General features: G+C 40.1%; 8 protein-coding genes across 10 annotated transcripts; 4 read left to right on the top strand and 4 right to left on the bottom strand.

Annotated features, from left to right (window-relative positions):
* The first annotated feature begins 850 nt into the window (after positions 1-850).
* pfkla (phosphofructokinase, liver a) lies at positions 851-13,630 on the top strand. 2 transcript variants are annotated; one of them, XM_073473455.1, is made up of 22 exons: positions 851-1,106; positions 2,727-2,800; positions 2,921-2,998; positions 3,855-4,044; positions 4,557-4,722; positions 5,918-5,962; positions 6,055-6,163; positions 6,970-7,065; positions 7,250-7,342; positions 8,471-8,596; positions 8,715-8,779; positions 8,942-9,005; positions 9,098-9,244; positions 9,357-9,427; positions 9,770-9,857; positions 9,962-10,114; positions 10,566-10,730; positions 10,824-10,885; positions 11,497-11,608; positions 11,715-11,814; positions 11,917-12,022; positions 12,108-13,630. In XM_073473455.1, exons 1-22 carry the CDS (start codon positions 1,022-1,024, stop codon positions 12,253-12,255), a joined length of 2,343 nt encoding a protein of 780 aa, XP_073329556.1. In that variant the 5' UTR covers positions 851-1,021; the 3' UTR covers positions 12,256-13,630. The 2 variants fall into 2 exon arrangements, with proteins under 2 accessions (XP_073329556.1, XP_073329557.1); XM_073473456.1 differs by lacking the exons at positions 851-1,106; positions 2,727-2,800; positions 2,921-2,998 and adding an exon at positions 3,387-3,422.
* Positions 13,631-13,729: 99 nt separating this feature from the next.
* LOC141002223 (uncharacterized) lies at positions 13,730-18,126 on the bottom strand. 2 transcript variants are annotated; one of them, XM_073473458.1, is made up of 14 exons: positions 18,040-18,126; positions 17,410-17,466; positions 17,139-17,265; positions 16,911-17,000; positions 16,629-16,816; positions 16,494-16,536; positions 16,285-16,396; positions 16,019-16,160; positions 15,816-15,886; positions 14,579-14,790; positions 14,359-14,494; positions 14,234-14,275; positions 14,121-14,148; positions 13,730-14,042 (listed from the first exon to the last, which is right to left on the bottom strand). In XM_073473458.1, exons 1-14 carry the CDS (start codon positions 18,089-18,091, stop codon positions 13,915-13,917), a joined length of 1,428 nt encoding a protein of 475 aa, XP_073329559.1. In that variant the 5' UTR covers positions 18,092-18,126; the 3' UTR covers positions 13,730-13,914. The 2 variants fall into 2 exon arrangements, with proteins under 2 accessions (XP_073329559.1, XP_073329558.1); XM_073473457.1 differs by having other exon boundaries at positions 13,730-14,148.
* A 1,665-nt stretch (positions 18,127-19,791) lies between these two features.
* tmem169b (transmembrane protein 169b) lies at positions 19,792-21,830 on the top strand. The gene is made up of 2 exons (XM_073474141.1): positions 19,792-20,173; positions 20,662-21,830. Exons 1-2 carry the CDS (start codon positions 19,900-19,902, stop codon positions 21,294-21,296), a joined length of 909 nt encoding a protein of 302 aa, XP_073330242.1. The 5' UTR covers positions 19,792-19,899; the 3' UTR covers positions 21,297-21,830.
* Positions 21,831-24,363: 2,533 nt separating this feature from the next.
* xrcc5 (X-ray repair complementing defective repair in Chinese hamster cells 5) lies at positions 24,364-33,700 on the top strand. The gene is made up of 21 exons (XM_073473239.1): positions 24,364-24,637; positions 24,975-25,088; positions 25,179-25,362; positions 25,803-25,851; positions 25,973-26,095; positions 26,902-27,081; positions 27,289-27,403; positions 28,177-28,315; positions 28,404-28,516; positions 28,609-28,671; positions 28,756-28,893; positions 28,970-29,060; positions 30,320-30,450; positions 30,605-30,801; positions 31,256-31,346; positions 31,460-31,529; positions 31,664-31,773; positions 32,041-32,137; positions 32,320-32,387; positions 32,487-32,561; positions 32,749-33,700. The coding sequence occupies exons 1-21, from the start codon at positions 24,623-24,625 to the stop codon at positions 32,761-32,763; spliced, it is 2,178 nt and encodes a 725-aa protein (XP_073329340.1). The 5' UTR covers positions 24,364-24,622; the 3' UTR covers positions 32,764-33,700.
* Positions 33,701-33,796: 96 nt separating this feature from the next.
* Positions 33,797-50,585, bottom strand: LOC141002081 (collagen alpha-2(VI) chain-like). Its single transcript, XM_073473238.1, has 28 exons — positions 50,459-50,585; positions 47,781-47,930; positions 46,491-47,101; positions 46,358-46,378; positions 45,825-45,896; positions 44,923-44,976; positions 44,788-44,832; positions 44,669-44,695; positions 44,553-44,579; positions 44,399-44,443; positions 44,248-44,301; positions 43,918-43,980; positions 43,132-43,194; positions 42,985-43,038; positions 42,849-42,884; positions 42,705-42,767; positions 42,150-42,212; positions 41,775-41,837; positions 41,354-41,416; positions 40,458-40,508; positions 40,277-40,375; positions 37,949-38,011; positions 37,824-37,859; positions 37,686-37,731; positions 37,445-37,597; positions 35,738-36,193; positions 35,616-35,654; positions 33,797-35,530 (listed from the first exon to the last, which is right to left on the bottom strand). The coding sequence occupies exons 2-28, from the start codon at positions 47,923-47,925 to the stop codon at positions 34,929-34,931; spliced, it is 3,114 nt and encodes a 1,037-aa protein (XP_073329339.1). The 5' UTR covers positions 47,926-47,930; positions 50,459-50,585; the 3' UTR covers positions 33,797-34,928.
* A 9,464-nt stretch (positions 50,586-60,049) lies between these two features.
* On the bottom strand, positions 60,050-75,133 carry marchf4b (membrane associated ring-CH-type finger 4b). Its single transcript, XM_073474168.1, has 4 exons — positions 74,469-75,133; positions 64,938-65,093; positions 63,932-64,124; positions 60,050-60,471 (listed from the first exon to the last, which is right to left on the bottom strand). Exons 1-4 carry the CDS (start codon positions 74,895-74,897, stop codon positions 60,050-60,052), a joined length of 1,200 nt encoding a protein of 399 aa, XP_073330269.1. The 5' UTR covers positions 74,898-75,133.
* A 4,694-nt stretch (positions 75,134-79,827) lies between these two features.
* On the top strand, positions 79,828-95,317 carry smarcal1 (SWI/SNF related, matrix associated, actin dependent regulator of chromatin, subfamily a-like 1). The gene is made up of 17 exons (XM_073474320.1): positions 79,828-80,621; positions 80,709-81,048; positions 82,130-82,180; positions 82,285-82,545; positions 82,648-82,698; positions 82,804-82,987; positions 83,178-83,328; positions 86,894-87,055; positions 87,175-87,240; positions 88,359-88,499; positions 89,231-89,449; positions 90,690-90,760; positions 90,923-91,025; positions 92,692-92,874; positions 94,028-94,128; positions 94,260-94,356; positions 94,527-95,317. Exons 1-17 carry the CDS (start codon positions 80,256-80,258, stop codon positions 94,719-94,721), a joined length of 2,742 nt encoding a protein of 913 aa, XP_073330421.1. The 5' UTR covers positions 79,828-80,255; the 3' UTR covers positions 94,722-95,317.
* A 95-nt stretch (positions 95,318-95,412) lies between these two features.
* Positions 95,413-105,124, bottom strand: nme9 (NME/NM23 family member 9). Its single transcript, XM_073474065.1, has 16 exons — positions 105,079-105,124; positions 104,655-104,758; positions 104,446-104,517; positions 103,882-103,998; positions 102,925-103,009; positions 102,679-102,761; positions 102,485-102,577; positions 101,148-101,302; positions 100,635-100,831; positions 100,018-100,162; positions 99,830-99,937; positions 98,011-98,162; positions 97,762-97,906; positions 96,825-97,087; positions 96,566-96,658; positions 95,413-95,653 (listed from the first exon to the last, which is right to left on the bottom strand). Exons 1-16 carry the CDS (start codon positions 105,101-105,103, stop codon positions 95,589-95,591), a joined length of 1,902 nt encoding a protein of 633 aa, XP_073330166.1. The 5' UTR covers positions 105,104-105,124; the 3' UTR covers positions 95,413-95,588.
* Between the last annotated feature and the right edge of the window lie 820 nt (positions 105,125-105,944).

Genomic DNA, 105,944 nt, shown 5'->3' with positions numbered 1-105,944 from the left:
TGTATAATTTACTTTTACTTGCACTTTTGATAGTTAGGTACGTTTAATATCAGATACTTTAAGACTTTTACTCAAATACTATTCATATGGGGGACACAATATCTTATTTTATTTATTTTTATCTTATCTTATTTATTTTGGTTCTTTTGAAAATAAAAACATAAAAGTTTAAATCCTTAGGTGGTGTCTCCTCTGGGTTGTATGGAAGCCCATTTCTGCCAGTAAAAAAAAGAAGATAAGATAAAAAATAAGCTTGATTAAAAAAAATATATATATGTATATATATATATATTCTCATTGTAAGTCATTATTAGGAGGTTAAAGGTCAAAATTATAACTATTATTATAAAAAATCTAAATTATAAGATACAAAATGTCATAATCATAAAATAAGCATTTGTCTCATAATTTTGACTTTTTAAGTCACAGTAATGACTTTTGATGTCATAATTATGACTTTTTCTTCATACTTTTGACTTTTTAATCTCATCATTTTTATTTTCTATCTCATAATTATAACTTTTTAAGTAAATAGTCATGACTTTTTATCTAATAACTGTGGGTAACACTGGATCTGTTTTTTAAATCAAGGCTAAGTTGTCATTGTTTTGTCTTTAGCTGGCTGCAGTGTGCCTCCACAGATGTGAGCATTAGCCAATAAAACCTGTTGAAATCATTAACTCGTGCTGTACGTGTTGTTGCTATGGTGTCCTGCTGTTTAAACGTCAGGGCGCGGTGAGCAGGCGGGGTTAATGTTGCACAACGTGCTCCGCTCCGCCGGACGGTGCGGGATCATAAAGTCAACGCCCGCTGGTCTCCTCCTTTGGACGGGGGGCGGAGTCAAACTGTCAGAAGTGTCTCGGCTGCGGTAACGTTTCGTTAACTGAGGTTTTACCTGCTGAAAACAAGGAAGCGACATCTGGAAAAGTCCGGATTTACACAACCAATCATTTATTTAACCAGTTCACCGACATTTCTTCATTCTCGCCCACGTTCACTGTTGTAACCTGAGCGGGTCAAGATGTCTTCCATGGACTTGGAGAAGCTGAAGATGACGGGAGCTGGTCGGGCCGTGGCAGTGTTGACCAGCGGTGGAGATGCACAAGGTGACTTAAAAGTCAGCCAAGCTGGCATTATGCTGCTAAATACATGTACACTAAGACAGGTCTGTGCAATACGTGGTGATGTAGGCGGGAAATGAATGTCAGTTTGTTCATGGAGAGATGAGTGAGTACTGATAATCAGGTCAAAATGACAGAAAGTGTCAGCAGGGGTCAAAGGTCGTGTATGTGTTGCATAGCTTTATACAGTAGCCATGTTGTAACTCACAAGGGTGGAAAGTAACTAAACACACTCACTCAAGCACTATAATCCAGTATAAATATTACAACTTCCTGCTACTTTACACTTTTTCTTGGAGGCAAATTACTTTAGTTAGTCTGCAGATTCAGATTATGAATACACAATATAATTAACAAATAAATCATGATGTATTATTATAGATTATAGGTTAAGACATTGATGAAGTGTGTGTTGGAGGGTTCACAGGCTCCCTAGGTGTATACAGTCATTAAAATTAACTCCATCTGTACTATCTGCAGCATTAAAGTGATACACACATGAATGCATTGATCATTATAATCTGATAGTAGTGTATACTGTATATGACCTTTGACCTCTACTGATAGATTACTCTGAAATGAGCCCTTCAGCATAACCGGTGATTTTACTTTTGTTGCGTAATTTGGTACTAAATCAATAGTGTTGTACATTTTTAAGGCATCACTCTTATTTGCATCTACGGCGGCACGATGTTCATAAAAATCATAATGTGATTATTTTAACAGTAGTAGTGGGAATGTTCAGTTTTGCATAGCACAGAAAGGTTACACACACCAAGGGCAGTAACAACGGCCTGATGATCACTGCGAGTACCCTGGAAAGTAAAAAAAAAAAGTGATGACACTCCGAAACTATGAATTAAAACAAAAAATAATGAACATTTTGTGCATTTCAATTTTCAATTTCACTGAAATAAACTATTAAAATAAAGATAATGTGCCATTTGTTGTGTCTGTAGCAAACAAGCAAGTTTTCTTACATCTGGAGAGCAAGATTTGTAAGGCAGAGTATCTCTTTTGCACATCAGTACTTCATTGTAATAATATTTTGTCACATATTTTACCTTTTTCTAAAAAATGCGATTAATTGTGCAGCCCTACTCGTATTATTTCTAGAATGTGGTGTTGCTACTGTAACACAAGTACAAAATCTGAGTACTCCATCCACCACTGTTAACTGGCCCCGTTTACACAGTTAACATGAGTTCTTGTTAGGGGCAGGTATAATTCAGTACCAATCTCGGCACCTGTCTATGTACCATACCGATATCAGTATTAAACAGTGCAAAACCCTTGTCTCGTGTGGTTCGATCACAAGCAGACAGCCTCCTCATATAATTCGAGCAACACTTGATCTACAGTATGTCCCGGTCAATGTGCAAAAACGACACGTTACATGTCAGGGGCTCTTAATGTAATTGCTTGTCGTTAATATGTCTCCAGAGAGCGGGTTGCACCTTTGCCCAATAAGAGATAGTGAAGTCATATCCTCCGCAGTGTTTGATTTCCTCTTGCAGGGTTATGATGCAACAGCTTGTGTGTAATGACTTGAGGAGCAGAGGTGAATCTCAATATTTTTGTTTAACTAACTGTCCCCCGACCCAGGGATGAACGCTGCTGTCCGAGCTGTGACCAGAATGGGCATCTATGTGGGGGCCAAGGTCTATCTTATATATGAGGTAAACAAGCTGATTGTGTTAATATGACCTTATTAAACGTACACATTGAGTTCTTTTTTCTTGATTGACTCGCCCACACTGTTCTTGTCATTAACATAAAATTTGGAAATTACTTCTCAGGGATACCAGGGCCTGGTGGAGGGGGGAGACAACATCAAACTGGCACACTGGCACAGTGTGACCAACATCATCCAACAGGTAGGTTACAATATTATCATCAGTCACTGTTGACAGCAGTGGTAAAGGCTTAATTTTTAGAAGCACCAGTGCAGCCAGTGTAAAAAGTTAGTCTGGAGCCCTCGATGACGTCATGGTGGGTTAACACCTGAGTGTACAAATAACATTAAAGATGGCTCATTCGATTCTATTCATGTGTCCCAGTAACAAGCTATGCAATAAGCACAATTGCTTAAAATTAGTTTTAATTATTTACACTTGTGCTTTACCCCCTGTTACACGTCAGCATCTCTTTTATGATACATGCCTATTGTGCCTTCATTCATATCTGGTCTTAAATCTCTTTTTTCTCTTTCCTTTCCATGGTTTCAATTGGAGTTTTATTATTTCATCCGTCTCCTCTCATCTCTTGTCTCCCTGCCTGTCTAATACTGGTTTTAATGGGGTAAGGTGCCTTGCTGCATGTGCTTTGAACCTTAGAAGGAGCAAGTTCCACTATTCGAAAGAAATTATAAGCAATGCCACCGTTGTTTTTGCAATAGAAGTCTTGAACTGAAGCAGCAAATGTGAAAAAAGGCACGTGCCACTCTTTCTAAGCGAATTTTCAAAAAGCGAATTTTCCTTCTCAGGCTGTTTAGTTAAAATGTTTTTTAGGGAAAAGTCTCAGAAATAAACCTAATGCTATGTGGCAAAATATGTTTTTTCTTTTTTTTTACTCTAATAATTATCTCCCCTTATATCCAACTTGTGACCTCTTTTGGAAGTCACCACCCAGAAGTTGGGAACTACTGCTGTATAGGAGTTGGACTGTAGCTCACGTAGCTCACTCTCATCTTTCTATTTGCCTTGATTTGGGTTTATATCACTATGACTGCAGGGTGGGACTGTGATTGGTAGCGCCCGATGCAAGGCCTTCATGACTCGTGAGGGCAGGCTTGCCGCCGCCTTCAACCTGGTGAAGAAAGGCATCACCAACCTGTGTGTGTGCGGTGGAGACGGCAGCCTCACCGGAGCCAACCTGTTCCGCAGTGAGTGGAGCGGTCTGCTGGCTGAGCTCGTAGAGAAAGGTAAAGTGTTCCCAGACAACATCGTCAGCTTGTCACAGCGCTTATTCTAGAAATAGACTTCATCCTACTGTATGGTGGTACAGTCTTTAGAGGCGTCATTTCCTTGTTCAGGGTATGGGATTGCCTTTGTTTCATTTCACATAAATAATGTTGTATTTATGAATCATTCTTGAGCTCGTTCTGTAGTAATATGATGATTATAGACTTCAGAATGATCTGCCAGAGCCCTGAAGAGATTAGGGCTGAAAACTCACTTACTTTACAATTGATTTTCTGTGATTTTATTTGCTTTATGACACTCTGTTTTACTCTCTTTGTTTTTTCTGTGTTTAGTTTTTATGGGACAAAGCTTGTTGTATTCGCTTTGTGTTTTTATTCGGTTCTATAAAGCACTTTGTAACTGTGTTTGTGCTGTATACATAAAGTTTACTATCATTATTTTATTGCTTAAGTGAACACAATAACGAGCTTCAAGTAAAACATCGACAACAATGTGCGTGCGTGCCTTTCAGGAAGGATCACAGACACTCTGGCCAAGCAGCACGACCACCTAAACATCGTGGGGCTCGTGGGCTCCATCGACAACGACTTCTGCGGCACTGACATGACCATCGGAGCTGACTCCGCGCTGCACCGCATCATGGAGATAATCGATGCCATCATGACCACTGCACAAAGGTCAGACACTGATTGAACAGTGGGAGCTGGTGTTTCATCTGAGTAACTATTATGAGCACACTGATAAAAATATTATAAATTTGTTCAGTATTTCTGACTTAATGCATTCGAGAATATGAAGATACAACAAGACTACACTGGTACTTTAAAGGTGCAGTATGTAGCTTTGGGAAATACATTTTAAACAGAAGAGAAAGCTCTTCATTTACTGCCTCATTAATATTGTAAAAATTAAAATTCTGAGTTTGTATTTCTTCTCCAAAACTACATAGTGCCCCTTTTACTGGAGAACATGTAAGTAGATATGATTTTAGCAGTAATAGATACAGTGGTATCAGACTACAGCTGAAACGAATGATTAACTGCTCAGTCAATCAACAGAATATGAAGTAACTATATTATTAAATAACTATTAATTTATTCCAAAAATTTGTGCTGCAACTAATAATTATTTTTTGTGTCGATTAACCTGTCAACCATTTTCTCAATTAATCAATTAGTTGTTTTGTCTATAAAATGTCAGAAAATGATGAAAAATGTTGATCAGTGTTTGCTGAAGGCCAAGTGATGTCCACAAATGTCTTGTTTTGTCCACAGACCAAAGATATTTAGTTTAATTTCATAGAGGACTGCAGAAATCAGAAAATATTCACATTTAAGAAGCTGGAGTCAGAGAAGTTGGAATTTTTTTTCTTACAAATCAATTTCAAATCAATTTAATAGAAGGCAACTAATTGAGTAATTGTTGCAGATCTACAAAAACAGCAGAACATTCTCTGGTTTGAGCTACTTAAATATGAAGATTTTGTACTTTTCTTTGTAGTAATATATAAAAGTAAACTGTCTCTGGGGTTTGGACACGTTTGGAAACATTTATAGTAAAATGTTTCATGATGATGGGTTGTGGTGAAAATAATCGTTAGTTGCGGGCCGACTGTATATCAGACTTCTCTTCATACGTATCCATACCTGCATAGTGTGAGTATTTATTATGAATGGAATGCAATCGTCGAAGCCAAGTTTTGTTTTAAACCAACTCTCCCATTCAAGGCTGCTGAGATCTCAGAAATATTCTCTGATCCTGCCCAGACTTGCTCCCTTGAATCTCGGCATGTTGCAACAGTCAGAAAATTCTCTGAATGCTCAGAAATGTTTGTAAGCTTATTTCAATATAAATGTCGTGTCCCTCCTGCAGCCACCAGCGCACTTTTGTTCTGGAAGTCATGGGTCGACACTGTGGGTGAGTACCACTCTGACCCACTTGCTGTCCTGTACACACTGCCACTGAATAAGACAAATTATTGTGCTGTTACTTTCATGCTCTCACTTCAGGTATCTGGCCTTGGTGTCAGCGCTGGCATCTGGGGCAGACTGGCTCTTCATTCCAGAGGCTCCTCCTCAGGAGGGCTGGGAGGACCGGATGTGTGCCCGTCTAGAGTCGGTAAGACAGGAAAACTAGTCTAGATTGTATATTAGCCACAGGCACATTCATATATGTGTGTTCACAGTAGAGATCGATCTGTTTTGAAGTGGGAGAAATAGAAAATAGACATGCTCTTATGCAACAAAATGGAAGTTACTGGAGAGAGATAGTTCATTGCTGAGTCTCATTGACAGATCGTCAATCACTGTCACTTTGGGTTAGCAGCTCAGGTTGGACATCAACCCAAACAATCAGTGTTTGATGACCTGGGGATGAGACTCAATACTCAATCTGTTATAGCATGCAAAAAGAAGAGGTCCAAAAATCTAAATCCAGGCAACAACACTGACCAAGCATGCTAGGGAAAATCCAAAAGACTAAAGAGAAATACAAAAGCTAAATAAAGATCACACCAAGAGGAAACTCAGGGAACACAGGCAGGGCAACATGAAGAGCAAACACAGAGACACCAGGAACAAAACAGACAAACTGACAAAGAGAGAAGGAAAGACACAGACTTAAATATACAAGTGAGAGAAGACTAATAAGTAGAAGCTGAAACTAATAGGGCAATACAAAAAGGCTGGAAAAACACAAAGACAGGAAGTGGAAAGTACAAGTTGACAAAAGAATATATCAACCAAAGTAAAACAGGAAATGGCTAAACAAAAAACCCAAACCATGACACTATCTTTCTCCAGGAAGTGACATTTTGTTGCTCTAAGGAATAGAGGAGGCTGAGTTAGCCTCCTCTAAATACAGCTCAGAAGCAGGATTTGTTGTTACTGACTTAGTGATAAATATATTTTTATGTTTACCTCCAGAGCCGCATAACGGGGTCAAGACTCAATATTATTATCGTCGCAGAAGGAGCCATCGACATGAACGGCAAGCCCATCTCCTCAACTTACATAAAAGATGTAAGTTTAATTTAAAGTTAAGATTTAAGGTCTTGGGATGATTGATGAATGATTCTTTGTAAAATGCTTTCGAATTTTCCTCTCAAATGCTATAAATTACTGTTCTCTCATAGTCTCTTGGTTGCGTATGCCTGCTAAATGTCAAACCCACAGTACACTGAGATGTTTTCATGTCTGTTTGAAGCTGGTGGTCAAGAGGCTGGGTTATGATACCAGAGTGACAGTGCTCGGCCATGTTCAGCGAGGAGGAACTCCCTCTGCGTTTGACAGAATACTGGTGAGTCGGACATGACACATTTGCTCAAAGTTAAATCATTGTTAATTAGCGTAACATGTTAACTGCTGGTAACAACTGCAACAATTTTTGACACAATTTATGTGCCAGTCACTTTGACTGGTCAATCAGACCTGAGCCAAGCGTACTACTTAAAAATGCATGACAGTTTTAGCATGCTCACAGTGCTGAAATACAGCTAACGTTAATGGTTAGCTGTTTCAACAAACCATTGAACTAGTAACCACAATAACCCCAGACTCCCTTTCAAATCGCATTATTTATGGATTAGTTCTAATTACCTCTTTGTTGTCCATGGAGAAAGTCCCCAAAATCCCTTAAAAGTTTAAGTTTGTTCCATTGATTTACTCGTATATTTGCCTATAGAGCAGGGAAGTGAGATCTGATCACAAGAGATCACTGGGGACACATGTCGAGACGCATGCTAATGCAAGGGTGTGAATCAATGGGCTTAAAGCCGTCCACTTGCGATCGGATCACTGAACAGCCCCTTAGTCGTACTAGTAAACCGTGTTAACATAAAAAATGGATGTCCACTTTTTATGAAGCAACATTTGACTAGAAAGACATTTCAGTGCAAATTATGTAAACATGTAATTTAAATATGTCAATTAATAAATCATATTAATGAAGTTTAACTGACTGCAGACTAGCGAGGGCAGCAATGTTTAAATCACTGTTGCCTCTCACACACATCTCCAGTCCTGATGTTGACTATGACAACCTCAGCAGATGTTTATCAAATTGGACGAGACACATTTCATATTTAGCCGAGAGGGGTTTTTATGTGCTTCAGAAATTATTGTGGGTGAAATCTGACTTTGTAGGGTTGATTAGACAACAGAATTGTACGTCACAAATCCCAATTTTGGATAAAATCTACATACGTATATGATAAAAGAGATAGGTGACTGAACGTTGCATACTTACCTTCCTACTTCAACACATTCCACATCTCCTCAGTGAACTTATCATGGTAGAATCTGTGTTTGTATTTAGACAAACCTTGTTTATATAACCAATACAAGACTAATTGAGTAGGAGGTGATATTTTCCTGTATTCGTAGCCTTTGCATTTAAATGCACGTGTGGACTCTCTTGTGCTTCCAGAGCAGTAAGTTGGGTGTGGAGGCAGTGATAGCCCTGATGGAGGCTTCTCCTGACACCCCAGCCTGTGCCATTGGCCTGTCAGGCAACAAGGCTGTTCGTCTGCCTCTAATGGAGTGTGTGGAGATGGTGAGTGGCTCTTCTTTCCTCTATAATTAATTTTAATGGACACACAGTACTCGGAAAATAGTGAGAGGTTGCTGTGTGTTTTTTTTGTGTTTTTTTCTGACTGTTCCATAATTTCCAGACTAAATTGGTGCAGAAGGCCATGAATGAGAAGAGGTTTGATGAGGCTATCAAACTGCGTGGAGGGTGAGAGCGGAGTATTTTTTCACGTGTATTATAATACCAAAGTCCCTAATACATGTATCATCCATTTATAGTAATTTTAACATGCTCACAATTTAATTTTGTTGTTTTCTTTCTGTGCAAATATTAAATAACAAGAAGCTTAAAGTGATGATTTTCTTGCAGGAGTTTTGAGAACAACTGGAACATCTACAAGCTTCTTGCCATCCAGAGGCCGGCCAAGACTAAGGTGAACACACACACACACACATACAGTATTAGCCTTTACACATGAATTGAATAACAAATGATAAGCTCAAATGCACTCGTCTTCTCCCTCAGAGCAATTTCTCTGTGGCTATCCTGAACGTGGGAGCTCCGGCTGCAGGGATGAACGCAGCGGTGAGGTCTGCTGTGAGGTTGGCGCTCGCTCACGGACACAAGGTCTACGCCGTCAATGATGGCTTTCTAGGACTGGCCACAGGAGCGGTGAGGGCTTCTACCGCGATGTCTTTACCACGCTGCAGTTAGATTTTAGCAATAAATAATCTGTATGAGACTGAGGAAACTGTTCCAATACTGACACCCCGTCTGTCTGCAGGTTTCTGAGATGGAGTGGCACAACGTGGCAGGATGGACGGGCCAAGGGGGCTCCCTGCTGGGGACAAAACGGTGAGCAACAGGAGACTGATAACTATCACGTGAACATATTTAAAGGTTTTCTTGCAAACAAACAACTAGCGCTTACGTTCAGTGTTACTTGCTAAAATGCATTGTGTATGTCCTTGAGGTGTGGAGTGATGTCATTTTTTAGGCCTTCGCAACCACAGCTTTCATATTCAGGGGCCCTACGTTGAAATGCACATTTCCTGGTAAAAACATATGTCGTCTCCAAGCCAAAGCTGAGACCGGGGTGATGTCACAGTACCAAAACTTCCTCCAGAGCCACAGGATAAATAATAGAGTTGTTCTCACAGTCTGTGTAATAATGTCTTTTTTCACGTCCTATTTCAGAACTCTTCCAAACAAACACATGGAGAAAATTGTGGAAAACATCGGCAAGTTCAACATCTCAGCTCTGCTTGTAGTCGGAGGGTTTGAGGTAAAGAACAAGATGCAGCCCATCAAAGAACCAGAGCTGAATTACTTGTATATTAATTTATAGTGTCAATGTTACATCAAAGAGGTTTTCAATCTTCCTCAAAGGCGTACCGAGGTGTACTGCAGCTGTTTGAAGCCCGGAGTGTCTATGATGAGCTCTGCATCCCCATGTGTGTAATCCCTGCTACCATCAGCAACAACGTCCCTGGAACTGACTTCAGCCTGGGAGCAGACACGGCTGTCAATGCTGCCATGGAGGTAATACTGAGCAGATGGCAAATTAATGGTGCCACTTTGATGTTTAGGATTATCATGAAATAAGACTGAGGCAAGCCAGAAAACATCCCATCTAACACGATGTGTAACTAAGATACACTTTGAACTCTGGATATTTAGTCAAAACTGGGGTGACAGTGAGTAGTTAGAGCTTTAGATTTTATCTTCAAACGCAGCGCTCTAGTTCACCCTACTTCCTAATTAAAAAGCACATAAATAACACACCGGCAGTGCTTTGTCCCAAAAAAAAAAACAACCTTCCTGTGAGAAGCAACTTAATCTCTTTTCAAGCTGCTCCTTTCTGGTCTGTCTTTGGCTGTATTTACAGTGCAGTATAGGTGAGGGTTAATTAGGAGTAAATTAAAGTGGACCCTGTCTTCGATTTCCACTGTCTCCTCTCACACAGCCATTTTGATTTTTTTTCCCTCATCAGGGTTGCGACAAGATCAAGCAGTCTGCCACTGGGACAAAGAGACGAATATTCGTGGTGGAGACGATGGGTGGATTCTGTGGCTATCTGGCGACCTGCACTGGTATAGCCGTGGGTGCTGATGCAGCCTACATCTTTGAAGACCCCTTCAACATCCACGACCTGAAGGTAAGACCATTAATCAAACCTCTGCTGTTTCTTTTTTTTTTGTCTATAATAATCAAAGCTTTCTGTCTGTTTAATTATCTGGCCTTTTGACAGACCAATGTGGAGCACTTGACTGAAAAGATGAAGAAAGACATCCAGCGGGGTCTTGTGCTGAGGTATGCAACACTCATTCAGCCACAGATTCTCATGTGATAGTGGCTGCAGAAGATAATAATGAAAAAGGTTCTGTGCATGTATCTAAACATTGAACCTATTAACAGTTCAGTCCATTTTTGCTCCTTATAGCATTTAGATATACCATGACCTTGACTGAGCATCTTCACCAACAATGCTAACAGAATGATGTGTAGCACGGAGTATTCATCAGGTTCAGCAGCTTAATTCAGAGCATTAGCCTGTTAACGTTTGCTAAACACAAAGTACTGCTGAGGCTGATGTTATGTGTGATGAATGTGTTAATTTGATTATAAATCAAAGAATTGAACAAACTGGCCATTTTGACAAGATTATTGCACTATATGTTAATCAAAGTCCAGTAGGTTTTACAGTCTGGGGACCTTTGTTTTTACAAAATTAAATGGAAATGTATTCAAGAGTTGCAATCTTTCAGTCTTTAGTATGAAATAATACTCGAAATCTATTTAACTATTAACTTCAACAAAACAAATTCAAAAGTACAAACCATATAGTGTATATGAAACACATCACACTGTATGAACATACATTCATTGGATCATTCAATTGATCGTTTTCTCTGTCTTAACAGGAATGAAAAATGCCATGAAAACTACACTACAGATTTCATTCATAAGCTGTATTCAGCGGAGGGGAAGGGAATCTTTGACTGCAGAGTCAATGTGTTGGGACACCTTCAGCAGGTACAGAGCCACCTTACAAGATCCATCAACTCCAGAAAAACACAGCTTACCAACTTACATAAGTCTTTTAACATATTTGCACTCACTTTGTGTGTTTGTGCTCCAGGGAGGGGCACCCTCTCCCTTCGATAGGAATTTTGGCACCAAGTTGGGTGTTAGGGCGATCCAGTGGATTTCAGAGAGATTGACTGAAAACTTCAGACAAGGTGGAGTTACTGTATAAAGTCATAGCTGACATAAATAAATTGCTTAGAATACCAAAGTCAGACCACAGCAATGTTATGATTACATCACCTTTCTCCCACCAGACCGTGTGTTCGCCAACGCTCCAGATACAGCATGTGTGATCGGCCTCAACAGGAGGGTCATCTCATTCAGCCCTGTCACTGAACTGAAGGATGTGACTGATTTTGAGTAAGTAACTTACTTTTTGTTAAATAACAAGTGTTCATTATTAAATTTGTTTTAATAATATGCAAATTATGCCCCAATTTTTCAGGCACCGGATGCCCAAAGTCCAGTGGTGGTTAAATTTTCGGCCGCTGCTGAGAATGTTGGCTAAGTACCAAACCAGCTTCTGTGAATATGTGCCAGGAGAGATTCAACATGTGACTCAGCGCTCCATCAGTATCGACTCTGGGTTTTAGGCTCCCTACAACAGCATATTCTCTGCACTTTTTAACCCTTATCTGTCTATCCTTAGTTGCTACCGAGAGTACATCAAGAATGGGTTTCAATCTGCGTCCATCTGTGTTTACAGGACTGAAGAGTTATAAAGGGGAATTGTGGTATTTTTAAAAACCAAGGCCCTATTTATATGTATTTTAGTGTCTAAATGACCAGTAGGTACAAACCGTTTTTGGAATCGACAGCCAAAGCCCAGGCCGAATGTAAGCCTCTTGTTTTTTGACAATATTGTTATTCTAAGTGTCTGACCACATTATGGAAAGCATCCCTATAGAGGTAGACCTTTTTGTTCAAGTACAAGTTTCTTTTTAACCAAAAACAGCTGCTTTGTTGCACTCCCCAAATCCTCCAAAGTCCATTTACAGAAACAGTAATTTTATCAGCGTAAAACACCCATCATTTAAACTTTAGGGGATCTACTGGACCAATACCAAAACTTTTTGTGCACATTAGTCATTTACGTACCAAAATATGTAATCATAGTGTTCATATGTCATCAGTGTCATAGTAGCTACAGTAAATAGTGTAAAAATATACTTTGATCATTCAGTTATTGAATTAGGCGATCAATGCAGATCAGATTTTGCTATTCCTTGTGTCAAGTGAGCCTTTGTGTAGTGAAATAACTGCCATAAAAAGGCAACCATGTGTGCATTAATGCTAAAATTTTGCAAATAAACTACTGAATATATTATATAAAGCAGATTGTATATAGTATGATTTTAAATGGTTTGCTTCCTCAATCACATACAAGAAAAATACTGGTGCCCCTAAAACAAATACTGAGCCAGAAATAATCTAATCATGTACCTTATTTAAAAGAAGAGTGTTTATCCATGTTGTGACCAGTGTTGCCAGATTGGAAAAGTTAAAGTATCGTACTAGAGGCTTAAAATTAGCGTATTTTGGGGGAAATTAGCGTACGTGAGTCATGACCATGAGAAAAAATAGGCATAAAATGATTGTACAAATACAATAATTATCATAAATCTGGCAATGCTGGTTGTAACATGATACTAGCTTAAAGCTAAAATATGTGCTACCTAAGTTTGTAGCAGTGTTTGGTTTGAGATACTGTTCTGATACAGTCAGAATGTGACTGTGTGATTCATGGGACCAGTGAATTTCCTTTTATTTATATGCTGTGTAGGACTTGAACACTGTTTCTGTCTTTAATTAATGCAAACTGGACAGTACATCAAAAATATTATTACACTGTGTAATAAACACAATGACTGCACTTACAATAGAGAAATCTGTAAAGAAAAATGAACGTATGTTGTGTATTATTTTGATACTAATGCAATATCTTCAATAAAATGTTATTCAACTGTGTTAATGTTAGACATGTTCATTGCTTTGTGAATAGCAACTGAACTAACACATTAGGCTGAACATAAATAAATATCAAACATTTAATGGAACAAAAATTACAAAGTGTATTAGCAAAATCCTACGTGGCAAACTTCTTTAAATTTTATAGGTCTTACAATGGTGTTAAACTATGAACCGGTACCACAGGTATTTGTCATTAACCTGCTTTATGTGAACATTACTGAAGAGAGTAGGTAATAAACTGGTTTTAAGACACTAATTAAGTATTTAAGATGTCTAAACTCTCAAAAGTTGAATGAAAAGGGAAACTCATCCCCGCTGTTGTCTTTGTTGGTTGTCTGAGGGCTCGTGGCGGTGAAAGCAAACTGGAAGTCCTCGCTCTGCTTTGGTTGGCCAAACAGGAACTCGAGGCCTGCAAAAACATAGAAATACCTGTAGTTCAGAGCAGGTAACACATCACAAAAATAGAGAGATTTGATTTGATACTTACAGCTTGAAGACTTTGACTCAGTGGTTTTCTGAAAAGAGGTGAACACAGTAGTTTGGTGTTTTTATTCTAGTTCTACTTTATGAAATATCAGAGTTACAGTAAAAATCCAGTACCTTCTCGTTGAAAAAAGAGCCAGTGAAAGCAAAAGCTGAGTCCTGTAAAGAAACTTGGAGGTAATTTCAAAACCAAGAAACTATGATTTCTGTCAAATCACATATCCCTTTTGCTCACTCCTCACCTCATCCTGCGATGAGCCCACGTCAAATCCAAATCCAGAGAAGCCCGGGGTGCAGGGATCAGAGTTCAGAGAGAACAGGAAAGCTGGAGATTTGGTATCAGAGGTCCCTCGATGTGGGGAGCTGCCTGGGCTGTAGCTGAAATGGCAACATGAAAACAGAGTTCTGAGAAGCTGTCCTGACAGTGATTCAAAGCTTTAGACAACTCAGACAAGGCCTTACTTAAACGGGAACATTGGGGTTGAAGGCACAGTTTTCACTGTTGCTGTGGAAGACTCAGGATTAGTTTCTTGAGATGACGACTGAGAAAAAGCAGCAGGACCCATCCTGTCCTCTGTGGTCGGTGCCTGCTCTTCCTCTATAGCTACTCTTTCTTCCATCATCTCCTCCTGCTCCATTGCCTCCTCCATGTCTGATACAGTTGGCTGCTGTTCCTATAAAGAAAACACATCGACTGTGAGGGCATTTCCAAGAGTGGAAGCCTCGGAAATTACATTTACATTGTAGACCATAGTGGAATTGTGTCGTTATTTCATACTGTCTGATTCATCTAATGTTTCTGTTTAATAAATTGCAAAACTCATCTGCTACATAATAGTCAAAATAGTTAGCAACAACTTTTCTTTCAATCAACTTATCGAGTAATTTACCAAACACTGAGCTCTATTGCTGAGTTTTTCAGATACAATACATTGACACTGTGAGAGCCATAATGGAGTCATCCAGTGGTATTTCAAGTATTTCAGATCCATTAAATTAAAAAAAAAAAAATGTCGAGATCAAAACCAATTCAGCAGAGGCTGAAACATCCTGACTTTTAGTTCCTGGTGTGGGTTGAACTCCAAAAACATCCTATCCTAAATTTCCCATAATGCAACTAAATAGACTTAATAACAGCCTGAATGGTACTCCTCGTAAAAAGTAAACTGATGTTAACATGTAAAAATAGTGGAGTGTTTCATGATTAAAAGGCCTTTCACCTCCAGTGTTTTGGGACCAGTACCTGAAACATACACTACACTGGGCAAGATACCAGCAGGGGTAAGAGGGAAAAGGATTTTGATAAATCAGGTAAATTGATTAATTGTGTCCATTTTAAAGTCAGTCTGGATATCCACAATTTAATGGGGAGGTTACAGGGGGAAAAAATATGGTCGATACATCCAGGATCGGCAGAACTAGTGTAACAAAGAATCATAATAACTGATTCACAGTGTGCACTTTCAGAGTTTAAGAAGCATTAGCTAAGTGGGCCAAGTAATAACACTAGCGTTAGAAGTATTCACTCGACAACCTAGAGCTTCATAAATGAATGATACACCATACGAATCAATCTCAGAAAGAGGACCATGGAAAATGCGGGTTCAGTTTAAGTGATAGATTGCACCAGAAGTCTTGCCCATAATTCACGCAAGGTGTCATGGGGCTTGGAATAAGGTGGATAGTAGACAGACATTACCAAGACCTGGTCCTCTGATTTAGTTTCCTGGTCCTGCTCTTCAGGGTGCATCACATCTTGCCATCTTTGATCTGAAGAGATAAATATTCTGCTGACGAGGTTTGATGTAATATACTGTAACCATCCACACATGGCAAACATGCTATGCTGTGTGTGAAGTGCTGGCATTAACTGAAATACATATCAGACTTTCCTTTTCTTACCATCCAACTGTTGACAGGACCAACGCCCGCTGCTTGCTTTTTCTGGCAAAGGGCTGCAGGCCATAGTATCCTGGTCCTTGTTTTCCTCATGAATTTCTTCAGCATTTGCCTCTACAGAAGTTTTGTGACCATTCTGCGAGATCTATTAAGGTTTGTAAAAACGGTTAGTGGTTACAACAGGATCAGCTTTAACTTTAACAATTTGTAGTTGCTAGAATCTCCTCAGCTTCACAATACCATTATTATTTATTGACATATCAAGGTACCTTTGTCTGGTTGAGATTAAGAGAGGAGATGTCAATAGAAGAATCACTGTCCTCCTCTGTGAGAGCATCTAATTGTTTCTCTGGTTCTGTTATGGGCTGCTGGCCAGGAACACTAGGAAGAAAAGTGGACTCAATCAGAGAAAAACTAAGCTTTGCTTGTGGCTATGTGTCATTACTCTTTGTTATCTGAAAGATTCACTGAAAGATACCTGTCTGGTAGTTTCTCAGTGGAAGAAGAATTGACTGCTGGACCTGGTCAGACAGAAATTAAATTAACAGTATAAAAAGCTGTAAATACTTCAGCTCTACCACAGCATGTTGTGATGATATAAAAAAGGTATTACCAGTGAGAAGCTCCAGCTCCTTCTGTTTCACTGTTATCTGATCATCACAGGCCTTTATCCTTGACTCAATCTCCTCTTTTTCAGCCTGCAGCATGAGGAGCTCTTGAGCAAGAGGATTTTGGCAATAATATTCTTTATGTGACTGGAAGGTTCTCCTATAGCTTGCAATTCTCTCTTCGTAGACTTCCCTTGTTGGGTTACAAATGAGGAATAATTCAGCTTTGCTTATTACTGCCCACAAAAATGTATTTAACACAATTAACCACAGCTAACTGAACATACGTGTCCTGTTTGTAGCTGGCTTTTCGGCTCTCCAGTTCTTCTTTCAGTGTCTGCTCATACTGAAGAAGCAGGCTGTTGGTCGCCTTCATGCTGAAGTTACATAGATGACAAGTAGTAAACTATTAAACATGTCACACTGCACTGCTTACGTTAAGTCATATGTTAAATTTGATGATGTATCACCTTGATTCATCATGGTTTGGCCCATGTATTACCTAGTCATCATACCTTTTAGCATTTGTTTTGTTATGTATCACTGTGCTCTGCTTCAACCTGATTTCTTCTTCAAGTTTCTTGGTATTTCTGTGGATTGTTTCAATGCAAGACCTCCTCTCAGCAATGTCAGCTCTGCAAACTGTTGATGAAAATTGGAAACACCTGATAGACACCATTTTACAACATAAAATCTATGGCAAACTATTTGTTTGTTAGGCTGCCCGTCTAATTTTATACAAGTAACGCTTCTGGTTAGATAAAGAGGAATAACTGTGAGACGTACCTTTAATTTGCTGGTGGATTTCATTCTTCTTTTGGGAAAGCTCCCGAGTTTGAAGAGCTACATGATAAAAACAACAGTCACCTTATTTGAAATAGAGCTGAATGATTAATCAATTAGTCATCAACTGTTAAATTAATTACCAGCCATTTTGATAATCAATAAATAGGTTTGAGTAATTCTTTAAGAAAATCGAAATCTGGAAAAGATTTCAGCTTCTTAAATATTAATATTTATTGTTGTTTTTTTACTCTATGACTACACTACATTTCTTTCGGTTGTGGACAAAACAAGATATTTGAGGACTTCATCTTGGGCTTTGTGAAACATTTTTCTGACATTTCATCAGCCAAACAACCATCTTAAGAAAATAATCCACAAATTAATCTACAATGAAAATAATCATTTAGTTACAGCACTAATTTGAAAGAAACTATTATCTATCCTATTATAAGTAAAGCTACTTGTTATCTCCTCACCTGAATTAGCATAGGCTAGTTAGTTAACACCAGAACTAGCCTGCTAGCGTTAATGCTATTAGCTTAATTTTAACATTGGCGGCCAAGCAGCAAACATCGAATGACAGCAAAACCACGACTAAAAACGTAAAATAAACGTAATAACTGAACTCACCAATTTGAAAGAGGAGGCTGTCAATGTTATTAAATGAGTATTGGTCGCTCATTTTTACACTTCACCGACATTAGCTTTAGCTTAATGGTATCGCCGCGCGGGCTGCTGCTCAGCCGTTCAGACGTTGGGAGACACACCCTTTCAACATAAAAGCACCTGTATGAAGCACGAGGTGTTCATGTTATAATCGATTTTTTAATCTATTAATTTTTATTTAATGTTTATATTGCCAGCGATATTTCCATCGAGATTCACAATCTCTTTTAAGGCAGTCCTGGCCAAAACAGCAGCATAATTAATTTACCAATTAATAATCAATAATCAATAATTAATCCATTAATTTAACTGAATACACAGAATTTATAGTATGGAAGATTATTTCTGACAGTTAAAGAAAAAGAAAAGATGAAAACTTTAGCCCTGATTAAAAATAATGCTCTCTCATAATATTTACTTTTTCCTCATTATGACTTCCAATTTCATAATTTGGACTTTTTCTCACATAATTTAATCTTTTTCTCCCATAATTATGATTTTTCATCACATAATTATGACTTCTAATCTCATAATTTCGACTTTTCATCTCAACTGAATTTATATTTGATAACTTTGACTTTTTATCTCATAATTTTGACTTACTGTGGGAATATTTTTCACCTAGCTTTGTTCATTTAATTTTATTTATTTATTTATTTATTTTCTATTTTTTGGTGGAAAAGGGTTTCCATACATTGCGATGTTTGGCCTATATAAACAGTCACGTGTAACAGTCCAAGGCTTAGATATTCAGCAATGGAAATGTCTGCTCATACTGTATAACTTTATTATATGATATATATATATATTATATTATATATATTGTATTTTGATGTATATATTTGATTTGCTGTGGACATATTAGTTATACATTCCCATCCTCTGTGACAGATGTGCTTATTATTAGACATGGGTGGATGTTGTCACGCTCACGTGACTGCAGGGAGGCTCGCGGACGGCTCAGGATTGGTGTGACAGAGGTTAGGGAGGCGGGCTTAGTGCTATTCTGGAAATCATCTTGCGTAGCGCATCTGTATCGGCAAAAACACATCGCTGTGATGAGTGGGCCCAGCTAAATCCAGTCATTTATCCTCACACGGTTTCGTTTGTCTGCCCGGTGCTCGTCCTGCCTGCTCAAGGTAAGACTGAATCTCATTTTCAGACCTGGGTAGGGTACATGTTGTCCGCCGGCTGGTCTGCAGACAAAAGAGAGGACATGGGTGGGATTTAAATGGGAGGGGATCAGCTGTGTGAAGAATGGGTTGCATTGTCGATTTCACCCCCTTTTATCTTATGATGCATCCCTTTGCAAAATCACCATTATTCGTCAGTGGATTGTGTAGTTTTTCTGTCATGATGTCTGTAAAGGATGGATAATGCTGATATTAACTGAGCTCGCAGCGTCTCCACCGCAAAACAGAGGCAGCCCCCCTTTTTTGAACTCATCTATCACGCTTTGTTTATCATCTATCCAGAAGGATTTGGTCTCATTCAGTGCAGATGCTGTCAGATCAAATGTAATGTGAGACTGTGGTAGATTTTTACCAGTCAGCGTCACAGAAAAGTGACTGTGCTGAATGTAGGCCAGGATCTCTCTACATAGAGGATTATTGTGACTGTAAATAACCAGATTTTTAATGTCAATCTCTCTCTGTTCTTGTTTGTATGTGTGGGTGCTTGTATCACCTTCAATTTCCTTAGATTTAAAAACCTAAACACAATGGGTGACTACAGTCTGTGCTGCTCACTTAACTATTAGTTTCCATATATAACCCATCAAAAAGCAGCCCAAGAGTCAAAGCCTTTACTGGATCAGGTGACAGCATGGCACAGGTCGAGGAGCCTCAAACTGAAGGAGAGGGAAGCCCCCAGATGATCTCCTTAAGATCAGACGTATCAGGGAACCATGTAGATGATGGAGAAGTGGGACCCTCCATAAGGAGGAAGAGGAGGAAGAAGAAAGACCCCCGACCGGAGTCCATTATCGTCTACCGCTCTGATATGGAGAGGGCGCCTGGGGAGGACCAAGGCGGCGAGGAGGCAGCAGAGAGGAGCACGGAGGAGGGAGCTAAATTCCTCTGCACACCTACAGGCGAAGGTGAGACAGGTGTCAGGAGCGTCAGCAATCAGTCATGAGTTACACTGAAAGAAGCAAGAATTAATCATATTTCTCTATTAAAGGGTAAATCTGCCCGTTTAACACCAGGTCTTGGGGAGTACTACTGCATATGTGAAATAAGTAGCATAACGCCTTTTGTGGTTCCAGAGGAAGCTGCATGAAATCTGATACATTGCATCCAGGGATGTCACTCAGTGGGTAAGTTGCATTGTGGGCAATGTAGGCGGCAGGTTTTGAAAAGTAGTTCACTGGTCTAGCATGATATAGACAGTTTAAAAACATTCAGCAGAACCTGAGATATCACATATGCAGTAGTACTACCCAAGACCTGTAAACACACTTCAATGATTAAATTGGTGGACTTGCCCTTTAAGGTTTAACAGATGAAAAAATAAAGTTGAAGTGCTTTTTGTGAGTAACTAAGGGAACCATATTTTTTGTTGTTGTATCTTATTAATTCTTAACAGGAGGAGGTTGGAGCCTTCCTCCAGACAGTCGCTACGTGACCCTCACCGGCACCATCACCCGAGGAAAGAAGAAGGGGCAGGTGGTTGACATTCACCTGACCATGACAGAGAAGGAACTCAGGGATCTGGCCAAGTCAAGGGAACGTCTTGATGCAGAGTGCGAGGGCGGAGAAGGCTCGAAACGCGCCTGCAGCTTAGGTGTGTGTCAGGGGCCACATGTTGTCCTTTGGAGCGTCTCCTGCGCCCCCGTGGTTTTCCTCCTCTCCTTCATCACCTCCTTCTACTATGGCACTCTCACCTGGTACAACGTCTTCCTGGTGTACAATGAAGAGCGGACGTTCTGGCACAAGATCACAATATGCCCCTTCCTCATCATCTTCTACCCTATGCTCATCATGCCCATGGCAGTGTCTCTGGCTCTGTACTCAGCAGTGGTGCAGGTGTCCTGGGCCTTCAGCGAGTGGTGGATGTCCGTCAGAGACCTGGAGAAAGGCTTCTGCGGTTGGGCCTGTGGGAAGCTGGGACTGGAGGACTGTTCCCCCTATAGCATAGTAGAGCTGCTTGACTCTGACACTGTTTCTGGCACTCTGCAGAGCAAGGCACCAAGCGAACACGCCCAGACATCATCCGTGTGAAGGTCCTAGGCTCCTGTTGATGTCGGCCGAAGTCAAAGTGATATGACTGGAAAGTATATTTAAGCTATTTCACAATACTTTTCTGTAAACACTGCCTAAATTGTGCTGAAATGCAACTACTTCAGATTTTATAAAGCATTATTGTGTCCAGGTCTCTATAAATGATGATGAGCATGTTGTTTTGTAGGTTCTAAGAGTTATTTCTCAAATCACTGAATCCTACTGAAAGACTTTTTGATACACGTAGGCCTCGGTGCCTCCTTCAGTGAAGTTAAGATAAACTAGCTGCGGACACTGATACACATACTGTTGGAGGCCTGAAAGTTAAACCAAGTTTCACTTCATCTGTAAATATCTGTAATTAAACCTTATGTGATCACTGTGCTGTGCACTGACATCACAAACAGTACTCACGTCACAGGCAACGCTGTGACGTCATCATAATCACTCAGTGAAGTTGTATTTGAAACAAGGCTGGATTACCAACTGGGGAGAAGTGGGCATTGATTGGAAATATGCACCACTGAGCACAAAATTGACAGAAAAATAAGCAGCGAAGGCGATGTCTTGTGAAGGGTTGCTGTGTCAGCATGTGTAAACTTTATAAAACAAGGCTGATGTTACTGTATATATACTTAAAAATGTGCATTACTTTTCTACAACCATGGAGGACTGTAACTGCCAAAATCCAAAACAAACAGAGCAACAAATACATGGCTCAATTAATATGCTATTAAAGGCACTAAATATAATATTAAAAAGACATTAATTAACAAATTTGACATAAACCGATATTTCCGTGTTAGTTTGCTTTTCTAATTGTTAATGAAGCAGAAATGCATAAAGCAATGTAAAAAGAAAATATAGAAATAAATAAGTTGGTGAAAATAAATAGTTGGAAAATGCAAAGGGTAAAAAATATAAAGAAATAAATACGTAAATATGTAAATACAGTTTAAAATAAAATAATGAATAAATAAAATGAAAAATCAAGTGGGAGAGTAAATAAATAGCAAAAACAAATACAAAAGTAAGTTAATGCAGAAGCCAGTTAAAAGGGAAATAACAATTTATAGATTAATTCATGTCTTCCATTAATTTTTGATATTATTCTTGGTGCATTTATTGGAATATTCATTTATTTATCAAGTCCGTTATGTATTTCTTTATTCATTTTTTATTTGGGCAGTTTCAGTCCTCCATATAAAACAGCTGGCCACTTTAGTTTTAAGCAAATGTTACTCAAACTGAAGTAAACAGTGCATTTGTCAGGACTATTTTCAGCTATGGAGTAATACGCATTTGGTGCTCTAGTGAGTATTTTCAGCAGCAGGAAGGTGTTCGTGGGACTGACTCAATATAAACCACAGTGTGCGTGTTTGCGGTAATGAAGGAGCATTTTGCTCGTTTTGCCGCAGGGCACCCCAGCAGGTTAATCCAGCCATGATTTGAAACCATAGTCAGGACAAGCTGACAAATCAGAATCATTTCTTTGGTGAATTAACGTTCTTTCACTCATGTTTTTATATGTTCAAGGCATCAAACACAGAAGATTATGATCTTAAACTACTCGTGTTGTCTTCACAGTTGTGGTTCATACAAATGAAGTTCCTGTTACATTTTTCTATACAGTCATATTTTTAATGTTGATTTAATTTATTTTTAATATTTAAGTCTAGTATACTTCCTCAAATTGTCGTAGCTAGGTGTTTTATACTCTGCACTTTGAAGTAAATGTGTTGCAAACAAATGGTTTAAATATTTGGTGATTCAGATGTTCATTTAATAAATCAACTTCATTTTCATACAAGTAAAGATCTGTGTGTATGGATTGGGTCTGTATGTCACATTACATGTTGTGGAACAACAGAATGCAAAGTAAAGACTTACACAAATTCAATAAAGTGTTATGTCGTCACATCGCAACTATGTGCTAATTTTTAAATCTACATTGTGGAAGAGAAAAGAGAAGAAGAGAGAAAGAAGAAGAAAAAGAAGAGAGAGAAAAAACAACATGTTTCAATGCACAGCAGGTCATTGTTAAAATGTGCCACTCAGAAAAACAAGTCATCATATAATATCCCTGCATGGTGCACACAGATACAGATGGCTCTCTGGGGTTTGGGATGCTTTAAGATCTGATTATTGGCACCCTGGTGTTAAATTGGGGTGCTTACTGAAGGAAATCCATATGCTCCAATGCCGATTACAGTTCAGTAGATATTAGCACTCTCAGGGCCAACACAGATTTATTAGCTTGCTTTACTATCTGATTTTGTTAATACATTAATGAGGTAATACAAACTGAACTTTCATAACTGAATAAACAAGCTGTTCTCAGAGGAAAGAAAGAAAGAAAGAAAGAAAGAAAGAAAGAAAGAAAGAAAGGAAGGAAGGAAGGAAGGAAGGAAGGAAGGTGGGGGATCTGTGTTAGGTTAAAACAGTATGAAATTGTGTTGTCCTTTAAAGTCAGTTAGTTTATTAATTTTAATCAGTCATGAAAACAAAGAGAGTTTGTTTATTTAGTTTGTTTTGGCAAAACAAACTAATTAACATTTCTTCCACAAAACTACATAGTGCACCTTAAAGGTTAAAACACAGGACAGAACTATGGGTCAGAACCACACAAATTAGCCAGAATAATGGCCACTGTATAATTTAGGTCATTACACCTCAGTAATTCTTCTGGAAATGTGGTTTTAGTATTTTATATATATATGTAAAAAAAAAAAAAAAATCTATTCCTAGTAGTGTGGAGAGCAACTAGACCTTAAGTACACATACAACGTAAAGAATTACAGTTATAGCCTACAATTCAAATGATTAATAGAATATGAAAAGCCCAATCAAACATTTTACATTTTGGGGGGGTGCTTTGAATGTTTTGTATTTTTATTAATCTGTTCTGTACACGTTTACTTATTATTATGTATATAAGTTCTGTTCATTGTGTATCTACAGAATTTATTATTTATCATTATTTCTATTTGACCTCAATACAGCACGAGTTGAGCCATAATTTCAGTCACAGCGCGCGAGGCCACAGGAAACGCTGGAGGGTGTTTGACCTACATCTGATTGTTGGATTTCATTGCCCTGACTCTGCGCCTCAAGATCAACAACAGCACGAATGACATAATCAAAGCTTGATTCAGGTCCACTTTGTTTCCTGAAACAAGTAATCTAATCGAAATCTTTGGTGAGCAAACATCGGTTATTGATCGTTTGAAGCGCGCTAAAACAGCTGCGGAACGTTTGTCACTTCCGGTTTCTCTCCGGAGCCATAACAGAGTAACACGCAGTCACTGGAAGAGGGAAAAAAGAAGATGGCAGGATCTAAAGTAAGTTACTTTCATTTACATTCCCTAAAGAAATTAATTTCACAAGGGTGCGACTTTGTCAGATAGTTTATAATGTTTTAAATGGTCGTTAGGAACAAAGTCCAAACATTAGAAACAAATTGTTCTCTTTCGTTGACGTTCAGACGTGAAGCCTTAGCGACATGTTGAGGCATGTTGAGCCGTCCCGCCCCCCATTGAATGTATAGAAAGCTCATTGTGCACTCGTTTAACAGCGTGAGAACAAATAAAATAATGCCCTCGAAAAATCAAAAAGATGTCTTGTTTGTTCTCTTGTTGTCTTCTTGACTTAAAAACCTGTATTGTTTATTTCCCTTAGTCAGCGTTGGTTCTGTGCATGGATGTTGGATTCTCCATGTCCAACTCTGCCCCTGGTGAAGAGCCTCCCTTTGAACTTGCCAAAAAAGTCATCCAGAAGTTTGTTCAGCGCCAGGTATACTTCTACTACACATTTACAAACACGATAAACAAACTTAATCTGCCTGGAGGATCCACCCTGAGAATGCCTTTTGTATTTTGACAGGTTTTTGCAGAGACTAAGGATGAACTGGCTGTGGTTCTGTTTGGCACAGACTCCACCAAGAACCAGCTGGACCAGGACGACCAGTACCAGAACATCACCGTGCATCGTCACCTCATGGTGCCTGACTTTGAGCTTCTGGAGGAAATAGAGAATCAGATCCATCCAGAGAGTCAGCAGGCTGATTGTATCCTTTATGATTGATACTTTTAAAAAATCAGTTTATCAGGTAATGTTGCAGGTAGATCGGTATAAGGGTACATCTAATGATGTCTGTATGCTTATTGTATATGTGTTATTGGATTTTTATTGTTATTTATTTGCATTAATATGATTAAGTACCTTGTTTTGTCATGTATTTCATTTCTGGGTAAGCCAAAACAGAAATTTCTGTATAGTTATTTCAATTATTAAATTTTTTTAAATTGCTTTCCCAGAAAATGTCATATATGAGGATAAATCTGTTGATATTTTGTTATAAATGCACATATAAAGTGATACAAGATGCTGTAAATATTATTGACTCCCCAGGCTATGCTACAAAATTACTACTACACGTGCTTTAGAGCCTGTTTGTGTGTAAATGATGTGTGAGAATCTATTCGCTCCTTAACTCCTCTTCTACAGGGATGGATGCTCTTGTTGTCTCCATGGATCTCCTCCAGACAGGAACAAAGTAGGCAGCAGCTTGTATTTCATATATAATTCTCATTATAGTGTTGTCCTGGTAGTTCATTTTGCTGGTGGGATTGTTTGTTTTCCGATGGTGTGACACTGTGTTTGTTTGTTTTATTCAGAGGGAAGAAGTGTGATCGTCTCAACATTGTCCTCCTAACTGACCTCAACACTCGGGCCAACTCAGACCAGCTGGACGTTATCATTGAAAACCTGAAACAAGCCGGCATCACCCTGCAGTTTTTGTAAGGCTCAGACACATCCACAAAGTGTGATTTTAAAACAGATATAATCAATAAAAATTGTTGGGCAGTGCACAGGCATCACATGCAAAAAGATTTTTCCTATCTGTCACATCAGTGTCGTTCAGCACTAATAACACTCCATCTAACTGCGCTGCTTTTGGCCCTGTCAGCTTCACTAATAGCTACTTTGCAGGAGGGTTCTGCACTCTTCGAACAATAAAATACATTCACGCTGTTTTCATACACGCTCGAGGCAAACATATCACATCCGCATATATATTGACCTGTGAAATTGCATAATAATGATAAAAGTTTTGCAGTTGTGAGTCTATAGTTATCATAAGAAATTGCTGCCATGTAATAATTAAGAGAATGTAAACATAACGGAGCTAAAAATGAGAGTTTACCTTAAAAAAAAAAGACTAGTTTATAGATTTAAAAGGGGATGTTCCACACATATTTTTATTTTAGGATATATACAAACACAATCTCTCAAACACACTTGCTGTTGTTATTAGAAGTTGCTCTGACTAAAGCGGGCATTCTGGTAAATTGTCAAGTTTACTGTGTGTAGTTTCATTGCAGTAATCAAACCTATGAAGCCTTCCTTCTTCAAGCATGTTTTTGACAAATATTTTTATCGTATTTTTTCTATTATGATACAAAACATACACTTCATATTAAACACTCAAACGAAATCAAATCAAAACACATCACATAAAGGCACCTGAATATGATGGAATAAGGGACATTCTGCTGACGTAATAGAATCACATTTTGGTTTAATTTACTGTTTGTATTTTTAGTTTGCCTTTCCCTGCGGAGGAAAATGAAGAGGGTGGAGGAGATGCGGACAGTGGAGGCCCCAGTCACCCAGGCACAGGCAAAGGTCTGTCCAGGGAGCAGAAGGATGGCTTGGACATGGTGAAACATGTCATGCTGAGCCTTGACGAGGAGGATGGCCTGGATGAGATTTACACCTTCAGGTTAAACACTGGATATTTCTTATGTCATACTTCATTCTTCTTTATGTCTGTTTTTCTCTGAATCATTGGATTCTTTCTTTCTTTCTTTCTTTCTTTTTTCTTTCTCTCTCTCTCTCTCTTTCTCTCTTTCTTTCTCTGTCTGTCTAAGTGCTCTTATTGGATGATGTCGCATGACTTGGCTCTCCATGTGCTTCATTCATGCTGTAGGAAGGCAATCGAGCAGCTGTGTATGTTCAAGCGCATCGAGAGGAGACCCATGCCATGGCCCTGTCAGCTGACCATCGGCAGCTGTGTGACCATCCGTATTGTTGGATACAAAGCAGTAAGTTCACTTAAAAGCACACTGGATGAATATTAGTGGTCCGCACCTGCAAAACCCATCAGGAGATGTGCCGGACACGTGGGGGGGTGGATATTCGTCTTTTTTAGATTAGATTTTGATAGTATTTTATTTTGTTGTTTAATACATTTCTGGTTTAGCATATTTAGTTTTTATTTTATTATGTTTGTGAATTGGGTGACACTGGACACCTGAGGTTGTTGTGTTTTTTTAACCAGAGCAACAGAGGCATGCAGGAATCCATGATTTCTTTGTTGTTTTTGTTTGCTTGCTGTTTTTTTTTTCTTTTGAGAATCAAACCAAAAGAAGCACAGAAACTTTGCTTCTTTTGCCTGTGTACATCACATGCCTATGCCCAGTTGTGTCGTATCTGAAAGACTGAGTGCTGTTCCATGTGTAATCATGTCACACTGCACTTGCTTCTGTAAAGTCTGCTTGTTTTCTTGAGCTTTAATCTGGTGAATTAGTGACCCCCTGTGGCAAAAAAATATTACTGCAGATAATGTTGTGTGAATTTAGGTCAGATGTTTGTTTTATTTGTTTACTTAAAAAATGACTAAAAATCCCTTTTTGATTATTATATCTGCATAGCAGTTTGTATCTTTAAACTTAAATTCAAAGTATTAGTGATGTGTATTTTGAGAGGGATCCTTGGTTTTCTTTTTACCTTTGTATACAGATGACAATCCATCAATAACAGTTACATGTCAGTGAAGGTTTTCTCATCCACAAATACTTCTCATTGTGTATTCCAGGTGTTGGAAGAGAAACTGAAGAAAACGTGGGCAACAGTTGACGCGCAAACAAACCAGAAAGAAGATGTGAAGAGGGAGACCGTCTACTGTCTGGATGATGACAATGAGACCGAGGTGCAGGTGGACGATACCATCCAAGGTGATGAAAGTTGAATTGAATTCAGATTGTTTTAATGTTGTTGTACTTACTACTTTTTAATTAAAAAAATATTTTTTTATGGTCACAGGTTTTCGTTATGGAAGTGATATTGTTCCATTCTCCAAAGTCGATCAAGAGCAGATGAAGTACAAGCACGATGGGAAATGCTTTGCTGTTCTGGGCTTCACCAAACAGAACCTGGTATTGTACTTTTCATGCCAGTGTGATGAACGTGGCTTCTAAAACTTATAAACTTTATTAACCTCCTGTCTCTTTTTTCCATCTGCCTGCAGGTCCGTCGCAGTCAGTTCATGGGGAATCAGGTCATCAAGATGTTTGCTCCCAAGGATGATGAGGTGAGGAAGGAGAGACCTGCTTCATTGCTGGTGACCTCATGTTGATACTGAACTGTTTCGGTCTCTACCATTCTGTCTGAGCAGCATGCAGGAGTCGCGCTGTCCGCTGTCGTCCGAGCACTAGATGAACTCCAAATGGTGGCCATTGTTCGTTACGCTTATGACCGGCGCAGCAACCCTCAAGTAGGAGCAGCTTTCCCGTGCATCAAACAGGATTATGAGGTAAGATAAAAAACTCCTAATTGTACCTTATGTTCACTTAACACAGAGCTAATGGTGTGTCTCTCACCCTAACTAGTGTCTGATGTACGTCCAGCTGCCCTTCATGGAAGACCTCAGACAGTTTACGTTCCCTTCTCTTGACAACAACAAAAAGTTCACTCCATCAGGTACTGTCTCTACATCTCAAGCTTATTCGTTTTCATTTTTAGATACAAAACAGACTTGTAACTCACAAGCTCTCACATTCATTCATGTTTAACTGTCTGCAGCAGAGGTGGGAATCTCTAGGCACCCCATGATTCAGTTTGATTCAGGTTCAGACGGCTATGATGTAATTATAAAATGCTTATAAATTGTGCAAGTTGATGCATCAAAATGTTTGATTAGTATACATGAGTTGTTTTTTCTCAGTATGTGACTACTTGCCATTTGTGAAACACATATTTTGAATGATCAGAGGTCGCAAAAGTACCCACATTCTTTACTCAAGTAGCAGTAAAAAAGACTCTGAAAGACATTTCTGCCAGTTTTTGTGCAAAGCTAACTGAACCTCACGTCATATTAATATGATTCAAGGACTATTAAACTTAAAGGTAGAATCAGTAGGATTTGTCCAAGCTGTTCATAAACGCACCAGAAAGCTAGTGATTGTTGAGTGTCATTCCCAGGACATCAAATACCGACATTGTGGGTTGGTAAAGCGTCCCGACTCCCAAGCACAGCAAAAAAATTGAGAATATAAGAAAATCCAGCCAGAGGGCTGCAGGGTTTCTGATCCAAGAAACTAACATGCCTTTTCTCCCCTTCTGAGTCTCCCTCTCTGTCTGTTCTCAAAAATATACTCAAGTAAAGTACAGATACCTGAAAAAATCTACTTAAGTACAGAAACAATGTATTTGTACTTTACATCCCACCTCTGTCCAAAATAAAACAAACAATTGAATTTAATTCCACAATCTTTGCTCACACAGCCATTTTCACCAAAACTCAAGAAGTAGCCTAGATACGATGGTCGATGTTTATATCTGTTACGTTTCGATATCCGATGGGTCGTAAGGAACGTACAGGCTGGTCCCACAAAACCGATACAGGTGATTCTGATGTTGAGAATTGGGTTTTAAATTTCCGATTTTTGACATTTCTGCATAGAGACTTAATCTTCCAAGAGAGAATTGCAATGCATCTAAGAATGGGCTCATTAGCACGCAGCTGAGAGGAGGGAACAACTTTAAATACTCTGTTTACAAACCGTAGTCAACAAATCCTACTCATTCTGCCTGTAACTAGTTTTTGCAAAGGATACTGGTTGGCACTGCAGCTCCACAGTTTGATAATATTGTCTGCCCTTTCAGTTGACTCACGTCACTAACACTATGTGTCCTTTTAAAGAGAAAAATGAATTTTGTGTGGTCTGTGATTCCTCTAGACACCCAGCTGTCTGCTGTGGACTCTCTCATTGACTCCATGATGTTGGTAGAGGAGGATGATGATGGAAAAAAAACAGACATGTTCAAGGTCCACAGCATTCCCAACCCTGCCTTCCAGAGGCACTTCCAGGTACTGCAGTGCAGTTTAGCGTTCCAGCACTCCTCTGACTTACTCTGAGTTGCGGCAGATGAAGTTTTGAAAGGAGACAGCTGTGTCCTTTTCAGCTCTTCAGCTATCATATGTCTAACAAGAGCTTTAACTCCCAACCCAACCTTCCTTTCAGTGTCTGCATCATCGGGCAGTAAACCCCGGCACCCCTCTGCCACCCATGGAGCCGTGGCTGAAGGCCACTCTTGAGTGCCCTGATGTGATTACTGAGCGTTGCCAGGCTCCACTAGAGGGGGTGAAGAGGAACTTTCCTCTTACAGAAGTTGAGAAGAAAAAGAAAGTGAAGACAAGTGCTCAGATTTTTGGCAAAGAGTAAGTTTGATTCAGCGTGCTGGTGGGTCTTTCAGCGTCTTAGACAGGGTTGTTAGTCATGTAGCGAAAAGTAAGTTGTGTTGTCTAAAACATTCATGCAGAAGATTGTGTAACAGCATTCAGAATGTTATTTTTCTTTCCTTTTTTAATCTACAGTCATGTTTGTAAGTGTGGTTTTATATTGTTTTCATGATGTGAGACTACATATCGTCCCAGATTTTGGATACAGTTATATTAATATAGCATACAATTTGTTTTTCCATGGCTTTAAAGGCTGCATTACAATAATGTAATTTTATGAACTTAACAAACTTCGCTACTTTTTCTTATACTTTCCTTTACCCACAGGGTATTCAGTCAAAGATATTGTAATACTTGATTTTGATGCCCCGTTCTAGCATTAGCAGAATAAACTATTTTCAGTTTTTTAACTGAACCTCTCTGCTGTTCACAGTGCTGAGGAGCCAGATGCCAAGAAGGCTAAAGGAGATGAAGAGGAGGAGGATTATAACCTGGCTGACATTGCTGAAGGCTCTGTTACATCGGTGAGAATTGGGAAAACTTGACGGCATAATAATTCCCAGAGAGAAAACCACTTGTTTGAACACGCGTATTTCAAAATTTACATTTCACTTCTTTTTTTAAAACACTTAACCAGGTGGGAAGTGTGGATCCAGCCCGAGACTTCCGTACTCTGATCAAGCAGAAGAGTCTTCCATTCGGAGACGGTGGGGACTGTTTTTTTTTTTGTTTTGTGAAACATTTTGCCTGGTTGTATCATAAACTGTCATAATTCATGTTCAGCCCTGGTAATTGTGTTTATCTCTTTGTTTGGTTGCGGTGACCCCTGTGTCCTTTCCAGTCTGTCAGCAACTGACTCACAGGATAGAGCAGTTGCTTAGCAACAAGAACACACACTACTACATGAAAAGCATCACCTGTATACAGGCCTTTAGAGAGCAGTCCGTGAAGGTTAGTAAACATTCACTATCTTGTATGTGGGGAAATTCATGATGATGTGGGAGTTTCTGTGTGAAATAATCTTCTGATATCAGAAAGCATAGATTCGACTTTACCGTGGAGATTATGAGTCCACTGGAGGAGATTACAATGAGTCTGTTTCATTTCTCGAGACTTGAACCGAAGCCAATTTCAGTGTGAGTGTGTGTGCTTCTGCGTCCGTATGTAGATGTGAGCTTTTAGGAGACTCATAAATATGTCTTATCTTTCATTTTTCAGCTGGGGAATGCTGATCTGTACAACAGCTACCTCCAGTCCCTGAAAAGAAGCATCCCAAATAGACGGCTGGAGGTTTTCTGGGACCTGCTCGTTCAGGGTTTGTTAAGCCTCAATCCTCAGGGCTGTGAGATTTCTCTCAAATCACTCCCCCCTCGAGATGAGATTACATTTCCACATAACTGAGTGCAAATATTTGTTAAATAACACAAACAGAAACTGACTGATACTCAAGAGGTCAGTCAGCATTTGTGGACTTAATTGTTGCTGTTTGATTGACAGATGCCATAACACTGATCAGCAAGGACGAAGTTGAAGGAAGCACCGTGTCCAAAAATGAAGCTAATCAGGTGACTTAATGAAATCTCCTGTATTTTTAAGCCGTGGGAGCTGTTGGTAGAAAGAGCGACTGTGATCTTGAGACTGACCGAAGTCTGATTTGTCCTCAGTTTCTGGTTGCTGAGGAGAAGAAAGTGGAGGAGGCTGCACCACCAGTTGAAGACACTGGAGATGTTGATGACTTGGTATGTGTTTCTGTGATTTTTAGGTTTTAAATATTTATCTAAGTTGCCCCAAACTCCTGCTAAATCCATTTCCTGTATATCTGCAGGATGTCTCTCAGTGCGTGTGTGACTAATGATGTGCTCGGCCTGTTGAGACCTTTCTTATAAACTCTCTACTCTTACATCTTTTTTTTCTCTTGCTGTGCAGCTGGACATGATGTAATAAGGGAGCGTCTTAAGTGGACATGCAGAGATATGAGAAGAATACAATGATTCAGTCCGGCCAGACCAAACCAATTCAGCCGTCCATTGTTCTGCCTCCCACTGGTACTCTTAGCTGCATGTATACTGCACAGGTTGATGATATTACTGATGTTTACACCAGGACTGTAATGAAGATTATGCTTTTTTGTACAATTCACAAAAACTATAGATACACTGATCAATTGGCCAGGGGCCGGTGAAAGGCTGGTCAGTGTCAGATATTTACGATGCTTTGCTGGTCAAATTTAATGTTATGTTATTTAGCCAAAGTATGTGCACTTGTTTCGTCATCAGGTCAGTGTGAGTCTTTACTGCATTCTGCCGTCATTAACAGTCGCACTTTCTAACGCCTCCCTCCTCTCCAGGGACGGGGACATTACTCGAGCTGATGACAGGATGTGATCTGTCGTATCTGTGTTCTTTTGGGAAAGTAAAACGTTGTTGTCGACGGTTACGAATTGCACATTTACTTTGAGTATGACGATCTGATCTTACCTTTTATTCCTCACATATCAATTACACACTCCTGCCATTTTTACTTTTCACAATAAGAGTCTCCGATTTACCAGTAAACACTGTGTAAATGTTTATAAGAGGGAGCCAAAATCCACGTAGACATTTCAGGGCATTAATTTATCTTGTTATTTTTATTAGTTATTTCACAGTCAGCGGATTTTCCACTAAAAAGGTTACAAAAAAGTTTGCCTATGCTGTAAATTATCATTCTTGGAAAAAAAAAATTGTAATCCCCTCATCAACTTTAAAAAAAACAAATGTTATCCACCAAGAACATTGCCATCGGTGCATCTCTAACAAAAAACTCTTGCAAGAACTGTATCTTGTGATTTGTCTTAATTCCTTAAATGTCAAAATTAAAATTACATTTTTTTTATGAATCTCTCGTTTTGATTCTGTTGTCATTTTCAGTGATGTTGAATACACTGAGTGCATTAGAAACCCTTTATTATCTTACAGAAGACAGCACTGCGGAGTCCAACAAAGTGCATGTTTATTATCTCAAACAGTAAAGCTTAGTGGTGAACAGAGAATGAGCAACACGTACTATGTTTTTGTATAACAAAATATGGAAGATGAATACAGTTTTTTTCCTGACACGTAAAGCACAATGCAAGTTCATTTGCAAGTTTTACAATGCATACTGGAACTATCAGGCCCTTTCACACATGTACTGCTACCCTGAAATTGTCCTGACATCACCTGGAGGAGCTGATGTGTGAACGCAAAAGTCAGAATCTGTTGGCTGAACAGTAGATGAATTTACGCTGCCAGCTCCAGTTGAGTCCAGGTGTGACTAAAGCAGGTCAATGTATGGAGAATTTTCAGTGTGAGAGAAGGCAAGATGATGATGATGATGATGATGATGATGATGATGATGATGATGATGATGATGCGTGGAGTGTAGCTGCATAGTCATTTTTTTTTGGTCATGGTTCTGGTTAGTCATTACCTGTTCTATTGTGTAGATTAAATCCCCATGTGTCTTTGGACTTTCCGCTTCCTGTCTTTGTCTTTTTCCCACCCTTCTGTGTACACCTGCGTTTAATTTTTTAATTCGCCGTTGTGTATTTAAGCCTGTGATCTCCCCTTTCCCTTACCTTTCCTCTAAAGCTTTTTGGACAAAGACAGATTTTTTGGAAACGGTGATGCAGACACCCATGTTTACCAGTGTTTATAGCATCAGTCAAGTGTAAACTCAAAGTACATGTCGTACACAGTGTTCCCTGTGTTCCTGATTTGGTCCTCATCGCATTATGGTTTATTCTCCATTTTTGAATTGCTCTTTAGTTTCTTGGATTCACCACGTTTTTTCTTTCTGTGACTGCCTTTTTTGTTATGTGGAATACAGCTTTAGTATTAGTACAGTATTCATCATTCTTCCAGGTGCCACCTCTAGCCTAAACCAAAGTATTTCCAGTAGATGAAAAGGCGACTGACGGGGACAACCTCCTGTCATGTGCTACATGTGTGAAAGGGCAGCACCGGACAATCTCTGGACCTGATTCTCTGGAGTTTACATGTGAAAACGACTATAATAAACCAGAATTTCCTGCTTAAAATGCTTGATTAACAGCAGTAGCACCGGTTCACATCCGTGTGGTGTCTTCAACATACCCACTGGATGAAACGGTCAAACAACCTGGACTGGGTGAACTCAGAGAAGTCTTTTCCTTTAAAGATGGCGTCCCGGTCACCCATGGCCAGCTTCTTAAGGATACTTTGGTCAGTGTCACTTCCCGTGGCTATAACTGTGGAGACGACCTGTGCGTTGTGCATGGCACTAACTGCCTCCTCCAGGTTCCTGCTATCAGTGTAGCCGTCTGTGATGAAAACAAACGAAATCTCTGCGTTGCGTCTCGTCTGGCGAGTATTTCCTCTGCCCAAGATGTTGTTGATGGTGTAGATGATGGCAGGCCCAACGCTTGAAGAAGAATCCATATACGGCAAGCGAGCGACTCCGTCAGCGATGACAGCTTGGTCGTGTGTGAGAGGGAAGGCCACGTGGTTCTCGTTCTCCTTACCGAACTCTATCAGCGCCATGCGGGCTCGCATACGATCATTGCTGCTCTCGGCCAGTCCCAGCCTGAATGCCACCATCGTCACAAACTCGCGGACATGCTGGAAGTTCCTCGGCCCGAGACGCTCTGAGCCATCTAGTAGAAATACCAAATCCACCGGCCGATGGACACACGGAGCTACATCCGGTTCTGTAGTGAAAAAAAACAGATCACACTCTGAGCTGCACACCTTTTATGACACTGAACAAAAAATCTAGCTGAGAATAACACCTACCAGTCCTACAGGGGAGTTCGGGGCACACAATCTCCGGATCTGGAAGTCAAATGGACTTAGGTTAGAAAAAAGATCACAAGGAGCAGTTTGTGATCCTGCTGTGTGCGCTGGAACAGGCTTACCAGGACAGAGCACCTTCTCCATCCTATGTACGAAGTCATCAGCCACCAAGTCACTGTAACGCCTCATCGGAATGATACGATCCTTCTTTTTGCACGCTATCGAATTCAGAGTCTCATCCTCCTCTCTCTTGTGGAACATGTCACCAACCCCAATTGCGGTCACCACCACGGCGTCGTCGTCGCAAAAGACTCTGAGAAGACTATCGTCATCGCGCTTGTCATAGCGGCCATCTGTGATCACCACCACTGATACTTTGGCTTGGGCTCTCTTGGTGCCTTTGATAAGGTTATCGTAGGCATACTTGAGGGCTGAGGGTGTGAAGGTGCCTCCGGCGATCCACTGCAGATTCTTCACCGCCGTTTTGAAGGCAGACATGGAGTTTATGTTCGGGTCATTGATACGGATGGCCTCGAAGGTCCCGTTGTGACTGTACTGTACAACGCCGACTCTTGTTCCTAGAAGAGGCAGACAGTCAGAGGGTGAATTTACAAATCTGTGAGTTCAATTAAGATGTTATTGTCAAAAAATCCCTTAAAAAGATAAAAACGTTTATGAATGCCTTACTCTGTTAGTCAATCTTTGAAAATAGTACTTTTCGTCAAATGCTCAAATAGGTCTCAATTGCGCATTCGTTGGGGACTTCTTTCAGTCATGTATTAATACACACAGTGTTGTATTAAAGGACAGTTCACCCCAAAATCAAAAATACATATTTTTCCTTTTACCTGTACTTCTATTTATCCATTAGATTGTTTTGGAGTGAGTTGCTGAGTTTCGGAGATATCGGCTGTAAAGATGTCTGCCTTCACTCAAAAATAAAGCAAATACATGGTGCTCAAAGAAGCAAAAACATATATTTGAAAAACTCAACAGTAATGTCTTTTTCCAGAAATCATGACCCGGTTACTTAAGATAGACAGCAGTTTCATGTAGGAACTATTTTCTTTGTACCAAACTACACCCACCAACAGCGCAAAAAAAGAAGCACCCATCTATTCATGGATGAGAGGCTGACTAATACCTGGGCCACATCGCCTGCCTGAGCAGCGCAAGATGGCTGTGTTGCTCAACTGCTGCGGCTGACACACTAAACACTACACACTTCTCAGACATTTAAATTCAGAATTAATATATTATACTTTAAAATATTCAGGTAGAGGTCGCATGACTTAAACGTCACCACCACTTACCATCTTACTACACAATCACTATACGTATTGTATAAATTGATTGAGTTGTAAAGTTAGAGTCAGAATAGTTTGTAACGAAAGTCGGCCTGTAAAGTCAGACTAGTGAGTAGACGAGTCTCCGTGTTTGGTGTGATGATATTTAACGTCCCTGACTTTGTTAGCAACCATTGTAAGCACTTTATAATCAAATTGTGGGATATTTAATGATGTATTTTATGTCGTAGAACAAAACATGTAAATATCTTTAGCCTGTGGAAACCACAGATTTTATTTCAGGCATTTTAATGAAAACCAATTGAAAATACCCACCGACTTTGAGGTGAGGGAACCGGAAGTGCAAAAATGCAAACTGATTTCCAGGTTTTAGGACTCATTACTACAGCACTCTATGATCAATTGACTGATTCGCTCTTCGTAAATGTTTCATCTTTAATGGCAACCTCAACTCCTCGTCACTTGAATGTGTCTGAAAAAGGGCTTCAGTGACGTCTGTGCTGTGTTTCTGCACGACCGTACCTGTTGTTGACTCGGGGTCGCTGGCCATAGATCCCAGTTTGTTGATGGTGTTGATAACAAAGTTCTGCTCCAGGGTGAAGTTTGTCATCCCGACACTCTCTGAGCTGTCAATAACAAACACGATGTCCACAGCACCACAGTGCTTCTCACAATCTGACACAAGAGAGGAGAACAGGATCAGCGAGTTCAAAGATACTGAAGAATGAAGCTGTGTTTGAATGTTGTATAGATATTTGCTCACCACAACATCCGCACGTCTCCCTGATGTAAGTCATGACATCACACTCCTGCAGCGACAGGTACGCGCGTTAGACGTAATACAACCAAGGAGGTTAAATCAATACAGTTTGCAAAGTAATGCTTTTTAAAGATGACTCACAGTGAGCCCAGCATCGCCCTCTGGTCCTGGCCCCCCCTGCACACACACACAAAAAGGGAGAAATGCTATTGGATCTCAGATTTGCATGCATGACTCATTATTTGAGAGGTTGTGCTGTTGCTTACATCAAGTCCAGGACCCCCTCTGGGTCCTCTCGCTCCTGGATGCCCCGGCTGACCTGGATCCCCCTACGCAGACAAACATTTTTCAGTGGAAGTGACTCATGTTTCTGCAGAAATTTGCACTTCTTTGGAAGTAATTTCTTTCTTTATGCTCTCTGCCTTTGATTAACTTAACTGGTTGGTTATTCTGCAGAAGAGTTAACCTCAACATTCCAAAATGTGCTTGTTATTTGTTATTTGTTACACTTCCTGTGTGTTTTCCGGCGTGTTCTCAAGAACCGACTCGTACATAACATGACTGGTTTACGCAGCTTACATCATGTGACCATCTGCATCTGGTACGACACAGTGATGGTTCAGTCCTGTTTTAAGCTTAATTCATACAAGAATTGCACATTTTGTTTCCTGTGCTGTGTTTTTACTCACTGTCACTCAGTACAGAATAAGGCTCAATAAGGGTCACCTCACATAAATTACAAAAAGACATATTTGCACTTGACATCAAAATGGTATCTAACTTTATATTGCACATTTTCAGTTTCGTCAGCCAACCTATAATAAACTCTCTACATGGCAAACCACAAAATCTAAGCAAATGTAAGTAGCTCATCGCACTAAGACACAGTCATCTGTAAAGTATCTTTTTTTTTTTTTACTTATAACAAGCAAGAAACAGCTTGTAGTTACTGTTTTCTTTAACTTATTTTTGAGATTTCAACCTCAATTCCAACACAACAGTGAATAAAACTAGACAAAGCAATTAAAATGTACTTCACTAACTCTGTGAACAATCTACAGACCTGCCTGTGAAGAGTTTTCACTGGAACAAGTTTCTGCTTTCCAGTGAAAAGTGGGAGTACGCTGAACATTGTTTTTGGAACGATGTGTTGCAACTGAGCTTTCACAAGTAATTATTCAACTCCCGGGGCACCAAATTCCAGTTTAACTGTATGAGAGTCAAATAAAGATGTTATCTCACGATGTGGGTGAACTGACCGTTTAAATTCTTTGAGACTGAGCATGCGTGGTATATATTTAACGATTTGTGTGTCCAGATGTAGCCTGGGAACCTGGTTTGTCTCGGGCCAATCACAGCCATTTATTTAATATGTGGCTGGTTTGATACAGTAAGATAAGATAAATAAGATGAGAGTCTGTGGTTAGATATGACGCTCTGTGAGCCAGTAGGGTTTGAGCATGAATGTTCGGGTTCTGTTCTGTAGAGTGCTGTTGGGATGATGTATGGTATTTTAAGTCAGCAAAAGCCTATGGGATTTTTGAATTGCATTTTGGATTATTGCAAAAAAAAAAAAAAGCTCTGTGGCAAACATGAGTTTATACTCACACATTTTGTTCAGCAGGATAACCTTCACAGATGAACACCACGTTTGTGATTTTCTAAGTGTAAATTGAATCACTAGAAGTAAAAGGTTAATAAACAGACTATATATCTTAAGCCTGTAGTAACCACAGACCTCATTTCAGGCATTTCACTGAAAACCCATTCACAAAACTCACTGACTCAGTTGGTAAATCTACTTCTATAAGGCCAGATTTAAAGGTTTGTTCTGACTTTCATGAAGCAGCAGGCTGTAATTCACAGTGCTCTTCGTATTAACGTTAGCTAGCTTCCCTGAACTACCATTCAGTGGGAGCTAACAAGCTTTGCTTTAAGCTGATGTATCTGCTTTCATGTTGACTAGCTCAGCACTAAGTTACACGGTTCATTGCTCTGAGTGGCCGTAGGTCTATCCATTTGCATCCAGATGCATTTTGGTCTGCGCCTGTTCATCGTGACCCTCGGATATTGAAAATGAACTGAGCGGCTAACTTGCACTGGTGTTTCCAGACTAACTCCCATTCGCGCATTCTCTGCCCAAAAACTACATGGATGTCAATTCTTGTTTTGTTTACCTTAATGTCCCCTGGTCAAAACATGCACTGAAACCCAAATTCCACTTCCACTTTACAATGCTCTATGTAACAATTTGTAGCAATCTACATGTATTAATCACTTTTTTATTGGTCATATGTGAGCGGATTGTAACATGATGTGAAAAATGAGACCTTCCCTGTCTGTCTCGGTCGGCTGTGGACAATTTGTTTAAGTCGTTTAATGCTGCTGGACTGTGGATTTCTTTGCGAAAGACTCGGATCGGATTTTCAGCAACAGTCCAAAGGATGTGACTTTTTGCACGTCCTCCGGTGCCTCACAGAGAGCAGGAGTAGCTAACGTTAGTTTAGAAAATAGAGTCCGCTAACATAAACTAATGACCGGCTTCCAGCACCACACAGAAGTTCGACAGAGCATCATTTAGTTATTCGTCTTACTTTGCCTCCTATAGGTCCTTTAGCTCCAGGTGCTCCTTTCATTCCACAGTCACCTCTGCCCCCCCTGGGTCCTGGTCTACCTGGATCACCTCTTTCTCCCTGGAAAGATCAGAGTTGCTTTAGACTCACGTACAGGATGCAAAATATGCAAGAATTTCATGACTTCGGCAGAAAACCTTACAGTGGCTCCTCTTGCTCCAGCATAACCGAATCCTGGTCTTCCCCTGTCACCCTTTAGAAGAAAAAAACAACATGAATCAGCAAATTTGCTGAAAAGTTTGTTGTGGTTTTCACATTATAACAAGATATTTTCATGTTATTATAGCATACAAACTTATCAGAATAAACAAAACAAGAAACTTTTCTTGTTATAACTCAAAGCATTTCGTGTTATAACGTGAAACCTAAAAATATCTGGTTATAATGGGAAACGTTTTATGTTATACTAATAAATCACAATGTAATAATGTGGAACGTTCACATTATAACATGATAAATTGTGCTTAGTCTTTGAGAGCAGGCGTCCTCCCAGTGTATTATATTGTGGTACTAAACCAAAGTCATACGGGCAAACTGCTGATAACCCAAAGGTATAAATGTAGCGTGCACACAAATCTTCAGGACAGAGTTGATAAATCTCATTCTCACCAATTTATTCTGGCCATGTCAACTAACATGCTAACGTTCTGTAGCATGCTCTATCCTAAATATTTGTGTCTGTGCTACCTTTATACCTTTGGGTATTCAGCAGTGCGAAGATAAATGGTATATTGTAATAAAAAGAAAAGTTTCTCGCTGTAACGAGAAACTTTTTCTTCTTATAACGTGAAATGTTTAATGTTATAACATGATAACATTGTTATAACATTAAACGTTTCACATGATGACGTGATCACTTGTATTGCGATATAACAATAAAGGTTTCTTGTTGTATTTTGAAAAGTTTCTATGATGTAATAATGTGAAAATATCTTGTTATTTAAATATCTTCCATGATACTGATCTGTGTTTCTTTATCTGGGCTGGCTGCCGTAATTTTACATGCTGCAAAAGTAATAAACAGAAAGATTTTGCCACCTTTGGTCCTGGGATTCCAGGGTCTCCTCTTGGTCCAGGATCTCCAGGACTTCCTATGGTGCCCTGCAACCACAGAACAAACTTTCAATTAAAGCTGTATTATTCATACAGAACATTTCCTAACACAGGCTCCAACATAGCTGCGTTTACATGGATCCTTATATTCCTCTAATAATCAAATTAATTAATGAATGACTTGTATGAATTGTAAAAACACTTCTTCTGTTATTTTTTCTGTCAGATTTGACACGTTACTGTGGATGGAGCCACTTTATCGAATCACTTTATTTAGCGTCCATGCAAACAGTTAAGTTGGAATCTCTAATCAGAATGATGTCAGTCTGACTGAGGAAATGCTGTCCCTGTAACCACAGCTATTGAGCAGCTAGTGTTGATGATTATGATGTTATAAATGACACACATTTCCTCCGGGGCCCCCTGATTCTCCTGGCGAACCTCTCGGCCCTGGTAGTCCTGGGGATCCCTGGAGGAGAGATAAGGTAAAAGAGAAAACATCATTCCTGGATATCACCTTCCCTCCAGCCCACTCACAGAATAACTCATGCTGATGTGCATTTGGCAAAGTATAATATTGGACAAATGTTTTTAAAAAAGCAATTTCCTTGGAAAATGTGTTTTCATGATAACAGGCTCAGCTTAGGCTATTCTGGCAGCAGACCCAGTACATGAGCGATCGACTCGAGCATTAGAGGTCCAAAAGGAAGACTTGCAGAGTTCCTAAGAAGCTGCTGAGTCATCCTTCTGCCAAAATCCACCAACAGCGAGAGCCCCTCACCTTTGAGCCCTTGAGTCCGTCTTCCCCGGGCCGACCTCTGCCTCCCAGTGGCCCTCGTTCTCCCTAGAATAAATAAATGTATGTGTCAGGATCCTCACAACACCATTAATCATTAACAAATGTACACAAAACACAACAGTAAACGAGAGGCATTAATTCTGCTTGGGTGAAATATGTAAAGAATTTTCCTGAGAAGCTGGTTCGGAAATGAACTACAGCAACGCACAGCCAAATAAATGTTTCAAGCTCTTTCTCTGGAAAATCAAAACCTAACAGAAAGACTTGAATACCATGCCAAGGTCAACAGAAACGGCTGAGGTTTGTCAGAATTTCACAGTTACTTGTTTTTTGGCTTTCAGATTGATATCTTGTTCCTCTCCATGTTTATTGGACGAGTCGAGTTCAGATGAAATTCTGTAGTACTGTATTTTCTGCAACTTTGCCAGGCGGGTCTTGAAAAGGCTCCCAATGCAACAAACCTGCTCCATGAACTAAACTAAAAGTATAAGAGTGAAGCAGATGAAGTTTATGATACAACTTTCTCTGAGTGCTTACCTTATCTCCTTTTTGCCCATCAGGACCTTGGCCTCCTTTCGTTCCAGGGTCTCCTCTCCTTCCCTGTTAATATTTAATTAATGATAGTTTATAACAAACTCTCAACATGATAATATTTTTTAAATAAAAGTGTATTTGAAATACCCTTTCGCCTTTCGGTCCAGGTCCTCCATCAGGCCCCTGCAAGAGTTAAGTATTATGTCAGAGTCATCTCTGCAAGGGTACCTAGTATTTCTAATTCCTAGTATTTCTAATATTCAAAACAAATTTGGTTCTGTACCGTCGGTCCCTTTTCTCCCGACACCCCTGGATTTCCAGGATATCCGAGCTCTCCCTAAAGAACAGAAATTCAGTTTTGTGATTTTGTTTTTTAATTGAGAATCATCATTTTCTGACTATTTCTTGTTGTGTTTAAATAGAAGTTTACCTTTGGTCCTACATCACCTTTAGGGCCAGAGGGACCTGACCTTCCATCGCGGCCCAGATAACCCTGAACAACAAACAAACAGTAACAAGTAATGTAGATTAAATAATGCACATGTGAAAAATCTAAAACTCTTCACGTACAGACATGTAGGGGGATATTCAATGATTTTGACATGTTGGTTATACAAGATGAAAACCAAAGTCACCGTGAACATTGGTACAAAACCTCGTATGAATACATCCATAAGTTGGGTTCATAGTGTTGGATTTTAATAAACTGGATATGAATAACGATGCTGTGTCGGTCGGTCCAGTCGATTTGCTGCAACATTCACGACCCCCAGAGGATGAATCCTAATGACTTTGGTAACTTCTCCTCTAGTGCCACCAGTTTGATGACATTTATGGGTTGTTTTGGGTGAAATGTCTCAATCTTTGAAGGGAGTCTGAGAATATTCTCTTTACTTTAAGTAGTGTTCGTGTTGTGAAATGTTGTGTAATATCTTTGTTTCCATTCAGCTGATTAGTGCTTGATGGAGATCTTTGCATGCCTACTTCTCCTGTATAGTATCACACAGCAATATGCGAGAACTTTATTTCAAACAACAGTCAACAATTAACTAAAATTACCAATAGAATGTGAAGAAATAACAGTTTTGACATCATGTGAGAGACGTAAATGTACTGTGTTTAGGAGATAGCTACTGAAGTTAGCTTGCTAACTTCCAAGCCCTGGGTCTGAAAGCTTCTTTCGCCCAGTCATCCAAAACTCTAGCTAAATACAGACCTTTTCTCCTTTGTCACCAGGTTGCCCAGGGTCACCAACATCTCCAGGATAACCATCTGCGCCCTTCAGAGACAAAAATTAAATGATTCAGTTGTTCAGTAAACTCAATTTTATTACTAAATGGCTGATGAATTGTAAAATTAACCGACACATGCATGATTTTATCTAATAAATAGGATTACATAAGATGGTCGAGAAGAGATTACACCTTACCAAACCCAAACTTATTCATCTTAGTCGAAATATATCACTTTTCTAGCAGCTATTCTGCCTAACAGTGAATATTAGCACCTTTAGCGACATGCGAAAAATGATTTCGTATAAACTTACGGGATCACCAGGATCACCTTTGCAACCAGGAGCTCCAATTCGGCCAATTTTACCCTGAAGATTTCCCAGAGACAATTACAACATATCAGCTGACTGAACACATCAGAGTCATGGCATACTGTACATTTTACTTTGCAATATGAAGACTCACCTTCTGACCGTCAGTTGCGTTCGCGCCAGGTCCTCCTCCCACACCCTGAGAAATTGGACATCAGTGAAGTCAGAAAATGATCTCTGGCACACAAACAGAGTTGGATGTAGTAATAAGAAAATAGTAATGCGAGAACATTAACAGTGTTATTTACCTTTGCTCCAAGTGATCCAATTTCACCCTGTCGTGGTAAAGCAGAGCCATTGATCACAACAGCGTCTCATTTGAAGGATGAACAGAAAAGCAGGAATATAAAGATTTAACTCTCACCTTATCACCTTTCAAACCTGGAGCTCCCTGTATTAGAGCACAGAAGGACATGTTACTGAAGATTAAAAAAACACAACAATTCAGCACACAAAATCATCCATCAGTGGGGTTCAGCAAACCTTTGGACCAGCTGGACCGATTGGACCTTCAATGCCAGGATCACCCTGTAATATAATAAATAATATTCAGCATTAAAAACATATTGTTTTCACAGAATTTCAAGTGTAACAATAATTACATTATTTTCTACCTACCGATCTTCCCTTCATGCCTTTTCCTCCAACTTTACCTCTGTCTCCTTTCGTACCCTAGAGGTAAGCAGAAATATTGACACTTCAACAACAAAAATCTTCTGTATAAGCAGAAATATACACCACTGACTTATTTATCTCTGCCAAGGAGGTTATGTTTTCACCCTTGTCCATTTGTTGGTTGCTTTTTTGTTGGTAGGTCAGCTGGATTACACAAAAAACTACTGCATGGGTTTCTACTAGACTCGGATGGAGGACGGGTCTCGTCCCAGAGTAGACCCTGTTAACTTCTGGTGGGGATCCAGATAAAGGGGCGGATCCAGGAATTTTTTTCCTCACATTATAAAGCAACATTATGTAACTTTTTTACCTTTAAATAGCAGCTTCAAAATCATGTTGATGGTTCATTGTCTTGTAATAGGGTGAATGGTGTCTCTGTCTCAGCCACTCCAGCCCCCATCACCACTATGTAACTTCAGTGAGAGGGTAGGATCACAGTGTTACATACATGTTTACTTCAACATACAAGTTTTCAACACATCACATTGTTATGACGTGCTAAGTTTTGTTTGCAGTTAGCGGTGACGTGACTTTTCCACTGGGTGTGGCGTCGACTCAACAGGTAGCAACATTTTTGTACAACAGTACAGTGGAAAGATCTTCCAGTGATCACATCTGTCTGGGTTAAATTGATCACTATAACGGATGACTGTTATTAAAATAATTTTTGTCTTATCTTTTTCACATGCAGATTACCATCTAAGCCTAATTGACATTAGTGTATTCATTACATGCATATAATGGCCAGCTTCACTATTTAAAGGGGACTGTTGGGCCTTACCGGAGGTATGCACTCTACTGAGCGCAATTCCAGTTTTGTTCTGATTTTGTTTTTCAATACTCACCTTTTGACCTGGTCGCCCTTTTGGTCCAGGAGGCCCGGCACGCTCCACACATTTAGGTTGACGTTTGAAACACTACAAGATCAGGGAGGAAAAACAAAACAATATTAAACACAGTGTATAAAAAGTCAAAAATGTGTGAATTATGTTCAAATTTCCCAAAGCCCAAAGTGATGACTTAAAACTGCTTCTTATTGACCATTCAACAGTCCAAAACCCCGAAACTCCTCTTTTACTTTCATAAATTACAATGAAAAACAGCAAACCCGTACAGTTAAAAAGCTGGGACCAGCAAATGTTTGATATTTTTGCTTGAAAGATGACTTAAATGATGAAACGACCATCAAAATAGTTGGCAGCCACTTGTTTTTCAATCAACTAATCGATAAAACAACAAATCATTGCAGCTGCAATGCAGTTATACATAAAAACATAGAAAAAAAGAGATTTGGCGCAATTTCTGAAAGCTTAAATGTCTCCGTAACCTGTTTATAGGAACTACTCCTGTTAATAACACTCGTAAAAGTCTTTCTTACCTGTACACTGGCTTGATATTTCTGAAACAAAGAACAAAAATAAGTGTAAAGTGCCTGATAGTAGTCATTTAAATCAATATCAAGTTTTGAACATAATAAGTAGTAAAGATAAGTAAGGAAGACTTCAGATCACCATGGCTTTTATGATGCGATCTATGGATTCAATCTTTATTTTTGGTCGTCCTCCAACAATCTCCACAGCCATGTAGTCATCACGGTACAGTTCATAGGGAGAGCTGGCGATCTCCCTCATCCCTAATTCGTCGATGGTCTTGGTTGCTGCCACTGAGAATATACTGATCCCTTGCTCCCGTGCCCTCTCCGCCATCGCCTTTATCCCTCCACATGGATTTCCTGTCACGTGCCCGTCGGTGATGAACACGGAGAAAGGGACGGCATTCGTCCCAGCATAGTGCTGGGTCAATTCGTAGGTCATGTTTTTGAGGGCGCAGTCGGTGAAGGTGCCTTTGCCTGCGTAAATAATCCCACCAAGTTGCCTGATGAAGTTCTCCTTGGTTGTGAACTGGCTGAACACTGAACATTGCTCGGAGTAGTTCAGGCCTCCAACAGACCAGCTCAACCGGACTCGGCCATCGTATAGCTCATCCTTTAGACTTTGGGCAAACATCTTGGTAAACTCCTTGATGTTTTCCACCAGAGCACCTGGTGGAGACTCCTGTAGGGCGATGGTCTCTGAGGTGTCGATGGTGAAAAACAGCTTGATGGGACAATCGATTATTTCGGCTGGAGGAGAAAAATGTAAACATCTTGATTAAAGATCATTTTAATCAAATACTGCACTTAAAAGATCCACTGTGTAGGATCTAGGTGGATCTATTGGCAGGAATGAAATACAATATTCATAATAATGGGTTAGGGTTAGGGGGGCTCTCTATCAAAACAAAACAAAATATGTTTGTGAGCGTGTTGCTGCTGCTCAGCTGCTTCGATCCTGCTGGAGAATCTGGATTAGAGCCTCTGGAGAATAAAGACCTGGAGTCACTTTGGATCCTGCTCTGATATGGAACTGTTTACCGATGCCAGGACAGCTCAGAGATTACTTTACTTTATCTTGTAATGTTGACGGCTGACTGGAGCTGGAGGGGAAATGTATGTTACATCACGAACAACGTTACAGATGGAAGAGGGGAAGAAGAAGAGAGAGAAGCAGAGTCTCTGTTCAGTGCAGAATTGACAGACACACACAGTCAATGCGGTCAACAAAGATCTAGCTTTTAGACTTTAAGACATTTTAATGCAGAATTAATACATATTATATCTTTATGTACCAGACTTTTAAACATGTAATGGAGTGTTTGGCTATTGCGGTAATTATACTTTTACTTAAGTATCTGGATACTTCTTCTACCACTGAATAGAAAGAAAATAGAAACATAAAGATCAACATATAACTGGAACTCACTGGAACAACCTTGAGCGTCTGGGGGTGGCGGTTCAGGATCCCTTGGACTGTCACCTCGCCCAGGTATCGGCCTGGGTCCATAAGCCCCCTGAGGGACTGCAGCTTGGAGCATGCACAGAAAGATGAACCCTGAAATCATTGCCATGTTTCCTGCAAAAAGAGGAGAGAATAGGACAGTTGTTGTTGGCTTAAACTCCAATACTCCTTTAAAATGCAGGAAATAGCTGTCACTCGGGTGAGTCTTCACAGAAGGCGTCTCCACTGAGCTTAGGAGTGTTTATCGTCGTTTTAAACAATGTCAGTGAATAACCACAGCGTGTGGAGAAAGAGGACAATATATAAGTTGAAATGGAAAATCTTTGGTTTTTGGTGAAATCTACGTTCACAAGCTTTTTCATGTCAAGAATGCTTAAACATAAAATAGAAAACAGATAAATCTGGATACAATTTTGTGTGAGGAAGAAGAGTTGTGCTGTTAGGACACCAACATACAGAAATAACACAGATTCAACTGTTGGTTTAACCCCAATAACCCCACAGCAGGGACGGAAAATATTTTGTTGAAGAAAAATCAAATCCAGGACAGAAGCACATTTACTAAAGTGCTATGTTGAAGTACTACTTTTTTATGCTGCTTTATATTTCCTCTCTACTACATTTCAGAGGGGAAAATGGTAATTTTCATTTCACTATTTAACAGACGACCTCGCTACATCAAAACACATCATTCATATGATGAAAAAAATCTGCTTTGCTGCAGAGTAGTTGTAGCGTAAAGTATAATCTATAATGCACAATGAAGTACTGCTGTGCTGCAGTGATGTCCTGACCTCCAAATCTTGTCCCGCAGTTGCTAGAAAGCATGTTCGTTTGGTACAAATGTCCCATTATCATGATTTTTTATCATTTGTTTGCTGAAAATGTGATGAAATTTTGATGCAAAAATGATCTGTCCTGCCAATCGTCAATCATATCACAAAATGTTATGAGCTAATGCCAATACCGATATTAGGGAGGTAAATTTCCAGTGACAATGTATCGACCAGTGTTTTTACATACAGAATATGTACATAAACACACATTTTTTGCAAGAATTCACTGAGACTATATTTAACAACAATAAATTACCTGAGCATCTTTTTCTGCGTTATGTTATATTAAAGAAAAAAAATCGTATTGGCACACATCAGGCAACAGCAGTGTCATGGTCATACCTCATGTAGGAGGATGGCAGGATAATCATCATTGTATTGTTTTTACTGCTGTCCTGATGATTGTGCTTATTCATAGACTATATTCACATGGCGGCCATTTTCCTCTGACTTCATGCTCAGGGTGGGAAGCTCGACTGTTGTACTGCTGTGTTCCAGGTTACATACAAGCCTTTTGAAACATGGGGAATCTGACAAATCGTTATCATTTTCAACGCTTCCTGTTAGAGCAGCAACTGGAAAGATGATGGATAGTGAGAATCCAGAGGGACATCGGGCCATGTTTCAAGATAAAACAACATGTTTGATTCGAGGATTTCAAAGTGGAAGTTGGATTCTTACAGTTCCAGTGCACTGATGTCATTTTAGACGATAAAAGTTAATTTGTTATAATTTAATCTGTGAATTTACGTACTTTTGTTAAAGGTGCACTACGTAGTTTTAGAGGATACATTTTAATCAGAAGAGAAAGAAATTCATTGACTGATTTTTTTTATGTCTAAACAAACTAACTCTCTAAATAAACTCTCTTTGTTTTCATGACTGAATAAACAAACTGACCTTAAAGGACAACATGTTTACATTTGGCGGACCCTGCCACCTTTCTAGCTTCAAACTGTGTTCTGGGACCTTATTTTCCTCTGAGAACAGCTAGTTTATTCAGTTATGGAAAAAAATACATATCAGTGGGTTTGTATTATAACCTCATTATATTAATTAATTCTGAGCTTGAATTTCTTCTCCAAAACTACACAGCGCCCCTTTAAGTACATTAATCGCCAGAAAATGAATACTCGAGTACTGTGAGTGACTCTAACGTTCACCAAAGTGATATGTTAACACGATATCTTTACTTTGACTCTAGTGGGACTTCTGGGTACAGCACTGCTTAAATGTATGTGGTTTGATGACAGAGTTAAGCGATACAGTAATTTGGGGGGGATTTTACTGCGTTTCTCTCCCTCCCAGAGTCTGGAACAAAGACTTGCCTCAGGACAGACCTTTGATGTGTGTGATGTGGTGTTAAGTCATGTCAAACAACAATATTAGACTATCTTGGCTGGATTGTTGAGTGTCTGGGGGATTCAATAACATAATAATTATAATAGTCATGATCCCATGAGCATCCAGGACCTGAGTGAACATAAACAAGTAAACTGGTGAGGAAGCCAACAGTCTCAGACTTTGACAACCCCTGCTATAATATATATAATAGTATATATATGTATATATATTTTTATAGTTTGAGACTTAACATGTGGATGTAGGCTCACTTGTGCCAGAGTCTTCTACAAAGTGGTCACATTAGGACCAGTTGGCATCAATTTCACCCTCCTTCCAGTTGTTTTCTTCCAGGAACAAAGTCAGGTAAACAGAAGACTGATTGCTTGTTATTCTGAAACAGCTTATCAGTCGGTGCACCACACTGCAGAAAACAATATTAAAGTTCAAATGAAGTGGACTCACCTGCACGGAGGACGCAACAAATCCAAGCTGAGAGTCCGAAGACTGCAGGAAATTCACCCGATTTCCAGACGACTGTAAACTTCAGATAATCATCTCAGTCGCACAGTTCCCACATCCGTGCACTCAGTCAGGGTCAGCTGTTGGTCGAGGAGCCGCCCGGTTAAGTAACGCACGAGCGCGTTGGAGGCGTGCATCCACATGCGCAAGGATTTCAAGTGAATTTCGTCGGAAGGCCATTGGCTGCTGGTGGACCCAACAGCTGGAGTCTGAGGAGGTCTGTTTCCAAAGTTAAGATGTAATTCTGCGGAGGAGAGAGTCTATTAATCTGCTGATGTGACAGAACAGAAGTGATTCTCTCCAAAGAGCAGCTTCACAAACAGTCCAGCTGCTCCACAGCCTTACATGGAGAGAGCTGCTCACCCCCACGAGCCTGTTTATGTTTCAGCACTATACAGCATAGAGAGATGTCAGGCTGGAATGTGACTGCTGCCTGCAGCTAGTCAAAGAAATCAGGCTACAGCTTACCAAATGATTATTGGACTAAGCAATTAGTTGATCAACAGGAAATCTGCCTGCTCTTATTTAAATGGTTGATGTATCAATGTAGTTCATTTCTGTTTGAATACATCTCCTGGGGCTATTGGAGATGTTAAAGGGTAACGCCACTGATTTTTCAAATTGAAGTGTGCTTACAGGTCTTAAGGAGTAGGGGAGAATGGGATGAGATGAGCCACTTCTCACTTTCAATTTCTTTTTTAAAAACTTGCAATCAAGAATAAATTCGAATAACGTTTTGGTACAAAATCTCATCGGCCGTCGGTCTTCTCCTACGCACCTGTCGATCCACAGGTCACTCTGTGGTTAGTTTACTGCAAAGTTAAAGTGTATTCATCTCAAATCATAGTTGTTATATAGAGAGTGGTGAAATCGGTTAGCATTTTTTCACTTCCGGTTCCCTCCTTTTTTTCCCTACAACGTGAAATCGTGTTTAGTGTCTTAAAAAGAGCGGTTGCTAACAAGTGGCTACATGAGACTACAGAGGTTGTCGGAGACGTCATCACGAATGAATCAGAAGGCTTGGAACAGAACAGTAGGTCTTCTGAATTTGATGGCACTGTAGACGCTGCAGCACGAGCTTTTGCTCTCGCTGCCACAAGACATAAAATCAATTTTTCATTGTCTCTTGAAGGACGTTTTCCCTCTCAGACGCTGTAGATAAATTATTACAGATGACCTGCCTGTCTTTTCATGCCTCCATGATTTTATTCATTTTTTAAATAAATCAAGGGCAGAGACGTGTCCTCTCTCTCTGCAGTAACGGTGGCGAGGTCACTCAGTGGTCCTGATGATTGAAACTTCATGCATCATTTAACTTTAGTATTTAAAAGCTGGTACAGTACAGATATGCTTTGGTGCAAATATTATGTGATGCACTTAACAGACTGTCTAAATAACTTCACTGTAAGCTGACCAAGGACTCCCAGCATTAAGATCAATTATGTTCTGTGATGAATTAAATGCTGGGCTTAATCTAAAGAGACGGAGCGTGTTGCTGTTATTATCCAACTAACTATAAAGCAAAAAATATCTGCTGTATGTTTGTTTGTTATTCACATAATCGGGGACCATTCATCTGATCTACTTCACACTTGGAAGGTTTGGTGCCGAGGACTAAAGGAAGTGCAGTGTCGACTTTGGTGCAATTTGGACATGCAACACAGTCAATATAAAGACATTTTGAATAAACAGCAAACCCTGCTCTGTGCGGCATCAGGGACATAGCTTAAGCGCAGACTGAAGCTCACACACGTTCCTACTCATGTGATTTAATGCAGAAGCAGACAATAAAATGGAGGTTAGCGTACTGCAACAACTTGCTATAGTAACGTGTAGTAAAACAAAACAAAAGCAGAAGGTTAAATGAACAGCAGTCAACACAGGTTTACTTTCCAGAGGTTGAGAACTGGATGGAGAAGTTTCTGTCAATAGTAGTATGCTTGCTCACAATAGCTTGGCAGCACAGTCAGCTCCTCCTCATCTACAGGAAACAATAACTAACCCCAAAAACCCAAACCATGACAGTCGTAGCTGTTTTTAACAGTGTTAAAACATTAACGCTTTTTATTATACTACATATAAATAATTTATTTTTAGATTATGTTTGACTGTCAGGATTTAGTATTTAATTGATCTGTCAAGTCCATGATGTTCCACTTTTCCACCAGCACATGAATGCACCAGAATAAGCCTAAAACACAGATCAAAATCTTCATGTATACAGTAAGATACCAGGAGGGAGGGAGCCGGGAGCTCAGAGACGAGGGCATGTTAGGACAGCGGAGAATAGATGAGAAGACCTGACCCTCGCATAAACCATTTGATGTGTATATCTAGTGCAAACATCACACACACTTGTATTTGGGGATGCAGCCACCCATGCTTAGAAATACCAGATCTGAATGATCCTGTGATCCTCGAGTGAAAGGAGAAATCTTCACGGAACAAATAAAGAAAAAACATAAAGAAGGTTTGAAAGCAGGTTATTGCTTTTGTTTTAGTAAGCAGGATAGAGATGATACAAAACAAGGCAGCCATGTTCAGCAGGGGGAAATTTGGGAATCCTGCACTTTTTGGGATTGGACATTTAGAGGCATCGTGGCCTAGTTTGAGAGATGCATTTTAATTAGGTCACACACTGTACTGTGACACCGTGTGACAAGCAGTAGGAATACATTAGTGTACAGGCCTGTCTGCTTATCGACGTTCAAAGGCAGCGAGCTCAGGAAGTTCCCCATCAGGGGCTCAATTAGAGAAATGCAGTGATACTGCTATTGACCTGCTCACAGAGAGTTGCTGCTGTTTTTAGAGCTACGAAGTGTGTATGTGTGTGTGTGTGTGTGTGTGTGTGTGTGTGTGTGTGTAGAGTGGGAGTGGGGGTGCATTTCTGAAGAGCTGCTTAGTGCTGCGTCAGCAAGTGAGCGATTAAGAGAGAGGCAGGTGATCTGAGATTGTTCCTCCTGGGCAGCTCTCTGTTTAAACGCCTGCAGCATCCAGATGAACACTTCTAGGTAGAGCAGCTGTTCACCACGAAGAGAGCAACTACGATCGTAGTGACCACCACAAGCAATGGCAGATAAGTACTTTACACCTCAGTACAGTGATGACTATGTAACTGTTTATATATGTAAGCTGAGAACTGATACATACAGGATACTTTCTCTTGCAGGACATATTTAAAGGGGCACGATGTAGTTCTGGAGAAGAAATCAAACTCAGAATTTTTATATTTACAATATTAATGACGTAATAATACAAACTGATATTTTTTCCGAAACAGAATAAACAAGCTGTTCTCAGAAGAAAATAAGGTCCCCAGAACACTGTTTGAAGCTAGAAAGGTGGCAGGGTCCGCCACATGTAAACAAAGTAAAACAGTATGAAACTGTGTTGTCCTTTAAGATCAGTTTGTTGATTCAGTTTATTCAGTCATTGAAAATCTTTCTCTTCTCAATAGAATTTCTTCCCCAAATCTACAAAGTGCTCCTTTAAGTCAATTTAACATGATATACTTCAGGACTTTTAAGATCTCTGCATAATTTACTTTTACATATGCAAAATTCTTAAAATATGTGACATTAAATTAGTAAGTATAAATTATTAATTATCAAAAGTACGAGTGAGAGTAAATTATTCATATATTTATGTATATACTGTTTGACTATCGGACTGATAATGTTTTTTTTTTCGATTGTCGATAGAATAAGTTGATTACTTCACCTCTGATGCAGCATGCACTCTGCAAAGTAACAAGTAACTAAAGTTTTAAAAATAAATGTAATAGAGTAAAAAGCACAAAATTTGCCTCTGAAATGTAGTCGAGTGGAAGTATAAAGTATTAGAAGAGGAAAAGACTCAAGTAAAGTACAAGTACCTCAAAACTGTACCACTAACGATGCCTATACTGAATATCAAAGACGAGCATAATCTCTTAAGAGCGGGGCGGTCTCTGCGCTCCACTATTCCCACAGACTATAACAGGTGACAGGTTCAATCTTTGCAACTATAAAACAGAAGCAGTGTTTGAAGTGAGCTGACCTCTACATAACTCTCACTTTAATGTTAACGTGAACACGACGCTGGAGTAGGCACTGTTTTGCAAACCCTGCAGAGCAGTACACCAGTGAGCCACCAGGAGGAGAACACAGGCCGCAGAACCATGAGAATTGTTCCTACTAGTGATGATCACATCTGACAAGTGAAGTGCAGAATTACTTTTATCTTTTCAATTGGTTCCACGCTTGTAAAAGTCTATTTCTACACGATGGAGGACCTCAGATAAAGTAATGATTGGAGGTACTGGGTGGTTTCAGATTTGAAGTCCCTGAGGGAGTCTTGTCATCTCACAGAAAGAAGGTCCTGCTCCAAACTTCCTGTTTGAACTTTCTTCCTCCCTCTCTCTCTCTCTCTCTCTCTCTCTCTCTCTCTCTCTCTCTCTCTGTGTGTGTGTGTGTGTGTATGTGTGAAGGTTTCCTCCCACAGTCCCAAAAACAGGCACATCAGCAGAACTGGAACATCTAAATTGTTTGTTTTTCCGCGATGATTCACCCAACGATTTCTCCCCCTGACCCTGAGCAGCTATAGGTGGGTGTAGAAAAAGGACAGGCATATGTGTCTGTGTCGAAATAGAGGAAGAATCTGGCCAAGGCTGCCTCTCCTGCAATTTCTCCCAGCACTGTTGCTGACCGTCGATGCTTTTAGCTCCCCTATAATACCCGTCATTTCATCTGGGCTCTTCAAAATGCACCTTTTCATTTTCAAAGGTGGGAGAAGTTGCAGGGATGAACACTGTGCTTTCTGCCAGTGCGATTCAGGCTCCAGACGACCTGCTTGAATAACACATTAGCTGTATGCAAGTTACCCATTTTCAAAGGTTCAGTGTTCTATATAGTCTGCAAAAATCCTTTTTGGGTCAATTTTCTGCAGATGAAAGCAATGCGTACGGCGGTTTTATTACATTGTGCACCAACCAGGAGGAAGACAACCCTTCCAGAATCACCGGTCTGTATGAATTTCACACACTCAGGCTTTGCAAAGTGGCTCAATTATTTGCTTTAGCAGAAATATTAAAAGCTTTAAAGTTTGATAGAAAACCTGCTTGATGAGTTTCATGAAAGACCTTTCATGATTCCTTCAAGCTAAAAATTACAAAACCACTACTGTAGGTCCTCCTTTGACTCATTTTATTCTGAAAATATAATTATTTATTTTTGGGAGAGTAGTTGAGGCTATCCAGTGATCACATGAAAACTGAAAAACTATTAATGGAAATGGCACTAGAGACCACTTTGCAGAGGTTGGTTCACCTGAAAATCAAAAATACATATTTTTCCTCTTACCTGTCATGCTTTTTATCCATCCAGACCATTTTGGTGTGAGTTTGATGAGGTTTGGAGATATCAGCCATAGAGATGTCTTCCTTCTCTCTCTTAATGGAACTAAATGGCACACACAAACTCATCGGTAATGTCTCTTTCCAGAAATCGTGACCTGGATAATCCACAGACTATTCTAAGCAGTTTCATGTCCGAACTATTTTCTTTCTACTGAACTACACCTGCCAACCGTATCACCATGCAGAAGGAAGCATCCTCCACTCATGGACAAGAGGCTAGCTAACTTAGCTAGCTAACATTACAGCTAAACATACACTGTAAATTTTAAAAGTTGACTTTACTCTCAAAAAAGTCAGGAAACCGATTAACTCAGAATGACCACATAAAGTAGACTATTAAATTTAAGTTGTAGGAGGTAAAAAGTTTTAACAACTTGAAATTATTAGTCTACTTTACTTTTATTGTTAGACGAGGACCTCTAGTGGCCATGGTAATAATTACTGCAGCAAACGAGGAAGTCAGGTGATGGAGTATAAAGTCTGTACAGGGAGGACGGGGTGGATGATAGAGTCAAACAAACATGACATTCACTCAGAAGACTGCTGTTGTCTTTCTTGTCTGAAACCAAAAGTCAGCGGTCAGTTATTTTAACTTTGTGACAAACTTTTTTACCCTAAAATAACAGCTTCTAAATCATTATGATGGTACAGTTACTTGTAATAGGGTGAATGATGTGTCACTTGTTTCTGCACTATGTAACTTCAGTGAGAGGGTAGGATCACAGCCTTACTCTATGGCCGGTATCTCCAACACCAAAACAACCTAAATGGATAAAAAGCACTACAGATTAGAGGAATAATATGTATTTTTGATTTTAGAGTGAACCGTCCCTTTAAATTGAAAATACAGCATCAAAAGCGAGTCCGACTTCATACTCCCTGCACAAAAATCATCTACAGGAACTGACTTTCAACATGCAGCATGTTGTTTCCTCATTATGAAATAGATGTGATCTCAACATGCGCACCAGAGCACCTGCTGCAGACGTTATTCGGGTAATTAAAAACCTACACGTGTGGTTGTTTATGAGGGATTTTTTTTTATATCAAAGCAAGGTATATGTGCCTGTGAATTCAAAGGTGTGAAGGGAACTGAGGCAAGCAGATTCATGAACTCTCTGCAACCTCCCAGCTCCTTGGTTCTATACAGCAGCTCCCACCCATTGATAGCAGCACTTCACGGCTTAAATAATTAAGCAGAAAATCACAGTGCTACCTGATTCTCTCTGCAGATACTGTACTCCTGGCATTTGATTATGATGGGAAACAGCCCAGTTGCAAAACAGCCCATCCACCTGGTAATGTGGAGATTAATTAGACAGAAAACGAAAGGCTGAAGCAGGAAATGCTCTTCATGATTGTGCTTTTTGACAGCTGAAGTGAAATTATAAGTCGAAACAGCGTCATACTGACACGACAAGGTTATAGTGTACCGCTGCTTTGCCAAAACCTACAGGAATAAAAATAAATCGCATGACATTAAGCCCCAGCATCTCTTAAATGAATGCAAATCATTCACATCAGATGTATTTTTAAGCTAATGATGTGTTTTAATGTAATGCATGTTGGAAAGTGCTCAAAGGCATCTGAGGCAGAGCTCCTGAAAAATGTTTCACACTATGATCAGCTTTGGCTTTCTCGCTTTTAATGGATAATATTAGCATCAAAATGTTTTTTTTTCAAGCGACTGCATCCAAATGAGGCGCTGTAGAATAATGCAGAGTGCCTTCTCTTCGCTGCGTCACAGTGTCAGACTGTTTGTGGAAATGCACCAGCTATGAGCATGATTTAACAGTGCTTCTTCCTTCCCACAACATGCTTTAGAAATCTACGAGTCCCCTGGGATCAAATTGATCTTTCGTGGACATGAAACAAGAGCCGTAAGAAAAAAATCAAAGAGCATATTTGAATCCGAGAGCCAAGAGACGCAGAGATCACTGGCTTCATGAGCCAGATGTGAGCATGAATAAGTTCTTGATGGACTGCATCTGTGTTTTTTAATGTGAGGATATCGTGGCAGAAGCAGCTAAGCCTCATTGTTTGGATGCATTGTTGAAATACTGTAAGAAAGGCCCCATTGTAGATGAGGCACACAACTCCAAAAAAAGCAAACGACTATTTAAAACTCATCACACAATCAACAGAGTCACATAATGGAAAATCAACTCCCTCTTCCCGGTAACAGTGCATCAGACCTACATTGAATTAGTGGCGGTAAAACACTGAAGAGACGGTTTATAAATGATTTTAGGCTGATTACTGATCCAGAGTCATTTACATGAAGTCATCCAATCCACATCACACTTACTGTGATATATCCACTGATCAGACACCTCTAAAGGTGCAATACGTATACATTTGGATTGAAAACAATCATACTTAAAGCTTTCAACAGAATCTGAAGGAATAACAGATTTGATGTTATGACGTATATGTATTGTGTATCGTTTATCAAAGCATGTTTAGCATGCTAACCCGCTCACCCTGGCCCTTCACCGTCCAAAGCTCCTGCGCTGGTAGCATAAACACATACACAACATTTCCCTGGTGCTCTGGTCTCCTAGTCCGGACTGCTAACTGCACAGCTAACTGAGCTAACTTGCTAATGGCAGATACAGTTAGCAGCAGTTCGCAGTTGCTCTGGGGATATGCTGCCTCCCACTGGTTTGGAGTACAAATTCAACAGGTGGTCAATTCTTACATATTGCAGCTTTAAAGAAGAGTTCCTATTAAAGAAGAGAAGAATTCTGGTATTTTTAAACCTGGGGCCTTTATTCACGTTTGTTGTGAAAATGATTCATACTTATCAAAAGTTTTGGAATCTGTCCAGCCGATCACCTCAGCTGGCAGCTGCGACACGGCTGCGATGTGTATCTCATGAGAGGTGAGTTTTTGCAGAAGGACGACAGTGGAAACGTGAGTCAGAGTTGAATAGAGGAGTTTGGAGTTTAGCCCGAGGAACTGTCAGCAAGAATTTAGTTCCAACTTTTAAAACCTAGATTGGTTTTGGGAATCGAGATGAGGCAACAACAGTCATAACTATGCGAGACTTCATCTTGAGCAAGGCTTGTGTTTGTGGTTCCGAAAAACAAAACGTCTGTCTGTAGGAATTGTTTTTGTCATGTTGTCAGACATTTAAAATAAAAACCTCAGCCTGTCAGTGCCGTGTTGAAGCGCTCTACTGGAACAATTCCAAAACTTTTGGTTAGTATGAATGATTGACACATCAAAACACGTGAATATAGGACCCAGGTTGAAAAATACCAGAATTCCCCTTTAATAATCACACAAACTGCCAATTTCTACATAATGTTGCTTTAAATTGATAATGGAGTTATGTATTTTTACATATTTTCACACAGATATAATTTTATTATGGAGTGATAATTTGTGTGAAAAGTAAGGGACTGAGTGAAAACAGCTAGAAATCATTAAAAGCCATGAAAGGTTTTCACAGCAGTTGTGAATCTAGGTCACAATGTATGTAAGGAAAAGTTGCAGTAAATCATTTTAACATGCAGAGATACGAACTACTGCACTTACTTAATAAAAGAAAATGCTTAATGTGTCCCATAGCTGTCACTAATTATTAGTTTTGATCCGGAACAAGATACAACAACAAGGTTTTCCAGTTGTAAAAATACATTTGGAGGATTTTCAAAGTTCTTTCAACCAATATTTTCAGATCAGTGTTATGTAATATAGATAAATAGAAAAAGATGGTGATGTAATGTACGAAGAGTGTTAGCTCGAAAATCCTCTTATGGATGATGAATTTTCAACAGCATCTCAGTCTTTATTCTTTGATGGAGCTGGCTGAGGTGTCACCTGAGATGTGGTTGAGAGAGCTCAATCAATATGAACTTGGATTCACTTCAGTGTTACAAGAGATCAGGAATGAACACATGCTCATCTTTTTAACCAAATATCCAGAAAGAACTGTTTTTCAACCAATTCTGCAAATCAAACAACTTTGACTTTTATTCAATCCATGTAAGGACATCAGAGATGCATTTTGAAACAAACAACAACATGGTATTAATCCAGTGCAGTTAAGATAAGACTTTTTTTTTTTTTTCAACTGTCAGCTGGTTCATAAATCTGTCACCTCTGTGTGAGATAAGGCCTCAACTGACTCCTCAGACTGTAGTGACTCTCATGACCAGCTCTCGTGTGCTATTGCTGGGTTGGCTGCGGGGCTCCGGCTGCCTCAGCTGGCTGAGCAGGTGGAGGATGTTGTAGGGACAGTGTTGGTCTGGCACTGTGCTGCCGCTTTGGGGGTCCACATGTGTCCCCAGTCCTCCTGCGGCCGTCACCACGGTCGTAGAAGTGGAGCCGGCGGCCGTGGAGGCTACCACCATCAGCGAGGAGGTGGAGGTGGACACTCCTATCCCAGTCTGATAGCCCGGGCTGGGCTGAGACACAGTCCTGTCCACAGTGGTGTTCTTCAGGTCATCGCTGTCCATTGACTTATCATAGTTCAGGACCTTCCACTGCTGGTTCACGGCCTGCCAGCGATGGAAGATACGAAACACAGATGGTCCCTCGTGGACAATTAGTGCTGTGAAGATCAGAGCATCAATTAGACAATGTCAGTGCCTGGCAGCAGTCTTAATGACACCACAAAGTGATATATAACTCTGCAGTGGTGGATACACTGCAGAAAGTATTAGTTGAGGGAGCAGTGGAACAAAACAACTCATCTTTAAAGTATCACACCACAACCCTGAGATAAGATCTTCATGTCTTATAAAAACTGTAGACATGGCACAACTTGTGACACAGCAATACTCACCACTTTTGGATTTAGGTGAGCAAGAATGATGCATCTGTTCTTTGAGGTTGTTCGATAACATCTTATCACAGTTTAAAATTGCTTATTGATTGGTGTTCATGGAACACAGTATCTGGAAAATTGAAATCAATCTGTAACAAGAGATGCTTGGACCTCAAGATTTCACTGCATTTTCACTCTCTCACATATTAAAGTCATGTAGAGGGAACTACTGTTTGAACTGGATGTGTTTTTAGTATTAACCTGAGCTAATTACACTCTGAACCTTCATCACCACTACAGCCAGCACCCAGAACGTACAATCTGATATCAGTGTGTTGGTGCTGTTCCTGGAACATCATGGCAACTAATCAGTCATGTTTTTGTAAAGTCATAGCTTTGCGACTCTGGGAAAAAGACCATATTTTCCTAAACCTGACCAAACAGTGACAGAAAACTGAAAAGAAATGGAAAATGATGAGTGAAAAGTATAATATGCTCCAACTGGGATATGAAGCCTGGTCTCTTGGGTGTGAATCCTGTACTCAACCCACAAGCCACAGCGACTTGATCAAAATGCAAATTTTGTTGCTGTCTTGTAACCAGAAATGTTGGCCCTGGACTGGAGCAATATTAATTATGATGTTCCAGGATCAACTCCAACACAGCAATATCAGACAGACCAAACAGTCAGTGTTGGGCGTAATGTGTTCCAAAGTAAAGCATTACTGTAATCACATTACATTTGTTTGTAATGCAGTAATATAATGTGTTTCTGTTCCTAAATCTTATTACAGTTAATGATCAAACAATTACATTGTTACTTGTGTAACATAAGCTCCTCGTTTATCTGCATAATAGGCAGATAAAAAAAATCATCGACGTGCCTTTCATGCACGCTTGCACAATAATTATGGAGCCAAAACGGTGGCAGTGACTTCTGGCATCGAAAAATGAAATTTGAAATTGAAAACAAAACCTAAACTGAAAAAGGAAATATTGGCACTGAAACATTTGTATTTGAAAATGTCATATTGGGACTTAGACAAATATTTGGCACTGACATTGGTACAGACATAAAACAAATTATATATATATATATATATTATATATTAAAATAGAGAGAAGAGCATAGAGAAGAGGGTTTTGAGGGAGGAGGCAAAGAGAGTTATTTGCATATATGCATACTAATGAGGAAACTCCTCGGACAAATTTTACTGACAAATGACAAATTTCGATGCCAAAACTATTCACTGTTCTGGCTCCATAAAAAGTAATCGCCTGACCTCTCCTGATATCCATGAAAAGAAACACAATAACAGTTTAGTTCTCCCCTGGAGCGGTTCTTCAGTCTGGGCAGTCTTGTGCTGATGAGCAGAGGATTTGAGAGACTTCTCCTCAAGTGATACAACCACTGCTCTAGTCAAATAAACTAGACTAGTCTGCTACAAGGCCATGGGTTTATGAGCGAGGCAGTTTGTTTGAGAGTGTTTGGCCTGTTAAATTCAGTTTATATGCAATTTAAAGAGAATGAAAGAAAGATCTTGTTTATGTCAATAAATGCCTTACCTATCCTGATATTTATCTATTGATCTACTCATTTCTTTAAAACAAACCCGCTCCGGTTTATAATTATAATTATACTTGAGATATACTGTATATAATAATTTATTTCTAATGTGCATGGAAATATCTGTATAGTTTTGTATGGGTATGTGTACACTTCCTGTACATATTTTGGCACTCAGAGGGTCGGGGAGATTCCAGGCCTGGGAAAGCTTTCTTCTGTTTGTGTTGATTCGTTTTATGTCCAGTCTTTTATATTTGTTGAAAACAAAATGCCCCATCTCAAGGGTAACTGCCTCCAAACAAAAGTCTGTATATCCATGAAATGTAACACAACAACACCGTCTAGTGCGCCCGTGGATAGGCTCCTCAGCCTGGGCAGTCTTGTGCTCCTCAAGAGGTATAACCACTGTTTTAATGATGAACACATCAGAAAAGCTGGACTCGTCTATCATAAAGCCATGGTGTGGTGAGTTTAAGTGACTCCATATACCATTTAAAGAGCATAAAATAAGGATCTTGTAAATGTCTTTATTAGGACAAGGCTTAACGTTATTTTCTTAACTGGCAGATACGTGACAATGCACTTATGCTGAGTAACACAAATGTAATGTTTAGTGCAGTGATTTACTTTTTGGAAGCAGTAAATAAGCAATGAGTTATACTACAGTACTTTTATTGAGTAACAACAACAACACTGGTTATAGTACAATATTGTCCTCTGAAGTGACATATAGCTCAAATATTGCAAAAAATATAGAGATACATGGGACATTTAATAATTCCCAACCTCTTCTATATTGACAGTTTAGTCATGAAATCCTGTTTCTCCTCTTCATCTGTTTCGTTTTCACACTCGAACTTGGTGGATAAGTGAAAGTCAGGTCTTTGCTCTTTAAAGTCTGCCAGGTGACAAGTTAATCTCTGTAAAGTGCAGAGTTAATGACTCCACACTCAGTCCTCGCCACCAAACCGGAGACAATCAATCTCCTCTTCCACTCATCCTGCTGTCTGCTGCATTGGCAGTCAGAGTTTTTCTTAATGTGAGATGCCATCACATACTCATCCAAAAACAGGCGGGCCCCCGGGCTCCAGAGAGAGGACAGCAGGCTTAAAGCGGATGTGCTACAAGTTTCTGTTTGAACGCCCACACAAATCCAGAAGATGGTTAAAAATGTTTTAGCTCTCTCTTGTGTTATATCAGCGCACACAAGGTCGTCAAAGTTTAAATCTGGTGCAGCAGCTTTTATTATAGAGAGGAAAAATTTCAAATATGTGATGAAAATCACTTCAGTTGCTGCAAAAATGTTTTGAATGTTCATGTTTTATTAATCAAGAAAGCTTTGAGAATGTAATCATTTTTAATAAAGTGTTCTGTAAGATAGTGAATATTACAATACATTACATATTTATGCAATACAAAGCCAGTGTTGCGTGACAGTCCCCACACTCACTATTGATCTTTTAGGTATAGATTTGTATTTATATAGATTGTCAATAGGTTTGTGATCATTTGTGCACACCTGGCCGGTACAATTACTGTATTGACTCCACTGAACACCTTCGACATGATGTTTGCTTTGACTGTTGAATGCATAATGCATCTGGACTAAAGTGACAAATTGAATATTCTCCTCACACACTCATTGCAGGAGGAATTATGTGACATCAAGCCCCTCACCTATGCAGACGACGTCCATGAAGCCGTACATGCCGTAGCAGATCTGGAAAAGCAGATCTTGACGCTGCCAGCGGGCTGACGGGCTGAAGGACGACCACACCAGCCAGGAGATACTGGCCATCAGGAACAGGGAGCCCAAGATGGCCGCTGCTATCTGCACTTTCTCTATCACTGTCAGAGAGATGGCCTGCCACTGCAGGAAGACACGGACCACAGTACAGCTTAGCTCTCGGTATTTCGTTCTCTTTTAACTTTAATGAATACTTGGACAATACTTTGTGGGACAAGAATGGGAGCAAACACACAGAGTCAACAAGGGGAAGAATAAGTGGGTACATGCTGATTAAAAAAGTATTAATTAAAACATTCATAATATAACATAATCAGGCTAATAATCCTAAACTATTTCATATAAAAAGGAGGTAAGTAAGACGCAGACAGGGGCAGGTGTATGTGTGTGTATCTGTTTTCTTTGGAAATAAAAATCTGTTCACAAAAAAAGCTACAAATGAAACAGTGGAAAAACCTAAAAGAAATCTGTCCAATCATAAACGTCCCTATCATATCACCAAAGGCTAAAACTGAAAGAACAGTTGCTTCTGCAATCTTTCTGTTCTTGAGATCAGAGGGAAAAAGCCTCGTTTAATTCAATAAAACTTTCATCTTCACTTGAATTCCTCCGTTTATGATCAGAGCCTAACTATAGCTGCAGTAAAGACAGTGAGTGATTCCTGAAAATAATGTTTTAGGTTTTTTGTCCCAAATATTTTGATATAAAAACCTGAAACGCAGCCAAATGAGCCCAGAGAGGAGTAGAGCCTGGGGCTATCTTACCCCAATCCCCATAAATCCCAACAATTCCCTGAATGACATTTCAGCACTTGATGTTTTGATTTTTTCATCTAAATGTAAGTTTAGCCTCCTAGTTCCAAGAGCCGACAATAACTTGGTTGTAATATTTCCCTTTTATATTTCTACAGTGCTTCTCTCTGCACCTACTGCTCACCTGTAGTGGGTTCTTGGTGCTGATGGCAATGACCTGATATTTGTAGTAGCAGAGCTCACAGGCCCAGGATCCTCTCTCGCTGATCCATTTGATGAGGCAGGGCTGGTGGGTGCAGCGTACTGACCCACTGCACCGACACGGGCTCAAGAGCTCCCCCTGTGGGAGAGAGTCAGTCAATACCAGCAACACTGGGCAAGAGCTTTTCATAATTCAGTTCATTTAAATGCATAAATATATATTTTTTTGCTGTATTTTTAATTTCAGTGGATGTCTTGTTTGGACAATCTGTGCTGGTGCTGCTGAGACATGAACCTTTCTAAATGTACATGTAAATAAATAAAAATGATGTCCTCCTGGATGATGAGGTGTGAAGAAACATTCTGTTGAAAATGTAATGTACTAACAACTTCCTGAAGGTCTTGGTGTTATCTCATAATCAAGCACATTTTTAAAAAGAGGACTTGGGATTTTATTTCAAGACCAGTCAAGACCAAAACTGCAGATAAATCATTGTGTTGAATAATTACTCGATAGATTCTTTACTTAATGATGGTTTCAGGGAAAGACGAGTGTTGATTAAAGATAGTTAAGTTGATTTCAGGTCCTTAGTGTTTGTTCACCTCTGCAATGCATTCTGATTAGACATTTCATTTCTTGTGATACATACTGTATACATATACACATACAAGATATATATGCTAATAAAAGATGTGAATAATGACGAATCTTCATTTATTTTCTGTTTTTTTTTTACTGAAATGTGGATTAATTTTACGCATGCCTATGTTTTCAATGTTCCACATTTTATTGGAAGTGTTTCATGCAGTGTGGGACTCACACTGGTCTTGGTCTCAAACCCTCAAAGTCTTGTCTCAGTCTTGATACACTCTGGTCTTGGTCATGACTTGGCCTTGGTCTACATGGTCCTGATTACAACACTGGTAGCATTATTATGACCTGATGTGCTGGACACGTGTTTGAGAGACTTTAACAGAGAGTGGGAGCTGTATGTTTTTGAAATTTTCATGTCTTTTGTTCTGTTGTAGTTTTCGTGGTGTCTACTGAAGAAAACAGAGCGAAAGAGAGCTAAAATAAAACTTCAAAGACATCTGTATGATGCATGGCCATTATTTCATAACACAGAAGAAGTGCATAAAACACTACATTTTGTAAACTTCACTGGTTGTGACTAATGCTATCGCTATAATTTTATATATATATATATATATATATATATATATATATATATGTTTTTTTATCATGTGTTGTCTGTTCTTGTTTTGTCGTATTCACTATGCCTCGACTTAATTGTGGATCTTTGTATTTTATCTCTTTACTGTTATCTGAAAATAAAAAATTAAGTCCTGCACTGATGCATACTAAATTAATGTGTTTTTCAGTATTACCACACAGAATATAATGAGAACCGCAGACACAACAAGAAGACAATGCTAAAATGTTCTTCCTCATAATACTGGACTTGAAATTAAGAGCAGCTTAAATAGTGATTTGTGATTCAAAAGAAATATCTCCTTATAGCTATTATTGACCGGCTGACAATCCTTTCTTTTCTCGTCTTATTTACCCCTGCAGAGAACCCTTTTTCATGCAATATACTGCAGGTTACACTATGCATACATTTATATTTCTTTGCAATTCTCTTGAGCTTCGTTGATTTTCTGAGAGAGTACAAAGCACACAGCATTGCACAATCATATTACAGTAGAACACCAGTTCAGGTGTGAAATGAAAGCTTTGCCTCACACCGAGTTGACAGGCAAAATGCTTGATTACTAGTACTGTTGAAAATAGGGGGATTAGTCAATGAAGCTTCTGTCAGAGAGCAAACCCCACAAAGCTGCAAAATACTGTGCTGAGGAAAGGGAGTCTGAAAGGGACTGCAGCTGTCATATAAGCATAAATATTCTTTAATAGTTGCAAATATGGTTACTTCAGACCAAATAAAAATATAGAAGAAACATTTTCTCCTTTACTCTTCCATCCTCCTCAGTCTGCTCTCCCTGCCTCCTTCTCTGCTTGATCTTTGATAAAGGCAGAGTAAGTTTACTTGTATTATTTAGCGTCGCACCTTTCATAAAGGCAATTCATAGTGCATATACTGTATATAGAATATATGAAAATACTATATGAAATGGCACATTTAGAGAGGGTTTAAGACAGTGAAATAAAACAGGAGATAAAAACAGAATAAAACAGATAAAACAGTTCAGCTACAGTGCAGTGCAAGATATGAATAAGCACTCCCAAGTTTAACCTAAAAAAATGGAATTGCATTAAAGTCTTAAGCCCTGATTTTAAAAAAAAAAAGATGGTTGGAGCAGACCTCAGGTTTTCTGGGAGTTCGTTCCAGATATGTGGAGCATGAAAACTGACTGCTGCTTCTCTGTGTTTGGTTTTGACTCTGGGGACAGTGAGCAGACCTGTCCCACACCATCAGAGAGGTTCATCACAGAGCGGCAGATCAGAAATGTTTTTTGGTCTTTAGCAGTGCTTTATAAACCAATACAAGTCTTTTTATATCAATAATTTGACAAACAGAAAGACAGTGTAAAGATGTGAGAACTCTCCTGGTCTGAGGACTCTAGCAGTATTGTTCCGAATCAGCTGCAGCTGTCTGGTCGACTTTTTAGATGGACATGTAAAGACAGTAGTTGAGCCAACTGAAGACAAACACATAAACATAAAGTCCTAATTTTTGATTTTTCAAGTTGTTTTGATGTAGCTATTGAAAATGAGGTCTGGGTCCATTACTGCACTAACATTTCTGGCTGGGTTTTGATTTTCAACATGTGCAACTGAGCTGACCACTGATTTAATTGTCAATTTAATAGATTAACTTCATGACAATTGTTGAAGTAATTGTTGTTTTTAGGCTCCAAAAACAATTACTTCAGTTTTTCTTCATGGAATTGAAGAACATTTTGGTCCATCCAGCCTTTTCTGTGCTTGTATGGGACCATAGCCAACTGGTGATATATAAATTGGTGTGTATCTCAATGATACAATATTTTGTTGTTTTATTAATAATCTGAGCTATTGGGAGCATCCAAATGCTGATCAGAAGAGGCCCGAGAATGGAGCCTTGGGGAACTCCACGTCTCATTTTTGAATGCTCAGATTTGTAATCAATCAACACAAACTAGTCCCTGTCCTTCAACCAAGACTTCAACAGTTTAGCATTGTGCCAGAAAGTCCTAACCACCTTTTCAAGTCTGTCTAATGATTGTGCTGAATGCAGCACTGAGATCTAACACCAAGACTAAAACTTTTACACTGTCTATGTTAAAGTAGAAGTCATTTAAGACCCTAACAAGAGCAGAGCAGAGCAGAGCAGAGCACAGTAGTCATCACTGGAAACCAACAAATTAATGGTTTAGGGCCAGGTATTTAGTGCTTGAAAAACAAAAACAAAGTATTGGAGTTTGAGATGAGCTGATTGCTGTTCATTACTAATTTGTTTAGTGGCTTTTTAACTTTGTTTTTCAGGGTCTGTGGGAAATGGCTTAGGAGTAAGAAGATCTGACGCCATGCAGTAAAAACAATTGAAAAAACCTGGAGGCACAATATCAAGACAGAAGGGGGGGGGGGGGGGGTTAGATAGTGCACAATTTCCCTCAAGGTTGATGGGATTAAATTGTGTCATGCTAATTGCATTACTCTTAAGAGGACGCAATACAGAACTAACACCTGATATAGAGGCACTGACAGCCTGTCTGCTGAATGTTGTCAGTGAAGAAGAAGGGGACAAATTCATTGCATGACTTGGTAGATAGAAGTTCAGGGGCTACTGACACAGGAGGGTTTGTCAGCCTGTCAACAGTAGCAGGCCATACACATTGACTATTATTGTTTTTGACATCTGATGTCAGAAAAGGGAAAACCTAAAACTCTATGTCAGGCCGTCCTGCATGTTTCTAGCATTCGTGAAACAGCTGTAACCAACATCCTTATTTGGTATAATTATTGTGGATGTTATGGTTACTTCAGTCAGCCAGGATGTTAAAATAATTTTGGCAATTTCGAGTCCTCTGCGTCCACCTGGTGACAACTACATATGATCGGTCACACCTAAAAGCAGAATAAGATTGCTTGTACTGTTTGTTTAACCTTAAAGGTTGTTGAAGCAAAGGTCTGCTTTCGAGAGGCATTGGAAAAGGGCAATAATATCGACTTATCCTGAGGTGGTGCTCGGTGGTCAACAGCAGCAGACGTGTAAACTCTTGAACCATGTTATTAATTAGTAAAGCAGAACTGAAAAGGTCATATAAAACAGCTGAGATTTAGCAGCCATATTTTAAATTTTACCAACATGTGTTTTCAGCGTATCCAGTGGGTTTGGAGCCTACAGAAGAGTCTGAATCCCATCAGCCAAAGTGGAAATATGATATTTGGCATCGCAAGCTTTTCACTTAACAGCAATATGTGCTCAGCCATACTCTTAACCAGCTATTATTCTTAAGCTGTATTCAGCCCAAGGAACAAATGAGAGATTTATAATCTCTCACACTGGGCCCCAAGCTCATTAAAATATATTACTAGTCTTGTCATATTGGATATAGATGATGACCTAAAAGATGTAAGCCTGCTGCCGTTTTTAGGTCCTGACCTGCAGTTAAAGACACTAGGATCTATAAAATTCAAAGCAGGACCTTCTTGTAAAGATGTGTTTTAAGCTTAATGGGACTGAACAAAAAAGCCTGTAGTGAATAAAAAAATAAACTAGGTCCTGCTGCACGGAAGCTCTCCACCTTTCTGAGCTGAGGCACTCATTTTCTAAGCCAAGATATTTTCATTTGAATGTTAAATACTCCCTGTCCCTGTCTACCATGAACATGGCATATAGAGAGTAGGAAGACATTCAAAACGCAGTGAGTTTCCAAATTATTTCTCCACGGCATCATTGTGCTGACATCTCTGACAGACGGAGCAGCACCCTGGTCGAGGAGAAGGGAGAGAAAATGCAGGGAGTTAGAGGAGAAAAGGCCCATCTACAGATGGCCAGGGTGGGAGTGTATTGGCAGGAGCACCAGAACACTTCTGCCGTGTCCAGTGGGATTCGGACCGCTCACTGTGACTGGCCTGATTGCAGCCAAGAGCTGAAACCTAGATCACTCCAGTACAACTGAGGCTGGAGAGAGAGTAAGAGAGACTGATAAAAAATGTGGCATTACAGCCCACGCATACAGAAAGTGCTAACTAAATGTCCTTTTGTTGATCAAACAGCAAAGATAATTGAAAAAAAAAACCACATTAGAACAATGTATTAAAAAAGATGATAAGTCTGAAAGCTCTGGCTGTGTTTTTCCATTTCTCTGTGCTGCATTGTTGTAAAAACACCTTGGTGCACCTAATTTTCGCCTTATAAAATTGGATCCACTCCCAATGTATATAACAACATGAAACTAAATTAGGGATAGCTATTCACATTTCTTAAGGGTCTGGAATCAATGCAAGTGAACTCCATTAACTCTAGAGAAATTGTGGTATAATAAACTAGCTCCCACAGAAACTGAATGAAAGCGATTTTTACAACAGACATTCAGGCCACAAGCTTGCAGTCACTGCAGTCATCTGAAAAACAGCTTCATATACACATTTTAATCATATTCAACAAGTTAGAGGGACAGAACAATGCCTGAAAAATTACACTGAAGGTCATATAATTTCAAATTTATTTATCTGTTATGACTGCTCATAAAACATGGGGACGCTCCAGTCATTGCCTATTTTACAGGAACCATTAGGCCTACAGTGACAGTTAATGGCCCATTTAAAAGTCATTGAATAGAAGAGGAACCAGAGTTTATAATTTAAGTTTATGAATTCACAGCTGCTGTCTATAGACACGAGCGAGGCCCAAAAAATTCATGTGCTTATGTAAGTTGTTTATATCCCATTTCCAACAAATGGCAGAGGAGCCATGCTATGATGGAGTACAGAGAGCGTTGAGCCTCGGCTCTGTGGGGCCATATAGAAAGAATGATGCTAACTTGACCCCTCGAGGCTTCTCATTGTGCTCAGACAAGCACACTGTGCAAGTGCATTATCTGCGTTATGATTTAGGAGGGAAAACCAACATTTTTTTCTAAGCAGCAGGGACTCACATATTCTCGACATGCAGCTGAAGTGAGGACAGGAAGGTTGGAGCATCGGCCCTAAAGGGCACTTCAATGTAATAGTGCATGGCACATCAGGAAAGGATCCCACACACATGGAAATATTCCTTGACTTTTCTTTGTATAAGACTTATAGGAATACCCTTTTTAGAATTCTGTGCACGACAAGACTATTTCCTGAAAATCTTAAGAGAAATAGCTTTTTCTTCGAGGGGCTAGGTCAAGATCGAGTCTGAAAGCACAAGCTTAAATAGACCAAACGCTCCATGCAAGAAAGCCAGAGCTCCCTGTAAAGCTTCTTCCTGACCTTTAGCTAAACAGAACTAATCATGAATTGAAATATGTCTGAAGTTAGCTGTATAATGAATAACTTGAGGCACTGAGGTAAAAGATATATGAATATTTGTCATTTCTTCAGCTGCTCATTATACTGTGCAATGTGTGCGTCTGGAGAAGTAGTTGAACTCCAGCAGAAGTAGTCTGGCTTGCAGTCTGTCTTTATACAAAAGTCATATGTCCATACATACATTAAAGGATAAGTTCACCCAAAAATGACATTTCAGTATTATCTCATCGACCACATGAAAATCGGGTGAAATGTCATAGTCCACAAAACCTTTCTGGAGCTTAAAACAGTGTTGCAGCATTCTCCTAAATAACTGATGTAGATGGGGCATTGTTTTAAAACGTACAAAAACAACTGAAAAAAAACCAAAACAACGAAAATGACTCCTGATAGCTTGTCCAGTGTAATCTAAGTCTCCTGAAGCTCTGAGATTCCAGATTGATTTGGTGAGACTTTATTTACACCCTTTGAAAATCTGAAATCTTCACTGTAGCTGCTACGCTAAAAGTTTTAGCGCACACAAGCTCAACCCTGGGTACACAAGCTCAACCGTGACTTGAGGGTGTAAATAACATCTTGTCAAATGAATTTGGGATCTCAGGGCTTGGAATATGCCAGATGAGCTGTATAGAGCCATTTCATATGTTTTGGTTATTTTCTTTATGTTTTAAAATAAGTCCTTATCTTCTTCAGCTGATAAGGAGAACGCTGCAAAACTGTTTTGCTGTGAAGCCACAGAATTTTTTTGTGGACTAGGAAACTACATCTGACTTTCCATCAGCATGAGGCCATTTTTGGGTGAACGTATCCTTTAAAAGAGTTATAGGCGGCTGTAATTGTTTTTCCTGTCCGTGCTGTCCTTGAGGAGATCCCTTTGTTGTGTGAATCTAGTGTAAATGATGGTGGACAAAACTCACATGCTTTGTTCTGTGCTTTCAAAGTGACTAATATCCAAAGTCAGTCTTTTAGTATCAAATTCCCTATATGTGTTTCTTGGGCTGTTGAGAAGGGGTAATAACACAAAGAAAGAATTTCGTACTAAAAAGACTGAAAAATATCCACATGATTTGGCTTGTAGACTTCTAAATGGACTGTTTTATGACTGGTAAAGAGAAGAGGGATTATTACAGTGACCAATGACATTAAATAGGCATGTGAGTAATGTATTACAACAGATTTGGAAGGAAAGGTGCGAAGCTATCTTTAAAAACAACAGGACTTTGGTTGTGAATCACTAAGGGCACCTCAGAGAAAATGGCACCAAAAACACAGACGTGAATTCGATTACACAGACTTATTACATCGTTTGGTGTCACATTAAATCAGAGCGCAATCATTTTTCAATGGTTGCCTCCGTCAGACACTCAAGGCCCTTTTTCTAGTGGGATGCTTGAGGAAAGCAATGTCTCTTGCTCCCTTCTTTACTCTGTCTTGAGTAGCTCAGCCTTGGGGATGGAAGTGTTTTGGAGGTGGATTGTCAGATCAGATACTGGCTGCCTTGGTATATGTGACATCCTGGAGGCTAAGGGAGAACAGAGGATAACTAATGTCCCCACTGCCTGTATCACACAGTGGCACACAGACAGTCCACTCATCTCTCTTTTCAAATGGAGCACCATTCTCCTTTTAACCATTTACACCTCAACAGATCCATATCTGGACTGCACCCAAACCAACAGCAGAGATGACAGGGAAAGGAGGGCCGGCGATAGATAAGAAGTTGCATATTGATAAGACTGCATGAAATCAAAAGCTATTGACTAGCTGCAAAGTCTCCAATGAGATGAGCTGGAGGAGACCACTGAAAATACTGCAAACTTTGAAGACGGTACTTTGTATGCATTGCAGAGTGTGCTGACTATCTGTGGAGTTTGTGAAAAAACAACGATCAGGCCTTGTCTGCCAATCTCATAACTAGACCCCATGTCAGTAATAATTACAAAGTGTGTGCTCAGAGGTGGAAAGATGCACAGAACTGCTGTTGGAGTAATTAGTTGATGAAACATGGAGAGATTATAGGCCATACACGGTGCAATGACCATGAAATGATACTCTGCTGCTCGGGTAAAAGAAAAAGCAACCGTGAGTACAGCCTGCCAGATAAAAAGGTATGTTCTACACCTCAGTTATCTTGCTTCACATTTTTTATAGCCTTCCTACCTCCATTACTAATTGGTGAGGTGTAACATATTCGTCAATGTGGTCTCAAAGGCTTTGTCAAACAGTGTAACTAATGTGTCCGCAAATTGCTAAGTACCAGCTTCTGTGTTATAATTTCATTTTATTTATTGCGGCACACCTTGGCCATCTTCTTTCAGATTTTTCCACTCCTGATTGATGTAGTGTGACATTATCATCAATATGGCCCCAAAGATGGAGGCGCACGGTGTGATTAACTTGAAGGCTCTTCCCTTCTGTTCTGTGAACATTATTATTATTTTTTTTCTTTGCTGTTTCCAGGTGGTGCCTGCCTGTGAGCAGCAGAGTGAGAAGCATTATTTGATTTTTTCATGCATGTAATGCTTCGATATGAATTCACAGTGTTTGGCTATAATGACTTGTTACTGCATCTCTGTGTATCCTCCACACTTGTCAACCATGGGGACAAGGTCTTTCATTATCCTCCCACTGCTAGCCACAGTATAGCTGTCTTTTCAAGCCGCACAAAGGGATGAGCGCAGGATGCAGTGGGATCCCTGCTCAGAGGGCTCTCCATATGCATGGATGCCCTAATAAGACGCTGGGAGTGGGTTTTCTCACTGGAAAAGAAGCTTGGCCAGCGGAAAGCCTGCATGTAACAGAGGCTCTCCCAGGAGGGGATGATTTCTGGATATGTGCAACATTCACACAACCCCCTGATCCATAGTTAACCTATGGTCTTTGGAGAGATTTCATTCCAACTACATATAACACCAACAGATTTCATAAATCCTTGAACCCTCAGGGAGGAGATGTGTGAGTGCAATTAATTAATGAATTAGACAGTAACTTGCCTCATGACAGAAATATCTTATTTCAACATTTATGGGAACATTTTTCTTGACTTACGTGTTCTGGTCCCTGGAAGCAGATCCTGCACACAGGCGTCCTGAAGCCACTTTCCGTATAGCTGGTGAGGGAGAACCTCTCCTCCAGTTTGCCCTTTGAGCAGTCATCAGAGGAGCTGCTGCAGCCGCGCAGGGCCGCCGACAGCTCTGCAGCATCGACCCAGCCCGTTCGCTCTCCGCCCGGTTGCCCGGTGGCTCCTGCTGCAGGTGGGGCAACCCGTTCCCCTGCGTGCTGCTGGTGGCTCCGCGTTAACGTGTTGTTGTTGTCGGGGACGGTGACGCCTGTCTCATGGCTTTCCGTAGTTTGGCCGCTCATGGGGGTCAGCGGAGGCAGCGGTGTCGGCGGCGCCGGTGGCCCGAGCAGGAGCACCCTCAGGTCACCGAGCAGGACGCAACAGCGGCTCTTCAGCATGCCCTGGCTGCGCAGCATCCGACTGTCTCACAGCAGCATGCAAAGGTGCTGGAAGAAATCAGCATGTACTGTGTGTGTCCCCGTCATGAGCAAACACTTCTTCATATGTCGTGAGATGGGATAGTGGAGGAAGAGGATGCGTTTCCCAGCGTTTAAAGCAGCCTTTTAGTCTTCTGTGGTGATATTTAATTGAAAGTCTTTTATTGTCTCCCCACGAGAATGTAAATCCAAAAGGCAAATAAATCCCATCGATGCAAACAAGTGTCTGAAGCCATTAAGTTCAATAAGCTAAAAGAGGAAAGTCAAATGTTAGATTGATAGGAATATGCATTCAAGTAATAAGGCTATGGCCCGTTCACTCAGTGTCCACTTGTCATTTCATGGCCTTAATAGTCCGCCTGCTCTGTACAACATAAACTATCTCGACAGGCTTCTCCCTCCAGATTCATGACGAGTGCACAAACCAAGAAATCTGCCTCTGCTACAACGGACTGATACAGACTACAAAACAAAATGTCAGCGCTCAATCTTCAAATTCAAATATTTGGCAACAACACTAAAAAGACACATTTTACATGAGCGGAGCTCAGATTACTGTCGACGTATTGTATGGCTCTCAAAGCAAATCAAGTCAATCGATGGCGTGCCATGTTAGGGGAAGCGAAATCTGTCTTACCTGCCGAGCTACCCCGATTTCTATACGACTCACAGTTTGGGGGTTATTATTATTTTTCATAGATCTCCAGCCAGACTGCAGGTCGCTGACAACTCTGTGTGAAGCTTACATCCCCGATTATCGAATTTCCATGTCCGAGGAACAAGCCGACGGGTTTAAATCCCTCCGTTAAAATCCAACACGATTGTCGGACTGTCCTGCTCTGGCTGAAAGCGTCCGTATCCCCGGATTCTCCTGTGATCATTGGCTGCTGAATTGGTGCTGCAGCTTCAGCACCATGATTCCTGGGACAGCTCCCAGACGCCACACGTCACCACCGCACGGTGATGCAAGCAGCCAACTCATTACTACAACTGTGGACTGAGACAAATACACAGGGAAATTGTTTAATTGCTTGTTTTGGGTGAGACATCCATCAATATAGATATTAAGTTAAAGGTGACGAGAGCAGAAAATTAAGTTGTACCCGTGAATTATCAATAATTAAACAAGTCGATTATCGGACAACACAGGGGATTATTCATAACAGCTCGGCTAAATAGTGCTATTTTGCTAAACACAAATATCAATTAGGTTGAAAGTTGCTTAAACCTTAAATATTATCATGTCCAAAAGAGTGATAGGAAAAAAAAATGCAGGCTAGACTCAAATAAAAACACTGATTAACCCAATAGTGGAGGAACTACTGAAACTCCTCACTTAAATAAAATGAACAGGGCTGCAAGCAACGATTATTGTCATTAATGATGAATATGCACTATCTATCATCTTGTGATGCACCTGGACACATCATCGGTATTTGTACCTGGGGTCATTGGGTTTTGGGTCTTGCGACAATCTTACACCCCCATCCAGATGACCCGGCTGGGGTTGATCAAGCCCCGACTTGTGTCCAGGTAGCACAACCCCACCCACGGCTCTACTCTCCTGATCCACAGCCAGCTTGGAGCTAATTTAGCTGCCTCGGTGGCCAATTTGATGTCCCTTCGCATGTACTTTTCCCTCTTCCCCTTTTGCCTCCTCAATGCGGTCCTCTGAGGGTACGGTTAGTTCCAACAGAATGACCTGCTTGGAGGCTTCTGAGGTCAGCACCATGTCAGACCTTAAGGTTGTTGGCAGTGTTTTCTGGGAACTTCAGCTGCTTCCCCAGGTCAACTTTCAGCTCCCAGTATTAGGCTGTTGCTAGCAGCCCAGATAAAGTGGTCCTGGCAGCTGTTGTTCTCTATTTCCCAGCCATGACAGAAAGAATGGTCTTCTTCACTGGGCAGAGGTGCTTGAAGCGGCTGATCCCTCTGCAGATGGTCAGAATGTCTCAATTGATCTGATTAATTTAATGATTAATTGATTAATTATCTGGTCTCTAAATGGCAGAATGCCCACCACAATTTCCCAAAGCTCAAGTTGATCCAAACAAATTGCTTGTTTTTTAGTCCAAAACCCAAAGATATTCATTTAATTATCATAAAATTCCAGAAAACCAGAAATTATTCAAAAAAATGATGGCAGTTTGGCAGAAAAATGGCAAATGATTAATCGCTAAAATGTTGCAGATCACTTCAGCACTTAAAAGTTTAGTGTATAAATACTACTGTTATAACCTTGCATTCAAACTTTTACTTAAGTAAAAGTTCATACATACAATAAACTAGAATGACCGCCTTGCAGTTGTATGCCTCTGTCAACCGGTCTGCTCTCTTACATCCATGTCTGTTCGAGGGTTCACTGAGAGAAATAAAAAACAGTCAGATTCCTATTATGCCTTCACATGCTTGGCCTATACAGCTGATTCTGATATAACATGAAGTTAGAGCCATGACAGCAACAATGCTTCAAATATGGATGTTGTAAAGAAGCTTTCAATTCTACAAGGTGGGTGCTTACACACATTTTCAACCCGGTAGCAGACGATCTATACAATCAGCACAGTTTCAGGGGAGGCACCCAGAATTAGTGTAACTAAATCAGTATCCGAACAACAGTGAAATACGGTCACAATCTGTTCTTGAGTTATGGCATTAAATAATGGCCAGAAAAGCATTTTTTGCAGAGCATTATGATGTCACTGTTCAGTTGTCTTTTGATCTTGGATATAACGTGTCATCACTTCATGGTTTTATCCTATTTTATCGAAAAATGTGTTTTGTGAGGTCACAGTGACTTTGACCTTTGACCACCAAATTCTAATCAGTTCATTCTTGAGTCCAGGCGGACGGATGTGCCAGATGTAATGAAATCTCCTCCAGACGTTCTTGAGGTATCGCGTTCATGAGAATGGGATGGAATTGAGCTCACAGTGACCTTTGACCACTAAAATCTAATCAGTTCACCCTTGAGCCCAAGTCAAGGTTTGTGCCAGGTTGTATAAAATTACCTCAAAGTGTCCCTGTGATATCACATTCAAGAGAATGGGAACAGGCATACAGATGAACAACCTGAAAACATAATGCTTCTGGCCACGGCTCTTGCTAGTGTTCGATATGTGCTACCTATCAAGATGTGCTACTTACCACATCTCTATAGCTCATGGTTCAGGCTAGTGCTATCATTTTGTGTTAAAGTAACATTTTTGATAAGGCAGCATAAATTGTCAGAGGCACAGCGGCATAAAAAGAAAAAAATGAACCATTTGGGGAGAGCTGGACAGAAACCATACACACAGAGGAGAGCAATTAACTGGCTAGTCAGGGCAGCTGTGTCTTGATTGAACAATTGAAATGAAACCACCTGTGTCTAGGACTCAGAGTCAGCCTGCAGAAACGTGTTTCTCTTATTTTAGTTTTTCAGAATTTATGTAAGACTGCGGTCAGGCTAGTGGTCATGGAGTGAGCATTTAATGGATTGCCAACAGTGAAGTGACACATTAAACTTGTAGCTCTGACTCCAGCTGGTTTTCTATTCTGGCTGGTAATTGCAACTGATTGCTCTTACAACACATCTCAGGTGTAAAGTGGTGCATGACTAAATGGCTATTCAACCAAGAAAGCTGATTGTTTAGGCTAAGCTTACAGAAAAATAGAATTATGCTGTGGGTTAACAGCAGCGATGGAGGAAGTATTCATATCAACAGCTTCAAAATCGTTTTGATGGTACAGTGTCTTGTAACAGGGAGAATGGTGTCTCTGTCTCAGCCACTCCGCCCACCTATCACTTGTTTCTGCTCTATGAACTTCAGTGAGAGGGTAGGATCACAGCGTTACATACATGATTACTTCAACATACACGTTTCCAACACATAACATGTTATGATGTAATGAGTTTAACTTGTAGTTAGCACCTACATTACATCTGGCAAATTGTTACAGACCTGGGATTTGTATTTATGACAGTGTTGTTGCAGTCAAAAACTGTGGGAGGGGGCCAAATCTCACAAAATGCCAATTTCTACATAATGTTGCTTTAACTATTGGGTAAACTTAACATCTGCAAAGAAACAAGCAATCATAACCATCATCAATCATCAGATAAATGAGGCTAGCTAACTAACATAGCGGAGTAAAAAGTACAATATTTCTCTATGAAGTGTAGCCAATGGGGTAAAAGTATAGCACACAATGTAATATAAAAAGTAGGGGTAGACTGATTACCAGCCTGATATTCAGCATTTGTTATGATTATCAGTATTCGTGATTTTTCTGTCAGATTGCCAATAAAATAAACTAATTTAAAAATGCAAATTAGCAAATAAGTAGCAGAAAAATCTAAATACTCATGTAAAGTACCTGAAAAGTGAACTTAAGTGACTTAAGTCTTGTTTGAAGTTTTGACACAAAGATTTTCAGTTTTACTGCAAATGAATATCGTTCCCAAATAGCGTTAGTCATTCTCATTGATTTCTAAATATTGCTATCCCCCTGAAAAAGCCATATTGGTCGACCCCTAGTAGTAAAAGTATTATTAGGTTACTTCTAAATTTTACTTCTGATTTGGTGATCTATTTTTGTTACAATCCACCACTGATAATTGTGTACCTTGTCTTTGTGAGTAAAATGCGAGCATATTTAGCTAGTTTACAGCTACAGTTAGGTTACTTAGCTACTTTAAAATAGCCTAAACTTTATCAGAAATACCTTACCTTCTTTTTACCTTTGTTTGCTAACGTTTTCTTCAAGCTTACACGTAAAATATATCTGCCAGGGTTACATAAAAGCGTGTTTTCTCAACACAACAAAGAAGAAATGTTAGCTTTTTAGCTCGAAGGTTATCCTTTTTTCGCCATCTCTCTACATCACCTAGCAACCGCCACCTCCACGTGCCTGCTTGTTTTTCTACGTCACTTCCTGGCGCGGTAGATACTGAAACGAGAAGCAGCCCACTAGCCAGCAGACTGTCAACTAGCTAACATTGGGTGTTAGTACAAACCTTACAATCTTTGCTGACTTCAGATCATATAATTGGTCGTCTGCTCTTACACGTATGACTGCTGGCATTTGTTTTAAACCACCGAGAAGCTGTCGATACATTTTGTTAAAGTTTAACTGTGGCCGCCGACGTTAGCAACCTTAGCCGATTCTGTTAGCAGCGCTAAGTTTCCAAACTTTTACGATAGACGTAGCTGTGATGATGGTCCAGATGGGTCTGCATGGCTCAATTGTCTGTAGATAACTAGATGTTTTACCAGCTATAAGCGTGATTGTTACTTATCTGATTTTGTGAATGACCGAAGGAACGAGTTAGCGTTAGTTGCTGCAAAGTTCTCCATCATGTCTAATCAGCTGACTGCGGAACAACAGCGGAAAATTGAGGAAAACAGACGGAAGGCTTTAGAGAGGAGAGCCCAAAGACTTGGACAGACCATCAGCAGCAATAAGCAGATATCAGCAGGCTTCAGCAGTACTTCAGTGCAGGTACAACCCCCTAAACACAGTGTTAACTCAGAGGCTGCAACCCTAGCTCACCACAGAGAGACACCCAGCTCAGCTGCTGCACCAAAACCGTTTGTTCCACCTTTCAAAAAAGACTCACAGAGCTTTTTAAAGCAAAATCAAGACCCAAAGCATCAGCAGTTATCTGGTACTGGCAACCGAATCAACCAGAGTACTCTGTGTAACTCTGCTTCTTCAAGACAGGTGAGATATGTGCTGTAATGTTCAATCATTTACTGTTTTAATGAAAATATAGTATTTCCTGATTCCCTGTACTGTACATTCCTGTAGATACAAGTCATCGACCCACTGCCTCAGACAAGAACTCAACATGTGAGCAGCCCCGTCTTGTCCAGCGGAGGAAGCTTTGGTGCAAAGCCAGCTCATCCTAAGCCTAACCTCACATCCAGCAGTTCTGGCTCGTTCTACAAGCAAACTCCTAAACCTGCTCAAAGTCCTGTGGCACAGCTTCCCTCCAGCTCATCAACTCTGAGCGCCGTCGCTGCAAAAAAGCCAGCCATCTCTGTAAGAGGGAAATGTGTAGCTCACACAGACGACCGCTTCAGAATAGAAGTGGGATACCACACAGAGCTGATTGCGGTTTTTAAATCCATCCCCTCGAAGAACTATGGTAAGTGTCTGCCAGTGCAACAAGGCTTTTTCCGCAACACAAATACGTTTTCAACCTGTGGGAAACACTGGATATTAAATCCTAAGTATATATAAATACAAATCAGCAACATGTTTCTCTTGTTGAGAGATTACTTAAATAGGTTCTATCAGTGTAAGAACATGTAGTACAGGAATGTTAAAAGTACAGACAAACAGAACCATGAAAGCTTTACAACACTGAGTGTCTCAAGATGATTGAATTATTTCATGTGTACACCTCATACCAATAAACAAAGTCCAAAGATCATTTGGCAAAATGGTTGAATCAAACTCAGTAGTTTATGAGTACTGACCTACTGTATTGTCTTCTGTAGAAACACATACAGCATTTTTAAAGTAATACCCAGCCTTAGTACCACAATGCATCTGTGCACATAGTCAGAAGAACCTGAAATGCCAACTCAGCACAATAAATGCAATTTACAGGTTATGTTATGTGCTGAAAAAAAAAAAGCATTGAATTTTCGTTTAAGGTGTTCTCAAGGATTGAAAAGTGCTTGGATTTTAGTTAAAGTGCTTGAAACTGCTTGAAATTGTAATTGCAGCACTTTCAGATTAAACGGCTTTATATTGGCTCAGCTAGGATACAGAATGCCACGTCTACTTACAGACAGACGACACATGTAGAAACATGAATCTTTTTGGGTCTTTTCCTTTTAACATGTCATCCCTCAGGAGAATGCTATTACGGAACATAATTTTGGTTGTTTATAGCAAAATCTGATTTAATGTGATTAAGTGATATAATCATTTTGATTGTATTTATGTACTGTGTATAAATATGGAATTAACCACAGCTGCAAGGCGATAGAAAGCCTAAAATGCTACATGAAAAGTGCTTAAATATGACTATGAAAGATGTAGGAACCCTGAGTATGCACTGCTATACTCTGACCAAAGCTTTAAAACTCTCCTCTGTAGAAGAAGCCAGATACACAAATGCTACACAAAGTGAGGTTTCTCTGTACCTTATGTCTGGTTTTGTATATTCATGTTAATGGCTTTACTGTCGTTTGAAATAATATTCTGTTTTGCCTCAGACCCTGCCACAAAGATGTGGAACTTCAGTCTGGAGGACTATCGACAGCTAAGTAAGAACTTTTTTCTCAGAAGTCGCCTAAAACAAAGCGGTAGAAGTGTATTTGTCTCCTTTGGGCTTTTGCTGCATCTCCTCTGTCTTGCCTCTGTGTTGCAGTGGAGGAAGCAGCTTCTATCGCCTCCGTGTCTTTGAGGCCTCTGGAGGGGATGGATGCCGTGGACGTCGCAGTGGCCACCAGTCGAGCTCGCGACGGCGCGGCTCTGGGGGCGCTGCTGAAGCTGTGCAACGGCTGGCAGAAACCTGGAGCTGGTCTGCAGGGCCAGTGCATCCTGGTGTCTCGGACAAAGTTTGAGGTTGATGTCGGCTACAATGCCGACGTCATTGCAGCATTCAAGCAGATGCCAACAAAGAACTATGGTAACACAATTTTTTTTTCTGCCTTCTTTACAATCTTTTATCACACTGTATTTGAATTTCACGGCTTCTGATGCAAGATTGCTTTTCGTGTGTCTGCGCTAGACATGAAAACCAGAAAGTGGAGCTTTTCACTTGAGGATTACAAGAGACTCTGTGAGTAACGGCATATTTCCTTTTTTTAGCAGCCTTCTCTCTGCGCTCCTGTTTGTGTCTGATACATTTGCCATCTTGTCTGACCGTGCTGTGTTCCATACCCAGTGGATCTCCTCAGTGGGATAGCAGCAGTGGAGGTGGAGCCTCTGCCCAGGGCAATAGTCCAGACTTTCTCTGCCAGCTTTGATGGGACTGAGGCCAGGTCTTTAGACGTCCCTGAGGCAGACATCTCGAGTATCGACCCCTCGCTCACCTGCAGCCTCATGCCCTTCCAGAGGGAGGGAGTCAAGTAGGTGCCTTTTGAACAGCCATTAGTGCTCTCTCTGCATGTTGGAGCCAATAACTCAATACCAGGAGACAGCTATTCGTCTATAATTTGCTCAGTCTTAAAATTAAGAGATACTTATTCCAAGTTTTTCAGAGGGTTGAATCAGTGTGACTTCTACTCAGTCATGCTTTATTTCGTTGTTTCGGTGTAGTTTTGCAGTGTCTAAACAAGGCCGCCTTCTCCTGGCTGATGACATGGGCCTGGGAAAGACTGTGCAGGCCATCTGCATAGCAGCCTACTACAGGAACGAGTGGCCCTTGCTGGTGGTTGCTCCCTCCTCTGTGCGATTCACCTGGGCTGAGGTAAAAACATCCAGCAGGGCACCTTTGTTCATTAAAGTTTTGTGCCTGGAAGAAAAATGGTTCATTACTTAGCAGGTGTTAAGAGTTTATCACTTTGTTTCCATTTAATGGTGTCATTATCAGTCTGCATTAAGTCAGCAGGCACCCTCTTAATAATATCCTTCTAGTCTCCTTTGACAAAAGCTCCATCCTGCACTTTATAACGCTGGTTTCTGCACGAAGCTCTCTACATTTGAGGACTGTTAATGCCTTTCTCCAAGGACTGCCTGCACTCTGTTAGGTACTTTATCTTCACTAGGGGAGATGGCAGGATTAAATGTCATGCTTCCATTTCTTTGTCTCGTGGGTGCAGATGATAATTTGAATTCTGAAGCATTGATTCATGGTGGAGATGCTGATGCAGTTTATTTATTTGGCTACATTGCTGAATTCTGTTACTCATAAAGGTCTCCTTCACCTGACAGGAAAGCTTGATCTATATATTTTCGTACCCTTTGTATTAGGGTTGGTACGGTCCTTGCATCGGAAATGCCTCCATGATGGCCTAAAATGCTGGAGTCTATGCACCGATCTGATACCACGTAATCAATTAGCCTGATTTCTATAAACGACAAGGGACATGTATCTTCAAGCACGTCAACAAATTACACAATAAAAGAAAGTTGTACGGCATTTATTCTCTGAATGTATTTGTTCAAAGGGTTTACTCGCCCCCATGTCGATGGAAAGTCAGGTGGAGTTTCATGGTCCACAAAACATTTCTGGGGCTTCACAGCAAAACAGCGTTCTCCTAAACACCTGAAGTAGATGGGGACTTGTTTCGAAGGTAAAGAAACAACAACTGAAACCAAAACAGAATGGCTCCACACAGCTGGTTCAGCATAATCCAAGTCTTTGGAAGCCACGACATCCCAAATTATTTTGAATAGACATTATTCATTATTTAAACTAACGTCTTTTCAAATCAATTTGGGTTCTCTGGGGCTTTCCCAGACTTGGATTATATATATTATTTCCATTGTTGAGCGTTTTAGTTTTTTGTTGTTTTTTTAATGTTAGGACAAGTCTACTTCAGTTGTTTAAGAGAATCCTTCAACACGGTTGTCATTTTTCGGGGAACTTATCCTTTAATCTCAGCCAGGCCATACAGGATTTGCAGCAATCATATGGCATCCGTACAGGGTCAGTAGTATACAGATGTAAAGAAAAAATAAATAAATAAAAAATGATTGATTGATTTTTTTTTTTACGCACTGCTATCTGATTGGTACTAAGCATTGGCTGATGAACAAATTCAAGTATCGGAATCAGTATCAGAAAGGTAAAAATGGCATTGAAACATCTCTACTTTACATATTATTTTGGACGATCTGTTTGGTTTTGCCTTTGACTAACACAGTAGAAAGGTAGCCTTGACATGTGTGAGAAAGAGGAGAGTTGACATGCAGCAAAGACTCCCAGCTGACGTTGAACATGAGTCACTGTAATTACACGGTACACATCTGAGGCCACTATGACGTCCACACACCTGACAGTCAATGAAATGTTAGTGCCTCTCTGTCCCTGTTTTACTTCTACAAATGCAATACTCTGTAATTTTAGAGTTCATCTCAGTTGTCACTTTTTTCTTAGGGTGTCTCATATTCTGTAGCTTCTGTTCTCTTTTTCTCTGCTTAACTGGCAGCAGCATCGTCAGGCTGCGCTAGCGGCACATTTTGAGTAGAGCTTTACTCGGCCTTCTGTCTATTGACAAGACAAGACAGTCTGTTCTCTAAATAGATATGTTGGATCAAACGCAGCCAGCCCCCCAATCAGGAGTTGGAATCGCAGAGGAGAATTTAGTCATAGGATGTCATCCCCATTAAAGGACACTTACTCTGTCTGGCTTGGCTCTTATCTGCTCTCTGCATTTGGCCAGATCTACTGCAAAACATGGGAGCTCTAACTTCATGAATTTAAGCCAGGTTGACAGGCGAATGGAAAGCTAGTAAGTGAATTGTCAGAAACATTTGGGCCACAGTGGACGTTTTTCTGAATCCCATGATTGAATTTATAAATGGAAACACTGAATAGTAGTAAGAATTAAAGCTGCAGTAGGTAAAACCTGTCAGAACCTTCATCTTCCACTCTCTGCCAAACCCGTCCAACTAAACCTATGAGTTCGACTGGCAGCAGGAGTCGGTTTTCTAGTGAAACTTCGCTCCTAATTAGGGCCTGCTGTCAACAGCGTGAGCCTCGCTGAGACCTCTGTCCCTTCACTGCAAGTTGTCTTTTAGAAAACGCCCCTCCAGCACTTCACCGCCTCCAGGGCAGAGTGCTCCAGGCTTCAGAGGCAGCTGTTATGCTGTCTCACAGCGAGATGAGAGGCTAGGAAACCATACACACAAACACACCGCTGTTCCCCTGGAAAAGTTATTTCCTATTTCTAGTGTCTCGGTTTACCTCTTGGGTGTGCACTGCAGCCTACTGAATATGAACAGCAGTGTTTCACCCGCTAGCCCCATCTGCAAGTTCCTGCTCGGCGCATAGACTTTACATCGTGATGACCTGGCTGGTCTTGGCTCGAGTAAAGTTTTACAAATATCGAACCTCGATGGATAAAAAAAATTCCTGATAGAGTCATAATTAAATTATCCTACATCCAGTCCCCCTTAGTTACTGTTGCTAGGTTGGACAAGCTTGACAGTAAGAAACATGGGGCGTGAGGCAATATAGCTTCAAGAAGCCGACAGCAGTGGCAGTGGAAGGATATATTTACAACGTTAAAGGTGTTATTGACAACATTCAGCCACTAAATGTGGGATTCCATCTCCTGCCTAGAGGCAACTTGACCTTCTTTGCACTTTGAGGTGTCCTGTCATCACTATTACAGATGTCGCTTTTTACTGGTGCTCTATGAGCATCAAATGCTTTTTGGGCCACAGGGGAATTATTTGCTACAATACCGCGATTGGCCACTGGGAAAAATTGGAAACAAGGAGTATCCAGTTCTAAATAATACATTATATGTTGTCGTCATGCCCCTTGCCTCACGTTGATACGAGCACCATGGCATCGAAATATAATGAGCCCAAAGCTCCGTGTGCAGCTGGAACGTGTTTTGTACAATTTGCTGTTGTAGGTGAAGGAGGTGTTGGAAGTTTACCACGAGTTGCAGGAATTTCTACAGGATTTTCAGCTACTGGAACCGGCGTTCACCACCTGAAGGAACATTGGTAGAACAATGAGTCGGAACGCCCTCTATGTGAAATAACGTAATGTTACTAATGAACCTAATGTTATTGGCCGAAGTTTCATCTTGGGCTAGATTTCTAAAGCCTTAAAGGGAGCCAAGAGGAGATGCACTTTAGTTTTCTCTTAGACTACTTGAATTACAATATGCAGATATGTTATTATGGAATTTTTGCTCAGTGTCACCAAAAAATACTGCAGACCCCAGCTCTTTAGTAATATTCAAACCAGCTGTCTCGAGTCTTGATTTATTCCCAGTAGTAGGGCAAAAGTAGAGCCTGAAAACAATGCAGTTATTCTGAGAAGTTCACTCTGCGAGTATCTCTGCCTGCAGGCCTTCAGACGCTGGCTCCCCTCCCTGAGTCCTGACAGCATCAATGTGGTGGTGAAGGCCAAAGACAACCTGCGCTCCGGTTTGGTCAACATCATCAGCTACGACCTGCTGAGCAGGATGGACAAGCAGCAGCCGGGAAACCCCTTCAATGTTCTCATCATGGTTAGCTGTGCTGTAATTACAAATGGCTGTTCAAAATATATGTTAACTTTTTGGTTCCTACAACTTTTTTCCTGCCAGTTGTTTGTGTCATTGCGTGTTCATTTTGTCGCTCTGTGCAGGATGAGTCTCACTTCCTGAAGAACATAAAGACGGCTCGCTGTAAAGCAGCCTTGCCTCTGCTGAAGGTACTTTTTCTTCTTCTTCTCTGTAGTTTAATGTTTTATTTGGAAGAATATTTTTTGTATCATACATCAAACAGATTTTTACTTGTTAGTGGCGTTCCCTGGCTCTCTGCAGGATTTCTCAAAAATATCCCCAGAGGCAGAATAAAGAAGACAAATCAGATTTAAGGGCTGTTAAAGGGTTTAGAAAATAAAATTAAACCAGATAATTAATTAAAATTGGCCGTCACATAGACCTCGGGCCTGTTGAACGATTGACTACATTTTCACAGATATGGAATTTTTTTTTTTTGATCCTCAACAACAATGGCTGAGTCTGGTGTAATAGATCCTCTTCACAGCACTTTGACTTGTCATGACAGAAAAAGAACAGGTGAGATACATTTCATTAACAATGGCTCAGTTCCTACAATTGTTCCAGTGAGCCAGCATGCACAATACCAGGATTGTGTTGGTGGGAACAGCGAGTTGGAGAATAGATCAGCATTGGCAGAGGGGTGCTCCCTCTTAGGGAATTATATTTTTGTGAATTCAAACACTGCACATTACATTTTCAAGGCTATTGTTGCGCTACACAAATTGCCATGAATGCTAAATAACCATTTTGCATGATGGTATATAATCCTTGGTTAGTGACCATCAGATATACAGTACTTTTAAGGATGCATTGTGGGAAACTTTGAGTCAACTATATATATATTAATCTTTATTAAATGTAAAAAAAAATATTTTTTTCTACTTATAAAAATCTGTTTTTTTACATGACATTTTTTTTTTCTTTATACGACAAAACCCCCTTTATTTCTACATATAAAAGGTCCAAAACATTTTTTTTCACCAGTCAGAAATGTTCAGCCCCAGAAGTTCCTGTACTTCAGTAAGTAGAACCCCTCAAGCAGGGACTGTTGGGGGTACAATAACGTCACAGGAACTTCATTTATATCCTGGTTCCTCCGAAGGTTCCTAGTCAGTGCAGAAAGTTCCTGTGGTGGAAACACGGCTATAGAGTGACAACTCAACTGACACATTGCAGCATTTGGCTCATGGGTGGCTTTAATTTCTCGCTCTGTCATTTAGACTCCCACAGCAGCGCTCTAATCAGAGTTGTTTTTCATCCGCAGGCCGCAAAGAGAGTGATTCTTCTGTCTGGGACCCCTGCCATGTCCAGACCCTCGGAGCTCTACACTCAGATTCTTGCAGTCAGACCCACACTCTTCCCTCGCTTCCATGAGTTCGGGGTGCGCTACTGCGACGCCAAACAGGTAGCTTAGCTCGACAAGCCTCATCTGTCTAAGTGTGATGCTTAATACTGTTGAGCTGTAATTCCAGGACACCACAGAGACAGCGTAGAGGACTTTCAGTGTGGGATTAGCAAATATTTACTCTGCGTCACTTGCATTTAACAGTCTGCAGTTTCTTGAAGGTCTGCTCACAACAATCGGATTATAAAGGTGAAATTGGTTCACTTCAAAACCAGAACACGTCAGTGAACAGTGTGCACATTAACTGATGAAGTTTTTAGGTGTCGGCAGATTCCTCTCCTGTGATTTATTTGTCTCACCTCCTTTTGTTTCTCCACTGTTTCCACTTAATCTCTTTGATTCATTTCAGTGGGTTCAAGTAGGGAACAGCTACGTGATTTAAAGGCCAATTACATCCTTAATTTGGTCATGATGACTCATTTTAAAGATTGTGGAGATTTAGCACTGCTCTGTAAACTTTGGCTTCATCACCATGGAATTTGCATAACGTGGCTCTTGCATCCTGATAGAGACTCAGACCAGCTGGAGTTTTAACAGTTGTGACAGATGTTTTACTCCTGTGGCTGAAAGTGAGCTGTCTTATAGTTAGTCTCTGGCTTGACTTGCATGCAAACTAATCCTGTGTATGATTAAATGGCTACTTGCTCTTGAAGTCTTCGGTCTCTCGATTCCTCCTCTATTCTTTTCTTAATTTCCTTTCCTTTTTGTCCTCCTCTGTCTCCCTCCTCTAGATGACCTGGGGCTGGGACTACTCAGGCTCATCTAACCTTGGGGAGTTGAAGCTGTTGCTGGAGGAGTGTCTGATGCTGCGCCGCCTCAAGTCTGAAGTCCTCTCACAGCTTCCTGCTAAACAACGCAAGGTGGTCACAGTGACTATAGACGGCATCAACACTCGCATAAAAGCCGCCCTATCAGCTGCTGCCAAACAGCTGACCAAGGGGCATCGCAACGTAAGTTACAAGTGTTTCCCACAGTCCAGGGAAAACTAGAACAGTCACAGCGTTTTGAAGTTTTTCAGAGAGCAGACTCTGCAAGCTTTTTTTTGTATTAATGCAAAATTTCACTATCTTTGCCTTATTTGCCAAAGGTTGCCTGATTTTCAAGAAATTTCTCAAGTGAGATGGTCAAATTGGAAAAACATTGGAAGAAAGAAAATAACAAAAAATTCAGCCAATTAGGGACAACAAAGGATTTTATTGTGGATCGCGATGTCACACCCATCTCTGTGACCACTGTCCAGCTCTGTTTGCTGACTGGTTTGTTTGTTTTTTCAGTGATGGAATAAGAAATATTTGTTTCTTAACGTGATGTAAAATAAAGTAATCCCAATATGTTTTATATCAATTTTAAGAATTTTAAGCTTACTTTGACGATATCGGGATAATATCGCAAATTGCAATTATTTTAGCCAGGATATTCGCGACATGATTTTAATATGGTCCCATGCCTACAGCATTTCAGAAGAGGCATTGTGAAATTCTGTTGCAATAATTAAAGAAAACTTTCAGATCCTGTTGGACTGAGAAGTTTCTTTATAATCCATTTCCATCAGATCATTTTTAAACGCCAAAGTAGGCTGAAAATGACATGTTCGGACCTTTTAAATAATTAAATACCCAAAGTTGTTGGTTTAAAGTATTCAAAAGACAGATTTGCGATGATAAACAAACATAGAAAACATAGAGCCTGTTCGTTGCACATGTTGCCTCTTTTCCTCAAAGCTCCGTGGACAAATGCTGTCAACCAGGAGATCATTCATTCCCTTATGGAAACCTCAGTGATCTCTGATAAATAAGTGATAAATATGTTAATAGATCCCTCCGCATTCCCCAAGTTTTCCTTTTTCCTGAAAATAAAAAACAACAGTATGTTCTAGCTGAAATGGAGTGTTTGATTAAAAAGGCATCGTAGTTAAGAAGAAAACCTTTAACTAAAGAACGTGAGCTGTTCTGTCCTCTTCACATGAGGGAGTCCTTTCAGGCCTCGAACACACACGAGTGCTTTTAAACCAACCCAGAATCCTCCAGCGAGCTTTATTTTAAGAGTTCTTGTACACTCCGAGGGGAGTGAGTCGCTGAGCTTGATTGTTCATAATCACACTGCTCCTCAGAGTAATGGCAGTCTTATCAGAGCATCAAACAGAGTCTAGTGTCGCTTCTTATCTCACGCTGGTCCTTATCTCTTTTTCAGAAAATGGAGGAGAAGGAAGCCCTCCTCGTCTTTTATAACCACACAGCTGAAGCCAAACTGCAAGCCATTATGTAAGTACAGACCCTCTTAATGGTAGGGGGGGGGATCAGTAAATCAAATCAGCTTAAATATGATGAGAGCTGAGATTAAAATGTAAAATGAATCAGAATCTTTTGTCAGACCATTGTGATTGCTCTGGATGTTTGAGATAACTGTGTTTCTGTCACTGCCAGGGAGTACATCACAGACATGCTAGAGGGTGGGAGGGAGAAGTTCCTCGTGTTCGCCCATCATAAGTTAATCCTGGATCATATCACCTGCGAACTGGGAAAAAAGGTGAGTAGATCCAACGCTGCACACAAGACTTGTATGCAAAGAAATGTAATTTTGACATAAAAGGGTGCATTTTGACCACCACCAGAGCTACTTTTTCGTGGGAGTTAAAGTCAGCTCGTAGGTCAGCGCTCATCAGTGTCTGTAGGGACCGAGTGTGGGCAGCACTGAGTACATCTGAGGTTAGCACTACTACTGTATGACCTAAGTTTTATGAGGAAGTGTTGTCGAATTGATTTGCTGATTTGTATTGGCCTGAAACCCTAACCTGTGTTTAAAGGATAGTTAGCTTAAGGTTAGCTGTGTTGAAAATGGCACAGAAATCTAGATTTTCTTTAAAACCTCTGGGGTCTGTGGGCGTTTACTCAATGTTTTCATATCTTCTTAAATAAACTTTACAAACACAGCCAAGCAAACAGGAAAATGCCTCAACTTAAGTGTATATTCATGCCGTACATCGTTAGAAAGCTTAGATTCTCATGATTCTATTCATGCAAACAATTTCAAGATAAAAACCACATCAGCAAGCTAAGATCAACAAACAAACAAGCTAAGAAACTAACATGTAGGAAGTTTTGCCAACTCACCAATTAAGTCTTCTCTTATTCCCAAATGTCCAGTAGATCCATTTCAGTAACATACAATAAAAAACATACAATTACAGCATTTTTCATGCTTTTATCTGTAAAAAAGAAGGGGAAAAAAGCCATTATTCCTTTACACCAGGTTTGATTGACGGCTCATTTGAGCAGATATGAGCCTATAAGCCCGCCCTAGAGCCTACTACAGCAAACGAGTGATCGTGTAGACAAGTGAGCCACTCTCTCTTCTGTCTCCTCTCTCCTGAGCCACTTACACACCAGCGTCCGGATGATTGATGCATCATGTAGCCAATGAGATTTCAAATCCAGCAATATAGTTTATTACAGTTTTTAAAGCCATACATATGGAAATTATGCAAGTGAACATAGTTTTATGCGTTTTGTTCTTTGAATATGCCGTTCTTCCACCTAAGCACTAGTTTTTGAATATTTATACACATAATGGTTAGTGTAAATAAGGAAATAAAGAACTATACTGAGTTTTTGCCCCCGTTACTCTCAGGCAGGGGTGTTTTGTGGTTAAAAAAAAAAAAAAAAAAAGTGTTAAGTGTCTATTTTCAGTGGTATTGTTATTAAATTTGAACTTAGACCATGCATTTTTTTTTTTTGCATTCAGGCAAGACAAATAAATAAATAATTGAGAGCGCTCAAAATCCTATAGATTAATGTCAGAAGCACTTACAGAACTTCTGACTGGTTGGGAAGAAAATCAGCTTATAACCTTTTGAAAAGAGCCCAGAACCATGCCTGAACTCATCACATGTACTAATTTACTTTGGGCTGCACTGGGATGGAGTTCAGGATAATTTTACATACATTTCCAGGAAAGGTAACAGGTACTTGCATGCAAGATGATACCTATGTGTTACATATCAGCATATTACTCATTTGTCCTAGAGCTATATGTAAAGAGATAATTTGGTCCTGAAGAAGGAAAGTTTAAATCCAATTTTTTTAAAATTCTTCAAATCTCTTGTGAAAACATACCTTTATTCATGTGGAAAAAGTATTTATTGTGCTCTAAACAGGGTTCACAAAAGAAAAATGTTCTTCTTTTTCTTCTACAGAATGTCAGTTACATCCGGATTGACGGCAGCACTCCATCAGCCGAGCGGCAGCAGCTCTGTGACAAGTTCCAGTTCTCGACCCAAACCTGCGTGGCTGTGCTGTCCATCACTGCAGCTAATATGGGTCTCACCCTGCACTCTGCTGACCTGGTGATCTTCGCTGAGCTCTTCTGGAACCCCGGGGTAAGCCACGGAAAGTTGTCACTAGAAAAAGCAATTTACTCTACGTGATTGCTTCGATAGGAACATGCAGTATTTTGGAGGACTTTACGGAGCCCAGCTCATCTCTTTTAGCCTCTTTTAGCTCAATTTTGGTCCAAAGAGAGCTTAAATAGGCGTGTCACGAGTCATGTTTGTCATTCGTGATAGCAAGTGGCCTTTTAAGCTGAAATAACAAGTGGTTTAGTCGTGCTGTTCCAATCGGCAAGACGGAAATAACAGAAAACCTCTTTTCTACCTACTTGCTTGGCAAAGAGGATGGATTATATGCGTCACCGACAGGCACAGGGATAAGGCTACTAATGTTACATTAGGTTAGACAAGTTTTGTATTGACAGTTTGTAAATTAAAGTTGTTAATGGCAATCAGCTGTGAAATCGGTGCAGATTGGGTCTATCTCCCTTCTGCATGGATCCAGATCCCAGCTTTTATATAACAGATGGGTCCAGTTCTTCTTGGTAGTACATTTTTCGGGTCTTCTGGGGTCCGGGCACACATTTTTGGAACCGTGAAGTCCATTACTGCTCAACTGCAGTGGTAGAGTAATGTTAAAAAGTTATCCCTGCTAGAAGGCAGAAAGAGAGGGCTGAGAGGAAGATTGTACTGTCCGCAGTCATACACATAAATTGGGATTGAATTTCACTTTTTTTGGCCACCCATTTTTAATCTAGGCACCATAATGGTGTTTTAGGGGAAGGCATTACCCAGAAAATCCCATTTTATGCAAGGAATAACTCCACCTTATGTATGTCAGAGGAGGCTGTCCACACTCCCACTCCCTCTTCATGCCAGCAGTGTTAGCAGTGACAAAGATGTGACACAGATCACAGTACAGACAAAAGGACAATCTAAAAGCGAGGAGTAAAAAAAGCTGAATTTCTCTTCTCAACCCGACATCAGTAACTACAGCTTCACTTCCAGGAGGAATCTTAATGGTGCTTTAATGTCAGCTGTTGGCAGCCGAATTACAAGGTTGTACAATGAATTTAAATTTAAATATTTTTTCTCTAGTGGTTGTCGACCTTCAGAGGTTACTACAGCTGAATGAAGACAGGAAACATTTAGAGATATGAAGAAAACTCCAGTACTCTTTTATTGCTGTACTTTTGTTCTGCAGGTTCTCATCCAGGCAGAGGACAGAGTGCACCGTATTGGACAAACCAGCAATGTGAACATTCACTACCTGGTTGCTAAGGGATCTGCTGATGATCACCTGTGGTATGTGTCAATCAGTGGGCAGTGCCCCTGATTATACTGATAATCAAACTGTTATAAGTCTTATTCCTGCTGCATACACCAGTCTAAAGTCAAAACCTGTGTATAATATGTCTACGTATGTATTGATTCAGGCCAATGATCCAGGAAAAAATGAATGTCTTGGAGCAGGTTGGTCTGTCCGAGTCAAACCTCTCAGACAAAGCAGTGAACGCCAGCTTCCACTCTAAGGTAAAGCCTGCATTTGTATATAAATATACGCTGCATAATCCTCTTCACAGGTTTTAAATAGCTTTGACACATTTACACGAGGCAACCCAACACAACAGAGCTAATGTTACTGAATCAAAAATGAGTCTGTAGATTCAGTGACGTTTCCTGGTTATTTGGATTTGTTTCAGGACCCAAAACAGAAGAGCATCATAGAGATGTTCCAGAGATCTTTCACCGCGGAAGATGACATGGACGAAGCCATCCTGCTGGAGGCTGCGAACGACTGGGAGGACACGCCGCCTGAAAACAGCTCGCTTCAACACCACGGCATGGTCGGACAAAGCCCCAGCAAAAGGAGCATTAAAGACTTTTTCAGCAGATGACTTGGAAACTTTCCACATCGAAAATTCATATTAAAGGAAGTTCACCCAAAAAATTAAAATTCAGTCTTTTGTAGTTCAGACAACATTTCTGGAGCTTCACAGTGAAACAGCGTTGGAGTATTGTCCTAAACAACTGAAGTAGAAGGGGGCTAGTTTTAAAATGTTAAAAAAAAACAACCAAATGGGAATTAAAAAACATTTAAAAAAGGCTCGCCCACAGCTTGTCACACGTAATCCAAGTCACTGGAAGCCCCAAATCCAAAATTGATACCAAAAGACATTATTTAAACCCTTTTTAAGTCGGAATCTTCACTGTAGCTGCTAAGCTAAAAATGTTAGCGCACACCCTGTTTGAACTGGGTGAAAAGCTTGAACGCATGTAGAGGGCGTAATTAACATCTTTTTAAACTTCGCCCGACTTTCCATCCGCATGAAGTTTAATTTTGGGTGAACTGTTCCTTTAAATATCACTTTGATTTGCTCATTGAAACACACTTCCGCTGCAAGTTTTCAGCTTATCATGACGGACGTGAACTTATGAACAAATGCTAAATAAAACTTTATAAAAAAATAAAAAATAAATAAATAAATGGTGACCTGAGGTGTTTTAGCGTTTTTATTCTTGACATTCACACAGTTGATATGGAGTCGAGTGAGTTATTTTCAATTGTTCAGCTACCGCATTAAAAAATCAAACCCTAATCAGTTGCAGTCATATCGTCACAGCATGATAGCAGATGAAACTGATCAAGATGTTCTTTTATGTGTCATCTTGTTTGTTTTATGAATTATGGGGTCACAGATGCAGTGTTTTCCCCATAATCTCACAGACTAAACCTGTAGTGGTGATTAATTCAGTTTCTTGAATCACTGCTCTGGATCATCACTTCCTCCTGTCAGTGGACTGCAAGGATTCAAATTATGTGGGTCACCTGTAAAGTAAGAGAGGAAAATTAGCTCAAGATGAATGGATTCCCTCTACAATGAAATCCTGCAACCACCAAAAGAGATGTAATACTCTTGGTGGTAATGTTGCAATCCCTGAACACTGTCACCTAAAATGTCTAATACTTCAACAAAATAGGATCACGATTGTCCTCCACAGCCACAAATGCAGGTGGTCAAGATTTTATTTCACTCTCTAGAGACTAACAGACTGTTTACATCTCCATTCCAGCTGCTGTTAGTGACTTTATGAAGATCAATGGCTTCATTTGTCTCAGAATCAGAAGAGACACCTCTTCTTGCTCATGGAAGCTATCCGAATTGTCAGTACCAAGAGATATTATCTACTTACTAGCTACTCTAAATTCCCAGGACGTAGAGCAGGTGATTGCTTTGTCAGGAGACGAACCCCCTGAAAGATGCTGGAGGTCTGACTGAATCTGCCTCTCTGTCTTAAATAAAATGATAGCCTCACAAAGTAGTTTTGATTTTAAAGGTTATCACCAGGAGGTTTCCCTCAAACGGCTGTGATGATGTGGGACAAAACACAGGGATGGAAAGATGTTTAAATAGTCTACCAGGTTAACGGTAAATATCTCTGCATAATTAACATCTATTACTCTGTCATGTCCTCTGATTAACAACATATGAAACGGTTGATTCTATGCTGGGTTTATATTTTTCATCAGTCTTATTAATGTGATATATTAACCTGTGACCGATGACAAATACCTTAAAAAACTTATGCACATGTATATATGCCCGTGTGAGCCTTTGGGCAGAGTCAGGCATTTGTCAGTCCGTTGTGCTGTTTTCAGTCTAGAAGACTGCAGACTTTGAAGCCCTTGAACTGGGGCAGCTACTATCAGTAAAATCCTTACTTGTTACTCAAAACATACCTTCATGTTGTTGATGATAGTTGTCGGAACTTTCTTGAGTTGTAGATCTTGACATTTCTGTGTTTTCATCCGCAGAGAAATCTTGCTCTTTCGCTGAAAGAAATTGATCTTTATTTCCAACCCTAAACAATGTAACTGAAGAAATAAAGATCTAGCAGGAATCAGATATAAAAACCAATAAAAACAAAATTGTTATATATAAATGAAACCAGATGGTGTGACAGATGGTAAAGGCTATTGCAAACAATCATATGATTACCTAAAATTGTCGAGTCAGTCTCTCCGTCAGTGGTGAGCTCTGTGTCTGAGCAGATGTCGCCAAAGATAAAACGGATCTTCTCCTCTGCATGCTGCTCATTAGAGGAGCCGTGGACCGAATTGTGGAGGATGTTGGAGGCGAACCGGGCCCTCAGACAGTTTGGGGATGTCTCCTTAGCTTTGTCAGGGTCTGTTGGGCCCATCATGGCCCTCCACTCTTCCACTGCATTTTCTTTAGTCAGGATGAGCATCAGACAGGGCCCGCTGAAATAAACAATGACGTTCGGACGTTCATATAATAAAAAGTGTAGGTGAAACAATTATTGCCACACTGCATTTTCGCATCGGACAGGGGGAAAACAGTTTTGAGTTGGTTATATTTTGACTGGACTATTACTAGTGGAATATTAGGGCCCATGTGAACGTAGTCACTGTTGGGTGTCGTTACACATCTGACCACACCCAACAGGTGAAATAGGCTTGAAACTGTCAACCAAAGAAGGCAGCAAAACACTGCCTTTCACCCCACTCCATAAATACATTGTTAGAGATCAAGTGTTACCTTCACTATAACAACAAACTTGTAAAACACTGTTAAATGGTTAGAATATAAAGCTACAATTAGGGCTAAACCTGACGCTGGAGGATGCTGACAGTGAAGGCAGGTTCTCAGGCTGAGGTTCACAGGCTGTTATGTAACAACCAAGTAAAGAGACTAATCGGAGCGGAATTAACTCTAAAATCTAGATGTGTGCGGTGGAACAAAGAATGAAATTGAGATGGACTGCCTCTCCCCTTGCCTGAGGCTGCCTGGACTCTAAGCTTCTAAGATTACAGTTAAAAGTGCTGCTAAAACTTGCAGTGGTAGCAGGAAATAGGGCAGTTCTGCTGTGGTCACTTTGCCTTTCTCTTTTGGCTGTGTCCGCTGATAGACTAACCGACACATGAATTCCACCAGCTGGCTGAAGAAAGGTTTCTCTCTGTGCTCTTTGTAAAACTCCTCGGCCATCTCCCTCGACAGCACCGTCTCCTTCAGCTGGGTTACAGAGAAACCGCTGCCTCGGATCTCCTCCAAAATCTTCTCTGTAAGGGTGACAGAAAATATATTCTAAGAATGAGATCATATTCTGTGCACATAAACAAAAGTATATTACATTTTTATATTGTTCAAAAAGACCAGGAATGACCTCTGTGTTCCTCCATAGCATCAGGTTTGATCACTGCCAGTGTTTTCTCTTTAGGGAAGAAGAAGTTGATCTCTCGTTCTGCCTCTTCATGGTTTGCACTGCCATGCAGCTGGTTGATTGGCTCGTTCTCCACAGCAAACTGAGCCCTTAAACTGAGAGGTAAGGGATACAGAAGTCAGCATTTCAGATATCCCAAGCATATATTGTCACATACTGAAAAATACATGGCTTAATACATGGTCGCTGTCCATACATGCCAGTGATTGGCATTTAAGAATACATTAAATATAATGAATGTACATTTGTTGTGGTTTGGGGTTTTAGGTTAGTCATTTCCCGTTTTAATTAGTAGGTTTACCTGTATTTAAGGAGTTAACTAATCTTTGTGTATTTAAGCCTCTGTTTTCCCTCACTCATGGTTGGTTCGTCTGTGTTTTCACATCTGATCACCAGTCCTGTTTTGCTCTCCGTGTTTCACCTGCGTTTGCTGCTCTGTTTCTCGTGTCATCCTGGTTACTCTAGTTTTTTTTGCTCTTGATTTCTTACTTTTGTTTCCTGCCTTATGTTTTCTGGAATTCAGCTTTACGCTATTAGGGCTTGCATTTGTTTTTCCAACCTGCCTGCCTTGGCCCCTTCTATCTGGGTCAAAAAAGATACAAAACAACCAGTAAACAATGTTAAAGGCAGTTTCGATTACTTGCATTTCAAATTTCTATAGATATCGTGATGCTATCGTTATCGTGAATTTGTCTGGATAACAATCGTGTGGCAAAAATCTGATAACGTCACAGCCATAATCCACAATATAATATATTTTTGGAAAATATGTGGTGATGTTTTTACAATATATGAAAAATGGCAATTATTGGTATATTTGTCAATATATAGAAAATATAATTCTATATATTCAATAATACATTTCAAGTACATTATTAAATATATATTTCAGTTCATGTGAGGATGACACAATATATCAACACATATTTGTCCTAACACTGTTTATTGGCTCAAAAAATTGAAAAATATCTATATTTAATCTACATATATTGAGAATATATATCCATCTTGTAAGGGATGGTAAGACTTTAAGTACCATCAATATCTAACCGCTAATGTTTGATGGGTTGCAGGAATTATTTTCAGATAAAGTGGTGAAACTTAATGTATTAGTTTCTTCACTTTGGCTCGCCCTGCCTTATCTGCTTCTACCTCAGCTAGTAATTTTCCACATTTTTGAGACTGCCTTTCAAGAACCCCTTGAAACTGGAGTGAACATTGTACACTGCAGGTAGAGAGAGACTATAACAGAACTTCTCCAAAATTCCTCTTTGTCTTGCAACTGCATTGCTGTTGGAAAGAAAAACTGTTAATTAGTGGATTTTTTTTCCCACTGTGTGATTGTGGAATGTCAATGCGAAATGTTCAGCCTTTCATCTCTTTAATCACACATTTGTGTAGAATACGCTGCAAAAACTGACAAGGTCAAAAAAAGTTCTTTCTAACAAGCTACCACGGTGACTTCTCTGAACTCATTTATTTCATCATTTCAAACCGTTATTTAAACCACTTTACAATGACGTCGAGTTACAGCGAAGTTAAGAATAAATAGGACAAAATGCCAATGGGAATAAGAAGAATCAGTTAAAACAGGTACACACTGAAGCAGGGAGGTTCGTGATTATGGTTTTAAACTGGCAGTAGACACGTTTTTTACACTTTGACAACCATTATGAAGTAAATGTTAATAGCACAATGTAATGGCTACAGAATAATGACATCACCAGTGTCTGTTTCCACTTTAAATTGTCACAACACTCACCATTCAGGATTCTCCTCTCTGGCTTTATTAACGTCAGGTGGCCCAAGCATGTTCTTCCAGTGATGGACGGCCCCCGTTCTGCATAGAGCCAAAGCTAGCACTGGTCCACTGCAAATGAACATATGTTAAATGCACCTCTGCAGTAACAGACCACTCTTTAGATTTTCTTAGAGAACTGTGTAAGTTACCTGGTCATGCTCTGAAGAAGTGCAGGGAAATAGTCCTCCTCAACATGTTGGACGTAAAACTGTCTGACCTGTTCATCTGTCAACATCACCTCTCTCTGGAGAGCCACGGTGAAGCCTGACTGGTGGATTTGAGCCAAGATCTCTTCTGCAGAACAATCAATATAAAATATATGTTTATTCGGTACACCTAGCTAATGCGGTCTAACAACAGTCCTGCAATCTGCATGTGATTCAACTGTATCATCATTTTGGAAGGGCAGTTTATTATTTATTATTTATTTAATAAATGTAGTGGTTAAAAAAGTACAATATTTGCCTCCAAATGTAGTGGAGTGGAAGTATAAAGTAGCAGAAAATGGAAATACTCAAGTAAAGTACAAGCACGTCAAAATTGTACTTCAGTGCAGTACTTGAGTAAAAGTACATTCCATCATTGCAGAGAGGTGTTTCTGTAATTTATGTGATACATTTATGTGCATTAATCACTTATAAGAAACTGGAGCTGCACCTTTGCTGATGGAGTCAAGACGCAGCCCCACTGTGTCAACATGAACCACCTTTATCTGTGTGTCTGTGCTTGCACACGTGTGTACTTGTGTATTTGGCATGGGCCCTACCTCTGTTCTCTCTGGCAACGTCAGGCCGGATAAGAGCCAGTGTCCTCTCCACATGCTCTTCCTCCCCATCCTGCTCCGTTACCGAGGCCGTCCTAAAGTTGGGGAAGAAGAAGGCGAGCTCCCTGCTGGCCTGGTCAATGTCCTCACTACCGTGCACTGCGTTGAACAGTGTCTGTGTGCCGTATTGTGCCCGCAAGCTGCAGGAAGCCAGGGGGGAGAAAGGAGAGGAGAGCAGATGGTTGCTCGGCTGGTGCTCAACCAGAGAGAAGCATAATGTTTGGGTGTGTCTGACAGAGCGAGGCGAGAATGTGCTGTTCATTCGCTTTCCCAGACTTTAGCCTGCTTCACACTGCTGCAATCAACAGTGCATGAATAAGTGCCTATGCTTTAAACAATGTTCCTCTTTACACAGACACATTTCATCATAATGTGTCCCACATATTTAAAGCCACTGTTGATGTTTTCTCAACTCTTTTTTTGAATGTAGCATATGTATAATATCCAGTAACTAACCTTTCTGGCTGTTCTCTCCTGGCTTCCTCTATGTCTGCTGGGCCAATAAACTCACGCCATGCTGGTATAATGTTGGCTGAGCCCTCGACCTGAGAGAGTACCAGAACATGGGAGGGACCACTGGACATGAACTGCACCAAGTCCTCAAAGAAAGCCTGCAAATCATCATTACATACACACAAGCACATACAGAGACAAGAGCATGCACATGTTAATTTAACTAAAGGAACAATCTGTGTTTTACACAGCAAAGTTATCCAGATAACTCAGTACACCTGCTTTCTTGATTCATGCCTTAAATTTGCAAAGTGAGAAGAGAGACAAGAGAGAAGACTGATACAATGTTACACATTTGTTCAAATGTGTCATTTTTGCCGATGATACTAATTTATTTTGCTGTGAGAAAAATTCAAAGGAACTTTGTATGCTAATGTTGAGACCAGGGAATCCTTAAAACTTGGTTTGATGTCAATACATTTTCTCTCAATATTAAGAAAACTCAATTTATGTTTTTTTAAATTGTTGGGGTCGACATTTAGAATGACTATAAATTCAAGAGTCTTACTAGAAAAAACAGTCCTGCGTTTTATTAAAGCTACATTATGTAGAAATTGGCTCTTTGTGTTCCATGCTTTGAAATTAATTCAGTATATGTAATAATGCATATTATCATGCAAATAATATTCAGAGCAAAATCATAGTAACTCCCAGACGTTGCACAAAGATGGTGTTTATTTGATTAAAAGGAGATGTATGTCTATTGGAACAAGTGTGGGTTACAAGTATGAGAAATTTTTCATTTCTGGGGGGTGGTTTAAATTAAAAAGAATGTATATAGGCATATACAAGCAATTTGCCTCTACTTTAGTCTTTTCAGTCCCTTCCTAACATGACTTTGTTTATACTCTCAGTACTGTTGTTATTGTATTATATGTGATGAATGAATAAAAAACCACTACTACTACTAAAAAAAAGGAGTCATTTTAATCTATCTATATTATTTCATGAACATGATTGCTTTACCTGGCCACATTTTCTTGCACATTTTGTATTTTTGAAACTCTAATCATTTAGTCTCATCACAAACTGCACAATAAGCACAAAAAAAGCTGCTTACACAACAGATCTATTTTGAGCCCTGTGCAGAAATGCAGATGGAAGTGTGATGTATTGCAACCTAATTGAAATGGTTTTTGCACTGGTCGTGACTGCTCTCACATTAGGATGTTGACTCAGAATGGAAATTGCCCAGACTCACCTCACGAACACACACTAAACCAATCAGCAGTTTGAGACACGAACATGATAGACTTCTGTGCGATACATTCTCACCATACCTCTGCTGCTCTGTGCTGATAAAAATCTCGAGCCTCAATCTCAGTCAGCGTGCGTTCCTCGTGGGCCAAGATCTCAAAGCCAGCATCTTGAATCTAGCCAGGGGAGTAATGTCAGGATAATGAGCTAATGTCAGCAGGAAGGCTTGAGACAATCTCGTCTTCTCAGAAGGTGAGCAGTGTTAGTCTCTGTATACCTTCATAATGATCTCATTTGCCTTGCCGTGAGCAACAGCATCTGGTTTGATGATGGCAACTGTGTAGGATTTACTGGCAGGAACTACAGGAGAAAGAGCAGAATGATGATTGGTAATGCAGATGAGATGAAAAACAGAATAATAAGACTGCTGGTAAACTGAAATGGTAATTACTGTAACAACATTACCGGCAACAATGACAATAAAAAAATGACCACTTATGTGATTATATTGTTTCCACAGCACCAATTATGTTTTCTTCATTTTCTGCCTCCTGAGGCGTCTCCTCATCCTCATTCTTCTCATCGTCCACCAGACCTTCATCTTTAACCTGATACAACAAATACAAATGTTAAAGCTGCTACAAGAAACATTCATTTTTTTTTATTCTGGTGGCCCCTGTGGACAAAAACACTATTTCTTTCCTCTTTCTCCTGTGGTAAAATCTTGGTCTGGCTGGTCTGTGCTTTTATTTTGGAAGCAAGTGTAAGACAGATGCAAAACTATTTCTCTTTTTTAAGCACACTTTTGTTTTACACACACCCTTCGTTTTAGGCAAGAAGGCTGTCAAGCCAGTGACCACATTTCAAGACGGTGTATCAACATTTGTAAGAGTGATGTCACTGAATATTTTTAAGGAGACCTCAGGGCAAATTCCCGGCGTGTTTGTTGGTGACAAAAAAACTAATATTTTGAGGAAGTCGGGACATCTCCAGCCCTGTTTATGATGACCAAAACAGGTATTTTAAGTCAGAACATGATCTTTTCCACAGTGTGGGCACAGGACTAAATTGATCCTAAAAAGATATTAAGTTACAACATAAATAAATGTAAAGTTTTAACATGGTTTCAGCTGACTACTTGGTGAATTTAATTAATAGGCCTTTATCACAGAAGACATTGTGGCATGTTACAGTCAGAAAAAACAAATCTAAATAATAGAATTAAGATTGGCTGAATATTACTTAGCTGCTTTGGTGTCAGGGTTCTGGGGTCGTGTATACTATCACACTGTCATAGCTTACTGAGACACATGAATACAATCGAGCCATTATTGTTTTTAGTAACGCCTGTGTTTTTTTTTACAGTCACAAAGAAAAAGAAAAAGGAAAAAGGTAAATTGTTTCAGCTCGAGAACTTACATATGTGTGAATGGACAACTGCACTGTGTAACTGTGAATGTGTGTGTATCTTCAGACTCACCACTTGGCGTTCACCACCTTGTTCCAGGACCGACTTCTCCTTGGCCAGTTCTTCTACAATAATCCTCTGAAGGAAAGGAGCGTTAGCCCCTCGCAGCACAGCCACCAGCTCCCCGCCCTGTACATTCAACACATATAAATAAATACACATATAACCTACAATAACTGTGACACACAGCAGTAGTTTGACATACAGCAGACCCCTATTAAGCAAGCCATAAAAGATGAAAAAATCCAGTCAGCAACACCAAACAAAAACTAGCACAGGCTCATGAATAAGCACAACTCTGGTAGTAGAGAGTTTAAAATGTGAATGAAATAATGGGCAGTATATTGCATCACCACCAGAGAAGTGATAATATGCCCTTGCCTACATCATTTACAGCTCTGAGCATTTGAGAGTCGGGATGAAAGGAAAAGTAAATATAGACCAAAAACGAACAAATATAGAAATAGCTCGAGACTAGACAAATTGTATACAAAAGACAAAACACACAGAGCTTAAAGAGTGGTGGCTGATGGCCATGCTGAATCATGAACACACACATTTACTGTACACACTCACCCCATAGAAAAGGAAGGTGGGCTCACACTTCCCACGATACTTCTCCAGAGCCTCAACGCTGTCTGCCTCGGCCTGCACACACACGCACGCACGCACGCACGCACACAGACACACACATACACACATATATGAAGTTTAGGGCTGCTCCCTCGTCACAAATTTTGGTCTCAATTGAAATTCTTGACATTTTAAATTCACACAGGGCTTACAGTGGCCAAATGTAATAGGTCATCACCCAATTCGTTCTTTATTTTACGCAGGAGACTAACCACCGCTCGACAGGGGCCACACCACTGTTGGTACACATCTACAACTAGAGGGAGAGAGAGAGAGAGTGTGTGTGTGTGTGTGTGTGTGTGTGTGTGTGTGTAAGAGGCAGAGAGAGAGGAGGGAGAGAGAGATACAGAGAGGAAGAGTGGTCCATTGGTTTCAAGCATCCAATCTGCAGTTATCCAAATGAACACAGTGGGGCAGCAGCATACAATAAATCACAATAACAACAACAGAGCTCATTCACATGCACTGTTTTTATTTGCAACTGTACAACCTGTACGTGACTAAACAGTGTCGTGATGCTCAGTAACCACCTTTAATGGGACAAAACGTCAAGTGTTTAACCTCTGAAGTTCTTACCTGTCAAACCTTTGGTTGCCAGCATCTCCTCCCACTGCTCTTGGTTTGTGACAGACGCCTGGACGACAGAAAACAAGTTAACATGAGGGCTTTATAAAGCTAACGCTAGTTTAAAACACGGGGGTGACACTGCTGTGTTTGTACAACCTGCAGACTTGCTTCTTTCTTCTTGCCTGCCATTCTATTAGCACTTCAAAATAAATGGGTATATCCCAAAGGGCCCAAGCGATATTTAAAAGACAAGTTTGCGTTTAGTTGAATTTGTTTAACGCTAAAAGTTTAATAAGCGACCTGAACGGTGCTAACATGTCACGTTAGCAAACTCCTCGGATGCCGCTCGCGCTTGTTTGACCCCTCGGTTGCTAGGCAACGGCGCCTTCCGCCTTCCGGTGCCATCGCAGGAATCTGCCAGGGATTCATCAACAGAGCCGAGTAACTACACTTCATTAAGATATTAAGTTTGTACGCTTGTGTTGCTATTAATTAATGCCGAGACAGGCAGATATTGCTTTTATTGGGTTAGTTTATCTCAGAGAGGAAGCAACAATTCTTCTACGCTCTTCAAGGGAGCTACAACTCTTCTTCTACGGTTTGCTAGGCCTCACTGTTTCACTCAATTCGATATTCGTGTATTTACGAGTTAAAAAAATGTATTTTTATTGGTTTCACTGCCTAGAGCTAGCCTATGTTTCTTTAAAGAGGCTTCTAAGTAGTTTATTATCCAAAGATAATACTATCATGGCAAACTATTATTAGCCAAAGTCTGATATCAGTAGTGTTTTGTTTGAATATTTGAAGACATTTTAATCAGAAGACAAACATCATCATTGACTGATTTGTTATGCCTGAACAAACTAAATAAACAA

Source organism: Pagrus major, chromosome 9, assembly GCF_040436345.1.
Source record: "Pagrus major chromosome 9, Pma_NU_1.0".
NCBI lineage: Eukaryota > Metazoa > Chordata > Actinopteri > Spariformes > Sparidae > Pagrus > Pagrus major.
This window is presented reverse-complemented; position numbering and strand designations above follow the sequence as displayed.

Bases quoted from the DNA above. Each gene is read 5' to 3' on its own strand.
- smarcal1 (XM_073474320.1), top strand. From the start codon at position 80,256: ATGTCTAATCAGCTGACTGCGGAACAACAGCGGAAAATTGAGGAAAAC. The intron at 83,329-86,893 runs GTAAAAACATCC...CTCTGCCTGCAG, and splicing joins TGCGATTCACCTGGGCTGAG to GCCTTCAGACGCTGGCTCCC. The intron at 92,875-94,027 runs GTAAGCCACGGA...TTTGTTCTGCAG, and splicing joins AGCTCTTCTGGAACCCCGGG to GTTCTCATCCAGGCAGAGGA.
- marchf4b (XM_073474168.1), bottom strand. From the start codon at position 74,897: ATGCTGCGCAGCCAGGGCATGCTGAAGAGCCGCTGTTGCGTCCTGCTC. The intron at 65,094-74,468 runs GTAAGTCAAGAA...TCTCTCCCACAG, and splicing joins GCTTCCAGGGACCAGAACAC to GGGGAGCTCTTGAGCCCGTG. The intron at 64,125-64,937 runs GTGAGCAGTAGG...GTCTTCCTGCAG, and splicing joins GCACCAAGAACCCACTACAG to TGGCAGGCCATCTCTCTGAC.
- tmem169b (XM_073474141.1), top strand. From the start codon at position 19,900: ATGGCACAGGTCGAGGAGCCTCAAACTGAAGGAGAGGGAAGCCCCCAG. The intron at 20,174-20,661 runs GTGAGACAGGTG...AATTCTTAACAG, and splicing joins CTGCACACCTACAGGCGAAG to GAGGAGGTTGGAGCCTTCCT.
- pfkla (XM_073473455.1), top strand. From the start codon at position 1,022: ATGTCTTCCATGGACTTGGAGAAGCTGAAGATGACGGGAGCTGGTCGG. The intron at 8,780-8,941 runs GTGAGAGCGGAG...ATTTTCTTGCAG, and splicing joins GCTATCAAACTGCGTGGAGG to GAGTTTTGAGAACAACTGGA. The intron at 10,731-10,823 runs GTAAGACCATTA...GCCTTTTGACAG, and splicing joins TCAACATCCACGACCTGAAG to ACCAATGTGGAGCACTTGAC.
- LOC141002223 (XM_073473457.1), bottom strand. From the start codon at position 18,091: ATGAGCGACCAATACTCATTTAATAACATTGACAGCCTCCTCTTTCAA. The intron at 15,887-16,018 runs GTAAGAAAAGGA...TTATCTCTTCAG, and splicing joins GTCCTGTCAACAGTTGGATG to ATCAAAGATGGCAAGATGTG. The intron at 14,495-14,578 runs GTAAGGCCTTGT...TTGCCATTTCAG, and splicing joins ACCCCAATGTTCCCGTTTAA to CTACAGCCCAGGCAGCTCCC.
- xrcc5 (XM_073473239.1), top strand. The intron at 26,096-26,901 runs GTAAGGCTCAGA...TTGTATTTTTAG, and splicing joins GGCATCACCCTGCAGTTTTT to TTTGCCTTTCCCTGCGGAGG. The intron at 28,316-28,403 runs GTGATGAAAGTT...TTATGGTCACAG, and splicing joins GGTGGACGATACCATCCAAG to GTTTTCGTTATGGAAGTGAT.
- nme9 (XM_073474065.1), bottom strand. From the start codon at position 105,103: ATGCTGGCAACCAAAGGTTTGACAG. The intron at 103,999-104,445 runs GTGAGTGTGTAC...TTGAATGTACAG, and splicing joins CCACCTTCCTTTTCTATGGG to GGCGGGGAGCTGGTGGCTGT. The intron at 103,010-103,881 runs GTGAGTCTGAAG...TTGTTGTATCAG, and splicing joins AAGGTGGTGAACGCCAAGTG to GTTAAAGATGAAGGTCTGGT.
- LOC141002081 (XM_073473238.1), bottom strand. From the start codon at position 47,925: ATGGCAATGATTTCAGGGTTCATCTTTCTGTGCATGCTCCAAGCTGCA. The intron at 44,302-44,398 runs GTGAGTCTTCAT...GGAAATCTTCAG, and splicing joins ACGCAACTGACGGTCAGAAG to GGTAAAATTGGCCGAATTGG. The intron at 40,509-41,353 runs GTGGCAAAATCT...TTTCTTCTAAAG, and splicing joins CTGGAATCCCAGGACCAAAG to GGTGACAGGGGAAGACCAGG.